General features: G+C 37.2%; 1 protein-coding gene and 2 pseudogenes across 12 annotated transcripts; 2 read left to right on the top strand and 1 right to left on the bottom strand.

Annotated features, from left to right (window-relative positions):
• Positions 1-8481: 8481 nt before the first annotated feature.
• Positions 8482-69343, top strand: LOC114465681 (tyrosine-protein phosphatase non-receptor type 12-like). Of its 12 annotated transcripts, none has more exons than XM_028450842.1 (19): positions 8482-9085; positions 32249-32357; positions 34817-34893; positions 35004-35099; positions 37830-37868; positions 38964-39035; positions 39129-39188; positions 40405-40547; positions 42175-42241; positions 42392-42469; positions 45058-45156; positions 49176-49261; positions 57768-57957; positions 58832-59774; positions 59974-60001; positions 64752-64876; positions 67173-67226; positions 67832-67898; positions 68841-69343. In XM_028450842.1, exons 1-19 carry the CDS (start codon positions 8984-8986, stop codon positions 68878-68880), a joined length of 2475 nt encoding a protein of 824 aa, XP_028306643.1. In that variant the 5' UTR covers positions 8482-8983; the 3' UTR covers positions 68881-69343. The 12 variants fall into 12 exon arrangements, 6 of the variants coding, with proteins under 6 accessions (XP_028306643.1, XP_028306644.1, XP_028306646.1 ...); XR_003674328.1 differs by having other exon boundaries at positions 8483-9085; positions 64752-64823; positions 68808-69343; XM_028450843.1 differs by having other exon boundaries at positions 8483-9085; positions 68808-69343.
• Positions 69344-69889: 546 nt separating this feature from the next.
• Positions 69890-76920, bottom strand: LOC114465684 (WD repeat-containing protein 92-like; annotated as a pseudogene).
• A 5748-nt stretch (positions 76921-82668) lies between these two features.
• Positions 82669-125433, top strand: LOC114464837 (round spermatid basic protein 1-like; annotated as a pseudogene).
• The last annotated feature ends 1865 nt before the right edge of the window (positions 125434-127298 follow it).

Raw genomic sequence — 127298 nt, 5'->3', positions numbered from 1 at the left:
AGAAAGATAGAAGAGGCTTAAGTGTGGGGGGTGTGGGGGGTGTGGGGGGGTTAGAAAATAAAGAGTAAAACATAACAAGGACGCGCGAAAATGCATTGGAGAGAAATGAAAGAGTCATATGTGTAATAGGAACGTTCTGTGAGGTTTCTGCTCCCAGCTTCTCCACATGGAGGCCAGAGGTCAGAGGTCAAGGTCGATACAGCACGTTGCAACCAGAGGAGAGACAGGGACAGGAAGTGGTTTGTCCTAAAATATGTCTCTGTGTACAGACAGATTTACCGACACGCACACGTTACACAGCGACGTACTGTAGGCTTTGCCATCGGTTGACTTTGTTAGGCTGCATTTAGCAGGAGAGAGGAACATAGAAACATAGTTTCTTATTTATTTTATTTGACTTTTTATTGATAATTGTTGTCCACACAAACAATAATATTAGTCCTTAGATTAGGCCTCTCAATAAAATATATATATGGTTGCAATAAAGGACAGGGAAAAAAGAACTGAAATACTTTAAGAACATTTTTTTTAAAAAGAGGCATACGTAGCCTATCCAACAAGTCCTAAAACTGGTCCCGATCTTCTTCCAAAGATGTGAGTCGTGAGCTGTAGTTGTGCTGTAAGGTGTTCCATTGAGTATCACTGTCTGATTTTTTTTTGTATCCATTGGTTTCAACCAGCATTTTTCTTGCAGTCATTAGAATGAGATGCAGGAAAACGTGTGATCGTGGGACAGAACATCTGGGAATATGTCCAGATGTCCAGTAAAAACCTTAAAGGGTCCTGGGAAAGGTTCACTTTAAGTAGCTTTTGTACTTGTCCTTTAAATGTTTGTTTTTTTCACTTCAAATCTTCATCATAGTTTTTGTTGACTACATTTTTTAAGTGTCAATAACTAGACCATTTTTGAAATTATTACATGAACAAAAACTATATAAAAAAATATACTGATATTTTCATTAAACTATAATTTCGTCAAATGGGACAAAATCCAATTAGAACTCATGTGATCACGTGGTGTTATACATTGATCACAACAAATCTGTCTGTATAATTACATTACATTACATGTATTTATTTATTCATTCATTTATAAGTGTGAACAATCAGCATGTACCACATTACAACATTTATAACCAAGGACAATTTGTAATGTTTGGCCCTAGAAGGGCTTTTCATTACATTACATTAATTACATTATTACATTACATTAATACTATCCAATATATGGTTGATAGATGGTACTTGATTCTTTAAAAAAAAAAAAATGAATATTTTGAAGTTGACTATATTTTTAACTGATATGTAAGGTTTCATTTATTCAGGCATTTTTTTCCCCCAGGAAATTAGATCTCCTGACATGTTTCGACTGCCTACTGTCTGTCTTCCTCAGAGGCATCTAGAATAGTATAATATAGTATAAACCGTACATATTATTTCAAAAATGAAGACTAAATGAACTTGCTAGAGTTATGTCCTTAACTTATTTAGTCGACTAAAATATCAGTGTAATGTATAACTGAAATAGACCTGATGACTAAATTCGGACTAAAACTAAGTTGCATTTTAGTCAAAAGACTATGACTAAAACTAAATCAAAATCTGCTGTCAGAATTAGCACTGATCCCTACCACAAACGTGCAGGTTCAAAATACAGAACAGGTGTGAAAACAACATTGGTTTAAATTTTTAGAACTCTTTCTGTCGTATGCATGAAGTTACAACAATGGGTTTGTTTAATTTGCTGCAGGTGAGCAAACATTCAGTCACCACTGTTAGCCCTTAAACAACGACACCTCAGCCCCAGAAAACTGCACAAAATATTTGAAACAAGGGGGAAGGGATTTCCAACTAAGACACCAGAGTTGATAGTGATAAATATTTAATAATTAGAAGGAGGAAAAAACAAGAAGTTATGTGTGAACTGATAATGTAATTTTTAAAAAAACTGAAATCCCTGCCAAAAAAAACTAAAGTTACTTAAGCCAAAGACAAAAAACGTGATGGAGAACGGAAAACGAAGAACCCTCTAGTTATGTTCATTTGTCAGGGACAGCAATAATGTCCCTGCGTCAATTCCAGCTGGTGCATGTTTACTTCTCCATAATCTCATAAAACATCCCAATAAGCTCAGTTAATCTTTATTTAATACATTCATTACTAACTATTCTATCACAGGTAATGGCTCAGTTAGGATAATTCACTCATTCTTCACGAAAGAAAATGCTCATACTTGGTAATGTTTCACCACTTTATTACTTGTGAGAGAACATCATAATAAAATAAAAAACTGTCTTAACTCATCAAAAAGTCAAATTGACCCTTTTTAAAGTCAAAAGATCTAGTTGTCAAACTCATGGCCTGGGGGCCAAATATGGCCCTTTGGAGCATCCAATCCAGCCTGCAGGAGACAGTAAAAATTACAAAGAAAACATGATTTATTGTGTAAATGAAACTAAACCCTCCCGGTGCTTATATCGCATTATTGCAGTCATTTTTAATGTTAAACTGTTGAAAAAACGTTTTAAAAAATCCCTACATTTTCCTCAAATTGTTACATAATATTTCCCTTAATTAAATAGAAATTGGTCACAAAATCAAGGAAATGTAAAGTGAAGATCCTGTTGGGACTGATTTTTATCACTTATTGCTTGGATATTGTTGGTTTCTTACATATGTGGAACTTTAAGTATAGCATACTTCATAAAAGTGCAAACTATGGCACAATAATGTAGAATTTACTTGTTTTCCTGCATAAAATCTGTGGCCCACTTGAGATCAAATTGCTCTGTATTTGGCCCTTGAACTAAAATAAGTTTGACATCCCTGATCTAGTTCAAATCAAATCAGATCAAATGATTTGATTTGAACTAGATCTTCCTTTTTTTTACCTGTAACATAACAAAAGGGTTAAACTGAAAACCACATAGAAGCAAATAATTTAATAATAAAAAATAGTAATGTTTCACCTTCAGAGACAATATTTAAAATCAAGTATTTAATTTAATATAAATATAAATATTTCAAATATAAGATACAAATACAAATTGAAATCTTACCTGAGCTCATTCAGAAATGTTATAATAGTTAATTTGACAGTTTGTGGGATTGAAACTAGATTCATGTTGGCTGGAAAATTGGACGTGGAATTACAAAGTGGTCATGACTCACAAATTGGAATCCAGTCCTCTTATTTCTTAATTTTTTCCTGTCATTTGATTTTTCTCAAAGCAATAAGATCATGCTGTTGTAATATTTGGTGAGTCGAAATGAGATTATTGAGATAATTAGTCATTTAAACTTCCTGAAAATGAATCAGTAACTCCTGCTGAAATCTTCTTTGGTCTGTGATACATTTCTTCCGATTTTTTTTGCTTTTGGGACTTTTGAATTGATTTAGCAAGAATTTAACATCATTCACCCACAGTCTTAAAGACACTTATCCACCCACAGAGAACAGAGCGCACAGCTCTAGGGCCGGTGATTAAAAACAAGAAGAAGAATCATCCAGTTAACTGTGAGATTGGGTTTGGGTTTGGAGAAGAAAGATGATACTCAGGGACTAAAGTGTGTGTTATCAGACTGCGATCACACACACACACACACACACACACACACTGAGGCTGAAAAACAGGGAGGGAAGACAAACAGAAGAAACGGTAACACTGAATTCACTTGTAAAGCACTTGACAAAGACGAGAGTAACAAGCAGCAGTAGTTTGTGTGAATAAAGAGCTTATATTGGCTCGCTGACAGCATCTCTCCTTCAGCCACTGAATAGATGGGTTTGTTTGTTGTCACTGGTAGAACTAAAGGAAAACAAAGAGACTCAATTTCCTGTCTGTGTATGATTATTGGAAGACGGTTCATTGTGCATGAGTGTTTATTGAGTACCTTTGCCCTCCTCTGTGTTTTATACTTGCTGCACTGGATTTTAAACTAGAATATTTGCATTTCCTGAAAAAATGCAAGTGAGGATGTAGGTGCTGGGGACCGAGTCATTGAACACTAGCGTGATGAAAATTATAAGCAGTGGCTATCCGTACGGTTGCTGTACCAATATCCGTACGCAGTGCCCCTATTTGGCCAGTTTAGGTCATGTGATAGGTCAGTCGTTGGACAGTTAAGGTCATGTGACTAAGACTAAACCTTACCCTAACCCTAAATCTAAACCTAATCCTAATCCTAGTCCTAGTCCTAATCCTAACCTTTAGACGCTATGTACGTGTACTTCGGTAACCGCACCAATATCACCGGGGGTTGTCCGTATGGCAACCGTACAAATAGACACTTTCAAAATTATAAGAATCAGCCTGACAAATCTCCAATGCAAAAGAGCCTGCAGATTTGTGGGATTAGGTCCACTTAAAGCTGCAGTTTGTACGTTTTTTTTGGCATCATTTGGTCAAAAATCCATAATCATCTTTGAGCATACTGTAATACAAAGTGTTCTGAGTGGACAATGAATCTCATCTCCTTCTTCTGGCTCTGTAAATGAAGTTCAGAAATCCAGGAGCGCTCCTGGAATCTGGATGTCAGTCAATCAGAGATCTTTCTACAAACACGTGTGCTCCATGAGCTGTTTTTGCTATTGGCTGCTCGACTGAAATCAGTTGCGTTCATGGACCATCGGTAGTAAAAGTGCATTTGCGGACGTTCCAGCAGAAGTTTCCATAACGGCAGCTTAAGGCACAACAGTTACACAGCAAATCAAGTGGAAAAAGGCAGACCGAGGTTGAGAAGCAACAGAATAAAGTCTCAAACACTGAGGAGGAAAGGACCACATTTGCTTTGCATCCTCGCGGATCTCCGTGACAGTGCAGGGTCCGCCCCCCACACACACACTGGCTTCAGAGGGAGAGCGAGAATAGATGGGATAAATTGTGTGTAAACCTAAGAGAAGCTTATTCTAATACTGTCTGAATGCTGAGCAGCTGGGATCACAGCCCCCTCTGTGTGTGCTTGTGGCGGGCGCGAGCCGACGGCAGCAGCCACTGCTCGGGACAGTAAATACAGTGATACGTGCATTCATGTTAGTGTCTCTAAAACACCAGAAAAATCTCCACTAACACAAGATAATATTCCTACATTTGCCACGAGTCTCAATTTAAAAAAAAGTTGCTAAGAGCGTTCACAAAAAATACCGGTACAGGAGCTTGAGCTTCTGTTTTGGTTTCAAAACGGAGCCCAGAGAGGATTCTACAAACTGCAGCTTTAAAGTTTGATATTTCAAAAACAAATTAACCAATCACAAAAATGTGATATTGTGAGCATCTAGACAGATATATCTACTACTTTCGAGAAAATTTGGACTCTGGGTTGAACATTTCGGAAGTTATGACAATTTGTTTGCAAAGACTATTGGATAAAAATGTAACCTGCTCCACTCTAAAAAAATGGGATCGGAGCTGAAAACTCACTGTGGTTAAAGGGCTGTAGGTCAAAAATAGTTGAAGTTAAAATGCTGAAATTCCTAATTAAAATGAATGGAGACATTTAAAAAAATAAAAAAAAATAAAAAAAGACATGTTGCAAATCACAAAAGTACAAGCACCTCTGTGCAGAATTTTTGACACATTTTGATTTGTTAATTGTCCAAATCGGTCAGACGCTGAAGGAGTTTTGTACAGGAAGAAAAAAACGGATAACAATAGGATGCCTCCTGCATCCTCACTAATAAAGGAAGTGCTGTGAAACTCAACAACTAACTGAACATGATTGTGTAACAGCAATGATTTCAGCCCTGGTATCAAACATTGGGTGATGGCATCATGTCCTCTGTTCATTTGTATCTATTTATGGCCATATCTTAATCCAGATTATGTATCTAACCCAGCAATCTGTTGTTGGTGCATACCTGCTGTTTCACTCTGAACATGTCTCCGTCCATCCATCTCTAATAATCCTCTTATTTACGTTAACTCCATCTTAGAAAGGAAGTTATCAAATAATACACACCACACGCTACAATGCCTCACGATGCATTTTGAGATCATGAAATTGTGTTTTTATTGTTTGATTATTTAAGGATGACTTTCTAGATCAGTGGTTCTCTCTGGGCCATAGTATATAGTCATTTTAAAAATGTAAATCCTTGTTTTAATCAGAAATTAAATGGGTTAAAAGTGACCAAAAATGGTGGAAAAGGTGATGAAATGGGATTTTAAAAACCCCAGAAAAAGTTTCAAAGTTGCAAATTAGAGTGGCCAAAAAATGGAAAAAAAAAATTGATAAAAAGAGTTCAAAGTGTCAATATTGGCTTAAAAGTTTAAACTGGCTTATAATGGGCACGACAAATCATGAATGTGCTTAACTTGGCAAAAAAAAAGCATGAAATATGGTAAAAAGGGGTTAAAAGTGACAATAATGGGTCAACATATGTGACATCAGGTGAAAAAGTGGTGGAAAGGATTATAAGTGCCAAAAATGTCTTTAAAGTGGAAATAATGTTCAAGGAAATTTGATGAAGTGGCAGAAATATGAGTAATGTAGCAAAAATGCATTAAAAGGAGCAAAAATATGGTAAGAAAAAGTGATGAAAATAGGTTAAAATATGGTAAGTTTGGTGTAATTGCAGAAAAATTGTAAAAAATAAGCAAAAACTGGCTCAAATTGTTAAAAAAATGTTCTTCGTTTTTCTTAAAGGCATCTGGCTTAGTGTCTCGATTGTGACCCCAAGGTTGAGATTAAGAACCCCTGTTCTAGATGCTTTTGTATCATTATCATACACATTTATTTTGCATCTTTCCATCCATTGTAAAACCACAGATGGTACAGTGGTGTTAATAATGACGGTAATTACTTTATGACTACTGATGGATAAAGTCAAATTATCTTTTCACCCAAAAACGTGTATGACTGTCACCCTTACCACAAAGTTTATTCTTGCTTTTATAGTTGTATAGTGGGAACTTTTTAAGGGCAAGTTGTGCAACCTAATGAGGAACTTTAATTGTCTCCAGAAGAGCAGTTACATAGTGACAGGGTGAGCAAATTCCACTAAAACAATTTGGAATTGATTTGACAGCAAAAGTAAATATTAACATCATCCGATGAATTATCATTATTAAAAAAAAATTTATTTTAATGATGATGTTCATTTGGTCACTGGAGTCACTTACAGATGTACAACTTCTATTTCATTTTTTTCTTTCATGTTTTTTTTTTATGTGCTTCCTTTATTAATCAATAATCATATAGTTATGTATGATAAAAACAGGAAAATATTACTTTGGGAAAAATAATTAATTGTGCTTTGTTTTACTGCAGATTCTCTGGTGCCAAAAGATATATTGGGTTAAAAAGAGTTGATAAATTGTCTGCATTGATTTAATAGAATAGAATAGAATGCTTTTATTGTCATCATCATACCACAACTCTCGTGGTGCGAGATACAAAGAAAAACAGATTGATAAGTGTTTTTACAAAGGGAGCCACTAAGACAATAAATAACCAAATAAACACTGAGAACAACAAGTAATGTGTGTGTGTTACTGTAATTCTCTGCTTCTGTGTGTATAAACTGTGGTGTTATTACGTCCTATAGGATATTACAGGTTTTAAAAATGACAAAAAGCGAGTTAATACAAGTGACAGCTCTCTAACAGCAATGTTTCTCTGGAAAAAACGTTTACCAAACCAAGTGACAACTGACAGATAAGAGATGTAAAATATAGGTAAAAAAAAAAAAAAAAAAACATCTATTGATTTATATATAACAACAAAAACAACAAAACAAATGAAAAAATAGATTTTCATATAGGATTTAGACAGTGGTTCTCAATCTTATTTGGATCGTGACCCCATTTTAATATCACACATTTCTGATGACCCCAAAGACTTATTTTCCTTGTAGAATTATTTTTGGATTATGTTTGTTATCCTGTGTTACAAATACAGAGCAGGCAGGATCAGTGACAGGTTGTGCAGTTCAGATTTTATTTTAACTTTAGATTTATATTTGGCAAAATGAAAGTATGGAACACAGTTGTTTGATATTGTGTGTTTTATTTTGAAAAATAATGATAATTTCCAGATTCAGTTAATAATTAAACAATGACTATTTCAGGTAACCCCATTTAAATTCCAAGCGACAACACTGGGGTAACGATCCCAAGGTTGAAAACCCCTGGTTTAGACTGATATAATCAGTTTTTGGAAACAATATATTTGTGCAATTATTTTAAGAATATTGTGACAAACAAAGTAGATAACTCAAGAGAAAAATAAACGTTCCCAAAATGAATTAATTTGATTTCTGAGAAATAAAAAACAACGCAAAACTTAATCTTATTCAGTAGGTGAAAAAAAAAGTGCTGCATCGTAATTATGACGTCATACCGACAGACACAAGTTTAAGCCAATCGGTTGAAGATTACATTGACAAACATCTGTATTAGCAAATCACAATTGACATTGTACATTCCATTGTCCTATCAGAGACTCCGCTGACCTGGAAGAGGCGGGTTCATTTTACCTTGGCTTTGCCCAGTCCGGATGTTCCCCAGTAGCGAATAACCAGCAGTGTGTGAATGTGGCAACCGAGGCAGACAGGGAGGGGAGAGTGACTGACCAGCCCCCTGTTTTTGTCTTTTTTCTTTATTTTTCTTTCCCCATTCAGGCCAGCGTTCACACTTCAATATCACGGCACAGTTGTGGACTTATTTCTACGAGGAGGAAACCGGGGGCTGCCTCTCCGTGTCTACGGGACTAACGGCTGTGTTTGTGCGAAGAGTCCAGAAGAAGAAAGAAGAAGAAGGCAGGAACAACATGGGGCGATGACTGAAAAGGTGTTGTGCTCTGAAGCTACGATGACTCTCTGGAAGGACCCGTGAAGACTATTTATTTTTTATTTATTCCCCCCTAGTTTCCCCTGTGTCCTATTTTTTTTTATATAATATATATATTCTTAAACATTCCCCTGCCAGTTTGGGAGAATTTTGTAAAGGAAAAAAAGGGACACGGTACAAGTGGACAGGACACGATGGACCAAGCCGGCATCCTGAGAAAGTTTATCCAGGGGGTGAAGGCCATGAGCGAGGGGGACGAAGAGAGGGGAGAGGACAACTTCGGCAGCGACTTCATGGTGGGTGTAAAATGATCTAAACAGTCTGGTGTTATCTTATCTCCATCTCGCCCTCTACCCTGATAATCCCCGTCCTTTTTCCTCCATGTATGTCCCAGCCCTCCCTGCTGGTTCCCAGTAAAGCCCCTAGAGGTGAGGCCAGGGCGGCCACACTGCCTTCTTCCTCTCGTCTCCAGGCTTTATATGGCGGCCTAGCATTGTCTCCCAAACCACACAAACATCAGTCCACTTTGTACATTATAAAAAGAAAACATGGAATACAAACCAACAAAAAAAAAGGACACGTTTATCCTAATTTAGCAGCTGCTTTTGAGCAGCTTTAGTTTCAAACCAAATTAAAGTGCTTTGTGTTTTAAAAGATACAGTACAGCTATGTATCATCATCGTCTTCATCAGTGTTTCCCAAACTTTATTGCTCCATGTACCCCTTAACCCAGACATAGGCAACTGGTGGCCCGGGGGCCAGATGTGGTCCTCTGTCTAATTTTATGTGGCCCCCAAAGTAAACTTACAAATTGACACAAAACATAATACATTGCAAGAAAACACTAAAAGACACGAAAAACTACTGCAAAAATGAATAAAAACGACAACAGTAATACACAAAATTATGCCAAATAAGCACGAAACAAAGATACACAAAATGACTCGTAAAAATTGACAGAAAATGAAAATGCATGTACACAACAAGACAAGAAAAACACAAAAAATGACTCCACAAACCCACAGTACTAACAAACAAGCCAAACAATGACATAAAGTACTCCAAAAAACACAAAATGGCAACACAAATACACAATATGACTCCAAAAGACATATATTTTACAGGAAAAATACACAAAAGCAGTAAAGGACAATAGAAATACACAAAAAGCACACAATATTACTATTAAAAACTCTTTGTTGTCTCTGTTAATTCTCAGATTATCATTATTTTAAGGAAGTGTCTCCTAGTACGCAATACGTATCTATATACCGGCAGTCTGTCTGTACGAAAGATGACGTTGCCGGATCTTTTCTACATAAGCATAAATGTGCCTGTATTTTCGCCATGTCAGGATGTGCAAGTGGTCTAAGGCGCCTGACTCAAGGATTTTTTTCATCCGCTGCCGTGGGTTCGAATCACACTTTTAACATATATATTTTTTCATTTTAACATTTTTAACACGGCAAATTCCACCTTTAACAATACATATTTGAAAAAACAAACATTTTAGGGTATTTTCTGGGTTACGGTTAGACTTAAAATAAAAGGGTTAGCAGGGTAGCTAAAAAAATAAGTCTTGTGGTGCGCCTATCATGTGACCTAAACTGGCCAATGAGGGGCACTGCGTACGGATAGACTTCCGGTCTAGTGACACCTATTACTTACTGATAGCCACTGCCTTATTTTAAATGCTGACATGAATGTTGATAATGTGGTCGTTCTTTCGATCAAACAAACACATTTTTGTGACCCCCGCTGTGTGGAAGCTGCCCACCTCTGCGTTAGCCTTTATTTCATGTTGCAAGTAACCCTCAGCTCATGTTATTACATTATTTGTTTGTGGCATTAACCTTGAATTTAGGCCTTATTTATTCATTATTTCTGATGTTTTGCACATTTTAGAATTTGAACATCACTTTTTGGTGTATTTTAAAGAGTTGTGCCACATATTTCTATTGATGGATGAGAAAAAAGTCTGTGTGCATGTAAAAAATAAAATAAAAAAACAATCTATAATGTTAAAAAATAAACTGACAAATGTTTCTGTGTACCTCCTGGGAGGTGTTCAAGTACCCCAGTTTGGGAATCACTGATCTAGATCTAGTAAAGGGTCTAAAACGGGTCACCCACCTTTCTGAAACTGTGAGCTACTTCATAGGTACTGTATAGGGCTACCAGTGAGAAAAGCACTTCTTCTTAAATACCAAAATGTTCACGGTTTCACACTTTAATTAGAGGGTAAGATAATAAGGAAGGCTAGTAGTTACTTTAAAAAGTTAGGAAATGTTTAAGTTTCAACACGCAACACTTTATTTCTCCTAATTTATGCAATTGTTTCATTTTAATAGAAAATCATCATCTTGCTATTTTACTAGCTACTAACAAGCAACTTTTAACTAATCGTAAAATGTGTAACATTTGAAAAAATTTAACAATTATGTCATATTTTACTAAAATCAAAATCAGATAAAAAATGAAATGAAAATGTTCTTTGCGGTTTAAAAAAAAGCGTTTATTATATCATATTTATTATATACAGTATAACATACCACTACACATTGTCACAATGTTTCTGTAAAAATAAACATTTAAAGATGGTTAATTTGATAATAAAACGTTATGACGTGCAGCAGTGTTTAACTTTACTAAGTACTAACTACATCTGTCATATGTATATTTATCTTTGTGAGTTTGAATTCTGTAAAATAAATCACGTTTTAGATGGAGCTTGTTTGGGACTAGAGCTCCTGAGGGCACCTCACATGGTCTATGAGGGCTACCTGGGGCCCGCGGGCTCCGTGTTGGTAACCCCTGGTCTAAAATAGGCTTCACACCGAGCTGATCGGCTATATCGGATTGGCCGATATTTTGCATTTTATGCAATTGATGTGATCCGCTGTAATGTCTTAATTCGCCGATTCGATCAATGACGTCATTGTCGTGATGAAACTTTCTGTAGATGCTCCCACTGCATTGTTTTATCATCTAATTTACACCGAATAGTTGTTTGCTTTATGTGACACTGGTTTCATTTTAGTTACATTTGTGCACAAAGGTGAAAACCTGTGAGTGAACGGCAAAAGTGTCAATCGGTTGGAGCAAAGCGGCTGAGCGCCGAACTTCTTCCGTAGTCTACTGGCTCTGTAACCGGAGGCAGCGTCGGCTGTTAGTGTCTGTGTGTGTGTGTGTGTGTGTGTTTGTTTGTATGTGTGCACGCTTGTTTCGTTTATTCAGCCGAGCTTAGTGCGGAGCGATGCGCTTCTGTTACTTCCGCGTTCATACCAGAGACTTCTGTCCGTTTCAGGGTGGTTGTGTGTGCGTGCGTGTGCACCCCACCTCGAATGTGTACCTGTGAATACGGACTATAAGCAACAGCGGGTTTCGCCATGTTACAGTCAGGAAATATGTCTTTGCTCCTAATGCTAATGCTGATGGAGGCTTCACGTTTTTCCAGTGTGTCCCATCTTCAGACTCCAGGAGAGTCTAACTTCGCTCTGGGGTTTGAAGCTATCCTCAGCTTCAGGGTTACCTTCCTTGCTTCACAGCAGTCATTGACTATGACATGGGACTACTCTGGTTTAATTCAACAACAGCTGCACATTTATTTTGCCAATCACTCATAAACGGCATATAGCTTATAATCGATCTGCCCCGGTCTTAAACGCTCCCTCACTCTGCACGCTGGTTGAGCGTCTAGGGCGTTCATTCGCTATTAAAGGTCCACTCGCACACATACACTCTGACAACAAATGTTATGTTCAGGTCCTGTATGGAAATTCTTCAACTCTTCCACTCCCTCACAGTCACAAGACTGTGTTTAGGTCCTGAAACATGGTACCGTTTGATTTTCCGTGAATCTGTATCAGGTAGTACTAGAGGTATTCGGTCGGTACCTAAAAAAAAAAAACACATTAATTCATATGATCGGTGATCGGCCCAAAAATCTTGATTGTTTTAAACCTAAAATAATCTCCAACACTTCTGGCTTTTCCCTCTAACCCTGTACATATGCTACTATTTTACCAGAAGTATTGGGACAGCCCTGTGCATGCACATGAACTTTTGATTCATAAGGTTTTGACCAGTTAAAAGTGATTCACCCTTTGTATAAATGACTGCAAGTATTCTGTATTTTTAACCAGTCTTCAGGAATTGCATCTGTTAGTTCACATACTGGTCACAGAGGAGAAGGACAGGCTTGCATTGGGTTCTAATTTATACTAAAATTGATAGATTCTTGAACAGGACTAGGGGTGTGCATTGCCACGAATCTGACAATACGATACGATTCATGATTTGCATGTCAGGATACAATATATACAGATAGTCCGATGCTAAACAATACAATATTATGTTAAAAAAGCACGATTAAATCGATACGATTATCGCACTTTGAAATATCGCAATATATCGCCGAATTAATGACGTCTTACAACCCTTCTTGCAATTGGTTCTAATTCATAATAAATGCACTAGTCTACACTGTTACAACCATGAGTGCGCTGTCATTAATAAACAGATAGAGGCCATAACAGAACAGATTTCACAAAAGCGGGGGCATGAAATAATCCAAAATGGATTGGCCTGCTGAAGCATTTATTGTAGGGGTTTCATAGCTGCTGAGGAGGCTCTGAGTTAGTGAAGCACTGACAAAGAAAGGCCTTATCCACCACACCTTACTGTATACTTGGCACTGCTGTTTAACCTGCCTCGTAGCAAGGTCCAAACACTGAGGTGTTCATTGAGAGCTGTTGCATTTAATGCTTCACAGTGCACTGAGTGATGTAAGGCTTGGTTTTAGCGGTTGGTCTTAGAAAAGCTGCGCCACAAGCCCGACAAGGTGTGGTAATTTGTACTTTTTGAATCTGTTGAAAAAAGGCAGTAATTTCTGTGCAATGTGCACCTCGGCATGCACCAACTCCACGGCTCTGTGATTTCTACATAGTTTAGTTTATCACTTTATTGGTAAATTCAATTTTTCTCCAATCAGAGAATCAGAATTCCTTCAATAATCAGAGAGGAAAATTACCGGTACTTCGTTACGGTGACTCCAAGTAACAAATTTTAGGAAATGTGAAAAGAAACACTAACAAAAAGATGGATATGTGATAAAAAAAAAAAAAAAAAAGTTTACCTAGAGACTAAAGACAATGATCATAATATCATAAGCAATTCTCTTTTGAAAGCTTTTGTGAGTCACGGTACAAGAAAATGTAATATATAAAAAAAATAAAAAGTCTTGCAGCACATCTTCAAACAATAAACCCCGCAGGGCAGCTTTATTTTGCTACTTTCCACAACCTGATGACATTGAGGAGTATTTATTAATTTTTCACATGTTAGTTTAAGGCTGTAATAATATTCTACAGGAAAACATAACACATCTTTAAACCAGCTGATATATAAAAAGCTTTACAAAGCACACCCAGTGTGCCATGGAGCCTCTGTTGAAATTCACTGCTTTATATTATAATTAATATAAAAATCTAGTTGAAAGCAATCGTCTTGCTAGGATCCACTAATGATACAAATGTCCCACCCTTTCCCAAGCTTGATTTTTTTGTGTCTTTCCTTTTTTTTGTCCAAAAAAAGTTCTCTATAGCACATTATGTTTACCTTCTGTTGACCGCTGCCTGCAGTCATATATTTCCCTCCACTACAGCTCCTAAAGTTATTGTGTGGCAACAGTGTGGTTGAAATAAGGCCTGTCCTTACTGTGTGAAATGAGGAATAGCACTGCTGTGATAACATTTGTTAATTGAGGAGGGGATTTCAGTTCTGGTATTAGTTCTGGACTACATTGCATTGATTTGGTAAAGTTGTATATGATTAAACTGCGCTGGAAGGGGAAGTATCTTGATTTGTTTCAGTTTTTTTAATATTTCCTTGTGTTTGTTTAGCAGCCACTCAGTCAGAAGTCACAATGCTTCACTTTTTCTCTTTTTGTCCGAAGTTGCAAACAAACGTGCACACTCGCACCTCACTTCCCTAGTCCTCACAAGCTGCTTGCTGGAGCTTGCAACATTCTTTCCAGGCACATTTCATAACGTTTTGTCCTGACTTAACAAGTGGAACTTAGCAAAGACTTTTAGTCACAGTTTTAGTCAATGCAACAACGTAAGATATGCTTGTGTTTTGTAACAAAATGCTGAAGCTTGTGTTTAAGTTTACTGTGTGTGTGTGTGTGTGTGTGTGTGTGTGTGTGTGTGTGTGTGTGTGTGTGTGTGTGTGTGTGTGTGTGTGTGTGTGTGTGTGTGTGTGTGTGTGTGTGTGTGTGTGTGTGTGTGTGTGTGTGTGTGTGTGTGTGTGTGTGTGTTTGTGTGTGTGTGTGTGGTGAGGAGGAGATGTTGCGCCAGGGGCATTGCACAGTGTAAATCAAGGAAGTGGTTTATAGACGGGAGGAGAGTAGCAGGAACTCTCCTGCTGTGGGCATATTTAGTTTATTTACTTGCTATTTATTTGCTCCATAGTACACATTGCAGTTAAAACTTGTCTGAAACTTTTTTTTAACATCCTTTTATCACAATAATGGATAATGTGTTTTTATAAGACTTGGTACATTCTTTCAGGCTGTTAAAAATAGTAGTTTTTATTGAGAACTGGTTACTAGGGGTGTGCATTGCCATGAATTCGACGATACGATTTGATTTACGATTTGCATGTCACGATATGATATATCCTGATGCTAAACAATTCGATAAACATCACGATATATTGTGGAGTACAAATTTCACCTTTACAAGTACAAAATGGTATGAAACACAATTTATTTCATTTTTTAAACTTGCGAGAACAAGTAAATGTAACTTTTCAAGTATCAATATCAAAAGCGAGTGGTATGTTTATCAACCTGTCAAATTATTATTATTTTTCAAAAAAAGTTTAACCTTTGCTTCTACAACCGATTCTGAGTCTGTTAGGTTCTTAAATACTTTTATAAGAGTAACCATACGATAAAAGTAACATGCATCTTTAAAAGTGCCAAGTATGTTTTATCAATTTCCGAGCTAAAATGCATTGAGGAGTGAGGTAGTTTAACAAGGTCTTATGTGGTTCGCTGGTACCTAGTGACTGAGTGTTTACGTGCTATGCACATTTTAACGCAATTAAATGGGTTTTTGTAAAAAAAAAAAAAAAAAAAAAAAACTATGATTAAAAAAATTATTTTGGACATTTTTTGTCACAATATATCGCCAAATAAAATAGATTTTTTTTTTTCGTCTTACACATACTGGTTACTGGTAACTGCATCTGCATTCAAATCTGGAACAATGACGGGTTTAGCTGATGGTGTATTTGTTGAATTGGTGATCATTTTACCTGGTAACATATCACCGCAGAAGCCTTTGCAATTGTTTGTGTGAGATGTGAGGTTTGGCAGTAATTAAAGATTTCACAAATAATGTTTTGGGACCATATCACTAATTTTTATGGTATTTTTCCTGTTAAATGGGTGGCTGAGGTTCTAGCATTGTGGCTAATGTTGCTCGTGTGACATAGCCATGTGTGATTTTATTGTAACCATCCTGATTCTGTAAATCATCTGAAGCATATAAGATGTAAAATTGTAGTAGTTGACGCTACATGTATGGTGCAATTTAGGAAGTTTAGTAGCCAGTAAAGTCATCTAAATAGGGAAAAATGATGAAACCGAAAACTTTAACGTGGTATGGAAACCGGTAAACCCTGAAACTAAATTTGGGAAATTTTGAAACAGAAAATCGAAAGTCCTGGCCCTGCTGGTTCCTTTTACGACGGTTTCCTCGACATTGCGCAACAAGTAATTTTCACACTCTTTGGGGCTCTGGTGCATTTCTTTAAACAGCAACTTCAATGGCAACCACCTTAAATTAACCTAATGTTCTGAACATTTTAGTGCCTGAAGCATTATTTTGTGCCAGTGCTAACCTTTGAGTTGTGTGAACAAGACTGTTTACAGATTAGAAAACTTATCCTGATTGAGTGCATGTGGGTGAAATTTAGCCACTATGATAGGAGGTGCTGTAAACGGCTGTATAATATCAGGCTTTATGCAAGATTTCTAGTTGGTGAACTGAAGTAGTCAACACCACCAGCACATGGGGTGTGCTCATCTACACAGTGAGTCACCACAGCTCCCTGACATGACACCCACTTTAATTGCCTATTGTTGCTTATATATAGAATGTGATTGCAGGCCATGCTGAGGGCAAAGAGTCCAATTATACTCTTTTCTTTACTGTTTTTCTAAGCAGGATGTGACATTATTAGAGGACAAATGCATAAAGATGCTAAAGCAAACTCAAGTAGCTGTTTTTCCATTACAGGTTATCACCAAATAAAAGCATATTTATATAATAAAAGTATATTTGCGCTTTGAATGTGTTTCTACTGACAGTTGTTTTGGGCAGGAGCCTCGTAACTCCTGTGAAATCTCATTCTGAGACAAAACCTCCCTATAATACTCAGAATATCTTTATCGTTTAATGTCTAATATAGTAATATGGCAGTAATAATTTTTAAGTGTAATGCTAAGAAATGTTTCGGTCTCTTCTGACTCCACGTACCGCAACATTTTTTTCATGAAAGAAGTGGTCATATGACCAGGTACGTGTAATTGCGGAAAAAAATGTTTCCATCGCGCTTCTGCGATACATTTCAATATCGAAACATCTGAAACACCTCCTCATGAAAGCGCAAAAACTTTAGTGATATTTGAGTGTTGTTTTTTTTAATTCGGGTGTTCCCATTACCAGTTTTTCCTGCGCTATTTAGATTTTGCACATTTCCAAGGGTAATGAAAATGTTGTTAGTGACTTTAATTCCTCTCTAAAGCAGAATAAAAGTTTATTAGGTGGCTGATTTATTCCGTTTTTAATTCCGAATTAGATAATTCCTTCTTGAAACACTTAACTTGATTAAAGCCGCTTTAAGTTAATTCGGATTGTTTTGTGCTTGCGCGACTTGCGGCGATGACGTGCTGGTGACAACATAATCCAAGATGGCGGTGGCCCGGACTCCAGCTTAGACTATTTATTAAGAGCCTTAAAAGACATGGATATAATGAAAAGAGTGGAAGGATGGAAATTAACACGGACTTATTAAACACACACGAACCTTGGTAAACACGGTAAATGGAACAGGCTTCACCAGACGGCTGACACTAGGACCCGGAGGCGGAGTAAATGCGTCCCCGTACTGCATTCACAGGCTGTAATATCATCAAGTTTATAATTTTACCAGTTGTTAGAGCTACTATCTTTACCAGGGAGCAACTATTTATTCCTGGTGACTGTTTTCCAGAGGTTTACTGGGCTTTTTACCGGTCATTAGTTCCTATCTCTCTGCCGCTCCGCGGTCCAAACTGAAACTGTATTCTTGTCCAGCTGCTGCTTCAAAACTACAAACAAAATAAAGGTGAAAACAGTTCTCATGTGTGGTGTTCTGTTACAGCCGACAATAAAAGGTTTGTTGTGTGTTTCCTGATAGACGTGATGTCATGTTCTCCCCCTGTTCAATCAGAGCCTTCCCAGACCTAAAGCAGAATTAACTAAAGCCGAATCAACCAGTTTTTCATGTAAACATCATTCGGGAATTACCATTTCCATGTAAACACGAAGCAGAACACTTTAATTCCGAATGATTTAATTTGGAATAAATAATTCAAAATTAAAAAACATGTAACCGTGGCCATTGTCAGTACTTCATCCACTACATTCTTTTCAATTGGTGTATGGCAGATGTTGTCTTAAACTTGTGATGGATGGCAACACATGATAGTCACTTCAGACAAAGTGTTTCAGTTTAGTTCTAGGCTTCAGCCGTCCTCATCATGTGGTCGCTAGATCCCAAAATACAAACTCAAAACGCAACTGTGAACGGCTGGAGCCTGAAGTTCCTCTTGTGACGCAGGTTCTGTAAAATGGGTCCATCTGTGCCGCTGTGAACGTCACATAACCAAACAATAGCCATCTATTTTGTTTTCAAGGGTAGTGATCAACTGGCCCCGTCAACCCACGGCTTTCCAAAGCAGCTGTTAGTGCTCTTACGTAATCAGGGTAGAAGTGTTTTTGATTACAAATGGCCACTTATAGAGACAACAATGCATGGAAGAGAAAAGACAAAAATCTTTGGTAAAATTAAAAGATAACTGATCTGATCGAATGCAACCTAACTGAGTATGTAGAGTAGATGCATGGAAAGAGAAAACCATGCTCAGGAAAATATAAACTATTTGGTTATTTTGGTTAAAAAAAAAAAAAAAAAAAGTCAAAATAAATGCTTGTTAAAGGTTTCCAGTGATATGTTTTTTTATTTTATTTCAGCAGTATACAAAACATGTTGATAGTGCTGCAACATCTGCTGTTCTGTCCACAGTGTGCCCCGCCCTGTGCTCAGTGTGAGTGGGTAGAGGCAACAGCACACACACACCACAATGTACAGGATCAAGTTGGTTCAGAAAACGAGTTAATGATCGTTTTTCTTAAGAATGAATCAGTGTGTTTCAATGATTAATTAATTAATTAATCTGAACTAAGGTTTTCCTCTCAAACTGCTCTAAATTAGGGGTACGATACAATACCAATATTGCACCCTTGATTGTTGACCGATATGTATTCAATGTGATATCAGCGCAGATCCTACTTATTTTTACTTATTCTGTTGAATGGATGGTCATAAAAGATTTGAACAAGTAATATTTAGTCAAGCACAGAACAATATTCAACAACAGCATGTATGAGGAAAACTGACCCGCCTTAAACCTTGAATATTAGAATATTCCACACTTAAATTAAAACAAATTAAAAGACCCAGTAAATTAAGATAAATAAGTCAAACTAAAAAAATGCATCGGAGTGCGTGTATCAATGATTTTAGATAAAAGGTGATATAATTTCATGCTTTTTTTTTTTTTTCAGTTTTTTTTTGCCGATATCGGATCAATATCAATATTGGATTGGGACACTCTTACTTTAAATCCATTTATCCAGTGTTATACAGAAACACAAAAGGGTTTGGGATGTTTCGCAAGCATAATTTGGACTGCTAGAATCAGCAATTGAACCTATACTTCTACTATTTTACCACTTTTGACCTTTTTTTTGCTTTTGAAATAAATAAGGATAACAAAAGGCTAGTTTTAGACGCTCATGAATATATTAATACTCAACTGTCTTACTTGAAGGAGCACTACTCAGTACTTTGTCAGCTTGGTGACTCAGGATGGATTCACCATGCTGCTGTTATCAAACCACAGCCTGGCCTTCTTAATTACATGGCCGATCTTAACACTACAATGTGATCAAATTCTGCAAAGCGTTCCTGGATTCCTGAACCAGCTTTGTTTTAGAGTCACTTCTCCAGTCTGTATGTGTCAAGCCCTGTGGACAGAAAAATGACCTTCATTTTTTAAATTCATTTTCTTTTTCTTGTTTGGAAAGTCATCAATGATGAGCTTTTACACACTTTGTCATCATGCTGGCAGTCATTACTCGGACATTGAGGACATGTACAAGAGCAGGGATTCTCAACTGGTGGGTTGGGACCCAAAAGTGGGTCGCGGACCTGTACTGCGTGGGTCGCAGACAGCTGGTCAAAAATAAATAAATACTTAATGTCTCTCATGTTGGGTTGGACTTGTCTTTTATTTTGAAAGAAACTTGTCTTTTGACAGGCCTGTTGTGAAATGCTTGTTGCACAGGCAAATATAAATATTTATGTTTTTTTAAAAAAAAGATTATATGGATTAATAAGATTAAATTTGGTAGGTTGAATTCTTAAAAAAGAAAAAAAAAGTGGGTCACGATTTAATGACCGTGGCAAAATTGGGTCGCAAGGTGAGACCAGTTGAGAACCACTGTACTAGAGTAAGGGAGGTTATCTGAGTATAGAGTTTGGCTGAAGGCCAACCTGACTTTGCACACGACTGTTAATAGACATAAAGGCTTCTGGGATGGAACTTGTGACTGCTCTGCTATGAGAAACATGTTTATTAAGCACAGGCGCAGCATATCTGGTGGCTGTAACATTCAAAAAGCTTCACACTGGACATCCAGATGACCTATTCTAATGTGGATAATAAATGCTTCTAATTGTTAAAGATAGTGACAATGCATTAAAATGCCAGGATGTCGACAGTAGTACAATTCTACTAATCTAAAACAGCTGTTTATTTATCAATAAATAAAAGGCTACAAAAAATAAAAGGAAACTCCGTGAAAGCCTTTTAGCACAATATCGGCATGGTAACAACTAGGGCTGGGCGGTACACCGGTTCATACCAAATACCGGTATATATTTTCGTAATGATAGGAATTTATTATATACCGCCGTGCCGGTGTATTTGATTACACAACAATCAGAACGCAATGCTGCGCCGCGTTTCAGTCAGGACCCTTTTCATGGTTGCACTTCTAAATAAGAATGTAAACAGTAGCGCTCTGATGTTAGTTACGGTGTAAATGGTTAAGAAATGCATGTGCCTGCATGCGCATGCCTCTGTTACAGGAATACAACACTCATGGACATAGATATTATATACGTATATAGTGTCTATGCTCACAGGCGCACGGTTAGCTTAGCATGTTGGCAGTAATACACAAAAAAGAGAGCAAAGGATTGCAATTTGCAATTCCTGTAATGCGGAAATAAGTCCTGGTGGAGCTGCAAACAAAACGCTACTTAATTTACCATAAGAAACCACCACACCACTGGGTATGCAGCATTTGAAGCTAGAAATCAAGCTAATGCTAAAGCTAAGCTAGCGGGGCAAAGAGCCAGTGGGTCTTACATGTGTGGATGTCTTAATAACAGACAGAGTCGGGCTGTGTCTTGTTGTAGCTTGTATTATTACTAGTGTGGAATTATTCTACAATATTCACTCATCATGACAGTAAAATAGACCATCCTAAGTCAATCTACAGCAGTAATTCCTCTCTCAACCAGTCGAAAATGCTGTGAACACCTTAATATGCATGAAAAAAATACAGTAATATACATTTTTGGTCATACCGCCCAGCCCTAGTAACAACTGTAGAAAAAATACACATATTGTTGAAGTGATGCAATCAACACACTAGCTGTAGATGTGCTGCTGTTTGAAGGCCACTGCCCCAAAGAAACACAAAGCACATTTTTTTGGGTCAGAATTGTTCTACTTTGTTTGAAACTTCACATAGGACTATTTGTTTCCTACCTTTATCTATTTGATAATCAGGTTGTAAAAGCTTACAGATGATGAACCCGATACATACAAAGTCACGACTTGGGTATTGTCTTCCTTGCCCACTTAACAACTAGTTACATAATAACTGAGCACGGTGCCGGCCTTACATTTAATGGAGCTGGTTATCTGGTGCCCCTTTTCTTTTAAAACATGTGTTCCTTGCTTTACATTATTACCAGCATACATAGAAGATCTAGAGCTTGTTTTAGTGTACAGTAGTTATACATAGGAAAAGAGTCACCCCTCTTGATGAAGAATATGTTGCAGATAAGAGCATAAGCATGTCATGAATACTATGACGTGTCCCTGCTGTGTTACCGATGCCGTTATGGTGCAGTGGCCAGGCCCAGGAAATTTGGATGGGACCTTAACCGGAGGTATAAGAAGCTGAAATTGGAATGATTTTGACCATGAGGATGTCTCGTTTCTGAAAAATTATGTTGTAGTACAACATGTCAAATTAACCCCTTGTTTGCCAAAAACCACAAAAAATGCAATTTCCAGTTTTTCTTCACTCTATCCACTCAGACGATACAAGTGACACCCATTAAGCCAAATTATACCATTGTTTGGCTCACTCATTGAGAAAATTATCCTAAATTCTGAAAACTTCTCTTAAATTTTCAATATTTTGGGTATATTCTGTCATAATTTCTTCCAAAGTACTTAGAATACCTTGATTTGTATCACGGAAGGTCTCTTACGTCAAATGAAATTTGGGGCGATACCGGGGTTTAAAAAAAAGGGCTTTTTACCCTTCTGCAAATAAAGAGTTAATTTGACAAGTTGTGCATATATGTGGCACCTACATCAGCACTTTTTAATCTATCCACTCAGACGATTAGAATGACACCTATTAAACCAAATTATGCCATTGTGTGGCTCACCAGATGAGAAACATATCTCATGTTTCTGTAAAATCTGCTAAAACTTTCCATTATTTTGGGTATTTTTTGGTCGGAAAGTGTGCCAAAGTTCTTCAAATACCTTGATTTTTATATCACTGAAGGTCTCATGTCAAATAATTCCATATTATGAAGTTTGGTTAGAATTTTGGGTTGCATATTTCAAGAAATGAAAGAAAAACTCGAAATTGCATTTTTTAAATGTATTTATTTTATTATTTTGCAGTTTTTGGCAAACAAGGGGTTAATGTGATATGTTGTACACAGAAGCTGCAACTCAAACACCATTTTTCAGAAACTAGACATCCTCACGATCAAAATGATACTAATTTCCACTTGTTATACCTCCATTTGGGGTGTCTTAGCCTCGTCCACTTCACTATTAGTTCTTATTGGTTGGAAGTCCAGTCTCTAGCCTGGCTTAAATAAAACACTTTACAAACCCTTTACAGGTTTTGCTCTGGATGAATAAAACATTTGGAGTTGAGGAAAAACAACCAAACTCGGTGACTACACAATACAGTTATTCTGAGTTAAAAAGAGTGAAACTTGTTTTTTAAGCCCTTTTGTGTGGATTTTACTATATTTAAACAGCTGCCCATAAGTAGCAGTGAGCACGTATCCCAGCTTTATTTTGATGATGACAAAACATTAGGCCTACATCAATGTTCACGAGCAGACTGAGATTTCTGTCTCAGACTCATCTGTTGGCAATACTGAGAAAGAGGTGCTCGAGGGACCAGAACCGTCAATTCTATAAATTTATGGATACAATAAGCTCACAATATGGGGTTGTGCAGCGTGTTTATAGCTTTGTTTCTATCCTTTTTTGTGGAGTGTGAATGTAGGAGAACGTTGTAATGGCTGATTGGTGATCCCACGAGTAGCTGGTAAAATCTACTTTGACGGTCATCTTTTCCTCCATTCCCTCCCACCAAATAAAAAATGTAGCAGCTTGTTAAGTGTTTCGGTGCTTTTATTAGCTTGTTGTTTGTGTGCATAAGCGCATGGGGGGTTCACTGCGGGGAATAGCTGCTGTTTATTTATGTTGTTTGGCAACCTCTGTTAGTTTGCCATGTTACTACAACATGACTTCCCAATTTCTGCTGGTGTCACATTAGTCCTCTGTTCTCGCCCACTCCTTCCTCCAGTTTAACTCACAACGCTGATACGTTCCTTCCCCTACCATGCAAGTTTCTCAGAAGAGACTATACAATATTTCCGCTCTCAGCGTGGTTTGTGAGTGTACAAAAAATAAACAAAAATGACTCTTAAAAACACAATATGATGGCAAAAATGTACAAAAATAACAGAATTTAATAGGCAATGTGAACAAAAATACACAAAACGACTGCAAAATGCAAAGCAAGCAAAATATAAACAATGATTCCAAAACTACACAAAATGATAAACTATGCAAAATGATAGAAAACTATGCAAAATGATAGAAAACTATACACAGTAATAGAAAACTATGCACACTTATAGAAAAGTATACAAACTAATAGAAAACTACACAAAATGATAGAAAACTATACACACTTATAGAAAAGTATACACACTAATAGAAAAGTATACACACTAATAGAAAAGTATACACACTAATAGAAAACTATACACACGAATAGAAAACTATACACACTAATAGAAAACTATACACACTAATAGAAAACTATACACACTAATAGAAAACTATACACACTAATAGAAAACTATACACACTAATAGAAAAGTATACAAACTAATAGAAAACTACACAAAATGATAGAAAACTATACACACTTATTGAAAAGTATACACACTAATAGAAAAGTATACACACTAATAGAAAAGTATACACACATAGAAAAGTATACACACTAATAGAAAAGTATACACACATAGAAAAGTATACACACTAATAGAAAAGTATACTCACTAATAGAAAACTACACAAAATGACAACAAAAAATATACAAAAATGACTAAAAACACAGCATGATGACAAAAATGACAGAATATTATAGGCAATGTTAACAAAAATACATAAAACGACTCCAAAGCAAACAAAATATAAACAGTAACTTCCAAAACTACACAAAATGATAGAAAACTATACAAAATGACAACAAAAAATACACCATGACTCTAAAAAATCAGTATGACAGGAAAAATGTTGAAAAATACTCACAAAACACAGAAGATGACTACAAAAATACATAAAGTGACAGAATAATATAGACGACGTCAACAAAAATACACAAAACGACAACAAAAACACACCAAATGTAAATGCTGACATGGATGTTGAGAATTTGGCCCTCAGTTTAGATACAATCACATTTTTGTGGCCCCAACAGTAATATAAATAGCCCATCACTGCTATAGATGATCTGCTAAACATAGATCAAATTAATCAGGATTAGGAGCTGACGCGGTTAAATCAAACGGTAATGCCCACTGTGTGCAATACATGATTTATCTGTAAAAAACATTACCACATGGTAGGCTTATAGAACATATCATCAACTTGCTTTCACTTGCAAACAAGCACAAGAAAATAGTAAGAATGAAATCTGAATCCATGTTGTCCTCACATTGACTGGCTGAACGAAGAAATTCAACATCTGAAGCTCAAAGTGATTATTGCATGCAGACAAACACTAAAGTGCACAATGAGCCCTTGTCCCAGATGATTGGGATTATGTGAGGTCTGTCCACATCTGCTTCCTGCTGTAGGCCCTTGTCCACAGCACATCTGGGCTTGTGTGCTTTAGTAGTAAATCATAACTTTCCAGCTGACAACATCCATGTATTTATGGAAACAGTTTAACAGCTTCCTCATCTTTCTGACCCAATAAAATCCAATAAATACGGCTGAAGGCAAGCTTGACATTTTGTTGATATTTTGCTCTTCCCAGGACAGATTGCATCCAATTAGCTGCAGAATAACTTCATTAATTATCCAGGATTGTTGTTTTATTTGTTTTGTTATTTATGGACCAATTTTTTTTTTGCAGATTTTGAGAGTTGTTGCCATCAAATCATTAATTTGCACAATTCTTTCTTTTCTTTTTTTCTTTTTTTTTAAAAAAGAAAGACCATTGTGATGAGTAATTTTCCACCTTTCCCAGTTTGAGTTTACCTTCCTCTACTTCTGTTTCTCACTCAGTCTTTCCTTTCTTGCTTCCTCTTTTCAGAATCAGAATCAACTTTATTGACCAAGAATGTATGTTATACACACAAGGAATTTGACTTGGTGAACTGTGCTCTCTTTAATAGTGTAAACATTAGATAATAACAATCAACTAGAAAAAATAATAATAAATATAAACAGTAGTTAGACTAGAATGTGCAAAACTAAATCAAATAACAAGATAATAATAATAATAAAAATAATAATAAAATATAATAATAAGATGATAGTGCAGTAGTGCATTGATGAGTAGTGCAGGAGAACATTTAAATTAAATAGTATGTACATGAACATTCTCAGTGACAGATTGATCCAGGGTTGTTATGTTTAGTTCCAGGGTTATTTCACAGAACCAGGTCTGACACTCTTTGACTGTTTAGTGTTGATCAGAGTGACAGCCTGGGGGAAGAAACTGTTTTTATGGCGGGTTGTTTTGGCGTACAGTGATCTGTAGTGTCTGCCGGAGGGGAGGAGTTTAAACAGATTGTGTGCAGAGTGTGAGGGGTCTGCAGTGATGCTACCTGCCCGTTTCCTGACCCTGGACAGGTATAAGTCTTGTCTTCTTGTTGTGGATTTACAAGCTGTATGATGTACTCCTGAAGAAAAAAAAAAAACATTACAAGTAGTGAATTTAGCCTTTATTGTGAGTGTGGGTGATCATCATGGATGTGTAGAATTTTTGGTTTCAAAGGAGGTTGGACTGATGGTGGTTCTCAGCAGTGAGAGTATTATCTGCTTTGAAGTTTGAAATGTGTTGTTTTATTTTTATTTTATTCATTTATTTTGTAATTTTGTGAATCTGGTGAACAATAAATGTCATGTACAAATATTATTCTTTCCACAATGTTGTCATATCCTGCCATATTAACAGTACATCCACAAATGTCATTCTTTTAACTACATATAATGCATTTACAGAGTAAAATATTACAATTACTAATGGTAAAATTCATATTGTGCTTGCGCCAGTGAATGGCAGACTCATTCATCCGGATGTGTTGCCCTGGTCATGCTTTAGGTGTTCCACTGACCCATATTAGCAAATAGCCATTAAAGACAAACGGCTATGCAATGCTGGTGTGTGCATGTTTGCATGAGTGTACACAGCTTGGTACCTGATGTTGGATATTAATGATCTTCGTCATCTCTGGCTAATGGGAAGGTTTAATGCTGATGAAACAGGCCATTTATGGGGGTTATTTAAGATCTCAATACTTGATCTGAACAGGTAAAGATGTTCTCTCTTCAAAGGCATCTTTTTGCAGCTAAACTTATGTGAGAGATGTTTAAAGATAATTGGCAAGTATGCAGTCCTTTGTCCCAGTCCCTTTTTAGTGTTGTAATTTATAAGCACATTATAGACAAACGAGAGCACTCGGAGAACACAAACCTCTGCCAAACTCCTCTTTGCCAGATATTGGCAATTATTTGGATCAGTGATCCTGATCATGGTACAATCATCATTCACACTTTAAACACTTGGAAAATGTTCTATCCCCATTAATATTGATACAGTAGGTACAGATATAAGGGAAGCTTCATTTTTTGGAAAGAACAAGAACGAAACATGCATAGTTTTTGGAAAAGATTGCACTTCTTATTGTGTTTGACGACATATGCAGACATGGAAAAAATAAATCACCATTATGTTAAATTGGTCCAATAAATATTTATAAAAAAATTAAATTGAAAATATATGAACTGTCCTGTTTTTTTGTTTTTTTTTTTTTTTTACCTTGTATCTCTACCATGTATTTTCTTGTTTACCTGACAAGGGACTGCAGATGTAAATTAGCTATTTGCTAACTCTGGTGCAGTTGACAATTGCACAATGTCCCTGTTAAAAAACAAATAAATGGAAATGAAATAAAGCATTTTGAATAAAGCAAAAATCTGCCCAGGTGTCTCAGCAAAAAAAATAAATACCAAATTTTTTTTCAAGAAATCGTATTTTATTTTTTCATTGTGAAGAGTTTGGTGAATGCACTGATGAAGCTTCAGTACCTCTAATAAGGTTAATAACCACTGTTTTAAAGATGAATTCAGAATCAGATGTTATTATAAAGTATATTTTAGAAAACCAACAAACACCCTCTGTGATCAAGAAAAAATAGAGCTAACTGGAACCAGATTAAAAAATTATCACCTTTTGAACAAATGGTATATGGTGTGGGTTCCTACAGTGAGTCTGTGTTGTTGGCATGTGGAGTATCTATGGAGAGGCTCCTGGTCAGCAGCTGGTCTGTCTGAGGTCATGTTGGGGAACCCAGAAGCTGCGACTCACTGAGCCTTTCTCTGTGGGAGTGCATCTGTATGCTTGCACTGCCATGGATGGATTTTTCTGAGAGCAGCAGAAGGGCTGACCTATTTAGCTTCTGTGTGCGTGCGTGCGTGTGTGTGTGTGTTTAGGCCTACATGGAAGGTGACCATCAGCTGGTGGTGAAACACTCCACATCCCCAGTTTGTGGCCACACACACACACTTAAAAACCTTTTTTCCTTCTGCCAAGAAAGAGAATGAGTGTGTTTGTGTGGATTGGTGCGTGCAGGCGTTTGTGTGCATTATTCATTGCGCCAAAGAAGTATAGGGATGTAGACCTATTCAGCCAGGAGACAAAAAGTAGGTTAGACTCCCAACAACTACTTCAGGCTCTTCTGTCTGTGTGTGAACCTTTTCTTCTTCACCATCGTCTTTTCTTCCTCTCTTACCAATCCCCCCTCCTCTCTTTGCCCAGTAACTGGCCTGGTATCCACCAGTCCTTTTAGGCCAAGTTAAGTCATTGTGAAGAAATGTCTGCCAGCGCACATGACTCAGTCGTGCCCTGAAGGGTGTCGACACTGGGCTTTTTGGGGGGACCGCCCTGTGTGTAATCTGAGCATTCACAGGAAGCTGGTGAGCTCAGTAATGCCTTCCTCCACTGATAGGAAGCAGGATGTAATACGGACGGGCGGAAAAGGAGCCGCGTAGCAGCAAACTGCTAAAGACAGTCGAGACACGCATGTATCATGAACTTATCAGACTGTCTGAGCAAAAGCAGTCCATCAAATCTTTACTTTAGTTCTATTTTATAGTTTATTTCTCACTGTGACATGTTTATGACCAACTTTATTTTTTTTAAAGTGTGAATTAATCACCACTGCCTTTTGTTATGTCTGTAATATTGTGTACTGTGTGTATTTAATGTACTTTATAGTAAAGGTTGCTCACAAATGGCTTGTTTCTTTGTTTTAAGCAAGTTCTGGATACTATTTATAATTGATAGTCACAAATAGGGGAGTGCATTGCCTCGTATTTAACGATTCACGATTTGCATGTCACGATACTATATATCTCGATACAAAACAGTCCGATATACATTGCGATATATTGCAAAATCAATGATTACAAATTTCACCTTTGCAAGTACAAAATGTACAATACAACATTTTTTTTTAACTTGCAAGAACAAGTAAATGGTAACTAACTGTAATTCAAGAACCAATATTAAAACAAGTGGTATGTTTATCAAACTGTCAAATTACATTTTTCAAAAAAATTTAGGTTTTGCTTCTACAACATATTCTGATTCTGTTAAGTTCTTAAATTCTTTTTTTTTTTTTTTTTTAAAAAGTACGTAACTACTAACTAGCTAAAATGCATTGAGGGTAATTTAACAAGTTCTGATGTGTTTCACTGACACTTAGTGACCGGGCATTTCTGTGCTATGCATATGTTAGCACAATTAAATGTTTTTTTTCGTTAACACGATTTAAAAAAAAAATGATTTTGACATTTTTTGGATCGATTTGATACCATAATTGCAATATCGGCGAAACAATTTTTTCTTACACCCTTAGTCACAATGCAAGTCATACAACAGAAAATAGGCATGTATTGACGACAAATCCAGACCTTTCTCTTCTTCTTTGTCTCTCTCTCCTCCTCTTATGTGATCATTTCGATGCTAGAGACTGATGCCGTCCTTGAATTTCAGCCTTATTGCAGAAACTAGCAGTGATCTGGTTTAAATTGTTAGCTGTGTATGGAAAAATAAACTAACCTAAATTCATCAGCCACTGCACTAAATTCTTTCTTAGTATTATGAAAAAAAATCACTTTATTATGGTTTTGCTACAGTGATAAACACTGAAGAAGTCCCAAAGCGCTTTACATATCATCTCATTCACCTATTCACACTCACATTCACACACCAATAGCACAGATCTGCCATGCAAGGCGCTAGTCAACCACTGGGAGCAACTTCGGGTTCAGTGTCTTGCCTAAGGACACTTTGACACTTGGAATGGTATAGACTGGGATTGAAACCCCAACCTCTCGATCAGAAGACGACCTCCTCTACCACCTGAGCCATATACATAAAGATACATACAATATAGATAATCCGAAGCACAGTGTGATTGCTCACAATCTGTTCCATTTTTAGTAGTAGTTGTCATAGACAGTTTTTAAAATGTTCCGTAAATAGTAGATGCAAGACTCGCGGTAACTGCATTGAATGTAACAGTTTCATGTCTTATCTGCGTGGCTTCCTCTCATTTTGTTGTTTTCTCTTTGAGAGACTGCTTCCTAACTCGGAGGCAACACTGTTGCAAATGTAATTCACATGAGACCAGAGAAGCTTTAATAGTATTAACCCCCACCACACACACACACACACACACACACACACACACACACACACACACACACACACACACACACACACACACACACACACACACACACACACACACACACACACACTTACCGTACATCTATGTTTCTCCTCCTGTCTCTGTCTCTGTCTTCTTTCACTCTCCCAGTGATTGTCATTTGTTAGTGATTTATGAGAGATGCAAATAAAAATAAGAGCGACTCATCTGGGTTTTTAGGTAGCATTGGTGAGCTGAAGAGTTTAGCTCTTATGGGAATAATTTTTATCTGAATTTAGACATTTTATTTGTAGATTTTGGTTGAATTTGTTACGTTTTTGTAAGTAGTTTGTAGTTTTTAGTTGTAAGGAAGTTATGTCACTGCCAAAGTCAAACAAGGACAGACGGGAGGTCTTAAGTTTGGGGGAACCAGGACATGCAGTTGACGTGTGTGTGTGTGTGTGTGTGTGTGTGTGTGTGTGTGTGTGTGTGTGTGTGTGTGTGTGTGTGTGTGTGTGTGTGTGTGTGTGTGTGTGTGTGTGTGTGTGTGTGTGTGTGTGTGTGTGTGTGTGTGTGTGTGTGTGTGTGTGTGTGTGTGTGTGTGTGTGTGTGTTAGAGAAACAGGAGGAAAAGCCTGTGGTCGGAGCCAGAGAGGTGGGACCGAGTATCACACGAGGCTCCAGAAGCCTAAACGCCCACGCTGACTTTCTCAGACTCGATGAGTTAGAGGGCAGGAAGGAGCGAGGCTGTAAAAAAAAAAAAAAAAAAGAATAAAGAAAGAAATGTCTAATTTCTTGACTGACTTGAAAAAGAAAAAAGTGATGGAACCAACAGAGAGACTGTTTAAAAAAAGAGCCTTTGATAGTGATACCATGAGGATGATATCAGAGCTCAGCAGCAGGGGTTTTTTTTATGCCAAAGAAGTTTTGAAGTTTCTTTAGTTTGACGCTTAGGGCCACATTGAAGCTGTGAATGGGAGAGTCATGTAGTTGGAGTCACTGGGAAGTGAATCATTACCAGAACGAGTTGGAAGTTGAGCTGCTGGTGGACAAAAAGCTTTTCTACGCAGGAGGTGTTAGTTGAGCTGCACATGAGCTTCAATTCATGTCTTAATTATTCAAGCACTGCAGTGAACTGGGGTCTGTTTAAATATGGCAGATTTAAACTAACAAAAACCTTATTCACTCGATATTATTAGATTTATACAACTTGTATGATTTAAACTCAACATTTGTTACTATAAACAATCTACTCTCTCAAACGCTGACTTCGGTTTCCAAATATCATGCATCAAACATTCCACTTCCCAAAATCTGTCAGATATGATCAGAGGGGAATGCATTTCCTGTAACACAAGGGGAGAGCAAGTTTGTGTGCACCACAGCTGAGTAATCTGTGTATTATCGGCACGTTTCTTAGTGAGAACATAATCACATAATTGTCACGAGTAAAGAACTTCATATTGCTGAGTAAGGAATTGTTTCAACATTTGTCATCCATTTTCTCATGTTTTTTTTTTTTTGTTTTCCTGTGTGTTTCAGAGATTACGGCGGTTGTCGACAAAGTACCGGACGGAGAAGATCTACCCGACCAACGTAGGAGAGAAAGAAGAGAACGTCAAGAGAAACAGATATAAAGATATCCTGCCCTGTAAGTCCTAAACACCAAGCCTTTATTGAAATAACCTTTACTTTGCTGTAGTGCTGCCACCCATGACTCATTTTCTGACGACTAATCTTTCGACTCATTTAGCTAGCACGGTTCCAATGCAGTTAGCTTTACCCTTTGTGTCTAATATAACTGTGTCCATTGTACGTGTGTTGATAATGCCACACACTGCACCACTGCAGAAAACCTGAAGCAAGCACCACAGCTTGACTGTAGACAGACATGCTTCTGATGTGTGAAGGCGATTAGCGTCACCGTTTACAGAGGGACTTTCAGCATATGTGAAATACCATGGAGCGTGTCTATTAGTGCACCAGGGAGGTGCACATGTGAATGTGTTTCCCTCCTGCTCTGTGTCACCACCTACCTGAACCTCTGCTACTTTAACGCGTATCAAACTAATCCCCCGGCAACAAGCAGATTTTACAGGTTTAAATTTATGCCAGATGTTATCGAGCAGCATTTTAGCTCCACTCTGTGCTCAGGGCCTGTTTCTGATTTACACTGTTCTCTCTTGTTCCCCTTTTGATAGATACATGTTTGAGTATGTATCAGCTAGCGTAGCTTGGAAATCTTTCTTACTTGCTATTGCTAATATTCAACAGTGTTCCGTTTACAGCTACAGTCTTTTATAAGTTTAAGCAGCTTGTTTCTTACAGGTGTCCCTTAAAAACTCTTCATAGAACAAACAATAGAGATGAAAAACAGAAAAGCTTTTGATGCAATGCAAAAACTAAAATATCTTATTTCTCGTACCTTTTCTATAAAGCAAAAACATACATTAGCTTAACCTAATTTATGATTATAAATGTTTACTAAAACAAGTAAAACTTTTACAAGTGACCCATTCTATATGATTTAAAAACTCTTGCTGTCAGCGATTGCATCATAGGGAGTAAACTTCTAATGTAGAGGGTTCATCAGCCAACCACATGGCAGCCTCTCACTATAGTGATGTGTTGTATGGACATGGTCATAATAATATGCATCAGATTAGGTAAAGAACAGCTGATGCCAGTGCCTTTGAGCTTGGTTTGGTTTATTTTAGCAGATAGGCTGGGTATAGTATTTGACACTTTATTGGAGGAGTATGACGATATCTCGATACGGCAATATATCACGATATTTTTCCGCACGATCGATTATCGATATGCTCCTGCAAAGTATTGATTTTTATTATTTATTTATTTTATTTTTTCCCAAAACTTTTTCTGCTTTTTCACTAAAATGTGCAGGTACGTCTTCACTGAAATGTTGTCACTGTTTATTGAAGGAACCAATATTTTGTTTACTAGAATATTGCACTATAATGGTGTCACTGTTAAGAAAGACCCTATTTTTTGTTTACAAAAAGCACTATTGGAGATAGTTATTTGTTTACATTGGTATGTTGACACTTATTTACAGACATGTTGCATTAAAATAGTGTCACTGTTCATAGGACACTTTTTCAATTTCTTGTCTTTTTTTCACTTAATCTTTTTTTTCTTGTTATGTCATAGATTATCGTAGATTGATTTCTGACCAATATATCGATAATCGCAGTATTGTCATATCGTGAGATAATCGGTATCGAGAGCTTTGTATCGCGTATGGCATCGTATCGTGAGGCACCCAGAGGTTCCCACCCTACTTTGTTGATCTAGTGGGATGAAAAAATAATTGCATTTAAAATTGCATTCTCAATATTGAGGAAAAAAATTGCAATAAAATGATTTTCCAATATTGTTCAGCCCTACTAAGTATAGCATTGGTTGGATTATGGTTACCAAATATCAAATCATCTTTTTTTTTAATCCAAGCCGTTCTAAACCTTTATTTTAGAACAAGAAATAGAAGTTGATTGTGTGTGCATCCAAACAAGAAACAAGAGCACAAAGTGTAGTAAAGTCTGCATTTTTGTATTTTTATTTCATGTATTCAGCCTGTTTATTACACAAAGTATAGCAACTGCATGAATAAGGTGCTTAAAATATATATAAAACTAACACGTTGTAATATGTTGCTTTAAAAAACAACCCAAAATGCTGGAAAATCTATGTTTTATTGTTTATTTACATGTATTCTCAGTGTCACAAAGCGAGGTTTGCTTCAATGTTTCTTAGTTAGTAGCGTCAGGTGTTGCTTATGTGACTAATCTGACTTATTTTTATTTTAAAACATGTATTATTATTATTCTCCTCTGTCTCTCCATTCATTGTTAAATCTTTTAGTGAATGATCCAGGTTTATCTGTGACAGATGTGTACACAGGAATGACAATATCATTCTATGTCCTTTAACCCATGTAAATGGTTTTAGTTTCACCCCTCTCCTTTGGTTGGTTTTCATCTCTAATAGTGGTTTAGTTTTGGTTTAGTGTGCTCTTTACTTTATTAAAATGTCTGCAGATTAGATATTTGATTAACGTTATTGTTTCTCCCTCTTTTTTTTCTCTTTCAGTTGATCACACTAGAGTAAAGCTGACATTAAAAACGACCAATCAGGACACAGATTACATCAATGCAAACTTTATTAAGGTACGAATCGAGCAGTCCTTTATTTTTAAAAAAAAAAATCTATTTTATGTCTATTTATTTAATTGGTTCATTCACATATTTTCTCTCTGCTTGCCCTCCTTTCTGTTCAGGGTATAGATGGCCCAGAGGCCTACATCGCCACTCAGGGCCCGCTGCCCAACACAGTGGTGGAGTTCTGGAGGATGAACTGGGAGTACAACGTAGCTGTGAGTATGGCTCATTAAACTGTGGAGAGTTCTTTATTTTTAATGCTTTTTGACCAATTACAATATCACTCAAATATTCATTACTAATATGACTTCAAGAAATGTTTCTCCATGTATTATTACAAACAAATAGACTCTAATCTACTGGTTCCCATCTTATATTGGGTCGTGACCCCATTTTGATCACAGATTTCTGGTGACCCCAGAGACTTAAAAAAAAAAAATTACTCTTTGATCACGTTTGTGATACAGCAGGGTTTTTCAACCTTGGGCTCGTGACCCCATATGGGGTCGCCCAGACTTCAAAATGGGTAGCCTGAAATGTCTAGTAAATTATAATTTTTTTAAATCCGATAAAAATAGTTTTTTGTAATTTTTTGGTTATTTTTCTTTTTCAAATGAAAACACCGCACACAATCTCAAACAACTATATTCTATACTTATATATATATACATATATAAAAATACTGTACGAAAATTAACCAAAAAAGTATTTTTTTTACTTGATTTATATTTCAGGAAGTGAAAGTATAATATACAGTTGCTTGCGATTGTGTTTGGAGTTTTTAATTTGAAAGAGAATAATAATTATTAAAAAAATTACTGAAATATTTTTTTTATTTTTACTATTTATTTATTTGATTTTTATACTGTATTTTCTTTAACTAGATTTATATTTGAGGAAGTGATAGTATAGAATACAATTGTTTGAGATTATGTGCTGTGTTTTAATTTGAAAAAGAATAATAATCTAAATTACAGAAATATGATTTTAATCAGAATTGTATTTTTAATTATTTACTAGACATTTCAGGCGACCCAATTTGAATTCACGACCCCAAGGTTGAAAAACACTGCTCTAATCTGTCAAATTTTTTGTTAACATTACGTCAATGATCTGTACTAAACGCAGCACTAAAAGAAGCTTGCAAAAGTTTTTTGTTTTTTTTTTATCAATTCTATAGATTTATTTAGGGTTTTTTTCTGCTGATTGATATTTTTCCCTATTATTACATCAATTACAATTTTACAAATGTAGTAGTTAAAAACTGCTTTCGTCTCCACGGTTACACTAAGGGAAGCGCAAACCCCACATGGACTTAAATCCAAAAACATGTCCTCAGGTTAAATAAAATATAAAGCAGGCGCTCAGTTGTGCGGTAGCTAGATAACTTTTTCTTAACAACTGTGCTAAATTGAGCCGCCTTAAAGGGGACATATCATGGTTTTAAATCCTTCCTTTTTACATATAAATCATACAGATGTGGTCTATATAAAGTGGAACTGCAATGCTTGGGTCTGAATTCCTCATTATTATAGCTCCACCCCTTTTCTTCCCCTTTTCTGATGTGCTTCTGAGAGCAACTCGTTTTGGTGCGGCCTCTTTTAATGCAAATGAGACACTCCATACCCCGCCCCCTCTCCAGGTTGCAGAGGTGACACTCGGTTCAACTCCACCCTGTTCGGCCATTTTTGTAGTTTGATAGCAGAGATATGGCTATGTAGCGGCGCAGAAAAAGTTTATTCACACGTTATTTACACAATGTCAACAACGGAAGACTTGTCCATTCAGCCTTACATGTTTGAGCCAGAGTCTGACCCGGCGGAGCGAGATGAAAATGAAGATGATGAACCTGCAGAACCCTAACAAGTGAGCTAACACAAGCACCGAGCTAACGCTAGCGCCAAGCTATCGTCACGAAATGCATTTTAATACAGTCTTTTCGGAGACAAAAACAGCAAAATGAAATGAATAATGAAAACTTAAGACTTAAATTAAATCACGTAGGCCATATCATCAAGGATCTAAAACGAGCACACAGCGCTAACATATGAAGTCTGAAGACGGTGCAACTGCTAATGCCAACAAAACAATGACAGGGACATCTTATCATCACACTTTTAGCGTTATTTACAGCTTACCGAAGTGCTCTGTTCATCGTCTCCAAAGATAGAAGTAATTGAACCCTCAATCAGACAAAGTCTTTTGGCAAATCCTTCTTTATACTGGTGGAGGTTGCTGAAGCAGTCATCCTTGAAGTGCTTCGCTCACACAAAAATGACCTTACTCACAGATGTGGGTACATTTCCATAAAAAATAAAGCTCAACCAGGCACTTTGAAAAGGTTCTGATGCTGGGAGACGGTGTAATGAAGCGTGTGGGTTACTACATCCAACAACCGAACATTTTGACTTATCCTCTCGTAACTTCGGCATCCTGCAGCTTGGACAAAATCGCAGCGAGAAATAAAAATGGCGGATTGCTCGAAGTGTTGGGCCTGGAGTCGATGTCCTTATTTGGCAGTTCCGCTGCAAATACTGTGACGTTATTGTTCAAAAAACGTAAAAGAGAATCGAAAAATCGAAACAGATTGAAAAATATGACCAAAACAGAATATAAAGATATCAACGGAGCACCTGAAGAGACTAATTTGAACTTTTCTGTACTTCTAAGCAATCTAAATATACAGTACATCAAAATGCATTTAAGGGCTAAAAAAGTGGATTTAGCATGATATGTCCCCTTTAATTAAGATGAATAATAATGTATATTTAACGTGGTGGTTAGGATACATTATCAGGCAGATGGAGCAGGGCTTGTGTATGAAACAGATGGTGGAGGACAGGGAAAGCGATCAGGATTACCTAGATTTAAGGTGCTGTTAATGGACGCCTCCACAGCAATGATGGAAACAAGTCAGAAACCGGATTGTCCTTGCGTCTCTGCAGGTTATTGTGATGGCCTGTCGAGAGTTCGAGATGGGAAGAGTAAGTTGTGTTTTTTTTGTTTTTGCATGCCATTATTTTTAGATGTGTAAAAGTGCATGTACATCTCTGTTTTATTAAGTCCACCGAAATGGCCGTTACTTTCTGTTTTATAGATCAAATATAGTCAAAGTGGTATAACAATGATTATTTAATGTTCTGTATTAGGAACGCAATGAAAAAACGCTCTAATCTTCAAGTAATTTTTAAGCCTCAGGGAGGACATTCTAGTGTAAGAAAGAGTCTCTGGCAAGTTAACAAAGTTTAGGTAACACTTTATAATAACTCTATAATCTGTTATAAGTAGTTAATAGACTATTAATAAACTGTTAGTTGATGAGTTGTAAATGGCTGTAGAGAACTTACAAGCTGTTAGTTCACAATTTATAAATTACATGTTAACTGTATGTTAATGATTTATAAATATACCTCATAAATTAGTAATAGATCATGAATAAGCTATCCGTAAACTATTTACTAATGACTTGTTAAGTGTCATTTAAAACTTTATATACATTATTCCTCATGTACTAATGTATATATAGTTATATAAGTTGGTCAAGAACTACAGGAAACTGTACTAAATATAATAAAATTTTTCTTTTGTATGTAATACGTATTTTATGCAATAAAATGAAAATGAATTATTTAGAAATGTGTTTTTGTGGAATTTTTTTAATATGTTTATATTCTGTCTTTCACAGTTGAAATAGACCTATGATAAAAATGACCAGTGATCCATGTGTCATGTTTACGTGCACAGGAAAGGCTTTATTGTATTTTTGTTTGAACAATCACACAAAGTGTACAAAGGGTGGCATACAACACAATTAGATAAACTAATATAGTAAATAGATGCCTCCTCTGGTATTTAAAAATCATCTTTCTTAAAACAAAACTCAGAGAAAATAAAAATAAACAACTAAATACATTTAAAAGAAAAACCTGGAAAAATAGAGAATAAATATATATATTTCTAATTTGAGGTTCAAATCACCCTCTTTTCCATGTAGGTTTCAAAAATATTGTAATCAAAGAAAAGAAAAGTGACATTAGCCTTCTATTCTCTACTCATCTAAACATCTCGTCTTTTCTCAGAAAAAGTGTGAGCGATATTTCCCTCTGCTGGGCGAGGAGCCTTTGACCTTTGGCCCCTTCAAAATCTCCTGTGTAAGAGAACAAATGTGTAGTTAACTTTGTGTTTGTACACATCTCACATTTAGCTCTAATCGTCTAATGTGGTGAGTTGTTTGTGCTTTGCAGGAATCAGAGCAGGCTCGAACAGACTACTTTATCAGGACTCTGATGGTGCAGTATGAAAATGTGAGTTCTCCTCAATTTTACATTTACACTTTCTTATTGCCTTTGTTCATGGGTAAAAGAACAGAAACCAATTGTGTGTGCTTTTTTAGTGGTGTTCATATTAGAGATTTGTATCAGTATTAGTATTGGTAAGGTTAAAAAAGTTGAAATGGGTTGAAAAAGTTGTTTTTTTTTTTTTTTTTAAAGTAGACATTGGTTGAAAAAGGTGAAATAGGTTGAAAAAGATGAAAAAAGTTGAAATGGGTTGAAAAATGTGAAAAAGGTGAAAACAGTTAAAATGGGTTTAGATCTCCACTGTAAACATTCTAATTTGCTGTGTTTGAAATCACACACTAACGTTCTAATCATGCTAAGTTTAACGTAAAAATGAGTATGTAGTGCGTTCACATTAGAATAGTATGAAAAGATTGAGTATGCGAGAAATACCCGGTTTTATTCTACTGTATGTCAGGATATTTTTTAATTATGCACAGTGGACACACTAGTCATATTTAACCACCCCATGATGCATTACAGGCAGAATTTAATATCGTCCTGGGACAGGCTTCAAGCTAAAAAATAAAAAAAATCCCTTTTCAAAACAAAAGCATCGCTTCTTGTCTTCCATTAGGTTTTTTTATGCTTTTGTAAATGGGGCTCTTGTTTTGAAGTTAAGCGGAAGTTTAGTGAGTAGCATAATGGCAGAAATGTTGGAATGAAATGTCTATACATGAGTTTTATGGATCAAATGACCACATGTTGATATTCTACTTTGTCACTTAAAATGTTTTCAGAACTTTCAAAGGTGGCGAATCAACTGAGATGTTTAGCCTCAGTGTTTTTGTCGCTGTATGTTCGAAATGCATCTTGGGAAACTTGGAAGTATACTTCAGTGGGAATGCTTTTAGTATATAGTAGACAGTATATACTCATTGAGTTTGTAGTGTATAGTACTGAGTATGCCAATTTGAACACAGCCATTTACATTGTTGGAAAGGTTTAGTCAGTGCATTGCATTGTGGGATGACGAGTCCAGTAAATGGATGCATAAGTGTTTTTACTTCATTCCTACGTGATTCCAGCTAATAATTATCAAACACATTTGCATACAAAGTACATACAATAGTATCTGTGGTGTTGAGCCCAAAATGTGTGATTTTATAATTCAGAAACTAGGACAGCAAACAGGTTTTCCTCTTTTTTTTATTCACTCCCATTTACATATGTTGTCTTTTAGGAGTCTCGGAGGATAACTCAGTTCCACTACATGAACTGGCCAGACCACGACGTCCCCTCATCATTCGACTCCATTCTGGATATGATTGGATTAATGAGAGAATACCAGGAAAACGACGACGTCCCTATATGTGTGCACTGCAGGTAGGCATACACACACTCAAAGGAATATGCACTTACTGACTCATGTTTTACCCAAGGCCACATTAGACAGGAGCAGATAATGAATATAATGGACTGAATGGATGCGGTAGATGAATATCATCCTTAACTGGTTTAAGTGGTTCATGGTGACGTTGATTAAACCGGAGACAGATGTTTGACCTTGCCTTGAGAATTCATCCTAAAACTCATGTCTTATATAGACATAAACAAGCGGTTCATTGAGTTTTTCTTTAAAGACGTTATTGTTTTGAAGCCAAATAAGCAAAAACAATGAAATGGATGATAAACTCCAGTGGAAAACATGAATTGGTTTTTTAAAGAGATTCGACCTTGGTTTGTATAACAACCGCATGTGGACACGATGTTCGGTTTGCCAAATGACACCTTAACATATTGTTCAACAAAGAAGACTAAAAGAATCTTGCTGGAATTATCACACGGAAGACAAAGAAACATCAAAGTGATCAGCAGACGCCTCTGACAAAGACTGGCAGTCGCAAAATGTCAGGGGATCAAATTGGATTTCCTGAGGAACAGTTGTCTGAATGAATGAAACCTTTACATATTATTCAGTGCAGACAGTTACTTAGAATTTACTATTCAGTTTAAAAGCCAGTGTCATGAGGAACAAAAATGCTGGGAAAAAACCTGCTTGAAATGAGAAAAATTCAAGTTTCGATTACATTTTTTTTTCTTTTTTCAATGCACTTAAAAATGACTGCAGACACAACTTTATTGCTGTGATTGTCCTCAAGAGTTAAAATACATAGAACAACCCCAAAATAAAAAGTAAGTAAATGAGGTTCTGTTATTCAACAATTTCAAGCTTTAACCAGGTTTAAGCAAAAGTGCAACAGCAACTTCACCGTAGCTTAAATTTTCTGATCAAGAAATCAGATAACTACATATTTTATAACATATAACATTACAATTAAAAAAATATTAAATTATTCCCTTAGCATCTCAGCATAGTGTGAATAAAAAATTAAACATACCTGTGGCACACATATAGCCTACTCAAAGGGTAAACACGGTAACACACAAGGACGGAATGCGAAAAAATCAGAAAAAACTGGTGGAAATAAAAAAAAATTTAAAAAAAAAACTGGAATTTGCAAAATAAAAATGGTTTTTATCTCCAAATTCGATGAATTGTTTAAATTAATTTTTTTGCCCAACCCTACATTGTGTTGTGTGCTTTGCACCCACAAACACACAGACTCTTGTCTCATGTGTGTGCAATGAGCACTAATGAGCAGCCCGAGGATATTTCCGGGTTCCTCTGTTACACAGCAGGACACAAAGCTGCGTCCCCACATCTGTAAAGATGCTTCGCGGTGGCCACTCGCTGATGGCGTGACTTTAGCTTTTATGATTTTGCACATATTACACAATAAGATTCTGCAGCTCCTGTCTACTTCCTGTCTGGATGAAGTATTACAAACACATTTGAATATACACAGAACGACTTCTGGAGGTCAGAGGTTTAGAAAAGTGCTTTCATTTTACTCTTGTCTATGTGATGTATGTTCTCTAAGTGATGTTGCCGAAGCTAACGTGTGTGTGGTTTTTTTGTCTTTGCATGTGTGTCCCTGTGCCTGTGCAGCGCTGGCTGCGGGAGGACAGGTGCTATCTGTGCTATTGACTACACGTGGAACCTCCTCAAAGCTGGGGTATATTCTCAATCAGTCACACTGCTGTATATGAAGTCAGAACAAACACATACTGTATATGTACTTAAACACAGTCACCAAGCATTTTTTTCAGCAATCAATGAGAGTTATGTTTTTTTTATCCCCACTTCTTTTTTTTCCATTTCAAAGAAAATTCCTGAAGATTTTAATGTTTTCCGGTTGATCCAAGAGATGAGAACGCAGAGGCACTCTGCTGTTCAAACAAAGGTTTGTAAACTTTTACCCCATATGCAGCATATAGCTAACAAACAGATGCTAATTATGATACTATAATGAAAAGAAAAAGGGTTGGTGATGTTATTATTAAGGATAAATAAAATGTGATTACAATAAGGAGTGACCTTACTCATGCATTGGTAGGTTAGCTGAATTCATTGGCTTTGATGAATAAGGTATTAAAAGGGCACATGATACCAGTTTTGCCATCTAATGTTTTTAATAACATCCTTTTCTATAATAAAAAATCATGCTGATATGCAGGATAATAAAAGTGCCAAACAATGCACAGTTTTGTTCATAATCTTTATTTTAACATTGTATTTTCCACTCCCACCAAGCGCAGCTGCTGAAATCCAGCAGTCTGACTGAAACGTCACCTTAGGAATCCTCAGCTCACAGCAATACGTCAGAAGCACACGAAAGTTTGATTGAAGTGGTTCACTTTGAAAATGCTTCCTCTACATGCTCAGATGAGCCTAAGCATGAGTTGCAGATTGATACTCAGCTTAAAGGATTATTTCAGTATGAACTAGAGCAGTGTTTCCCAATTTTTATTCGGGTCGTGACCCTGTTTTTTGGCGACACCAGAGACCTTTTTTTTCCTAGAATTAGCTTTTGATAATGTTTGTTTGTGCACAAAGTGACACGATGCACCAGCTCAGATATGTATTTTTTTGCTGCATTTAATTTAAACTAGATTCATATTTGAGAAAGTGAAAGTGTTACAGAATACAGTTGTTCAAGATTGTTTGCATGTGGTGTTATAATTTGCGAAGGATACATTAAAAGATATATTTTAATTCAGTATATTTTTTTTCCAATCAATTATTGAACATTTCAGGTGACCCCACATGGAGTCACGGCCCAAAGGTTGAAAAACACTGCTAGGTAATAAAGCATAGCCCTCTGTGGCAGCTTATTTCCATCCAACCTGGCAACACAAACACTCCACAACTGCCGCCCACATATTACAGCCTCGTGTGCCTGTACCCCGTGCACGCTGATGTGCTCAACTGAAAAGTTCCTTCAGTTTCTTACTAAACGCAGGCTTTCTACACAAACTTAGGTGTGTCATTAATATGATTTAAAATTTTTAATATTTTAACTTTTTGGGTTGGGGCTAGACCAGCAAATATCAGGCTTAGTGTAAATAAGGAAACTCACAGACATCTAGTTACATGAACTGCTCCACAGTATGGAGGCGTCATTGAGAGTAGTTATACTGATAGTAGGTATACTGATAGTGATCTTAACTCTGCAGTCAGGGTGAAGGGAGCCTCTCACAGTCCTCGCTGCTGCGTCACAACCCATATATGTTAATGATCCCAAAAGTTGACCAGAAATATACGAAAAGTAAAATGCAAAATTTAACATTAAGATGGACATACTGTATTATTGCAAAACCTAGGTTCCCAAAGTGTGGTATGGGTACCCCCGGGCGTATGCAAATTGTCATAGGGGGTACTATTACTAATGCTTGGCTAATGATAGCTAATGCTAATATTAGGTTAATGTTAATGCTAGGCTAATGCTATGTTGATGCTAATGCTATTTTGATGTTAATGCTAGGCTAATGGTAACTAATGTTAGTTAATGCTGATGCTAGGTCATGCTAACAGTAATGCTAGGTTAAATCTAACAGTAATGCTAGGCTAATGTTAACTAATGCTAGTTAATGCTAATGATAGGTTAATGCTAGGTCATGCTAACAGTAATGTTAGGCTAATGCTAACAGTAATGCTAGGTTAATGCTATTTTGATGTTAATGCTAGGCTAATGCTAATACAAGGCTATTGTTAATGCTAGCAAATGTTAATGCTAATGTTAACTAATGCTGGTTAATACTAATGATAGGTTAATGCTAGCTCATGCTAATGGTAATGCTAGGCTAATGCCAATGCAGTGTTCAATGACGCAGGCTAGCACCTGCATCCTCACTTGTATTTTCTTTAGGAAATGTAAATATTCTATTTATATGTGATTCCTCAACAGTAACATCCATAGACCATTTTCACTGTTGGGCTACATTGTGTATGACATTACATTATTATGTTTTTTAAGTGCGCAGGTAGGAATAGGGGGTACATGGCTTCAGGTTAAATGTCTGAAGGAGTACGGGACTGTGAAAAGTTTGGGAACAAAGTATTTCGCAGACGCATTATTTAGGATGTGTTTTTGGTTTTAGCAGCAACAGGGATTTTGGTGTCATGTTCCCTTTAAGGGTTCAATCATTTTTGCTGGAATGGAGCATTGTGTATGTCACTGTTACTGCAAAGTAGTGTCAGCATTTAAAAAAATATCAGTCTGTAAAGGACAAGGCCACAGAGAAGGATCTTTGATCAAATGTGGCCTTTAGATTTAATAAATAATATTGTGGTTTTGTGTTTGATTACAATGGAGAAAGCCTAACAGTTCTGCTTGATTGTTTATATTTCACTACAATGGATCAAGTACTCCTGTCAAAGTCTGTCAGCTCTGTAACCTTCTACTCATCTTTCTCACTTGGTGTCACACGTCTTCCTCTTCATCCTTTGTTCATTTCTACTTTGTTTGCTTTCTACTCCTCTTTTCTTTAGGAACAGTACGAGTTAGTTCACAAAGCAATCGCTCAACTCTTCGAGAAGCAACTGCAGTTATTGGAGAGTCCCACCAACACACAGATCCACGAGGGCATGGTATGATGCACGCAGACTTCACACACACGCACATTGTGAACACTGTTGGCTGTTGAAGAAAGACAGGATGTCGCCAAGTAACACGTTTGCAATGGGCGGGAAAAACACAAATAATTAACTCACTGGGGAAAAGAGGGTTGGAGGAGAAGGAGGTGCGGCTTTTAGAAAACTTAGCTTTTTACACACATTGAGACAAATAAAAGCTGTGAGTTTTTAAGAAGCACTTGGTAGCTGCTCTTTAGGATAATTCCCAGAGGGATGAACACTTAAAGCTTTTCAAAAGACGCAGAAAAAGCTGCTCTCCACTGTCAGTGCAAACTACAGCACATGGCCCTCAAACCTCCTTCTAACACTGTTAAGCAAGGCAAGAAGTTTGTTTATAAAAGTTAGAGAGCTGAAATACAGTCTCTTAAAGAAAATAGTCTGAAATAGTGCTATATAGTCTCTCTTCAATATAACAATCTTAGCATGCAATGACAAAGTCATGTCCTTAGGATGCTATGAGATGGACTCCAGCTAAATATAATGAAAACAGGAAGTCAAAAACCATCCGGCGTAGGACAGAGTTTAGTCTAGGATGGGGCGCAGCACAGACCACAGCTCAGGACTGGCTTCAGTGGTGAGAGTTTGAAAATACAAGTTTTTTATATATTTTCTTTTATTAATGAGAAAGTTTTGTATGTCTTTTCAAGTTTTGACAATAAATTAATTATTTAAAAAAAAAATGAATTAATTAGAGACTTTGTACTTCATTCATTTTGATTAATTTTAAATTAATCGCATAGCAGCATTTGACTCGAGAAGCTATATTTTTCAATTAAAATGGATTTTGGTATATGATTGAATAAATGAGCTTAAACGATAAAATTGTGTTTGTTATTTCCATCACTGACTACAGTCATTTATCTACTGACTTTGTTCATTTGTCAGTCATGGACTTGTGTATTTTGGCCCTGAGAAAGGTTCCACGTTGTTTGGAGTGCCCATGAAAAAGCAATTAACTGTGTTTTTTTTTTTTATTATTATTTATTTTTTTTTTTGTATGTTATTTTTCTAATTAATCGCAATTATTCCATTAAAGTCCCAGCCCAAAATAATATTTAAATAAATTAAAAAGCACTCGGAGGGTGCAGATCTCCGTCACGCCATAGCAATTCCCCTAAATGTTGTCATCTAAATGTTACAAAGATATTCAGGAAAATCTGTTTATCCATAATGGTTGTTTTCCACCAGCTCCAGAATAAACTCTACATGTCCGAGTCAAATTCTATGAAAATCGGTCAATTACGAACCAAGATATGATTTTTTTTAATTTCTCCAATGATGAGAGAGATGGATTTCTCCTATTTTAAAAAAACGATCCAGCTTTCAAGATTCTGATCTGGATCATCTCCAAAATCTAACTAGAATATTTGCATTTCCTGAATAAAATGCTAGTGAGGATGCAGGTGCGTGTCACACTGCATTAGCATTAGCATATGTTAGCATTAGCATTACCATCAACATTAGCTAGCATTAGCATTAACTGTGGGATGTTGAGCAAGTCCCTCAACCCCCAACTGCTCCCCGGGCACCACACTGAAGCTGCCCACTGCTCCTCAGGGATGCGTTAAATGCAGAGAACAAATTGTGTAAACATATACAACGATAAATGAAGACGAAGGCCCCTGATTTAATGGTTCATTTTTAATTTATTAATAACTAACATTAGCTAGAATTAGTCTAGCATTAGCACCAACATAGCATTCGCCTAGCAAATGCCTTAGCCGAGCATTAGCATTCACCTATCAATAGCATTAGCATTTGTCTAGGATTAGCATTAGTCTAGCAATAGCATTAACCTAGCAGTTGCTAAGCATTAACTTAGCAATAGCTGAATAATAGCAATAAGGTTGAAAAAGGATGAAATGGGTTGAAGGTCGTAGCTGAACATCAGTTAAAGAATGGCTGGGGATGAAGGGGTTAAAAGTAAAAAAAATTTAAAAAAAAAAAGCAATGAATGGAAAACAAACAAATGTAATAAGTCAAAAACTTTAAAAGTTACAAATGATAAAAGTACAAGCATAAATCTTGGGAACTTTCTGAATTTTATGATAGTTTATTTGTCAAAATTTGACAAACGGTGTAGGAGGAGTCAGCAATGACGGAAGAAAAAAAACGGATAACAATTGAGGATGCCTCCTGCTTCCTCACTAATTACTTGCTCCTTATTCCATTTTGGATATTTTCCAAAAATGTCATCAAAATCTGTCCCATAAGATTTGGAGTTTGACTGTTAACAGACAAATTAATAAACACCGGCAGAGTTAATTAAGCATTGTGGCAAAAGTGTGGTATAATAAAACCTGACCATTTTTAATCTTTGGGATAAACAAAAAAAACCTTTATAGTTATAGTTCATTCCAAAGGGTGGCCTAAGTCACAACACACAGAAAAGATGCGTGAGTGCACTGGCAAAAGGCCAGAAGTCGACTTCCTGCCTCGGAAACTGTGATGACATCAGCCCGCTCCCATAATGCACTTAAAGTCTGAGAATAGACTCACATCCGTTGGGAGAAGGGACCCATTGACGACGCTTACACAAACAACCCAATTTAATTTTAAAGACTCAGTGGGTAATGCTGTCTAATGTGGAACACACCTCAGCGCTCGCACTAACCGTCCTCCCGTAAAGTTTGTGCTATTAATCATTGAAAAAGAAGGCGTGGCTTCACCGACACCGGCAGGGCTTTGCTTAACAGTTTACAGCTGCTGATTGTAACCTTGTCCTTATCTTACAAAGAAAACTTCCACACAGTGAATTATTAGTGCTAGTGTACTACACTGACTCAGTCCACACACACACTACAAATCACCCACACAGGTGCTTCCAATGGTCATATTAGTAATGAATGTGCACATCCTACACGTTTCTGCAATGGCTTGTGTTGTGCTCTTTTGGATAAGCATTCATATAATGTGGAATTTTCCACAGAGGTTTACGCTTTTGTACATCATGTCATCTGTACTTGGCTTAGTTTTGTGTAATTACACAAATCTGCCTACACAAAGCTGAAGAAGCAGCTCGGTGCCCCCATCGTCATGAGTTCATGATGACAAACCATCCCGTTTTTGTCTCATTGTTATTGAAAAGTTGAGAAAAACAAAGCAAATGAAGAAGAGCAGTCGTAAGTTTAACTTCCTCTAAAGAAAATTTGACTTTTACTCAAATTTTAATGTTTAAAATGTCTTTATTCTTCATTTTAAAAAATAAAGAAAGAGAAGAGAAGGGCAACTGTTGTCACAACAGGGGGTCACAAAAATGTGATTGTGTGATCAAAGGGTCACATTATCAACATTAATGTCAGCCTTTACAATAAGGACCAATCTAATCATCAATACAGGAAAGATTAAAGGGTTTTGTTTTGGTGATTGTTTGTCGAGTTATTTTGTGTATTTTTTTCCATTATATTCTGTCATTCTGTGTATAATAATACGGGTTCTTTTTAGTGTATTTTTGTTGTCGTCTTAAAATATTTTCCATTTATTTATTTGTAGTCACATTGTGTGTTTTTGGAGTCAGGTGTACATTTAGTTGTCTTTTTTGTGATCAATTTTTTTTTTGTGTCAGTGATCAATTTAACTCCCTCGAAAGAAAGTTTCTTTAGAAGGAGAAAGTCATTCTGTGTATAATACTAAGGTTTTTTTTCTGTATTTTTTAGTTACAGTGTTTATTTGTAGTCGTCTTGTGTGTTTGTTCAGTTTTTTTGTCATTTTGTGTATTTTTGTGTCTTTTTATGTATTTTCCTGTAATTTTGAGTGTTTTTGGGATAATTTTGTACATATAACTAGGCAGCTGCAAAATTAGACTGAGGGCTGTCCGCTGTAGAAGGTTTGAGCTTTTTAAAGGTTACCTAGATAAAGGTTACCTTGATACAGCTTATGTATGGAACCTGTATTAAATATATTTGAACTGGCAAAATATGGCACAATTTAAATTGATTAAAGTATTAAATTGCACATCTTCACTTTGTATCCAGGAGGAAAGCATCCCTGACAAAACAAGCCATCATTCGGATGACGAGCGATGGGACACACCTCCACCTAAACCTCCACGCATACGCAGGTAGGACATGTTTTTTCCTTTTTTTTATTAGTTAAAGGGGAAGTATTATGAAAATTTCACTTTATAATCATTTTGCTACAGCGATATACATTCCTTAAGCCTCATTCATTTCCTCCGTCCCTTGTTATTCCACATTTTGTAAAAATTCAGCTCCAAACGGGCGAGTTGGATTTTTCTTGTGTTTTGATGTCACAATGGGGAAACTCCTCCTCCTGACAATCCTGGCTCCTCCTACTTTATAAGAATGTGAGCTCCTCCCTCTCAAACTACCTCACAAGTAAAACAAACACTGCGGTTTAAAGCTGCTATCCGGAGTTTCTGTGAGAACGTCTCGATGTCCCACCCTCAGTGGCTCTACTTCCTCCCTTGCCTCCTCCAATCTACCAGAAGCTACACCTCTACGTTTGTGCATACACATTGCAAAACTTAACTAAGTCACATAACTACAAAAACAACACATTTATTGTTAGTGTCATAACTTTTGATTAAAACATGTTTATTACCTGTCCATGAGAACTGTCACCAAATTGTAATCCTTTTAGAATCAGCGAGTCCCTCCACCTTTGAAAAGCAGCTCCGAGATAAATCCTGTTGCGGTCACGAAGACGTTTATCCATAAGCTTTGTACCCGGATTTTTCTTTTGTCTTTTAGTAAAAGCTTTATATGTTGGCAGTCGTGGAATGGGTAACTTTGGTATTTTGGAGCGCTCCTCCATGACGCTCTGCTGCTCAGAGTGATACTTGTTTGTCACTTTGATTGACAGTCCTCGCTACAGGAACTCAAAACCTATTGGCTGGGCACACTTGACAATCGTTTCCATTTGTATGGGGGTCAATAGGACGAAGGAGGGATTTGTATACATTAAGGTACATGAATGACCACCGACAGTATACCATAGTAAAAGACTAGTTAGGTATTTTTTTGCATTTCAAAACAATCTTACATAAACATAGATTTCTCAGAAACTCAGGATATCAGCTTTAGCATACTGTAGAATATACGTTATACTTTATTGTCATATGTGAAGCTACATACACAAAATGTGTTCTCTGCATTTAACCCCTCCCTGAGGAGCTGTGAGCAGCCACAGTGTAGCACCCAGGGAACAATTAGGGTTAATATAATGGACCAATCAACATCCCACAGTGAAGGACCAGGGAGACTAGAACCAGTGAGCCTAGGATTACAAGCCTGCTCCCTTAACCACTAGTCTCTTTATCCACAGATAATATATTTACATTCAATTTTGAGATTATCCAGTATATAGATAATCCGAAGCGCAGTGTGATTGCTCACAATCAGTTCCATTTTTAGTAGCCGTTATATCGCCTTTGACATGATCTGACATGATTGGACAAAACAGTGGACTATTGTCTTAAATGGACTAGTTCTGTGGTCAGAATATTTGCGGATGACAAGAAAGAAACGTAGCAGCTTTGGTGAGTGTTTGAAACATCTGAAACAGCTGATTAACTACGCTGCTGATCAGACTCACAGTCACATTAACCGCTTATATAGCCATGTGTTTTACTGTATTGTGCAATTTTTTGGCTTAAAACAATAACGAGTGTGTGAATAGCAAAAGAAAATTGCGATTTGATCACCCTCTCAGTGGGATGCATGAATTCAGCGTCTACAGACACGCCCACTCATGTATATGCACGAAGGCCCCAAAACAGCCTGTTTTTAGAAGCGTCATTAAAGTGACTTTTCAGAGGGCTAATACTCCAGAAAACAGGCGAGTTTGGGAGAATAAGCCTCAAACACTAGTAGGGTTGGGTACCGAAACGCAGTACCAATATGGCACCGGTTCTGACGTAAACGGTAGTAACCAGACCGAATAAGAACGGACATCACAGATGATGACAGCAGCCTTTCCTCTTTGGGTAAAGTTTAGCAATTTAATGCTAGCTAATGGCAAGCTAGCAAACACCGTTGCCATTAAACGTTTGACAACAACATATGAGCTATGTCTTATACTTCAACTCAGTGTCCACTGACTTTCTGCCTAATGTTCAGATCATAACAAGTCGTGTTTGTAGACAAAATGTTGAACTTAAGCTTTAACACCAAATTTAAAAGGCACAGTTTTGCATTTACTCAGGAATGCAACAGATTGGCTAGCTCAAGGGTTTACTGCAACCTGCGGCTCAGGAGCCACATGTGGCTCTTCGACTCTTTTGCAATGGCTCCCTATAGCTTTAAAAAAAATAATTATATTATATATGATTATTGACAAATAAAATCATAACAATATTCATCTCCAGTATTATATAGTTTAATACAATATTGTTTTATTTGATATTATTTTAAATGTTTTTGTTTATATTATTTCAATATGTTTCTTGTATATATATTATTTAAGGTAATATTATGTTCAATTTGGCCCTGAAATAAGTATATGCAGTTTCATTATTTTTATTTTTTTTAAAGTACCAGTTTAAGCACCGTTTAAGCACCAGAACCATTTAAAAAAATACTGAGTAGGCACCGGTATCGGATAAAACCCAACCAATACCCAACCCTAAATACTATGTTGTAGAACAAATGGAGATGGGTGAAGAATAGCTGGACCTTTAAACGGATGAGCTGTGGTCAGTTTGTTTCACATGCCGCACACAGCCTCACACACACAGGGTTAAACAGAAACAGTAGGTGTGCTGCTGTTTGTGGGAGGCTATATTCACAGCGTGCGTGCGTGCGTGCGTGCGTGCGTGCGTGCGTGCGTGCGTGCGTGCGTGTGTGCGTGTGTGTGTGTGTGTGTGTGTGTGTGTGTGTGTGTGTGTGTGTGTGTGTGTGTGTGAAAGCATATTAAAAGCAGCAGGCGTGGATTTCCAGAGTTTTCCAACACCTTTAGATCTTTGTCATCCCACGACTGCCGCCAGGCCTCCACTTTACTAAAGTTAAGTTTGCGCTGACTGTTACCAACCGCCTGCAGAGGAGCTGTATTTATAGATCATTCTGCAACACTGTGCAACGCTGCCATGTTAAAGGCAACGCAACCCGAGGCTAGTCAAAGTAGAACTGTTGAAAGAAAACGCTGGCTTACTTTTCAAAAACATGTACACCCTTAAACCACTAGTTAAACACACAGAAGACACCCCCAACTCCCGCCCCCTCCTCTCTCCATAACTCATTCTTCGACGCTTTTCCTTTTCATGCCGTCTTCAAGCTTCTCTGCTTCCGTTGCTCTCTTGACACGTTTGGAATTTTGCTGTAAAGTATGTGCACAGCAGGAGTTGTACTCCACTTTTTTTCTTTACTAGTTAATTCGAGGTCCCTCTTTCCCTATTCTTATGATTTATCCACTAACAGGGAGACCCCCTCCTCGTCAGAGATGCAACTCGTACACTTGGCAACTTTTTAACGAGGGCGATAGATGCTGCCTGACTGCTGCCTTTATATAACATAGAATATCTCGCTGCCTAGAGACATTGTTTCACTTCATTATCTGTTTTTAGCAGCTTTGTATTGCAATGTCCACTTTAAAAGAATCTTTTACTTTTTTTTGCACATATTACTTTCCAAACTCATGACAGATTAAATGTTTATTTTCACTGAAACATTTTTGACAAATTGTTCAAGTAGCACACATAAGATGTTGTTCAAGATGCTGCAGATTTGGTGATAATATATGTTTTACAAATGAACAGAAGAAACACTAAACAAAGAAAAAAAAAAAGGAAACAGGAAATGTACATAATTAAGTAAAATACTGTTGATTAAATAAGGAATAAATACAAGTGCACACATTACAGTAGAGAAAAATAAAATAATAATAATACAAATGTACAAATGTAATACAGATCTATACATGAATCAAGAAGCTGGATTCTTTTAAAATATTACACTATTGTGCAAATATTTTTCTGACTAGTTAAAAGTGTTTGTTGTTAGTAAACTAGGAATGTGATGATTTTCTTTAAAAATGTGTCAAAGGTTTTTGTTTGAAAATGAGAGAATTGCATATGTTAAGAGAAATATATTTGATAATTTTGTACAATTTAAATAATTAATATATGATATCACAGAAATGGATAGATATTAGGGGTGTGCTTTGCCATGAATCTGACGATACGATTCACAATTTGCATTTCGCAATACAATATATCCCGATACTAAATATGATATACATTGCAATAAATATCAATAATTACAAATTTCACCTTTACAAGTACAAAATTGTATGAAATACAATTTATTTCATTTGTTTTCAACTTGCGAGAACAATAAATGGTAACTGACGGTAATTCAAGAACCATTATCAAAAACAAGTGTCAAATAACATTTAAAATAAATAAATATAATTCCACAACAAATTCTATGAATTTTTTTAATTCTTCAAAAAAAACAAAGGTATGTTTTATGAAAATAAAGTGCAATCAACTTCTAAGCTAAAATGCAGTGAGGAGTGACGTAGTTTAACAAGGTCTGATGTGGTTCCCTGACACCTAGTGACTGGGGGTTTACATGCTATGCATATGTTGGCGCGATTAAAAGTTTTTTTCGTTAAAAAACGTGATTTTAAAAAATCGATTTAGAATTTTTTTTGTGATCGATAATATAATCGTAATGTGAAATTTTTTCTCATACCCTTAATAGATATACAGACAGGAACAAGGGTTTTTTAAGTTACTGCTAGACTTCCTTCATTGTCTTACCTTCTAATTAAAGTGAAACTGTGAAATATTAGTGTTTCAGTGTATATCACACTGGTAGCCCTTTAAATTATCCAGTTGCTTTAAAGTACAGTAGCTCGCAGTTTAAGAAAGACTTCCTGTTGTAGATTATCGTACATTGAATTTGTATTAATTGTTAATTCAAATATCTTCATTTCCTAGTACCAGGTTGCAGCTGAGTAGATGTCTTGTGCTGTGGGAATATTTGAGTGGTTGATTCTTATATAGACCCCCCCCTTATTATTTTTGATGTTTAATGAATTATACCACTGAGCCAAAAGAACATGTTTCTGTCAGTCTTTTTCTCCCTCACTGCCTTAATGTTAATTTTAGGAAGGGATTTTCTTTCTTCTGCCACACAAACAATATCATGCTTTTGTTTTGCTATTGTTCCAGCTGGTTTTTGATGGAAAGCCAAGCATTTGGCCTAATTTAAGAATGTAGCAGCAACTGAGCTGCCTATTTGAGAGAAAACATACACATTTGAACTGTGATGCTGCCAAAACAGGATTCTTTCCTGGCAGTGGGACAGAGCTACACATGCTTCCTCCTGCCTCTCGGCTCAGCTTAGCTTAGCTTAGCTTAGCCTAAACTCTTGCTGTACACAACTGATAGTAGAAGCTCATTCTACCAACTCCCTCTGGGGTTTCTATCTCATTCCTCATTCCAATTAGTGCTGGAGATATAAGAACGCAAACACATTCCAGTATGCAGCATTGCCACATATAGTGAACAAATTCCTGCCTAAGTCTTTAAAAATGTTAAAAGACTTTACATTTGTTTGTTATAGGTGTATCAACTCAGCTTACCTCAATAAATAATGAATTTCAACCCTATATTTATCACAACACGTATCGATCCATCTGTGATTATTATTTCCGTGGGAAGTAAAAGTGTGATTTTAGCTCATTTGTATGTGTGTGCATCTTTTTACCTCCACGCTGACCATATAGATGAGTATGGTGTGACCATACTTTTAGAAAGATGGAAAATAAGTGACATGTGGAGGTTTTTTAGTAAAGCACAAAGGTAATTTTATAGATATTTGATGGTTGATGACGTATAAGGATTTCACCGCATGATATTTCATTAAAAAAGGCATCATTGGGCAAGGTTTCCCTGAATATTATGATGGAAATAAAAAGAGAAATACTTTAAACTCTTATACAGGATTATAATATAACTAAAATAAGGCAGAAAATACAATTGAATAGATTTAGAGTAATTTTAAAGATTTTTGCAAAACAGTGGCAAGACAGTTATGATATTTTAACACTTTGAATAACAAAAAAAATTACAGAAGTAATTTAGTAAGTAACATTTAAAAAAAAATTATCTCAGTAAATGCATATATACTGCAGGATTCCCGCATATCCTTAAAGTCTTAAAAGGCTTTAAATTCATGAATCGAAAAATAAAGCCTTAATTGTCAATAAAAAGTCTTAAATCAAGGTTTAAAAAGTCTTAAATTTTAAGACATAGTAGCTATGATTGTAAGTAGTCTCACATTTTAAAATAAATGGTAACATTAGTTTTTTTTTTTTTTTTAAATGTATAAACAACATGGGAGAATGTAAATTTAACAAAAATTGCCCGTTTTTATTTTTGTTGTTTGTTTTGTTTTATAGATTTCTGACTATTTTTGTAGTAATCTTGTGTTTTTGGAGTGATTTTGATTATTTTGGTCTTTTTCGTGTATTTTACTGTCATTTTGTGTATTTTTTTTTTTACTTTGGGGGGGCCGCCAGTTGCACGTCTGCACTAGACAATAGGAAAGAAAATACCCGAATTGTTATTGATGTGGCGGTTTTTTCTCCAATTATGTTTACTGTGAAGTTGGTCTTAAATTTAATTTCAGATGGGAATAAAAAGTCTGAAAATTTGACAAAAGCTGTAGGAACCCTGTAACACTAAGTTACTACATATCAGGTATCTTTTTATGCCTTTAAACCTTTTTTTAACTAAAAAAAATGCAGTTGCACAGAATTTTTAGATGTCACGTCATTGACCCATGAACTGCAATGTTGTTCTATCTGAAAGTTATTGATGTATGTCTTTCTGCTGAAAGAAATTAAAGTTTATTTCTTTTAGAAGCTGCACATTTGCTCAAGGAAATGCTCCTATCGAGCTCTGTCAGTCTGTGTTTGACACACCCACATCCACTCCTACGTTAACTTCTTCCTGTGACTTGTATATTGTCTCATCACCACATCCTTTCTCTGGTTTTATGTTTCTACAATGCAGCAACGGAGGTAGAGAAATATCCTCAGCATTATAACACATCACATGTAACTGTCCTATACGATGTGCACCTATAGATGTATTTACGTACACACAAACCACAAGCATACAGGGCTGCACAGGAAGCACTTCTGATCTGGAAGCAGGATTTAAACTTGTGATTATAGCACAAGGTGATTATGGTGAAGGAAGGTGTCTAATGTCTCATCAGTACCATTAGCATGACTGGGCTTTAAAAGCCTGCCATCTAGTGGTGAAATGGAATAAGAGGAGCAGCTGTGCTTCAGTGCTACTGTGATTGCATGTTGAGTTGAAATAGTTTAGTTTGACTAATTAAATTATTTAATTGTTATTATAATGTTTAAATATTATTTAATCATTGTTAATTAAACAAATAAGATTAAATGATTTAAAAGTTAACTTTAGGGGAGTGGTGGCCTAGTGGTTAAGGACACTGGGCTTGTAATCGGAGGGTTGCCGGTTCAAGCCTCACCTGGGCCGTCACTGTGGGATGCTGAGCAAGTCCCTCAACCCCGAACTGCTCCCCAGGCGCCGCAAAAATGGCTGCCCACTGCTCCTCAGGGATGGGTTAAATGCAGAGGAGGAATTCCATTAATGTACTAACATTACATGGCCAATTAAAGGCGAAAGCCCCGATTTAATCTTTAATCTTTAATCTTAATTCAATTTATTATTTATAAGGTTTAGATATTATTAAGCATTATTCATTTATCAAATTAGATGAAATGATTTAACAGTTAGATTATTAAATTATTTACCAGTTAAGTTATAAATTATTTAATTATGTTTAGATATTATTAATTATTGTTAATTTATCAAATAAGATGAAACGGTTTATCAGTTAACAAAATTCAGTAAATCAAGCAGTTAAACTGAGTTATAAATTAAAAAAACATTAAACTAAAATCAATTTGGTAAAGCTAAAATTAAATTATATTGGACAAGTTGAGTTTGGAGAAACATTTTTATGTATTAAAGTTTATTAAAAATTAGAATAAAATTGTTGATTGTAACTGAATGTTAGGACGATATTTAATTTAATGTTTAATGAATGTCAATTAAGTGAAGATAGTTAATTTGCTTATCCTTCTATTTCAATTTTGATTAGTCCTGAAGCTTAAATTAAAGTAACTATAAAGTTTTGATAAGGCTAATACATATGCAAGAAAAGAATGTTTAACTCAAATGTTTAAGTTCTTCTGACATTTCCTTGTTTTTTAGTTACAATGTAGAGTTTTTCACTGGAGAACTTTCACCTGTTCAATGTTAAAATCAACAAATTAATTAACTCCGAAGTAAAACACCTTTATTGGAAATCAACTGCTTAATTTCTCGAGTGGAATCCAGTTTTGAAAACTCCGGTAGACGCCAAAAATCCCTTCATTTATATAAAAAAACCTTGACAGATAGAGAACATAGTCATTTTTGATCACAGCAGCTGTTCAAATCCTCTGGACAGAGAGAGGAATTTAAAACAACAAAGCATCAGCCTCACTTTTTAAATCCTTAAATGAAAGGTGAAATATCACTTCAATGGTGTTTCTCTCTCTTTGGTTGTCTTTAGTTCGCAGGTAGAAGGCGACGTGAAAGAAGAGATCCTTCAGCCTCCTGAGCCTCATCCTGTTCCCCCCATCCTGACCCCCTCCCCCCCCTCCGCCTTCCCCACCGTCACCAACGTACGACAGGACAACGACCGCTACCATCCCAAACCTGTCTTACATGTCCTGGCTACTGCACAGCACAATGTGGCACAGGTCAGACTTAAATGCATACAAACCAGGGTTGGGGTCATTGGATTTGGCAATTGAAAATTTCCAAATACACTGTAATCATAGGAGTTGTTAATCTTATTAATATTTTTCTCCTGGGCTATTAATGCAGCACTAATGACACGTATGTCATCTAATTTTTTGGAGCCAAAAGTCAAGGTCAAGTGTCAAAAACCAAAATGTTCCATATCTCTACCAATATTTATTGTACAATATGATCTTTGCTCAAATGCATATTTAAGGTCACGGTCAGTCTTCTGTTTTTATGCTGGAGGCATCCACACTATTGTTATCAGTTTTTCTTCTGTCTGCACTAACTCCTCCTACACAGTTTGTTTGATTTTGACTATCAAAATATTCAGAAAGTTCCCAAGATTTATGCTTGTACTTTTATCATTTGTAACCTTTAAACTTTTTGACTTATTACATTTTTTCTTTCCCATTCGTTTCTATTAAAATGTTTTTCAAGCTTTAACCCCTTTATCCCATCCCATTTTAACTTTTTAAAAACTTTTTCAGCCCATTCCAACTTTTTTTTAAATTTTTAAACCCATTTCAATCTTCTTTTCAACCTTTTTCAACCTTATTGCTAATGTTCAGCTATTGCTAATAAAGATGTAATTGAAAAGTGTACGGTAATTGACCCCCACCCTGACACACACACAGCTACACAGCTCAATTTTCATTACAATAGGTTGTCCAAATGTAGGAATAGTTTGTTGTGGCTAAACTTGCATTACATTATGTGATTTTTAGTGTTTTTTGACTGATTTTTTAAAATCCAGCTGTGTCTGAAATCTCTAACCAGTTTCACAACAGCAGAATTGTCTAAACGTGTGTCCAATTTTGTGAATTTCAGAGCAAAGATGTGGACCAGCAGCGGAACCAGTCAGAACCCAATCCAAACAAACAGTCCAGTCCATCAGAACAAAAGGATCAGGACCAAAAACAGCCGACTCAAGTCTCAAATCTGGATCTTAACGATAATTACAACAAGTTGTCCTCAACGCAAACATCAAAGGCAGAAACGGGCCAGAGTCCCTCGTCCCCTTTATCCCCTGTAGTAGAATGTTCTGGCGCTCCTCGCATTGAGAGGAAGCTCAGCATCGAGATCAAGAAGGTGCCTCTGCAGGAAGGACCTCGTAGCTTTGACACGTCCTCCTCTCTGGGAGCAGCAGCAGGAAGCAGCAGCAGCAGCTCCAGCACTAACAGCTCTGGCCTCCAGAGAGGCCATGCCTTCAAGGCTCGCTGTGGACAATCCCTGCTCACGTCCAGCTCCTCCCTATCAGAAGACTCTGGCACTGAGGGCGGGGCTGGTGGTTGTGGTGCGAGACCCGAAAGCGGTGGTCTCACCAGACCGAACCACCTCCCTGTGAAGAGCGTGGAGAAGCTGGACTCAGGGGACGGAGACAAAGAGGACATGAAAGCTAAACACACCACATGGACACAGTCATGCAGCAGTCCAGAGAAACTCCCAAAGACCTCCTCTTCATCATCCTCCTCTGACCGCATCGCTCCATCCTCATCCTCCTCCTCCCACCTATCTTCGTCCTCCTCCTCCTCCTCTTCCTCCTCCACTCCTGTCAGGACTGCCCTGAGCTTCACAAACCCGCTGCACTCAGACAACTCGGATGAGGAAGGGAACGCAGAGTCGCCCGGAGGGAAGGATAGCTACCAAACCAACGTATCCACGGTGACGGCCATGGTGACCACATCCCATCACTACGGAGACCAGCCGCCCGTCAGGAAGGTGCTGCCCATGTCGATCGCGGGGCAGAAGGCGCCGTCGGAAATCACAGCCAGTACGTAAATCAGAGCTTTCACTGCTTCCACTCTCTCATTGTCACTGAGGCTCAAGTTATAGAAACATATAATCACTAAAATAAACCTCACTTTTACATAACTCACTTTAGTTTAGCTACATTTTTCTATAACTTCTCCCTTTAACTATAGAGTTGGAACTAATTCTGACAAACTGTTTTTACATCCTCATCCACACAGTGAGGAGCTGTTTAATGGTCAGTAGTAGGTAAGGATAACAGAGGCTCACACACGCCACATGCTAATCATCTGTTAATGACCAGGGTTGAGGTCAATTACATTTTACAATTACAATTATGGTGAGCAAAATGTTTTTCCACTTACAATTAAAATTACAATTATTATTTATCCTCTGTAAGCCAATTATAATTATGTTCTCAATTACTCGAGTTCAATTACAATTAATCGGCAATTACTGAGCCTTTAATAAATAAGCCCATAAAATGTGTTAGCTTTCTGTTAGCATCTCTTATCAGTTAAATCAGCTGTAAAATACAATAAATATATGACCTATCATCTAATTTGTTTCTCATTTTTTCTGTAACCTTCTTATGGTTTCCTTATCCATGAATTATTGTATTTAATGTTTTTGTTTTGGGTGTATGAGCCTTTTTTCTGTTAGTATACCCCATCAATTTAAGTGGTTTTAAAATGCTGAATCTTAAGAGAACTCACATTTAAACTTGATATTAAACATTTTAATAATTATTAATTACATATGTGTAAGCCATAAAAAAAACTATAAAGTGGTCCCTCAGTTTTGCATTTATTATAAATTACAGTTTTTATATGATTTCCATGCCAATTACAGTCAATTATCTGAGCTCAATTACAATTTAGTTATGATTACAACAGCAACAAATTATTTCAATTACAATTATGTCATAATTCTAATTCATTATCAACTAGAATATTTGCATTTGCAGGTGCTGGCCTGTGTCCTATTGCATTAACTTAGCATTAGTATTAGTTAGCATTAACATTAGCAAGCATTAGCACAAATTTGCATTAGCATTGATATTAACCAGCATTAGTATTAACTAACATTAGCATTGCTTGCATTAGCATTAGAATTAACTTTAGCATTAATTTTAGCATTGGCTAGCATTAACATTAGCTAGCATTAGCATTAAAATTAGTATAACATATACATAGCATTAACATTAACTAGCTTAGCATAGCATTAACATTAACTAGCATTAGCCTGGCAGTGGCATTAGCCTAGCATTAACGCTAATCTAGCAGTAACTTAGCATTAGCCTAGCATTTGCATTAACCTAGCATTAGCTTAGCACTAACCTAAAAGGTAAAAAAAAAAAAAAATTGAAGAATGGCTGGAGATGAAGGGGTTAAAAGTTGAAAAGCTGAATTTTCCAATAGAAATAAAAAAAAATGTATCAAGTCAAAAATTTTAAAAGTAACAGGAAAATTCGGAATTTTTTGATAGCTTGCTTGTCAAAATCTGACAAACGGTGTAGGAGGAGTCGGCACAGACGGAAGAAAAAACGGATGACATCCTCACTAACTACGCAATTACAATTGCAATTGACCCCAACCCTGATTAACACAGATATCTGTTAAAAAAAAAGGCGAGAGTATCAGTTCTGAGAGGAAACGGTGAAGAACAAACTTTTGCTGTTGATGTTAAATGCTGGTGTGAGTTTGGAGCGGTGTGTGCATGTTGGATGGCGGTGAAGGATTCACTTTGCATGGTACTGATCATCACACTCCTGCACGTTGGGTTGAACAGCATTTCCTGTGTGTGGCGGCGTGTGCGCTTCATGGCGGCCTTTTCTGTCACGTCTACAGCAGCCAGCAGTGAATTTAACCCTTCAGTGTGAGGAACCAGATCGCCTCTGCTCGCCGGATGATTTCTAAATTGCTTGGTTGTGAAATCTGATTTTTGTTTTTATTTTTTTATTTGTCTAAAGCAGTTTTTAGATGAAGTGATGTAAACTGGACTCAGGCTTTGCCGGATTTTTCAACTGGATGAGTTTGGTGCTTGTTGACATAAAAAATGGCATCTTTGAGTATTGGATTGAGCTGTTGGAGAGCATGAAAAGTTGGGTCAGGTCAATTTACCGGTAGGTTGTCCAGTTAACCTAACACACATTATCAACATCCACGCCAGCATTAGGAATAATGACTGATCTGAGCATTAATACAAGAAAGAAAAAAAGGGTTTTGAATCTTGTGTAAACTTCGTTCTTTGGTTATTTCATTTTAAAACCAAATCAAAATAAATAAACAGTGTGGTTATTTTGTTTTACTGATTTAAAACCAAAACAGAAAAACCAAAAACCAGATAAACTGTTTTTTAAAAACTTGTTCTGTTTGTGTGATGGGGAAATTAGAGTGAGAACTAAAGTCCGCTGCACCTGGTTTCCCTCCCCAGGTCCTGGACCAGGTCTCCTCACACGATAGGACTGTTTAGGATTTATTTCAGCAGTTTTCTGGTCCTGCTCATGTTTTCCTTTAGTGTGTGGATGTTTTAGCTCATAAAAAGCTGCTCACGTTTATGTTTTGTTTCACGGTGTTGCAGTCCAAATAGTATCCAGATAAACTGGTGACTGGGTGGACTTTTGCTCCCAGACAAAAAAGAAGCGACACATACTGGTGAATTGAAATGTTATTAATACATAAATAAATCAAAACCAAAAAATGGATGCACATGACATGTGGAACCACAGGTGGTGTAATGAATCTATTGGTGCGCCTCGTTTCTTGTGATCAACTTCTGTGTGTGTTGACGGCTGCTGTTAACGGTATTTATTACGTGCAAATTAAACATTTTACTGCCCTTAAAAAAAGCTGTAATTGTTTTTGCAAAAGTATCAAATCGTAGAAGTTCTAACATCTATTGTTCCTCACACCAGCTTCAGTTTGTTACAGTTGTAACACAACATTAGCTCTCCTGTTAAAACTCCCCTCCAGAAATATTGCAGGACTGTAGGAGTTTTTACCAATATTTTCCATTTTATTTTGAGTTCAAGCACTTTCAGGAAACTCACAACGATCGGTTGTTGTAAACGTTGCATTAAAGCCTCTGCTGACCTCATGCTCTCCCTCAGCATTTCCAATATTGAAACACAGATGCAGACTAAAAGTCCTCCTCTGCAGTCCCGTGTCGACTCGAGCTGTTTCACATTGACCTGCTTGGCTTTCTGGCACTTGTGTGTGTGTGTGTGTGTTTGGGCTCTAGCAGCGCTTCAGTTTGGGGAAAACGGTGGCAGTAAACTAATGAACGCTTGTTCAAGGACAGAAAATCTTCTTCTCACCAGAAACCCGTTGATTGCTTCTTGTTTTTCTTTCTTTTCTCACTCAAAATGTTCATAGCACTGAAATAAAAACACCCTGACTCACTAATATTAGAAATGTCTTTTTTAGTGCAAAGAAAAATTCATTTTAGCACCGTCAGTGAACATGATCCTTAAGTTAATAACAAAGAACAACTCAAAAGCTTTAGAGTAGTGAAGACCTTTAATGTAACGACTATTTTTAATGCCATAAGGTCAGACAACACACCTTGTTACAACCAAGGTGACATTTTACACTCCAAGTAGAAAGTCTCTGTGCTTAAGTTTCTGAGTTCTCACCAGTTTAGATGAATAGAAGAGTATATAATTAAGTGTTCAGGCACAAACTCTGTCATTAACGTACAGTAACTTCTCTCCTGGGAGTATTGCCCTTTAAAAGGAGATCACAGCAGGTTAAATGGAACTTTGTACAGTGATAGTCACTTCCAATTTATTATCACTCAATTCTATCATAATGAATACAGAGCAATGATACTTTAGGATCATTAAGGACGTATTTACTTCATCCATTCCAATGAGGCTGCATTAAATCCACTAGAAGCTAAAGGTCATTGTTTTCATTCATTAGTGCAGTGGTTCTCAACCTTTTCAGACCGTGACCCCGGGGACCCCCACTGTACCTTAAGGTGGTTGAACACAGACATGAACATTGAAGAAAAGTCATGTGGAGACAGGGCCATCTATAAGGTGGAATTAAAGGGGAGATTTTTGGGGTCCATCCATAAAGTCCGAAAAATAATAGTCCATTGTTCTATAAATCTGTGATAACCAATTTATTTATTCATCTGAATAATATCATCTGTTATCCAGGAAGTTTATTATTTGCGCCGTAGTATATAGTCATGATAAAGATGTAAATCCTTGTCAGAAATAAAATGGGTTAAAAGTGACCAAAAATGGTGGAAAAGGTGGTGAAATGGAATTTTAAAAACCACAGAAATTGGTTAAAACTTGCAAATTAGTGTGTCCAAAAACGCACCAAAAAGGTAGTAAAGAGCGTTCAAAGTGTCAGTATCGGAACAATTAGTTCAATAATGGCCATGATAAATCGTGAATGGGATTAAATTGGCAAAAATAAGCATGAAATATGGTAAAAAGAGGCTAAAAGTGACAATAATGGGTCAACATACAGTATATGACATTATGTGGGAAAAGTGGTGGAAAGGATTTATAAGTGCGGGAAATGAAATTGAAAGTGGGAAAAAAAAAATGTGCAGAAAAGGAATTAAAATTTGATGGAGAAGTGGCAGAAATGGGAGTAATTTGGCAAAAACGCATTAAAGGGAGCAAAAATATGACAAGAAAACGTGATAAAAATAATTCAAAATATGGCAAGTTTAGTATAGTTGCAGAAATGGGTAAAAATAAGCAAAAATTGGCTCAAATTTTTTCAGAGAATATTGTGTTTCTTGAAGGCATCTGGATCCCCTCCCAGTGTCTCGCGACCTCAAATGGGGGTCCTGACAGCATGGTTGAGAACCCCTGCATTAGTGTAACAGGATCTAATCCCACTGGCAGCGTCTCAATGAATGAACCACTCCAACATCTTTGAGTCTCTTTTTTCACTGTCCATCTTTTTGTCTTTCCTCTCGGCCAATAGTTGACCTTACTTCTCATTTGACCTCTGACCTTTTAACCCAGACTGCTGGGACAGCGACGACTCCCCTCCCCCTCTCCCCGAGAGAACCCCCGAGTCCTTCATACTGGCAACAGGTGCGTTTGGAGCCCCCCTGGGGGTCCTGCAGGGTCTGGATGGATTATGGGGGGTGAGCTTGAAGGGATTCTTTGAGGAGATTAAGTGTTTTTCTAAAGACACACACGTTGGTGTTTGTGGCTTCGTTCACGTTGAGGCCTAGTTCTGCTAGTTCTGCTCTGAGAGCCACATTAGCATGTTGTTGTGTGGGAGTAAGAGCAGTCAGATGTAAAGCAGATGGTAGAGTCTGACAGGAGCTGGAACAGGAGGAACACAGATTTCTATTTTTAGGCTCTCGGTCTCTCCTGCCTTGTAACACTGTGTGTGTCTGTGTGTGTGTGTGTGTGTGTCAGTCATCCTACAGCAAAGACAGGATTTCTATTGTGCAGGGCAACCTCTGTCTTAGGCTGTTTTAGCTAACATTTGGAGACGTGGTCCTGTGTTGTTCTACCACATCAAAGCCATTAAAAGCTTTGATTATTGCCTTTGGAAAGGCTTAACTAAAACAAAACACTTTGTTTTTCCAACACTAGATGTCAGCATTGTCTCTATAAGCTAAACAGAATGTGCACAATATTGGCAAAAACACTGGGACAGCGGTCAAATGTCCTCAGGTATGGTATATACAATCAGTGCCTTGGCAGTAAGAATGTTTCTACACACACACAAAACCTTTGTGACTTTAGATCAGCTTTAGATGAGAGATGGGAACTTCTATCACAGAGGGGGGCCACAACAGTGTGATTATATGATCAGACGGTCACATTATCAACATTTATGTCAGCATTAGGAATAATGACCATTCTGAGCATTAATTCAGGAAAGAAAAAAATTGTTTTTGGAGTCATTTTGTGGCTTTTGAAAGTCCTTTTGTGGGGTTTTGCTGTCGATTTGTGCATTTCTGGAGTCATTCTTGGTATTTCTGTTGTTTTGTGTATTCAATCATCGTGTGAATTTTTGTTGTTAATTTGTGTAGTTTTTCAGTCAATATTTGGGTTTTTGTTGTGCGCTTGTGTTGTCATTTGTGCATTTGCAGCAATTTTTGTCTTTTTTATTTTGTTGGCATTTTGATTGTTTTTAGAGGCATTTTGTAAATGTGCTGTTGCTTTGTGTGCTTTTGTAGTATGTGTATTTTTTTTAAATATTTTTGTCATATTTTGTGCACTTTTATTGGGTTTCATATATCTTCCAACTTCTTGAAACATCTGCTTTAGTGCATAACGTATTGATTTGTTGATGTCTGAGCAGAACAGAACTTGCCCAAGAGATAACGCTGTAATAAATGCAATGAGCTTACAACCTATGAATATTCAATAATTAGTGTTACTATTGTGTAAAGGGCGGCAGTCCCAAAACTTTTGGCCATGTAGTTTATTTGCACCGTTGTTGCCTGAAGTGTAAATATGATACATTAAAAATATCATTTGATGAGTGGATTTTTTGTTGCCTTTGTTTGATCATGGATGCATTTTATTTACATTGTGTCAGATTATTAGAGGTTTGGAGATTTACGAATCAGCATTGAGTGGACAGCATTGAAGCACTGAGAATATATATATTTTTTTTTTACTTTGGTTGGTTGGAAAGTTGAAATGTAAAGGTTTGATGAATGTATGATTACAGTGTGTACATGTGTTAAAGCTGCTACCCACAGTAATTTTTTTACAATATAAAATCAAATCATAGATCAATGAATCAGACATGATTTACTCCAAAAAGAAAACATTTGTTTTGATCTCCAACCCAAACACTCCATTTGACAATATTTTGTGCATTGCATTGTGGGATGTGGAGTTCCAGAAATGTGTTTTTTTAAAGTTATTTTAATTCTTAGTGTCTTTTTTGTGTGTGTGTTCCTTGGCTAGACAAGGACAGTGATTCGCTTGACACCATTTTTGTTGTTGTTTGTTTCTGGTATTCCCAGGTAGAACAAGTCTACTGATCGCTTTGATTATCAAAGCGATCAGTAGACTTGTTCTACACCTCTAGATGCCTCTGACGAAGACTGGCAGTTGACAGTCAAAGCATTCCCGGAGATAAAAGTGGGTTTCCTGAGTAACAGTTAGTAAAGTAAAAACACTTCTATGCAGGTGTTTCCATGACTCCACATCCCACGATGCAATATGCAAACATTTCAACAAACGGAGATTTCACGGTGGAGATGAAACAAAACCATGGCGCATTAATTTAAACCTTTTTCCTTTCTTTTGGGAGTAGATGATGTTCGATTCATTGATCTATGAGGCTTACGCTATGATTTTATCTAATTAAAAATTATCAGGCGTAGCAGCTTTTTAAATGTGTCTATTCTTTTGACGTTTTTCACTGTTTCTGTATTAAATTCCCTCTTCATCTCTGCTCTTTGTTAGACCCTTTGGAGGTGAAAACATCAGCCTCAGTCGAATGGACCAGCTCACATAAAGGTATAAACCAGCATTGGAGACATTTCGTTTCTGTGTTTCAGCCCCATGTGTCAGTGTTTACACACACTCGCCTTCTGTTTGCAGATGAGCTTCCTTTTGACACGATAAGGCAGGTTGCCGTCTTTTCTGAGCTGTTGGTGCTACTGCTACAAGAGAAAAATTAGCGTTTTTGCGTGTCAGTGTTTTGACAATTGTGAAATGAATGGTGCTAATTTCTTGCCTCAGTAGTTCTGCTGTGACTCATCTGAAGGTTTAACTCTCAGGGAGCCTTTGGAGTAAATAAAGCAAGACTGTGGCTTTATTGAAATTCCAGCTTAATGTCAGGCTTTAAAATGTCTGTGTAAGTGTGAGGGTTAAGATTCAATACAAGTCTTCCTGAACTGTTTGCACACAGGGTTTTTGACTATGTAAAAACGGTCCGCTGTCAAAATAGTGAGAGAAGTAGTGAGAGGAAGCCAGGCTGCTATAAATGACTAGTATATTCTGAAGACTTGGTTAATTTGTGCAGATTTGTAGCAGTCAGCACCTCATATAGGTCTCACACCCACATTCATTCTTCATGCTGAACTTCCATGTCATCAATCTTCCCGCTTCCTTGTGTGCAGACGTGTCGGAGTGCGTTAAGACTTCTCCTGGCTCGGCAGCAGCAGACAGCAAAGCAGAGCTGAGTGGGTAAGTCGGCTCTTTATCACCGAATGTTTTCCCCTCACATCAGTGGTGTCTGATTAAAATACATAAAGTGCACAAATTAAGTTGTTTTTTGGGAAATGTGCTTGTGTTGATATGTTCCGGTGTCATTTATTCAGTCAACTTTTTTCAGGAAATTTACTTTGATCTCCTGACATGTATCGACTGCCATCTGTCAGTCTTCCTCAGAGGCATCTACCGATCGCTTTCATGTGTCCTTATGACCATCGGGCGACAGATAGAACTCATTAAGACACATTAAAGTGATCAGTAGATGCCTCTAAGGAAGACTGGCAGTTGACATTCCTGAAAAAAGTTTTTACAGGAAATTTACTTTGATTTCCTGACATGTTTCTATTGCCAAATGTCAGTCTTCCTCAGAGGATCTACTGATTGCTTTCATATGTCCTTTTGAGTTATTTTTTGGCATGGGCAACTTGAAAGTTCTCTCAGGCTGGCCGCGCCCCGTCTCCCAATGGACGCATGAAATCGATCAGTAGATGCCTCTGAGGAAGACTGACAGTGAAGGCTTAAGTGTTGTTCACTATATTATGACATCTTTCGCTAAATTATGACACCTTTGGAGCTATGTTGGCATTTTTTGGGTTAGGTGGAGGGATCTGGTGGGGTTAGGGTAATGAACAACACTTAATGACTGACACCTTATTTATGCTAATGGCCGTGTAATGTCAGCCTTTATGTATAGAACTTCAAGTGAAGTGTTACCAAAGTTTGAACAAATGAAACATATTTAAGAAAAAATTAACTTGCTGAAATTAGTGTGCTTGTGGTTTTTTGCGGAGGTGCTTTGATGGGCTTACCGAGGATCTGAAAAGTATGTTGCACTTGCATTGTTGTGACTTGGAGTCCAGCTGAGAGCTCTTGTCCTTACAGGGTTCGGTAACCACTGCATTCCTTCGCCCAAAGGCCCTCGAGAACCTCCGCTGGAATGGACATGACGGACTGATCTGTGTGATGGTCCACAAACAACTCTGTCCCGTCAGGACTCAAGGACGACTCCCAGCTGATCCAACAATACCAAAAACACCCCCGACTGACTGACTAACTGCTGAACGGCCCCTCCTCAGTGCTCTGAGTGGAGCGGAAGAACAGTAATCGTCTATTTTAGCTGACTGGTTTACCTTCTCCACATGCTGGATTAGTCTGCCTATATTCCAGTTCTCATTCAAAGATATTTCCCGTTTAATTAAACTAAGAGCGAGAATTTTTTTTTTTGGCAAGAGACTATCAAATAATTCCTGACAGGCTGAATAAAAACTGTCCGGGAGGCTTTTATTCAGACCAAATGGGAAGACGATGACATGTGTTAGAAATAAGGAAATCTCTTTCATCAGAAAAGCTCCCGTGGGACTCCTAAGGTCCAACTGTCTGCTGCCATCGACTGAATAAATAACAATCTTCAAAGTGAACTTGGATAATCTGTTACCCATGATGCAACATTTTTTTGGGGGGGGGCGTGTGTTCAGGTTGCTAGGGTGATCTTTCTCTCTCTCCCTCTATCCACTATTTTCTCTGAGCTGGTGCTAAATTACAGAGTCCTGCTTAGACCCAAAGAGCTAGATCTTAAGATTAAGATCAGATTAAGATGTTAAGATTTTTCATTTCTCACCCCCCAATCATGATTTCCTCTTGTATTTATGGAGGTAGATTTGTGTCTTAATTAATCAATCCAAAAAATAAAAAATCTACAACAAAAAAATACTTGAATTAAAAAAATATAATCATGTCAAAAAAATATTTTCAAAGAAAGAAGTGTCCAAATGCAAAAAAAACAAAAAATTGAGACCCAAAAAATTGCATTTGAACACATTTTTTCTTTTACTAAAGAAAACTTTAGGAATTAAAAGCTTTGTTTATTTTTAATTGCATTTAATTGTATTTGGACCATATTATGGGTAGTATATTTGTCTTTATTTCAATCCAAAAAAAAAATTCTACCAAAGAAAAAAGTGTCAACGAAAAAAATTGTGAACATGATGAAATAATGAAACCTTAAATGGAAAAAGTCTGCAGAGGAACAAAGTAGACGAGCAGAATAATTAGCGTTCCACACGTGAGAGGAATGGAACACCCAAAGAAACGGAGAAGGAATGGATCGGTTACAGCGCTCCAAGTTTGGGGACGATTGGTCTAAGCTGGAGCAAATGCACAGGCCCCGCTTGTCGGGGCTCCAGTCCAGGCTCGTGATTGGACAGAGCGAGGTTCTGCAGGAGGTTAACGGTGCCGGCCTCGCCCGTTTCTACATTGTCGGAGTCCTTCTTGCTCCTGTGAGCTGGATACTCGTATTTCCACATGCGCAGGTTTCCGTCGCCCGCTGTTGTCATGAAGACGTCTCTGTTCTGTGGCAAATGTTTCACCTGCCAAATGGTCGACTTGTTAATCGTCTCCGAGACGGAGGCGAAGCCTTTGGTTGGATGTTGGGTTCTCAAATCGAAGATGTGGAATTTGCCCTCCAGCGTCATTGCGACCAGCTTGTTCATGTCGATGTCTTTTCTGTCAAACTCCACACAGCAAACCCCGTTTCTGATGTTGGTCTCCCATCGTAGCAACATGTTCCGTAGGTCGAAGAGTTTGACGTCCCCATTGTCAAAGCCTGCGCACACGCAGCGATCCTGATCATTAAAGGCATGCCCAAAATCGACGGTCCAGCAGTCCGTCCTGCTCTCCCCCGGCGTTGGCTCCATATTGGCCACGGGCGAGTCCTTCTGCCGAGGATCCCACACCTTCACCGTTCCGTCTCAGCTTCCAGTGACCATCTCCCGAGCACCGTCTCCAATTCCCAGTCCGCCCACACCATCGATAGCGTTAACGATCTCAGTGTGAGCCTTTGCTGTGTAAACCGGAACGCCTGGCATCTCCAAGTTCCAAATATGGAGATTTCCATCAAAGTCGCCGGTGGCTAAATGTATGTTTTGGAGAGAAGTAGCTCCAAATGTCCCACATTTTAAAGGTTTTAGTTTTATTATCTCTTTGACGAGCTTAGCTTCTCTGTGATGAACTTCTTAAATCTGGATCACTCTGGTTCCTCTGGGCGTGTCCCCCAAATACACAAGTGTGAGCTGTAAACCAAACAACAAGATATAAAGTCACAGAGGTAATGGCAGTAGAACTACTGTTAGAAGAAGAATGGCAATTATTGAAGGTATGGATCACATTAATTGAACAATGGTCCTGCAGGTGAGAGACAGATTCCACATTCAGAAATATTGGTAAACCAGTTATGTGGGATTAACCAGTAGTTGAGCCTTGAACATTGACCATCATTAGAAGTGTTAAAAAATGTGAACTGTCTGACATTGGTATTCCTTAACCTTCAGCAGTCACCTACATTGGTACTAGATACCAGGGGCCTCATTTATAACCATCTCGTACGCCCTAAAATGTTCATATTAGTGCTCTTAGTTAAAATGAATGCATGACATGAACCGTGAATACAATCCAGGCGCATGGTGGCATCAACAGTGTCAAATGCTGCAAATAATTTTGTTTTCATTTATTTATTGTCATATGTACTGCTACATTGACAAAATCTGTTCTCTGCATGTTCGGATCTTTGATTTCAGCCCTTTGAAAAGGCATGCCAAGCAGCACAATGTCATAACTCATGTTTGTCTTTGTTAGTCTTTATGCAAACTTCATTGACCACAGGTCATAAACCTGAAACAGAATGCATCATCACACTCATCAAACCCCTATTACCAGTGCTATTAGGCTGCTTTCACATACCAACAGTGTGTGCTTCTGACGACGTTCTGGTTCTGACCGTCTGAATTCAGTCGCCTTCATCAGTGCCTAATTATACAGTGCTTTCTTAGAACACGTTAACAGAGCTGTTCTAACTTATCCTCAGTCGCCATGACTACTGGGCAACATCAGTTGTTTGCATTTTAACTCAGATTAATAATAACACTAATTATTATTAATTGTCTAGACCTGTTAATTTTATCAAGCAGCCTCAGACCGAACACTGCATTTAACCCATTCCCGAGGATGATACAGTAACACTGTTAGAGTTAAGCAGCAGTCTTCACAGTGATGGCCCAGGTGAGATTCAAACTGGTGACCCTCCGATTACAAGCCCACTTCCCTAACCACTAGACCAACCACTAAACTCACATGCAGCTTGTTTAGACGCAAAAAAAACATTCACGAGCTCCTTTACGTTGATCATTTATGAATGTGGGCGTGTTAAGGGCGGCATATGAAGGGAATTCTCCTGCGCCAAATTCTAGCTGGACTGGAAATTATAAACAAAAAAGTGTGTGCAGGTAAGCTCTGCACGGTTTCATAAATCCAAATTTTTGTAGGTTTTTGACGTACCCTCACTTTTAATGTAGGTTCTACTCAATGTTTTATAAATGAGGCCCCTAATCAGTAAAAAATACCATCAAGAGTGAAGGTGAATTTGAGCATATATGCTCTGTGAGGTGGGTGAGGAGAGCAAAGAGAACTGTAACGAGACGTATATCGCTGCTATGATAGACAGAAGTCGACATCTGACCTATCAGAGAAGAGCTCTCGCAGAGCTGCAGAACGTGAAGTTGTCCACATCCTGAGTCAACTAGTGTTTACAGTTGTATGATTAGTTAGTGAAGGCTGAAATGATAGTGGACGAGTAAACCTATTTACAGCAGCAGTAGTGAACTAGTCATGGTTAACGTGTACAATAACTTACTAGTGTAGGGAAAAATAAAAATTACAGGTGGAAGGAGCATGCACCAAGGCTTCCTATTGGCTACCCAGTCCAAAATGAAACATGACCTAGTGAACATGTTGGCTCAGGAAATACAGCATATTAACTTAAACATTTAAATAGTGCTTTTATGACCGAGTAGTTCCAAAGCACTTTACAATATCAGCAGTATGTACTAACTTGATTCAGGATTATCACTGAGTTAGTCATTAAAGTTTCCAATATTAGAAAAAAAACTCACTTTGTTCATAAATATTGTTTACTGAGGACATCTGATGGTGGATCTTTAGGGGCTGTTTTAAGGTTTTTAGACCTACTTTAGTCCTTTCCAACACTCCTTCATGCAGTCACTTCTGTAGAATCTTTGATCTTAGTCTTGAGTTATCATGACTATCTGTCAACATTGAGCTGTTCTGCAAAGCTCCATTTAATGACTAAACGTGTATCATAAGCACACTTAAGCACATTGTTAGTCATAAAGGTCTAAAAAAACATTTTTTCTGTGGAAGTCATTGAACAGTGTTGCTAAAGATGAATAGCAGTGTTTGATACATTTATGGCTTCAAGAATATGAAAAAAGATGTTTTACATGGTAAACACTGCTTTCAGTTCACTAAAGATAAGAGCAATGGGTTTTGAGTGTTATAAGACGAATTAACATCAACTACTGCACAACACACTTAAAATTATGCTACACAACTCTTTCAAAATAATTCAATCAAAAAAGAGCTTCAACACTTTTTTCACTTAAATCAAAGAAAAAAGTGTTCAAATGCAATTTTGGGGTCTCTTTTTGCATTCAAACACTTTTTTCTTTGATAGAAATTTTATTTTTTTGTTTTTTGTTTTTTTTATGAAAAAAAAACTGTTGAATAATAAAGGCACAAATGTACTACCCATAATGGCCCAAATACAAAAATAGACTTAAATTAAAAAAAAAAAAAACCTTTCAATCAAATAAATAATAAATTTTAAGTGTTCAAATGCAATTTTTTGGGTTTCAAATATTTTTTTGCATTCTGACACTTTTTTCTTCGAATGAAAATATATAATTTGATTGAAGTAAATAAAAAAAGATAGAATTTTTTTTTTGGTTTTTTATATTGAATAATAAAGACGCTAATCTATCCCTACCTGTAGTATTTTATTCTGTTAGTTGAAGTGACGCAGACACTTTCAATGTATAATTTCATGCAGCACAGTTTGGTCACTGCAGTGCTCAGCAACACATATTAAAAAAAAACAGTGTTTGTTGTGGAATAGCTCTTGTGTTTACAATGGAAACGATAAAAGGCAACAAAATATCATGTATTTCTGCTTTAATAACTTCCTTTTATTCGCTGACAGGAAAAGATGGCCTCGCGTTTTAAGGAAGCGGCCATTTTTAAGTGAAATTCTACATGATGTAATGACCAAATGTGTCTGCTCAGAAAGTTCCTTCTTTTATGTTTCTCACTTCATCCGCTCATGTTTTAATTCCTATCAATATTGCCGACTCAGACCTTTTTGCAGACGGTTAACTCACAGAAAGCCTTGGTGTTTCGGAGTATGAATGTTACACCTCACCTGAAACGCTTGAAACTCTTTGCCTAATAGCGACACAGAATACAGCCATTGTTTCATAAAGAGGCAGAAGAAGGTGAATCACCTTTCTTTTTCTTCTCCCCTCATCTCTGAAATGTTCCTGTTAACAAAAGATGTAAAAAAGTCAATGCATGATGATAATTCCTCCTTTGTGTTTTTTTTTTTTCAAACTGTAAATTATTCCACTGCCCTTTTTTTTTCGCTCCTGGCTAATATTTCAGGGTTGTCTTATTTTGAAGCTTGGCATTATTTACTTGTCAGATGGATTTTTTTTTTTTAAATGGTTGTTTTATTGTGTTGGCTGAGGAAAAGCGTCGACTGCCAGCCAACCCCTGTTTCAGATTTCAGATTGTAAGAGTATTATTGATTATAATAATAGCTGTTTTTGTTGTTGTTTTTGTAAATGGTATTTTTAAAATTATTTTTGTATATGCGGTTGTCTATTGTGTCCCCAACCCATCATAACTTTGACATCATTATAATGATGGCAGTCTTTAATTTCACTTCACTTCCATCATCTTTTCTGCCTTTTTATTATTTAAAAAGTAAAAAAAAAAAAATAATCTCTATACCAACAGTTTGCGCCACTTTCTATTTATTTGTTTGTCATTCACTCACTTCCTGTCATCACTCATGTGATAGGATCTCAGAAAAGAGCCCACCTGTGCCTTTGAGCAAGACCCCGCCTCCCTCCTCCGATACTTTTTACTCCAATCATCATCACTGGCATTACCGTAAGTGGAGTGATTCGCTGCTGCTCAACACCAGTGGGACCTTTACCCTGCCATGCCCCCCCCTGCATAAAATGTTTGTATGTTGCAGAAATCAATCAGTAAAAATGAACATTAAGCAAAGATGCATCTTTTGTCTTGTTGTGATTGCAGAGATTACATGTTTACATGCATGTTTTAGTTCATCTTTGATTGATCTTCTTGCAGCCAATTTTTTGAGGTCAGGCACTGAAGATGGAGAAGAAGAACAACTGACTCAGTCTCCTCTCTGAATTATCTCACATGTGTTCTATTTGGTTGAGTTTAAGTTCCTGCACAAAGAAATCTGTTTCTCCCAATTTATATGTTAAGGTTTCATTTATTCAGACAAACTTTTACAGGAAATTCATTTTAATCTCCTAACATGTTTGGACCGCCAACTGTCAGTCTTCCCCAGTTTAAAGTTTAAAATTGCAGCTCGAAAGTTTGTTTTCATCCCCACCATAAACACTAGGTTTATTGACAATATTTAAAAAGTTTCACGGATTGCATTGTGGGATGTGGAGTCCTGTAGACGGATGCATAGATGTGCCTTTATTTAACTCTTTATGTGATTTCTTATGTTACTTCACTATGTAGCCCTTTTTTGCTCAATGTAATTTAAATGAGTGGTTTCTGGGTTCTTTTTAAAGCGTACACACGTACTAATCAAATTTAACCTAATTTTATCTAATAATTTGGATTATGGGAACACCTCCACACGCACTAAAACTAACTGACTTTGACACAGATTAACACCAGACACGAGGTAAAATAGGAAAAAAAACAGCACTGTCGCTTTAATAAGTAAAATAAATTAAGAAATAAAATAAAATCTGACTTCAGCTTTATTAATAAACACAGCAATATAAACTGTAAAATGAACCCTTGCTCACACACAAGGCAAACAAACAAAAAAGTAACACGCTTCGTGCACCACAAACGGCACAATACCCCCTACGTTGTGGGCCTGTATCAATGCTTGTGCACGTGGAGGCCTAAAACGCCACACAGAGCATGAATAAAATAAAATAAAATAAAATAAAATAAAATAAAACTCCATACCTGGTGCAAACGTGTCTTCTCCTACCAGATTAGTTCAGGCAACGAGTTAAAGCCCAGCTCAGAAAACAGCAGCTTGGCGTTCCAGGCACAGCAGGGCAAACACGATGACGTCAGGTCGTTGACGACTGGCCACAGCAGTACTATGGCAAGCCCTTTTAACATTTAATAAGATATCTGAAATTCAATTGTTACATGTAAAAATGTAATTGCAGATATCTGCAATTCAATTTTGACATGTGGCAATTCTAATTCATGATATCTACAACTCAATTGTTACATGTAACAATTGAATTGCAGATATCTGCAATTCAATTACATGTCGAAATTGAATTCTTGATATCTGCAATTACATTTTTACATGTAACAATTGAATTGCCGATATCTGCAATTCAATTTGAATGGAAGCCAATGGCACATTTTTACATGTAACAATTGAATTGCAGATATCTGCAATTCAGTTTCTACATGTCGAAATGACATTTTGACATGTTGAAATATATTTGTTACGTGTGAAAATGGCTTTACAGACATCTTGAATTAACATTTCAACATGTCAAAATTACATTTGAACATGTTCAAATGTAATTTCCACTAGTGAAAACTAAATTGCTACATGTCCGCCAGACTTATTAAATGTTAAAAGGACTGGCCACAGCAGTACTAGCAGCTCGCGGGCTGATTAAGCCACGCACAGTTTCCCAAGACTCCGTGTTATAACACACTTCACAAGCCTCGTGTTGAACCTTTACTGTGTCCTCACTCACTTCAGTCTTCGCAAAACACCAGCAGCCTCTTCTTTCCGATAAAACCACCGTATATATCATTTAAAAGTCACTGAAAACAAGGTACCTCCATCGCTGCTGCAGCAGCACGCCTCCTCTCACCAGAACAAAACTGCATCTCAACCACACCTGTGTTTCCTTCACGGACCTCCACACCGTAGGACAATACACCTTCCACAGATAAAACACAGTAATTACACTTAACATATTATAACATACTGTTCTTTTCACAATGAACATGTTTTAGACAATTTTATCATGAACCTGTAGGGAATTTAATCAAATTAAACAATACAACTCGTAAATAATCTCTTTGATATTTATAATGTTTTATGCTTCACTTGTTTTTCTTTTAATATATATACATCTTTTATCCGAGTTACAACTATTTAAGGACAATGATTCACTTAATACTGGTTTTGTTTTCCAACCTTTTACATGCTTTTTTGTTTTTGGAGTAAATTATCTTTGATATTTAAAAATGAAAATAGTATCTTTATCTAATAATAATAATAATGATAATAATAATAGGGGAGACACACCTAAATGGATCCCACAAGGTTGGGAATACTATATTGTTCAAAATGTCTTACTTTCACAATAGTAAATATATTTCCACAGATACTAAAAACCAGTGTTTTTACACTTAACGTAACATTTCAAAAGCTTTTACACAATAAAACAAGCTGGACTTTAAACTAGGGGCTGCATTCTTAATGCACTTGTGGCCAAAGAAGTGATAAAAAACCCTGTAATCTATTTGTGAGTATATGGAGAGGTTGTTGTCTCAGCAGCAGGTGGTTTCGTCTCTCTCACCTTTTAGATCCACTCTACGCACCAGCGTGTGCTAAAGTTACAATTAATCCCAGTGGGTGTCATAAACACACTCGTGCTCTCAGAAACCTGCAGGGCTTTACATCCGTATACACACAATCTACACATAAGGAGGCTCAGCAGGAGGAGGCCCGCCCTGCACTCTACTTATTTACTAGATACAGGTAGCTATGGCCACTTTTTTGCTAGGTTAATGTTAATGCTAGATTAATGCTAATGCTAGCAAATGCTAATGATAATGCTAGTTAATGCTATGCTATACTAATGTTAATGCTAATGCTAGCTAATGCACGCTAATGTTAATGTTAGCTGATGTTAATGTTAGCTAATGCTAATGTTAGCTAATGCAAGTTAATGCTAATGCTATGCTAATGCAGTGCAACACAGACCAGCACCTGAATCCTCACTTGCATTATCTTCAGGAAATGCAAATATTCTAGTTGAATTTTATATCATTCAGAAAATGGTAGTTAAGTTTTTGGCCCAAAGATGAAAATTACAGAGTGAAAGCTTTTCATTTGTACAGATTCTTACTGAAATGAAACTATTTAGTCATTTAAAAAGAATGTGTGAAACAAAAGCTATGCAAAAAAACAAATCTGTTCTCCTCAAAAGCATAACGCAAAACACTTAATAATAATAATAATAATAATAATAGTAATATATTTTATTTTAAAGTGATTTTCAGGCCACCAAAGGACACTTTACAATAAAAAAAGAATTTAAAAAAAAACAGTGCAATACAATATAAAACAGAATAATACAAAAAGAAAAATATATATAAAATAATAATTGTAAAATTTGCACGACTTCATTATATCACCTTGGCAACATTTGCCCATTTGACTTTTATCTTCAGATGCAAAAAGGTTAAAGGAAATTATTAAATAATGTAATTTTACTGAAACTGAGCGCTACATGTACCTCTTTGAATTTTCACTCAAGAAAAACTCAGACATGCTCATAAATGAAGATCCCTTAGCACTTCCTGACATGAATTAGAACTGCAGGCAACAGTTATTTGTTTTAAAGACGGCTGGTAAAGTGCCCTCTCTCCACTACTGAGTGCTTGTGAAGTCGGAGAGGTCACTTGAGAGCTAAAAGCCGAGCCTTTAAGATGGGCGAGTGCTCATTTTATGAATAATATAATCACATAATAGAGGAAAGCCTGGTGAATGAAGAAGTCAAGCCTCTTGTTACTCCAGTGTGTGTTTAATACCTCGCGTCATTATGCATATTTACTAGCTCGCTTAGTTGCTCTAAAATACAGGTATAAACAGGGTCATTCCATGTTATTTCACAAATGGCCCACACACTTTGGACAAAACAAGTTTGGATGAACAACGACTGGGTAGGTCTACGAGAGGCTCTTGACATCCGCCCATAGCATATTCATGTCAAATTACAGCCCGATTCAACAAGCATTAACGGAGGAGTCGTCATTGGAAAAATGGGCCCCCCAGGGGTCCCCTGGCCCCCCTGGCACATTTAAAGTAATAGGTCCCATTCATATGTTGGTATGTGTCAATGATTCGGTACCACCAACTGTCACAATATTTGACTCGCAAATCAATGAGAAAAAAACTTTAATGGAAATTACCAAAAAAAGGGGGGCCAAATTGTGAGAGGCATAATCGTAATCTATGTTGAATTACCTTTGAAATCATATATCACACAACTATGATCTCATAAATTTGGAAATTACCGGAAATGGGGGGTGGGCCGCCCTGGCCCCATTTCAAAAAAAGGGTTCTGAGCATCTCATCGTATACATTCATAGAATATTCATACCAAACTGCATTCCGATCTAACGAGAACTAACGAAGGAGTAGTCATTTGAGAAATGGGGCCCTCGGGGTCCCCCCTGGCACCCCTTGACACGTACGGGGTCATGGGCCCCATTTATATATTGGTATGTGCCAATGATTTGGTACCACCAACTGTTGTAATATTTGACTCGCAAATAAATGAGAATTCGACTTTCTTTTCTTTCTTTTTTTTCTTTTGGTGCCCCAAATCGGAAATTGGGGTCCAGGCGTCGATGCCTACATATCCATAAATTATAGCTACCAAATTTCAGCCCGATCCGTTCACGAATAACACAATAACAATTTAGTGAGGGCGTATGTGTTGATTTTCGTTCGTCCTTATTTTTCTTCCATTTTCACCTTCCAATATCTCAGGAACTACACCACATAGGAAACTGAAATTTGGTGTAGTATTACAGCTCCACCTACTCTCTTAGGATATACAAAAACATCTGCTATACATGCTATCTGCTGGAAATGCTAGCCCCTCAACAATTGGAAAAAGATTTGTCAGGGTTTGGGGCTGGAACATGTTTGGGCCTTCAGTAAACAACTTTTCATATGTCTCAGCTGTCTGTAATTTGATCAGCATTGCGCTATGTACACAGACTGTTCACATCACTAATGATTAGTCACATTTTTTGCATTGGTTCTTGGGTGACAGTCTTTTGAAATTTTGAAATCTGAATTTTTTTTACTATTTTCATTGGCCCATAATAACTGCAAGTGGTAATGTGAGAAAAAAAAAATCTAATATCTGTTTTAATTTATAGTATAAAAGTTACTCTTTCTTGGGATGTAAAACATTTTTTCTTTATGCGACTTCTTCATTTTTATTTTGGAGCTTGACTTTGGATTATTTCACCACTTGTCGATATTGAAAATGTCTTATATGAGGCCATTGTACCGATAGCCTCTGTGTTTTATAATCATTAATTGTTTATTAGTTTTTCACTAGTAGCATAAAAAATGTGGAATGTCCTGAAAATGTGTTGAAATGACCCAACCATTAATGAAACATCCCTATGCTTTTACTTTCTTTATTTCCACAAATGACTTCATCTCAGGCCAGGTTGCTATTATAATTAGGTCACCATCCCAAAGTGGAGTCTAACACATGATGTAATGTGTTATAAATATAGCTGGACACTGTTGGGTGTAGAGAGCAGCAGGAGGCAAAGCCATCTGATAAAAAGTGTGTTGGCATGTCATCTCATGTATAGTTTTGTCACATACAGACGAGCCAGGACATCAGACCCCCACTTCATTCAGGTTTAAATTATGAAGTAATCTCACTATGTTTGCAGACAGTTGTAACGTTAGCAGCTGCTGGAGTCGTCACCCTCTGAAAAGGCCTTATAAATGAGAAGCCTGCCAGTCTGATTGAAGGAAGTGTTTCTCATCTGGGAAAATCTAAATATAAACGGTGCAGAAGGATCCACAGCTTGGTATAATGATGTGTGCGTACGGAGGAGGGAGGGTGAAGAAAGATGGTGCATTTATGCCTTTAATGGGAATCCTGCCACCATGTGCCCTCTACATGTTCTTCAGTGTGGTGATGGAAAGAACAACTACTGTTGGGAAATGATGACCCTGAAGGATGCAAACAGCAAGGAACAAAGCTTTTTCTAGATTTGATATGTTGTTTGGGCCCCCCAGTTTGTGTAACTAGAGATTCCTAATAGAGAGTTTTCACCTTTGTCACGTTCTGGGCAGTAAACTGGATGGGCAGCCATATTGGAGGCACTCGGAGGTAAACACTGCAATGGATAAATGTCTGAAACCACAGAAAAGCTTCGCAAAATGTGTTATAGATACGGATATGGTCCACAGGAAAGGGCACAATATTCGGAAATGTTAGGGTTTATTGGTGGTGCAGATCCATACGAGTCGGCTCCCTCGTCTTGACGACTCGGAGAGTCTTCCGTCTATTGCGTATCCTGATATCGTCAACTCCCTGGTTTAAACCCTAACCCAATCTGGGTCATCCTTTTGATAAAGGTCAGACCTTTTACCTGGAATGCAATGAGAGATACAGCACATTTTAGCTCTACATTTTTAACAACTGTGTTCTTTATTTCTGTTTGATTTTAAAAAAATAAATAAATTATTTGATTGAATAATAAAAACACAAATGTATTGAGGTAGATTTGTGTCTTTATTATTCAATCAAAAAAATACAGAAAATAATTAGACTTTTTAATCCAAAAAAGTTTACTTCAATCAAAAATAATTAAAAATTGTTCAAATCCAAAAAAATAAATTTGAAACCCAAATAACTGAGCACTTTTTTTTGATTAAAAATATTTATTTTTGATTGAAGTAAACTTTTTTCAATTGAAAAAGTTTTTATTGATTGAATAATAAAGACACAAATCGACCTCCAAACGGATGTACTACCCATAATATGGCCCAAATACAAACAAGATGACTTCAATAAAAATAAAATAAAACCTTTTCAATCAAAACAAAAGTTTACTTCAATCAAAAAAACAAAACAAAAAAAAAACCGTTTCAATCAAAACATTTTTTTTTAAATCAAATTAAAAAGTGTTCAAAAGCAATTATTTGGGTGTCAAATATTTATTTTGCATTTGAACACTTTTTCTTTGATTGAAAATATTTATTTTTGATTGATGTAAAAAATTTTATTGAAAAGGTTTTTACTGATTGAAGTGATTTTTTTTATATATATATATATATATTTTTTTTTTTTGAAAAGTTTTTTTTTCTTGAGTGAATAATAACGACACAAATCCACCTCCACACTAATGTATTACCCATAATATAGTCCAAATACATTTTTTTTTAAAAAAGTTTTTTTTTAATTTTTTTTTAAATCAATAGAAAAAAAAGTGTTCAGATGCAATTATTTGAGTCTCAAATATTTTTTTTTTTTTGCATTTGAACACTTTTTCTTAAAAAATTTAATTTTGATCTTCTTTTTGATTGATTTTTTTATTGCAATGATTTTTCTTTTGATTGAATTTTTTTTTCTTCTTTTGATTGAGCATTTTTTGTTTAAAATGTAATAATAAAGACATAAATCTTCCTCCATATGAAGACAGCTGACCCAACATTTATGGCGATATTATTTGCAGTTTCCCGGTTAAATTAGCCCCGCCTCTACATGATTTTCCCTGTCAATCAAATCAAGCTCCTCCCCCTGTGCACTCGTGTCACTCATGTCGTGGCTCCACCCCCTCCTGCACAGAGCAGAAAAAACAGCAGTGGCAGCGGTGGCCGTTATAGAGAGTAAACACAGAGGAGCCTCAAGATGGCTGACACGCAGGGCTCTGTTCAGCCCGGAGCTACTGCCGCCGCTGCTGCCTTTACCTCCAGCAAACCGTCGCTTTCTAAACCGGCCGAGGCAAAGACAGCTCCGGATAACCGCTCCCAGTCTTCCCAGGATTTAACTCCACCACCGCCGCCCAAGAAGGTCCGAGCGGAGGATAGGAGCGTCAAACCCAGGAAAGACAAACTCCAGCCGCCGCAGAGTTACGGCAGTGGCGAGGCTGTGTGGAGCTTCAGCCCGGGAAAGACGAACAGCGGCGGAAATAATACCTCCACCGCGGCTTCTTCCTGCTCCTCCGGAGGGTCCCAGACCCCGAGCGGCTTCCACAAAGTCCTGAAGCAGAGCGACTTCTTCCTCCACAGAGCTCCTAAACTCAAAGCCCTGGGTTCCCCTTCCAAAGCCCGGAATCCGGAGAAAAAGAAACACAAAGTGCTGCTCAGCAACAACGACACCCGGAGGTTTAGCAGCACTTCTACGGTGAAGGGGCACAACGGGCAGGTCGTTTTACCAACACAAGGTAGGCCTTTATTACAATGTTTACCCTCTTTATTTACAAGTTTATCTATAACCAAGATGAAGTTGTACACTCAGTCAAACATGTGGCCCTGGGTCTGCGGTCCAGACCTGATCATGTTCAGTAAATACGCTCCTCAGCCTGGTACGATGTGTTCAAACTGGGTTAAATCCAGTTCAGCGGTTGTAAATCCTCGTGTGATCGGTGTTACTTATGTTGCGCACTTTCGTGGCTTTTTATGCCCACATGTAAACCATGTTTTAATATATTTATATATGCTGCACAGCGATGCTAAAATAACTCCAGCTTATTGTGACACAGAGCAGGATTGTCTACACGGAATCATTAACATCGTCACATACAAGTCATGTAAATACATCGTTTTAATCGTAAGTATTTCTACCTCCGAGGCTTCGCTTTCGCTGTCATAAAAACATGACAGCCGCCCGCCATTATAGGCTAAGTGTTGTTTTGGTAGAGCACCACGCCCCCCTCACTAACCCCAGGCTGATGTATGGGAAACACACGCATTCACATCATCATACCAGTCCTTTTTCAGTCGATCCACCTGTCTCAAGGTGCCACTGGTAAAGTCATTGAACAAAACATTTATAAAATATGTAATGCTACTTTTATTAATCAGACTAATCCCAAATCATTAGATTTCCTTACATATATGCAATAATCATTGGTGTAAAGAAGCACTGCTACTTGATTGAAATTGTACTCGAGTATAAGTAGGTCATACATAAAATACTCAAGTACAAGTAAAAAGTAGCTCAATTAACTAGTACTTAAAGTAAAAAGTTTCTAGTTACTTTCTTCCCCCCTCCCCCATGTTTATTTTTCGTAATACATCTTGGCACACGGTAAACATCTCATGTATGAAGATAAAAAGGAAGAGACCAGATCTACTGATCTAATGTATCTGTATAAAATAAAAGTGTGCAATTATTTTTTTAAATAGAATAACACCAATGAATTCAAAACAGTCCAAAACAGAAACTGCATTTTCATTTAAAAAGTGTTTTTTAGCCCCTTCGCACAAGTGAAAGACTCTCTCAAAGCTTAAAAAATTGATTTTTAAAATAATTTAAATTAATTTTTAATTAAAAAAAATAATAATAATAATAATTATGAGATTCTATTGGCCTGCATCTAAAATCTTTGACATTGTTTTTATTGAGGTTATTTATCAGAATATTCTTATTTTTAAGGTTCACCCATCGGTTATTAATAAATGGGTCAGTTTTTCTCATACTTACTAATTCTTCAAAATAAGTAATACAATTATGTATGATGAGAATATTTTAAATGTCTATGTATTCACAAGAGAAGTTAGGTTAGAGTTAGTAGCTTCACAGCTTGATTGGAATAATGTGTTTAATGGTTTATCAAGCTTTTCTTTTGTACATGCTTCTTGTCTATCATCGTTTTTTACACTTTTAAAGCTACCCGTTATGTTTAATAATATATTTGTATGACTCAGGCTCTTTTCAAGGACATGTTCTAATGTAAAAACCTGGAACTGGTCTCCACTCTGACTACCAATGAAGCCAAAATCGAAAAGGCATGTGTATTTTTTAAACGACTCTGATTTTTATGACATCAAACATGTGTATATTAAAAATTTAATTGCATTGGTTTATGAATTGGTGGGTTTCAGTTTCATCACAACTACCAACGCGAGTTACAACTGTACAGACTTTGAACCGATAATATAATACATCTCCTTTTAGCTAGCAATTAAAGTGGCTCACACAAGTACAGAGAATGATCTGATGGATAAACTAGAGTCCATGACCTGCTGGTTCCCAGTTTAGCAGAAAAAGATAACAAAACAGATGATTATATGCCAATGTGTTGCACATCTGAGAGCAGGGTTATTTCATTTGGCTTTAGATGTCTAAGGTAACCGTAGAAACCACTTATTTGGCCACAGGGCGTATGCACGGGTATGAATATGTGGCTTTGTACGGGGATGTAGCTGCCAAAGCCGTTAGGACACAAATTCTGCCTGATAGCAAGATGTACAACAAATTAGAGCACAGGTGGAGGAGTTTGAAGATTTGATGAGATTGTAAAGACTTTCTGTGGTGTCGTAGAACGAGTCCTAATAAACTGCAGCAAGCTAGGAGGTTTTTGTATTTTATCACAGTTACTATGGTTGCAAAGGGGTGGAACATTTCCACCTAACTTAAGCTTGGGAATTTTAGAAATATTAAAAAAATAATTCCAATAGATCATTCCCATGAGAAGTTTATATTTTTAATATTCCCAAAATTACCTGAGCTTTTTGCAAATTCTTTGAGTTCACATCACTTGTCCATCAATTTATAGTGTAAACATCTAAATGTGAGAATAAGGCCAGATTTCAAAAAGTCTTTGCTCCAAATACTTAATTATAAATTATTTTTGGTTATTCATTCATGATATTTGATTAACGTGAAGAAAGCCAGTAAAAAGCACATTTACCAAAAAGTTGCGTCAACCTCTTGAATTTGCTAAATTCTCAGTTTTGACACAAACCAGTGATGAAGTTGCTTCTAATGTTAGAATGAGTAACTGTCACTTTGGAGCACAGAACGTATCAAGGACCCTGAATGGACATGTTGACACCCAATGCTGTAGCTTGTTGTCTGTGAACATGGTCCTGGTTCCCTGCTGGCCTCACAGAGCTCATCCAAGACTGATTTGTGTGCATGACCTTCCTCTTGGGAAATAATTTTCCTACAGGGATCCAAAGAGTATCACATCATCACTGTAATATTATTAGTAGTGAGTTAGTTTACTGTTGGACTGAGGCCGAAGAGTCATTAGGAACAGGCAGTGAAAAAAATGGATTTCACGATATATCATCATTTTTTTGGGTGCCGATTTTAAATCGATTATTTTATTTAAATTTATTTTTTTTAGTTATTTTTTAATGCAATATTTCAGTGGTTACAATGCTTTAAATGTGTTGTAATAGTTATTTGATGCACTTTATGTTATGATGTGCATTTTCTTTTCTTCAGTGAAAATGTACAAAAACACTAATAATAAATAATAAATAGGATATTTTGACTCAATTTGTCCTCTGAATGATCAATATCTTCTGATGAACATGTACAACAACTTGATTTTTGATCTCTACATTTAATTTTGATATTATTGCGATAATATCGTATCGTGATACATATTGTATTGCAACATCCTTGCCAATACTTACCCCTACAAATCAACATTAAGCCATGTAGTTATTCAACAGCGTGGACACTCCAATGGGCTGTTGTCTTAATCACACAGGGTGTCCAAATAAATCCAGCTGTGCACATAAACAATTGATTAGGCTTTTCAGTGGCGATCAGGCTAATCTAGGAATCACTGAGACTGCTCTCTCAGGATGTTTCCCTGCTGCACATGTGGCTCATCAACACAAGATTAAAGCTATTAACAGTTTTTCTATTTGAACACAAAGAATACGTCACATTTTGGTTTATTTTTTTGCTTTTTATGAGCTGTTTGTCATTTATTTTGGATATTATCGGAAGTTTAACTGCAATCAGAGCTAATCAACATTACTTCTATTACTCCTCGTTCTTCTTTCAGTAATCACAAGATGATTGATTCTGGTGTTTGCCGTTAGTAGATGAAACGATAAAGACTCTTTTCCATTCCAAATGAGTCTGCTGTGCCCAGTGAAGCACAGATGCAGCTCAGCAGCTGAGCGTGACGGAGCATGATGTGGAGTAGCAGCACGTTTCTAAACATCTGTATGTTTCACTCAATGATTCTACGTTACAGGAGTTTGATGTTTTCACTTTATTTACACTTTTAAAGACACAGGATGGTTTTTATTGACTGATGTGGGTCACGGTACATCTCAGCATGTGGTTTGGGAGCAGCTTGTACAGAGCGCTGCTATCGTATTACAAACACATGCAAACACGTTCCACTGCACTGGATCCAGTTTCACATGTCTGCTGTGAAGAAGTATTAGTGCCACACAAAAAAATTACATTCAGCAAATACAATATTTACAAAATGTTTTACCTTTGATTTAAACTTTTAATGTTGGTAAAAAAAAAAACATTGTTTTTAATGTAATGTTGTTATTCACAAAAAACATTTTGTACTTTGTCACAGTTACTAGCATTGCAATGGGTGTAAAATTTATAATAACTTAAGCTTGTGAATTTTCAAAAAATTAAAAAAGACCATAGTTTTAATGGATATTATTTATTAGAATTAATCAGAAATTGGGTGTTATTTTCCCAACTATATTTACCATCCCTGTTAAGGATGAATTTAATTTTTTTTTAAATTACCTGTTAATTCCCAAAGTTTGTAATTTAAATATTCTCAAAATATATATATATAGGTTTCCTACTACATAACCGTTTTTTAATTTGCAAACTGCAAGAGAGAAAAACCCCAAAACAGACAAAAACAATGAAGCAACATAGTGGAGGAAAAAGTAAAACAAAACCAAGCGACAACAGCCAGGCAGACACCCAAGAGTGTAAACCAGAAAATATAATGAAATGTTACAATAAAATGGACAATATTGTAGTTTGTCTTTAAGACACATCCAATTAATTGTATACTTATCTACCATATATCAATAACATACTGTATATAATTCCCCTATAGAATCATGTATACAGATACAAGGGTAAACAAAAATCCTGAATACCAATGACAAATAATAAAAACAGTCTAAACAAAAGGAAGTACATTATACATTTTCTCTACAAAATGAAACATTGTTTTTTAATTGTAGTAATTTCAAACACATACTAAGATTTATATTTGGATATGAGTAATTCAATTATTCCCAATTTTTTTGTTAATTGCAATTAATAATTCCCATAAGAAGTATATATTTTTGAATATTCCCTGAGTTTAAGTTCCTGTTGAAATTTTGCGCCCTTTGCAGCCTTAATTACTACTCACGGCAAATTTTACGGTTGTCCTCGTTTGGAAACATGATTTGTGCTCTGGTTGATGATGATGAAGTCCACTCAAAGCATGATGATTTTATAAAAAAGGATTTATTATAAACTAAACGAAAAGGAGTACAAAAAAAGGTTGTTCCATCCTGCAGGAGGGCAAGGCAGCCAGCAACTAACGGAAAGTTTTCTGAGCACCATCGTTTAGGAAGGAGTGGAAAATCACTGTTACAGAGCTCTCCTTATCAGAGTTTTGGTATGAGACCTTGAGCAGAGAGTGTTTGTTGCTGGCACTGTGAATACAGCACAATCTGTCTGTACTGCGGATAATCTAATCAAACATGACTCAGCAAAGGAGCAATGTCTCTATTCGAAAGTACGATATAATGCAGTCATCGTGTATAAACACATGACAAATTGTACACATGAACACACATTTGATGATATGATGATTAATATAATAATTGCCATAACACTTCTATGTGAATAACTATGTTTAAAAGAGTTATTTTTAATTCACATATACATATAAAGGGCAGATTTCAGTAAGTATTTGCTCCAAATACCTAATCATAAAATATTGTTGGTTATTTATTCATAATATTTGATTAATAAAACCAAACATCTGCTGCAGTCCACATTAAAACCACACACACCAAGTCTGGATTGATTTAAACCTCTATGGCACTTTGTGTTTTGCCAAGATCAGCTTGGTTCTCCATCGTGAAACTTAAAGCAGCCAGACTGCAAAAGCATTACACACCCCAGTTAGAAAGGCAGGCGAGGCTGAAGACCCTTATACTATTGTGATAAATCAGCTCCTGTGTGTTTAGAACTAGGGAATCATTGTGTAATTTATGACTCCTAATGTTAAGATTTGTGAATGATCCTGCTTTGACAGGCTTTTTATAAACGTGGCAGCGGATCAGGCTGAGCCTCAGTGACGGCTGCTTCCTGTGGTGCTTAAATTGATGTGTTAGAAGAAAAAAAAAATAATTCTACCCATGCCTGCCTGGTAATTTAATAACATTATGACACAACACATTTTAAGAAGCAAAGAAAAATGCTGATGTGATCATTTAATCGTGATCAGAAAAAAAAAGAATTGTTTCACTACACCTCAAAATCTTCTTTTGATCCCACATTCAGCCGTGCTGTGCTCACACACTCACTCCCTCTTCCACAGCAGAGCGAACATCCTGAAAACATGGCTTCATTTGGCAAAAAAAGATCTGACCGAGTTCAAGAGGATGAGGAGAATAAATCAAGAATAAACGCACAATTCAACATTCTTTCCCTACTTTTTTTTAAAGCAACTGTGCAATAACTTACTCTCTATTTTTGTAATCATGTTTTTTAACCAAAAGAAACCCCACTTAATTGTGCTAACATATACCTCACCCCTCCGTGCATTCGAGCTTGGAAGTTGATTGCATTTATTTTTATAAAACATACTGGATACTGAGTAAATTTATTTTATTTTTTTTTATGATCAATGGACATTGTGAAAACCAAAAAAAACTGACACAAACTGTCTTAGAGTTAATACATTTCTGAGATTTTTTTTTTTAATATGAAATTGAATTTATTGGTGTTATTTTGTTTTAAAAGAATTGTACAATTGCCAGATCTCGTCTCTTCTTTTTTTAAGTTTATACATGGCATGTTTACTGTGTGCAAGGGAACCGTGGCAAGATTTATTACCAAAAATAAACGTGTGGCTGAAAGTAACTTGTAACTTTTACTTTAAGTACTATTTAATTGAGTTACTTTTTACTTGTACTTGAGTATTTTATGTATGACTTACTTGTACTTGTGTGCAATTTCAATCAAGTAGCAGTACTTCTACTTGAGTAAGGTATATCAGTACTCTTTACACCTGTGATACTTGTTTTTGCAAGTTAAAAAAAAATAAAAATAAATTGTCGTTCATCCCATTTTCTGCTCGTAAAGGTGACATTTGTAATTACTGACATTGACATATCACAATGTATATATTGTATTGTTTAGTATGTTTTGTATCGTGCATTGTAGTGTAGTGCACACACCCCTATATTAATGCAGGATATGAATTTACAAGTCATTGGCAAAGGATAAGACATGTTTCTCTTTTGAATAAGTGGGCATAATCACACACACTCAGTGTTTTTAGCACTGAGTGCAGCTTTAAAGTGCACCTCAGCTCCTCAGCCTGTGCTTCTCAAGTGATTCTGTCAGACAGAAAGGTGATGGAAGTGGAAATAAAATGAGTCGTGAAGCAAATGGTGGCTATGATGCATTTTTATAAACTGGAGCACATGAAAGCTACAGGAGGATTTTTAGTCGTGGCTTTGTAGCGATGGATGCTAATGCAAGGTGTTAAAGGCTACAGGAGAGTCAGTCCAGCACTGAATAGGGATGTTGAAAACCTCGCTTTATTCTTAGGGTCGATGCAAAGGGGATGTACAGGTAAAGAGCAGAGCAAGCAAACTGAAATGAACAAAGTGTACTCGAGTAAATCTGAGCATCTGTGTGCGTTGGAGAACTGAAACCTCCCCGTCTGTGTCCACAGAGCAGCTCAGCAAGGACGAGGCGAAGGAGAAGGAGCACGAGGAGCCACAGAAGAAGAAGGTCAAAGACCGAGAGAAGGAAAAGGAGAAGAAGAAGAAGTACAAAGTGATAAATGAGATGGAGAGAGAGAACGGTGAAGTCAAGCAGCCCATTAAAGGTTGGTGGAAACACATCACTTATTATTTCCTTTTGCACAATTTCAGAAAGTTACTGTAAAACACATGTTGGCTATTCTCCATATTATTGATTGGTGGATATTTAGAAGCTATGAAAATAATGTTGGAATACTGAAGGTGTTGTTGTATATTTCTTCAATTTGATATGGGAGGTAATTATAAAATGGCAGATATTGTATAACTCTCCTTATATATAATATAATAGAAAAATATAATATTGGTTGTTGTTTAGTGCAAAAAATTCTAACACTACCATTATTTATACTAGCAGTGGTTTTCAACCATTTCATGTATTTCATATATTTAATGAATAAGTTATATTTTGCATAACGATTATTTATTGACATTTTCCTTGATTTAAGCTTGGTCTAAAACAGAAATGAGCCGACACCCAAAGTAAAAAGTGTAAATCTAACTGCAGAGCTCTTGCATTTACGGCTCCACTTCTTGCTGAACGGCGTTGCATAGTTTGGACACACAAGTTCACGCAGTCGGACCCCCAGCGTGTGGTTTAGTTGTGCCAACACAAACATGACCCACTTCACTGCGAGCTGTGCAGTACATCTTCATAATTGGTATTTTTTGCAGCTAACACTTACTGTAGCTTCTCAGTGGATGTTCTCTGAAGCCTGCATATAAAAACAGCTTAAAGTACTGTAGTGTGCACCATGTGTTTTTGTTTTTTGAATTATTTTTTATCAAGTTGTAATATTTGAGAACTCAGATTCCCCCTGACTTGTTCTCCGTGGTGCTTCCAGTTGTTTTATTGTCTTGTTTAGAAATCTGTACAACGGCTAGTTGCTGTTTTTCAATGTGAGTAATATGTTTGACTGCATTAAGTAAAAATAATTTAACTTTTGCATCCTTTGTGCTACTTATTAGGAAACTACTGGTACTTATCTGCTGCTTCTAGTGTTCTTTGTGTTAAAATGCATCCATTTGAACTGAGACCAACCCTCTGTCTGAGGCTAAGAGGAGAGCATTGGTTACTTTTACTAAGACAATCTCTGCACTGTGATAGGTTCTATAGCCAGACTGAAAGCTCTCATATGAATTGTTCATATGTAGATGATCACATAGTGATTCTTTTCAAGAATTTTGGAAACAAAAGGGAGATTGGATATTGGCCTACAGTTGGACAAGTCACTTGGATCAAGGGTAGGTTTTTTAAGGAGAAGTTTGATTACAGCAGTTTTAAATCCTGTGGAACATAACCTGTTACGAGAGATGTATTAATCCAGTTCATCATATTAGTGCTAATTAGTTGTAGAACATCTTTAAATAGTGGAGTTGGGATTGGATCCAAAAGACAGGTTGTTGGTAGAGCTGGGCAAAAAATCGCTTTAATCAATTAATCAAATTTGTAGACAAAAATGATTTTTATTTTAAAAATTCGAGTTTTTGATTTTTATTTTTTTTCCCACCACAGTTTTTTCTGACTTTTTCGCGGTCCAATGTGAGCCCGCCCCCTCTTTGTTTACATATGTTTACCCTTTGAGTAGGCTATATGTGTGCCACAGGCATGTTTAATTTTTTATTCACACTATGCTGAGATGCTTAGGGAAGAGTTTATTTTTTTATTTGTAATGTTATACGTTATAAAATATATAGTTATCTGATTTCTTAATCAGAAATTTTAAGCTACTGTGAAGTTGCTGTTGCAGTTTTGCTTCAACCTGGTTAAAGCTTGAAATACCATTTGCTTTTTATTTTGGGATTGTTCTATGCATTTTAATGCTTGAGGACAATATATCTGATGTCTGCAGTCATTTTAAGTGCATTGAAAAAAAATTTGAAAATCGAATCGCAAACTCGAATTTTTCTTTACAAAAAGATTTTTTTTAGGCAAAATCACCCAGCCAGAGTTGTTGGTTTTAGAAAATAATCTTTATTAATTATTCTGCCGAAACATGCTTAATTTTTTGGAATAACATTAACAACTGTAATGTTTTGTTTGTTAATCTAATTGAAGGTAAATTAAGGCAAATTGTTGTTAAAAAATATGAAGGTGCTGTTCACGTAATAATAGCATCCTTCTGTACAACGCTGTGCAATCAGAGGAACTATATGCGCACAGTAGCTTTATTTTTGCTAGTGTGATTTGTTTTAATGCTTCTGTTCCACCCCCCCCACCATTGGGTCCATATTTATGGTTTCACCAGTGGGACATTTGAAGGTCTTAGCTGTGATTTAGCCACACACTGATGGAGAATCACTGAGAGATCATTGAGAGAATCTCTCACTTTCTAGAAACGGACCACCCGCCTTGTAATGTTGATTTATATCCTTGGTGGAGGCTGGGTGTGATGGAGTCGCTGTGTGTAAAGCCAGGGTATGTGTGCTGTTTGATCATGTCGGTTTACAGTAATAGACACACACACACACACACACACACACACACACACACACACACACACACACACACACACACACTGAAATGAAATCCATGCGAACACTTTGAGCAGAGCGAGTGAGGAAGAAGACCCTTCGACCACAGAAGGTAGTTGGTAACGTAGTGCTGCTTTTAATCAGTGTTTGCTGAGGTCAGACTGACACAGCTGGAGGTAAAGCTAGAAATTAAATCAGCGATGGAGAGATAAGTTTACAATTAAAGAGGATGACAGAGCGAGGGGCAGCCGCTGGAAACACGCAGAGGAAATCTATAAAGCAGCAAACGGTGGTTCTGACTCTGAGGCTGTTTTCTGCCCCTTACAGCAGTGGTTCTCAAAGTACACCGTTCTCTTATTTCTGAATCCAAGTACCCCTTATGTCCGACTACAACAATTTGCTTAGAATTCTGTGAAAAAACAATTATAGAGCATAATGATGAAATGAATGAGCGTTAACACACATTTTAAATTATCTCATTTTGTAAATAAGTGTAATGAAACAGTATTTAGTGCCTCCTGAATAGATTTATTTCTATAATATTTATCATTTACTGTCATCTCCCTTGTATTTTCAGTTCATGTTTTATGTTCATTTTTCAGTTCATTTTTTGTGGGGTTTTCTTGTATTTTGTTGTTGTTTGTTCTTTTTCAGTATATTTTTCTCTTATTTTGTTGTATTTTGTTCTTTTTATTATTCAGTATATTTTTCTCTTATTTTGTGTGTTTTTGCTGTCCTGTGTGTATTGGTATTTTTTAAATTATTCTCTGTATGTTTTTGGTGTCGCTTGGTTGTTTGTCTTTTTATGCTTCGCTGTTATTTTTGTGTATTTTGTAGTGATCTTGTGTATTTTCAGTGTCTCTTTGTTGTTGTTTTGTGTGTTGGAAGTATTTTTCTCACTTAGTGTGTGTGTTTTTAGTTTAATTTAGTGTATTTTGTCTGTTCTTTTTATTATTCAGTATATTTTCTCCTTCTTTTGTGTGTTTTTCGTTGACATTTTGTGAGTTGCTGGTAATATTATTATAATTTTTAACTAAAAATAAACATTATAAAACCCCATATTTGTAATGCTTTCATTCTCAAATACCCCCTGTAGTGCCATTGCATACCCCGAAGGGTACACGTACCCCCATTTGAGAAACACTGACTTACAGGATGTTAATGACTGTGTGGTCGTCTAGCCCAGTGGGCCCCTCGGCTTCAGCCATGTTTGTGTGACTGCAACACACACATTGCAGTCTCTACACATTGGAGACATGTGACCAAAACCATCAACTGTACGAGGAATGTTCTCTGTTTGAGACTCACTGGCTGGGAGTTCAAACAATAGTGCATCAGTCCTTTAAGTAGAACAAGCTGGGAATGAATGAAATGTAGTCAGGCATGGAAGAAAAACCATTAATCGAATTAAACCTATTAGAAAAATGTCCTGAATGTAATAATTGTTTCAATGATTTCTTTATTGTAATTAGTTTTTATTTAGGGCCGTCAAGAGATTAAAAAAAGGGGTGATTAATTAATTATGCTCTGTAATTGATCAATCTAATTAATCTATTTTTTGAATCGCACTTAAAATTGCTGAGAAACACACTCAACTTGAGGTATTTTGATTTAAGTCACGTTATTGTGACGGATCAAAAGATTGGTATAGCGTAGCATTTACATTCCGCTGTATTTGAGACTAGTCCTGTCATAAACTGTCATATTGATTTCTACCTTAGTCAATCTCCAAATAATAGAAAATACAAATTAAATAAAACATCAGGGCTTAATCATTTTAGCTCTGAACCCTGTCATCTTGTCCAGTTTTGGTAACACGCCCTGCTCGGAGCATGGAGCAGTTAGCACTGTCTGAGTGTTCGCGCGAGCTGCTACATGTTTAGCATTGAGGTGCGAGCTGAGGTTGCAAAGCTCCGGTGTTCGCAAACTCTTTCTTGCTCGATTTGCACACAACTGGACTTGTGCTTTCCATCCAGTGTTTTTATTATATTAAATATAATAAGTTGAGAAGCTCGGTAGTCTCCCGTCTTTTGTTGTAGCCTCTGCATCAGTGTTATGGGTATACCGAGAACTCTTGAAATGAGAACGGTTACGCACTGTTCCTGAAAAAAGCGATTCACTGCGTTGTTGTTTTTGCGCGTTTTTTATTCCTGTAATTAATCGCAAATAACGTGTTAAAGTGACAGCCTTATTGTTATTACATAAAGATGGACGAACAGCAACAATGACAGCAATAATATCAATGATATTCAAAAGATGGTAAAAAGGGGAGGGGGTATATTATCGTCACAAAGGCCATGACCAAAACAACAGTAACAGCAGAAATAAATAACCGCCTTTGTAACAACGATAATAAAACAACTGCAGCATTGATCACAGTAATGGCAAAGGTAAGGAAACACAAAACAAAAGATTACAAAATACCTCAGGTAAATGCATAATTAATGGGAATGATTGATTTGAAACAAAAGTGTTTTGAATCTAATCATTGTTTGAAACTACAGGACTCAATTTTTTATTTTTTATTTTTATCAGACCTCATTGATCAATAAATTAATGATCGTTTGCTTGGGAAAAAAAGATATAAAATGTTAAAATTGCCGCCTGAAGGTTGGTTTTCCTCTCCACTGTAAAGACAGGTTTAAGTGTTTTTATTTTCCATATTATATTCTGATATCACTGGGAATCCCAGAAACAAACTGGAATAAAAATGGTGTCAAGCCAAACACAGTACCCCTTGTCTGGCGAAAAACACAAGAAATCATAGTAAGAATAAAGTAAAAACACTTCTTGCATCCGTCTACAGGACTTCACATCCCACAATGCAATGCACAAAACTTTTCTAAAGATTGCCAATACGTCTGTTTATGTTGGAGACCAAAAAAAACACACAATGCTGTGTTTGAAGCATGTTAACTTACTACCTCAGAGTGTCGCATTGTACCATACATTTAGACTGGGTGATAGACTGTGTAAGTAATGGCATGAGGTGTTCAATTACATGCTGGCAACCAGTTAATTGCACCGATATCGCGACATTGCAAAGACTGGATGTAGTGCTGGATGTGTTGGATACTGTGTTGTGATTGATAAAGCCCGTGTGTGTGTGAATTGGGGGAGGGGTGGTTTGTGGGTTAAAGAGCTTTTGGATTAGTAGCAGTTGCATTGTGCAGTCAATCTTTCTCCCTTCTGTCTGTCACTCCATAAGCTGGACAGTCACTGTTTATTGTGTGTGTGGAGCAGCGCAAACACAGTAATAAATAGCATTCATGTGCACTTTTGAATGTAGCAGGAACTGAGCTAGAATGATGCGCTCAGTAGTTACATGTTTGTCGTACTTTTCCATCTCCCTCACACTAAATGCATAAATTAGCACGGAGCAGTTTGTTTGGCCTCAGGCGTTTGAAATATGGACGCTCATGTGCGATGTTATCTCTCCTTCTCCGTCATTCCATTGGAAAGTGTTTCTGAGCTTCATCATATCTGTTATTTTCCTTGTTAAAATAGTTTAAGGCAATGGTGTCAAACACATATTAGTTCAAGGGCCAGATACGTACCACTTTGATCTCAAGTGGGCTGCACATTTTAGGCGGGAAAATGAGCAATTTCAACATTATTCTGCACTATAAAATATTTAAAACAGAACTGGGCTAAATACTGTGATTCAAGATATATCGAGTTTGATATTTTGGCGATATAGAAAATGACAATTTTTCGCCAATATTGAGATAAATCTATATTTTTTTAGCTTGTTTTTATTTGTACAATTACACAGTACAAATCACATCATACAAGTATTTAATGTTATATATTATTCATATTCCATATTTCTGAGATATATATTTTGTAGCTTATTTTCTAATAAAATACTTCATAAAATTAATATTTTTTTTTTTACAATTAGATCTTTGCATATTTTTACCATTTTTCTGTAACTACACCAAACTTGCCATATTATAACCATTTTCATCACTTTTTCTTGCCATATTCTTGCTCCTTTTGATGGATTTTTGCTACATTACTCCCATTTCTGCCACTTTTAAAACATTTTGGGCACTTTTAAATTGTTTCCACCACTTTTCCCACCCAATGTCGCCCGTTTTAAGAGTCGCTGTTTTTGTTACTTCTCAGAACAGCCTGAACCAGTTTCAATGAACAACATTCTAGCAAGAGATTTAGCATTGTCCAAATGTTGGTATACAGAGTTCAAAGCAAAGGAGATTGCATCCCCCTGTTTTCTTTGTACGCAAACTGGAGCGGATCGACACACACAGGGATCTGGCTCTTAATGAAGTCCAGTACAAGCCGCTCAAAAGTCTTCATCAGAACAGACGTGAGGGCCACAGGACCGTAGTCATTTTGACACGTCACTGGAGATTTCCTAGGAACCGGAATAATGGTGGACTTTTTAAAGCTGTCTGGTACAATATAGTTCATCAGTGACAATTTGTAGATATCCGTTAAAACAGGGGCAAGTTGCTTGGAGCACAGTTTCAGTACACGAGGAGGAATGCCGTCCGGACCAAGGTACTGGACAAGACATGCTGATTCATGTTTTCTGTCATTTCAACTTTATGCTGCGGGCTAAATTTGATGCTCTAAAGAGCCAGATTTGGCCCCAGGCCTTGAGTTTGACACATGTGGTTTAAGGTGTATATTATCTCATTAAACTTAGTATAGATACTGGGTTTCACTTAAATGCCATTATAACACACCAAGCAGGAAGTTTAAAGAATGCACATTTGATCTCCTTGTTTCCCTCCTTGTGTGCACTAATTACTGTTCATTTGTTTTATCACCTAAACCTCTGAAAAAGCACTGTATTTGATATGATTCAGTAAAAGAATAATTTCCTGCCACTCAGGGGTTTAGAGGAAACATTCTGCTTTTGACTTTTTATCACAATTTGTGAAAATGGGGACAGTTCTTTTGAAAAGGGACCCAATAGCCTATAAAATTATGTTTGTTTTTCCTGTGGTTTGTGTTGATGTTTCAAAGGATTCCGGCGCTGGTAATGATCTCCTCACTCCCTTTGTTCCTGTCATTTTGTGCAGATGAAAAAGGAAAGACGCAAATCAACCCAGAGGAGCTTCAGATCAAAAAAGTGAAGAAGAAAAAGAAGAAGAAACACAAAGAAGGGGAGAAGCACAGGCATGTGAAGATGTATCATCGCTCCTGTCAAACCGTTTGTGCCGGTTTGCACCGCCTCCAGGCTCCTGCTTCATCTCCCACCTCATCTACACCCAGCTCCCAGCTCGCACTCAACTCCTCTCCGTTCAAGTCTCCTCTACCTGTTTACTCTCCGTCCAACAAAAGCCCCCACCACGCACTGCCCACGTCGCCTCCTCTCACTTCCCAGAATAAACTCGGGGTCTTTTCCTTGACTAAACCCCGACCGCAGTGTGCCTACCCTGGCATGGCGAGGCTGGAATTCGCCCCTTACATTCACATTGAGAACCAGCCTAACGGAGGCGCCTTAGTGGCTCACGCGTACACGTCCCAGCTGGCCGCTCTGTCAGCTGACCAGAAGCAGAGGTTCGCTCAGGAGTTTGTCACCCTGTCATTCAGCGAGGACTCATCTCAGGTGCTGCACACGCATTCCTTACATCTTTTGGTTTTTAGCAGGATTGGGATCAATTATAATTGTAATCGCGTAATATATAATTAATTACAAATATGACATAATTGAGTTGAATCAGTTTGAAAAAAGATGTTGTATTCATAATTGAATTGTAATTGAGTTCAGATAATTGTCTTTGAATTTGTAATTGCTGTAACAGGGTTCCCACGGATCCTTAAAAATAAGGCCTTAACTGTCATTTAAATGTCTTAAAGCAATGTTTCAAGTCTTACATTTAAACACATAATAAGTATGATTTTATGATTGTAATTAGTCTCACATTTCAAAATAAATGGTTATGTAGTTTTGTTTTTTTTTAAATGTACAAACATCATGGGAAAATGTTAATTGAACTAAAATAGCCTGTCCAACAAAGATTTATATGAATGGTTTTTTTTTAATATTTTCTGGCTATTTTTGTAGTCGTCTAATTGTTTGGGAGTGATTTTGAATATTTTAATCTGTTTTTTGTGTGTATTTATTGTCATTTTTTGTATTTTTGTGCGGTTTTTTTTAGGGGCCGCCAGTTGCATGTCTGCACTAGACACTAGAAAAAAAAATTACCCTAGCCCTATGTTATTGATTATATACCCCCCCAAATTATGTTTACTGTGAAGTTGCTCTTAAATTTAATTTCAAATGGCAATAAAAAGTCTTGAATGTAATTTGACTAATGCTGTAGGAACCCTGTGTGAAAATTCTATAGAATTTGATTAAACGGAAAACTGTGGAACCATGTTAGAGTTCTTAGCATTACATTAATATATATTTTATAACAGAAAGCTAACACAAGAGAGGAATTTAGATTTTATGGGCTTATTTATTTCAGACTCAGTAAATGTGATTAATTGTAATTGTAACTGACTTTTAGGGGAAAAATGAATAATAATTGAAATTTTAGTTGAAAATTAAAAAAAATAATGGTTTAAATAATCATAATTGAGTTATAACTGAACATAGATAATTGATGACGTAATTGTAATTAAAAATGTAATTGACCCTAACCCTGGTTGTTTAGACAGAAACAGCAAATATTGCACCAAATTCACTTACCTCTATTCTTCCAATGCTGTTCATGATAGTGAGTTTCAAAGAAAGGAAAGCTGTAATCCAGCACTTTAAACGATTGACTTTGTTATCTTTTGAGCTTGTCGTGTTTGGAATCATTCATGCACTACTGGTTAAAGCCTGACTTGTCTTTGAACGTGTCACTGGCTGTGTTCTGCAGGCAGCTCATTACGTCATGGGGATTATCCATGGAGAAGCCTGCTATCTACCTGACTTTTTGGACTACTTCTCAACTAAGTTTTCATCGGCTCCAGTCAAAATGGAAATACTTGGGAAGAAGGACATCGAAACGACCACGATGGCTAATTTCTACTCTCAGGTTAGTCAGGGAGACACAAAAGAGAGGGATGGGTTTCCAGAAATGAAGAATGAGTGGTCTGCTGCTGTTTGTGGGTGGAAAAAGAAGTATTTGTGTCCAATCAGATCTTTAGTCCTGGGAATGTTGACTATTGGAAATAATGTTTCCAAGCTACACTCTACTTGTTCCGTTTTCCAAGACAATTAAAGAAAACTAAAGCGAGATTTTGTCTCAGTAATGTCCAGAAGCAAAGCTTTGGATTCTGTGGTGAGAAGATACTACTATCATACTTAAAGTCACACATACAGACCCTTTCCAAAAAATTAGAATATCATGGAAAAGTTGTTTAATTTCATTCAAATTCCATTCAAAAAGTTTAACTTTCATAGATTATAGATTCAGGGCCCACACTTTAAATGATTTCAAGCATTTATTTGTTTATTTTTACATGATTTGGGCTTCCAGCTCATAAAACCCACAAAAACAGGATTTCAAAAAATTAGAATACTGTGAAGAAATCACCATTTACTTTTCAGTTTTTGCAGAAAAAAAAGAGTAGAAGGAGGACTGGACTATTGGCCAGTGGTCCAAGGTCCTCTTTTCTGATGAAAGTAAAGTGTGCCTTTCATTCGGGAATCAAGGTCCAAGGGTTTGGAGGAAAACTGGTGAGATTGGTAATCTCATGTAAATTCAGTGTAAAAATCCAGATTTTTGTAATTTCTCTGAAACATATAAAATTAAACATTTCAACAACAGTAGTTGACCCTAATTAACATGTTTGATAGAATTTCTAGAAGTTTTATAGCCAGTAACATCATATCAATAGGGAAATGTGATGAAACAGAATAGTTAAAAACTTTTAAATTTTGAAACGTAAAATCGAAGGCCCTTACATTTTCACAAAAAATTACAATATTTGTAGTCACCCCCTGGGATACATTGGGGGCTGGCTTGTTGAGAGTGAGGAAGTAAGTAATGAAATAAAACATGTACATTAGGTGGCGATATGCACCTATTTAAATTGGTTGCAACCATAGACTGTTAAAAGAATGGACAGGACGAACTGGTCAGTGATGCTATTATTTTTAGAGCTCTCCCTGCTGACTGGCTGCAGTATAGGTCATAAACCCCGCCTCCTCTATGATAACAGATGAGATGTGGGTCAAACTGTAAAGTTAAAATACTCGTCACATAATTTTTTTTCCAAATCTAAACTCTGCTGTGATCATTAGTTATTATCACCCTACATTGTGTTCAAGTGCTCATTTTTCTGTGAAATTTGTTTTGAATAATTTATTTGAGGTTGAAAAAAGGGATTTTACATCATACGACAATGATTGACAATCGCGGATCTTTGTGAATAGCAGTTACGTCGTGAAGGAAAGCCGACACGCCATTTAACTAGATATTTGAGTTGAAATATACTGTGGTTTTGTACTAACCTCGATGATCTGAACAAGCCGTTGGTATAATTTCCAGTGGGAAAGATACGTAAGTTTGTGGCGTAGCTGGGCTGCAAAATGGAAGCGCCCCTAAGCGCTGTATTTTGGCTTCAAGAACGTTGAGTGGGAACAGCTACAGTGCACGCCCACTGGTTGCAACACACCAATAACCAAGAAAGAAGAGGAAGTCTCCCCCTGTCAAGCAAAACATCTATAATTCATCAGCAGTGTGTTTGAGTGTCAATTTGCAATTGTTAACTTTAGCAAATGTTTATTTTTTTCAAAATAAAAGTAGTTGCAGAAAAACCAGGTATCATCTACATTAAGACAGTGGGTTGGCTGGAGGTCAAGCACACCTGTCGTGGAGTGTTTGTTCATCAGCCTGATTTCAGAAGTGTCCCTGAGTTTAAACACACACGACTGCACTGAGATTAGATTGACCTCAGCAAACCTCTGCAGACAGATCTAGACAGCACCATGGAAGAGAAACAGTCAACGTGTGGCCCTGTGAGGAATGGAACCAGGGATCATTTTGCTGTGAGATAGCAATGCTAACCCACTGTTCCCCATGCAGCCACTTACAGTAGTTAACACACACAGCTCTGTAATCCAGAATGGTTTGTATTGACAGAATGAACGGCTCATCTGCTGCAGCGTGTCATAACATGGTTGAACAGATGAGTAATAGTTAATGTTGGCACAGCAGGTTGTTATTGTTATTAGTGAACTGACAGATGAAACACTTAAGTCCCCTGCTTTGTACATTTTTCTTTTTTACTTCTTTCACCGTAATTATTTTTTTATTTGTTTAGAGCAGGGGTTCTCAACCTTGGGGTCACCAAAAAATCCCATTTCACCACCTTTTCCACCATTTTTAGTCACTTTTAACCCATTTTATTTCTGATTAAAACAAGGATTTACATCTTTAAGATGACTTTATACTATGGCACAAATAATAGTAAATGTCCTAGATAACAGTGGATATTATTAAGATAAATAAATAAATGTGATGATCACAGAGGTCGCGAGCTGAAAAGATTGAGAACCAAAGAGGGAAAAATCTTTACACAATAGTGTTTTTTAATAGATAGATTTCCCCCTCCTCCATAAAGTAGCAGCCGCTGCTGAAGCCTGAAACCTCTCACTCCTTAATCCAACTGGAAAAACAAGAAATGTGTGTGCTTGTGTCTGTGTTTGTGTGTAGTTTTCTGGTCTGTAGTGAGCACAGACACAGCTAGACCTCATTATCTGGAGCTGTCCCATGTCTGTGATTCACCAATAATAAAAATCCTTTGGTGGCCTAAACCCTTCAGAGTGGCTCTGCTTTTATTTAACGCAGCCAGCAGCAGCAGCAGCCTGACTGTGATTATAAATGTGCACTGTGCAGGAGTCGATGTTTGCTCTCTATTCTTTTCTCCGTGACTTTTTTCATGAATCATTCATAGCGTTGCTTTGTACACGTCTTCCTGCTGTGATCACTTTTGCCTTGACTTACAAGCCCTGAAATAGCTTTTATTAAAATGTCCTTTAACTCTAGGCTAAGCAACATGCATCTAAAGCGCCAGCGTCTGTTTACATATTTGTCTTTACTTGTCTCACTAATCCTGGTGCTGGGCTGGCCCTTTAAGGCTAATGTTCCTTGCAGGGCTAACGTCATTGTCCATCGGTCTTGTTAATTTTTTTCCCTACCTCCCGGCTCTCAGCAGTGACCTTGGGAAGTACACACACACACACACAGAGAGAGAGATGTTGACGCGCCTACTACCCTTTGTGTACACACAGGTTTCGGTAATACAATACTGGTTATCTTTCACAGGCCTTTGTGCCATCCTGTTTTCTTGTGCGGTGACTGGAGTGCTGATTGTTGATAGCTTACAGTAATATCAAACACAGAGACTGGATACACATCCAAGCCCACGCTTCTCCTCATTGGTCACACAGTGCACAAGCCTCTGTGGCTATTTGCTCTATTCACTGCTTGTTTGAAGTCTTTTTCACTGCTGATGAGAACTAGTTAATGCTCTTTGTTCTCTGTGCTTGGATAGTTAGGTCAGTCGCCTCAAAATGTTTGGTTGTGGGACTCACCATCACCGCTTAGAAACAAGCTGTGAGCCTAATCGAGGAAAGTTTTCATCGTCAGCAGTTACTCGAAAATATGGTTACACGATATCATAGGCACAAGGAATTATTACTGTTGTTGCATCATTTTCAACTCTTGTGTCTGGTTTACTACCAGGCCAACATGAGTCTGCAGAATAACCTATCACTATTGTTATCCGTTTTTTCTTCCGTCTGCGTTAACTCCTCCTACACCTTTTGTCCGATTTTGACAAATAAGCTATCAAAAAATTGAGGAAGTTCCTAAGATTTATGCTTGTACTTTTATAATTTGTAACTTTAAACTTTTTTTTTTGGGGGGGGGGGGACGGTACTCTCTGTATCGGTTATTGGCCAAATAAGTTGTAAGATTGCAGAATTGGCCAACAATTAAATATTGTGGTATGTATTAGGATGTATCTATTAGGATAGATTTGTCCATAACTAAATACTTAAACTCTGAAAAAAAGCATCTGGTACTAATGCTGCCTCCTAGTGTTAGAACTAAGAATAGTTTCAACTAAAAAAACAAATCTCCTTCAAAAGCACAGGATCTTTTGAAAAGAAACGGTCCACAAACCACTTTTGGGTTATGACCCACCTGTTGAAAACTTTTACATTCAAAATGTTTTCATAGAAGATGCAACATCTCATTTTCAAGGGGGACCAAAAAACCTCATGTTTCTAGAGACAAATCAGTCAAACATGACAAATATATATACAGTGTACCTACCAAGAAAGAAGGCTTAAGTCATTCGATGAACAAATTAATGGAAGAACATGAGGTCTTCTGTGTATCAGAGCTGGGGATCAATGAGGTGATCTGTGTCCAGTCATCAGCTCAATCCTTGTTGTGACACAGGCTCTAACAGAAGCATTAATTGACTTGGCACTTCCCATGTCTGACCAATTGTGACGATTCAGTGACTCGGCACTGGGTATAAGAGGAAGACTCAGGGGTCAGAGAATGGCCAAATAGAACAGCAGCAAGACGCCACCACGCTGTGATGGAGTTCCAGGGCTGAGTTGATGAAGGAGTAGAAACTTGTTAGAGAATGTACAAGTGGAGCAGGCCACAGATGGAGAGAAAAAGAGAGGGGGTTTATTTGATGGACTTCTCCATAGGGGAGCAGTAATATGATGGAAAAAGGCCGAGGGAAAGATGAAAACGCCGATGTGGGCTTGAGGATTGGATGATGATAAATATTTTTGGCAAAGCGACAACTGAAGAATGTCAGGGTTTGGAGTCAATTACATTTTTCAATTACGTCTTTAATTATCTATATTCAATTACGATTACCTGCATTTTTTCCTATTACAACGATTATTTTTCCCCCTGAAGTCAATTAGAATTACGAAAGTTCAATTTATCACAATTACCGAATCTGAAATAAATAACGCCATAAAATGTAACGATCCTCTTGTGTTAGCTTTCTTATGGTTTGACCCATGCCTGAAATCAGCTGTAAAATACACACAGAAAAATATTATCTATCATCTAATTTGTTTTTTATCACTTGGTTACCTTGTTAGGTAATATTTGGTATTAATATTTTTGATGTAGGTGTCTGAGCCTTTTTTTTGTCAGTATACCCATAGATTTATTCATGTTTTAAATATTAAAATAATCCTCAAGAGAATTAACAGGTAGTGGAACATTCTATATGACACATACTTTATTTTAATAACTGTACATGGATATGTACTGTATGTGTAAGCCATAGGACTGTAACATGGTTCCACGGGTTTGCCTTTAATTCAATTGTAATTGACAGTTTTTATAGAATTTCCATGCCAATTACAATTACAAAGTAAATGATCTCTTATCAAAGAAATTTAAATTCCGATTACAACGGCAACATTTTTTTATTCAATTATAATTATGACATATTTTTAATTAATTATCAATTAAGCAATTACAATAATAATTGACCCCAACCCTGTTTCCATAGATTGAAGTTACATGGGGGACATTGACTTGCGCAGTGTGGTTTAGGACTAACAGGTAATCAATAGGAGTATTTTTCTCTACTGGAAGAGCAAGGGTTACTCAACAGTTCAATGATCCTCATTCAAACACACTGGTAACTGCTATAATAAAGCAGTGGAATGAATACACACACACACACACACACACACACACACACACACACACACTGTGGCTAAGAAGGTAACACTTACTTGTAATCTCGCTGGCATTTCAGTCCTTTTTCCATCTTAGTATCTAGGTCATTGATTCAGTGAGACTATATAAAGGAGTGTTGAAGCATTTGTCAGGCGAGAATTCTCAGCTTTTTAGTCATCATCATTGCCATCATATCAAGAGTCTATTAAACAGTGTCCGGGTGCAGATGCAGTGAAATGAAGTGAGTAAAATGAATGAGAGGACACGTGGCTCAGGCTTTCCCATGCATTGCTAAACTGATTTATGAGGTTAATTTAGCAGCTGTTTGAGTGAATATGTAAAGGGTTTGTTTTTGTTTTTATTGGACACCTGCAAAGTGGATGATGTGCAGAATTTACAAATACAGACATTATTTTGAAGACTTTAAGAGCCCTTCTTGAAGTTTCAAAATTAGATTTTTAACTCTAATTTAGGGAAACTGTGATTAGGACGATAATATTAATAATACATTTTATTTATAATGCACTTTTCATTTAAAACAAATCTTATGATATATTTGTATGTGCGCGCACCATGGGTTATTGTGTGTGCGTCCACGAGTGTTTGTGTGCGTGTGCGCCCCTACGAGTGTTCGTGTGCACAGAGTATGTGTGTGTGTGTGTGTGTGTGTGTGTGTGTGTGTGTGTGTGTGTGTGTGTGTGTGTGTGTGTGTGTGTGTGTGTGTGTGTGTGTGTGTGTGTGTGTGTGTGTGTGTGTGTGTGTGTGTGTGTGTGTGTGTGTGTGTGTGTGTGTGTGTGTGTGTGTGTGTGTGTGCGCGTGTGCGCGCGTGTGTGTGTGCACCATGTGTTATTGTGTGAATGCGCACAGTTTGTGTGTGCGCCCCTACGAGTGTTCGTGTGCACGCGCCATTGTTTGTGTGTGCGCCAACGAGTGTTTGAGTGTGTGCGCGCCTACGAGTATTTGTATGTGTGCGCCCACAAGTGTTTGTGCGTGCGCGCCATTGTTTGTGTATGACTTGCGTGCGCAAGTGTTTGCTTGTGCGTAAGAGACACTTTAATTTCAGATTAAACAGCTTAGGTAGGGTATAAATGTGCTTTATAGGTGAACTGTGTTTTAAAAAAAATCTGATTCATCGACTAATCTTTTGACAGATTAATCGGTTACGAAAATAATTGTTAGTTGCAGCTCTAAGTCCAATAAAAACTATATATGAATCAAAGTGCTTATATCAGAGTTTTTAGATGCAGGCCGATATAATCCGATACCCATACTCGAGTCAGTTAAATATGGGATCAGGAGGGCCTAAGTCACTGCTGTGGATAAACACACTCTCTCCTATCATGGCACTGGTATCCTGCTGATTATTGAAGGGAGTCGGAGCATCACTGAGACAGGGATCCACTGCAGATTGGAGCAGAACAGGAGATATACTGGCACATGGCCGTCAATATGGTGTTTTCTAGAATATGTACACAGGATCTGTTTTAAATGTGGGAATATAGGAGTGCATTTATGTTAATGTGATCTATTTGACAGTTCTGAGCCATCCTTCTCATCAGCAGCTCTAACTGGTCTTTTTTTTTTTTTTTTCCATCCACTGAGCCAGTCGACATTCCATCCTCGGATAAACGCTCCCTCATCTCGATTGATCATGTCTGAGAGTCTTTTTGCGGTTTCTTGTTGGCAAACAATTCTTCAACTTCATACTGGCTAACTATAGACCAATCAGCAACCTTCCATTCATACCCAAGATCATTGAGAACATGGTCTTCAACCAACTGAGTCAGTTCTTAACATTCAACAAAATATTTGATAAATTTCAGTCAGGTTTTCGTTCTCATCACAGCACTGAAACTGCTCTTATCAAAGTGATCAATGACATAAGGTTAAACACTGATTCAGGAAAAGTGTCTGTTCTCATTCTATTGGATCTAAGTGCTGCATTTGACACTGTAGATCATACAATTTTGTTGCACAGATTGCAAACATGGGTTGGACTAAATAGAAAAGTAATGCAATGGTTTAAGTCCTACTTGGAGGAGCAAAGTTATCTTGTAATCATTGGAAACTGATGGATTACCAATGTCCTGTGGGGTTCCTCAGGGCTCTGTTCTTGGACCCCTTCTGTTTAGCCTTTATATGCTTCCTTTAGGACAAATTTTACAGAACTGTAAAGTTGATTATCAGAGCTATGCAGATGACACAACTATATCTATCACTGAACCCAGATGACTATGGTCCGATTGAGGTGTTGTGTGACTGCTTAGAAAAAGTAAACTGCTGGATGAGTGAAAACTTCCTTCAACTAAACTATGACAAGATGGAGGTGATTGTCTTTGGTAACAAGGAAAAGAGGACTGCTATCAGCAATTATCTTGAGTCTCAATCTTTAAAAGCTAAAGACCAAGTCAAAAACCTTGGTGTTCTGATTGACTCAGATCTGACATTCATCAGCCAGATCAAATCTATCACAAAAACAGAATTCTACTACCTAAAGAACATCTCCAGAGTGAAAGGTTTAATGACTCAGAAAGATCAGGAGAAACTGGTCCATGCTTTTATCTTCAGCAGACTGGACTATTGTAATGGTCTTCTGACAGGAATCCCCCAAAAGAGCATCAAACAGCTACAGCTGGTTCAGAACGCTGCAGCTCGGGTCTTAACCAGAACAAAGAGGTCAGAACACATTACTCCAATTTTAAAGTATTTACACTGGCTCCCAGTCAGCCTCAGAATAGACTTTAAAGTTCTGCTGCTGGTGTATAAATCTGTGAATGGGTTTGGTCCAGAATACATCAGTGAGATGTTAGTCAGGTATGAACCCAGCAGGTCTCTCAGATCTATGGACACAGGTCAGATAGTGGAGCCCAGAGCTCACAGTAAACATGGTGATGCTGCGTTTAGTTGTTATGCTGCAAAGAAGTGGAACAAACTGCAACAGAGCTGAAGTCAGCATCTAATGTGAACATTTTTAAATAAAAGTTAAAGGTACTTTTTTCTCTACTGCATATGATTGAGAGGGAGATTTTGGTCATTTTGTTGATGTAATGTGTTTGTAAAATCAATTAAAATCATCAACAGATGATTTTAAATGTTTTTATTGATTTTAAGCTGTTGAACGTTTTATCATGTAAAGCACATTGAGTTGCCTTGTGTATGAAATGCGCTATACAAATAAATTTGCCTTGAATTGCCTTCATTGTGTTCCTGGTTATAGAAGAAGTTGAATTTCTCAGTTCACAGACACAAGGCTATAACTGTAGCCTTCATTAAACTCACCCACCATTTCCTCCTTTATTAGTGTGGATGCAGGAGGCATCCTCACTGTTATTATCCATTTTTTCTTCCGTCTGTGTTAACTCCTCCTTTACCATTTGTCCAGTTTAACAATTAAGCTATCAAAAAATTCTGAATGTTCTCCAGATTTATGCTATCGCCTTTATAATTGTAATTTTTAAAGTTTTTGACTTGTTTTTTTTCCCCCCATTCATTTCAGCTTTTTCAACTTTTAACCCCTTCATCTCCAACTGATTTTGACTATTTAACCTTTTACATGTTCAGCTACTACCTTCAACTTTTTTCAACCATTTCAAACTTTTCCGCTTTTCTGAACCCATTTGAACTTCAACGTTTTTCAACCTTATTGCTAATAATAAGCTATTGCTAGGTTAATGCCTAGCTAATGCTATGTTGATGCTATTGTTAGACTAATGCTAATGCTAGGCTAATGCTATTGATAGGTGAATGCTAGGGCTAGGTTAATACTAATTTTTGGCTATTGCTAGGATTATGCTATACAGTAGTTAAGATAATGCTAGACAATACTAATGCTAAGCTAATACAGTGTGACGCAGGCCAGCACCTGCATCTTCACTAGCATTTTTTTCAGAAAATGCAAATATTGTAGTTTACTTTAGTTTTTGCCTGGAGGTAAACACTTTAACCTTACCTTAGGTTGAGTAATTTTTCTGTAGTTATTTCTGTCCTATTTTTCCTCTTTTCCCTTGTTTTGTGTCCTGAAGTTATTGTGCTTCTTGACATTCTCTGGTTTCCAACTTTCTCTCCTACTCATTTCTCTCCATCTGTCGCTCTCATCTTTTCTCTCCCATGTATCCTCCTCGCTCCTCTTTCTCTCTCTGCCTTTATTTCTGCCTCCATGTCAAGTGGTGACTCATTGCAGGCACACAGCCAACTATTGAACCAACACACACACACACACACACACACACACACACACACACATTAACTAGCCAAGACTACAACATGGAAGCCACATGCTACACACACACACGCACGCACGCATGCACGCGTGCGCACACATACTGTTGCCAGCCAAGCAAACGGTTTGTTGAGTCACACCAATAGAGCTGAAACATCAAGTGACGCCACCAACACATTCACACAGTCTTTTTTACACTGATTTACAGCCTCTGTGTGTTGTTTATGAATGTGTTTACATTTCTCCTTCATTTTATGGTTGAAGCATCTAATTCTACTTTAAAGCCTACCCGTCTCAAGGGGAAGAAAACAATAAAAACATATTTTATCTATGCTGTCTTCCTTTATGTTTTCATGTTTTTTCATCATGATTTAAAATGTGATGTTTGCTATGTGAAGGCAGTTTGCAATATAAAATGCTAGTGTTAAATAAATAATTTTTGGCTTGCGTATTTATGCTTGAAAAATGACAAAATGAAGGTTTGATGTGATTCTATGTCGGTGTTAGTGTTTTTTTATTTTTAACTTTTGAAGTTTAAACATTTTTAGAGTTCAAAAATCAATCCACGTAAATAGATAAATAAATAATACCCTTTCATAATTTTTTTAATAAGATTTTTTTTGAAAAATGACCTTTAAATAGCATAAATATATGCATAAATAATGTGGTAAATTTCTGTATGGACAAATAATTGTTAATTTTGATAATCTAACTTCAGGTTGCATGCCGGTAAGAGGAATAATAATGTATGCCTATAACACAGTGAGAAGCTTTGAAATGTACTTGTACATTTATTTGGGAGACCAGCACAATAACTTTCATAACATGTAGAATTCTAATAAAGAGGCTAGATTTGTCTAATCAGCATTCATCCTGAATAATAATGTAATAATGATTTTTATTTGCTCTATTCTTTTATCGGGTTAATACTTGTGCTTTAAATGCCTGTTAATCATGATTGATGTTTAGTTCACGGAACAACACGGTGGCCGTTTGTGAGATGTGCGTTTGATTGTTTTTCACTGCAGGTGAAGAGAACGTACAGTCACGGTACTTACAGAGCCGGGGCCATGAGGCAGATTAGCCTGGTTGGTGCCGTGGATGAAGAGGTCGGAGATTATTTCCCAGAATTCCTCAGCCTGCTGGAGGAGTCGCCTTTCCTAGAGGTGAGTAGGAAGAGAGGGGGTGGAAGCAACAGATGAAGAAGTGTCAAAGAAGATGACACAGGGATTACTCACCTCTAGCTTTGGGTCACGAACAAAAGATCATGATCTCAGGTTACAAGAAGGCAAAATGAGTTTTCTCCGCACGAGTACTCAGAGAGCGCAAACTCCGCCAATAATGATACAGTAGTTCCAAATGTATGGGCATTGGGCACCCCCATTTTTTTCAAAAAATTGCAAAGAAATGCGCAATCCAGATCTGATAAGGATGAAACTTAATTATGTTGGGTTGGTTTCTCAATTATCCCACTAAGTAAAATTTCATAAAGATTGATGAATTAATAACAGAGATATGAATTTTAAACTTTCACCAATGACTAGAGGAATTTTTCTTAAACTGATCCAGAGTCTGTATATTGATCCGGATCCCTTCCAAAATGTAATGGAAACTTCCATGGCCTCAGGCAGATATAAGCAAATGGCGACCCGGGAGCCCCATGCGGCCCGCTTCTAATTTTGTGCGGCCCCTAAAGCAACTGCATGAAGTGACTCCAATAACACAAGATGACAGAAGACAAAATGTGCACAGAATCACTAGCACATCAAAAAAAACACACAAAACTCTAACAAAAACAAACTGCAAATATAGTCCACAAAATGACTCCAAAAACACACCCAAATAATGAATGCATAGAACAACAAATATTACCTGAAGAATAAAACAAAACAAAAACTACTCTTTCCTGTATTTTTGCTCAGATTGGTCATTTTTCCAAATGCTGTCATGAATTTATAAAAGTTGTCATAAAAGTTGCCCATCCCTGGCCTAAGGTCTATCTTTGGTTAAAAGTCTTGTCAAAATTTGTGAAGTACTTTTGATATCATCCTGCTAACAGACAAACCAAACATACCTTAACACTGGTGAAAATATTACCACCTTGGCAGAGGTGACAATTATTTTTTTTCACATTCAAAAACTAAAGGTTGAATACTTAAAATCATTAACAAAGCATTAGGTGCTGTACTGAAGCCTAATGTAGAATCTGCCTTCCTCCAATGATCTGCATTCACGTTGCAGAGGTGATGGGCTAATGCAAGGTTTGCGTTTTGTGCTAAATGGACTTGATTTATATAGCGCTTTATCACCACACTTAAGCAGTCTCAAAGCGCTTTACATATCATTCACCCAATCACTCTCACATTCACACACCAGTGGGACATGACTGCCATGCAAGGCGCTAGTCGACCACTGGCAGCAACTTAGGGTTCAGTGTCTTGCCCAAGGACACTTCGACACATAGTCAGGTACTGGGATCAAACCCTCAACGTCTCGATCAGAAGACGACCCACTACCACCTGAACCACGGTCGCCGATAATGTGATGCTGACACATCACATTATCGGCCTCAAACGCTGAACATAAGATGCGCGTCTTCTGGAGCTCGCTCAACTTTGTCTCTCACTCAACACCCTCCCAGGCAATTTTTTTTTGTTGGAAGTGATGGATTTTGTGCCAGGAGAGCAGTTTGTGCTCATCAAACTTCTTTCTGGGATTAATCCTTGATGAATTGGTTAAAATGAAAAGCGAGGGGATTTACCAGCAACACATGCCCTGATTCTGTTCCTTCTCCTCTCTCTGACTGCAGCGGACTCTTCCCTGGGGAACGTTTTCCAGTCTGAAGCACATAAGTCCCACGGAAAGTGACGACGGTCCCATAATGTGGGTCAGACCGGGCGAGCAGATGATACCTGTAGCTGATATACCAAAGTCTCCTTTCAAAAGAAAACGGTGAGTGCTGCGTTTCACACTGAAAATAGCAGCGTGTGTGTGTGAGAGAGAGAGAGAATGAATCATTAATAACAGCAACGAAATACATCTGAAACAGCTGTGAGTGTACATGTATGTGTGTGCGTGTGCGTGTGTGTGTGTGATTGTCGCTCATACAGCATCTGTGTCTGTGAATGCACCAACACGTGGTTTGTGTGTCTCTTTGAGGTCATAGAGTGAAAAAAGAGGGCTGTGCCCCACTAAGTCATTACATCAGATGGCAATGAGCCAAACAGTTGAAAATACATCTCTCATGCACACACACGCACACACGCACACACACACACACACACACACACACACACACACACACACACACACACACACACACACACTATTAGCTAAGGGCAAATAAAGCCTTTGCACTGAGTCTTTTTTTTTTTTTTACTGTTTTAAATAGGAGTTTGTGTATGACCAAACACTCCCAATAGTGCTGCATCTCAGCTCCGTCTAAGCTCCGAAAGGTCCGGAGACCTGAGCAGATGCCGAAGCCGGCCGCGTCAATTCAGCACAGAAAAAACAAGCGCAACCACAAGTCATACACTGATACAGCATTAAAAAACCTGGAACATTTTCAGACAAATGACAGTTTGTGTTTGTTTACGTGTTCATATGGTTACAGTTTTATAACACATATCTTATTATTTCGCACATTCACCGTTTACTTTGCTTAAGTGCCGCAGGAATTCTTTTGTCTAGGCACCCTAGCTGACGGCTATGTCCTCCGTGCTGCAAACAGAGCCGGATGCACACAGCTGAAGGACACACACACACACACACACAGTCTGTTTTTTTTTACTTTTATTTCTTTGTCGAGTAGAGCTGGGCAGTATGGACCAAATTTCTCAATATTTTATCTGAAAATGGCGATATACAATATAAATCAAAATGTTTTTACTTAAAACATTAAAGTCTTACCAGAAAGAAAATTCTGGGTTAAATTTGCTTATGCAAAATGCCACACAGGCATTTAAAAGAGCTATTGATGTTTAATTTTGGTCTATTTTGTAACACAGTTGAAAAATGCAAATGAGATCTTATTAAATGTGAGGATTTCTGTCTATTTTGTTTCATGTTATTATATTATTTTATTATTGATTAATTCATTTTCCTGGTTGTTGCTGTTTTTTTAAGCTCTTGTTAAATTTATCAACACAACTTTCAATAGAGCAGTTAATTTGGTTCATGTAAACAAAAAAACCTAAGGTCTCATTAATGAGGAAAGGCTCCTATTTTTCTGCTTCTTGCTCATGTGCTTAATCTGGACGTTGAGACTTCACAAACTGTGTGTGTTTGTCTGACTGTCAGAAAAACTTGTGACAGCTGGGATGGAAAGTATTTTGCTTTTATAGGGATGCAAACGAGCATGATGGCCTTCTGTTAGGGCCTATGCTAGGAATGTAGATAATTATATCCTGGATTAATCTCCGTTAGCAGCCTTCACCTAACCAAACATTCCCTGTCAGAGAGAAGCTGTCTTACGACGATGGATCACAACACGCTAATTTAAAGTGTTTTCAGCCTCGGTACGTGCACGATCACATAAAATGGGTGGAGATTGCAGCCTCTGACCAATCAATAGAGAAAACTGGTACAGTGACCTTTTTTTTTTTTTTTTTTTAATGGAGGAGCAGCTTATGATGTGACACAAATATAATGAATTTAAATCCATGATGACAGCGAAGAGCAACAGTGTTAGTGCAGCGTGCATCAGGAAGGAATGCTGGCAGTGAATGATCCTTTTAGTCTCACTGCTTATCCAACTGTTTTTCTTGTGGCAAAAATGCAACGTAATCTCGTTCTGCAGTGCATCTCTGATGTTATGTTCAATTACAATAAAGGAATATATGTATCTAAATCTTTACAGAACACACGTTTTTCTATTCAAGTAGACCTATTTATCACACACACGTGCACACACACACACACACACTGGGATGAGAGCACATTGTTTTCATTGCAGTCAGCCTCAGGATATGAATGAATTAATATGACGGAGAATCCGGAAATTTGAATCCGATATCCGATATTTGTTTTCAGGCTAATATCGGACCGATATCCACTATCGGATCTGGACACCCCTAATTGCATTTATCATTATTAATCTTCTTTCCTTTACGCAGCTGTCAGATGTGCACCAACCTGGCTCTCCTAACGATGGACAGATAATTTACTAAGATACAGTATCTGATTGGTCAGGAGGTGGGGCTTAAGTACTCACTAAGATTCTAGCCATGATAAAACCTGCTCCCGACCAGTAACCATAGAAATTTAGCTCCATAACACGTTAACAAGCTTTGTAGTTCAGCACACACTGATTAAATCCTGGAAGTTGGCACAATAAGAGGTAATCTAGCTTTGTAGTATAGGGCTCTATTCTCTCATCTGAACAAGCGCTTTTTTGCGCGCCTGCAGTTACGCCCTTCTCTCCTACGCGTATTCTCCGGGCCAGGCTGCTGACACGCCCACCATGCATAAGTAGAGCAAAAGCGCATAGTCTGTGAATGAAGGCGGGTTGAAGGAAAGGAAGCAGTGATGTCATTTTTTTAGGCTGTATAGAACTGGAGTTTTCCCAACGCTTGTAAATGTCACTGAAATCCATGAAAATGATAAAGTTAACTTTTAATTGGAAACGCCTTCATTGATAAACAATGTAACATGTTGATTTGATCAGATCATTGATCAGATATTAGCACTGTGAGGATCGGCCACATTCTTCTGTCCGAGTCACAGTTAAAATCTCTCTCCTTGATCAACAACATCACCATCATCATCATTATCATCATCATCGTCGCTGTAAAGCGTGACTGAGTTAGATGCTGGAGATATGAGGAAATAACGTGGCCGCAGAGCATCCTGCTTTAATACAGAGGGATGTTTGCAGTGAAACAGAACTATTGGCTTCCATAATACACAGTTTTAAATATAAATAGTTTAAAGCGATCTGAGCTGAGCCTCATTGAAATATGTGTGGGAACAGTTTGTGGTCCATCCTCATCCACATGACAGCTTGTTTCACTCTGTGGTGGATCAAACTGTGACTTTACGTTGGACATAGTATGAAAATAGGTGATTCACCGTGACCAATGAGCAACAAGAAGAGAATAGATATGTTAGTGTTTAATATAAAGTGTCTTTTAAAACTAAAATCAGCTTTCTAAAATAATCCACTTCTCTCTGTCCTTGCCTCTGAGGCAACTCAACTTATTTTGCTCTATTTTCCCTTTTTGTGATTTATCCACTTGACCGCTGTTTCCTGCTTTATTATAGTTATTTATTATCTGCTTGGCAGACTTCTGTTTGGGGGAGCTTTAAATATATGCAGAAGTTAATTTCATTGCAATGATGTGCATGTGTTGCTTTTGTCTGTAAAGTAGTTTGTTGGACAGAATTGGGAGTCTGTGGCTGTGCATGATGGTTGATGAGTCAGTGAAAGTGTTCCCTGCTATCCAAAGAGTAATTAGATCATTTCTAATTAGAGGATGTTAGGCATAAGAATAGCAGGTTATTAATGCACTTTATGGTAATCAAATATGAAGCTCATCACTTCATTATAAAATCATGTTACGTTGATTAAAGTCCTGACGTTGATTGTAAGGCTGACACTGGTCAGTTTCTGTGCTGGTCTTCTCTTATAAAGAATACATGTAAAGCACATTGAGTTGCCTTGTGTATGAAATACTCTATACAAAAACATTTGCCTTACCTTGCCTTATATGTCTACATGTGTAGAATCACACAGGTAACAGCTTAAAAAAATAAATGTAATCACAATTACTGAGCCTGAAATAAATAACCTAATAAAATTTTACCTTCCTTTTGTGTTAGCTTTTTTTTTTTTTTTTTTTTTTTTTTTTTAGAACTTTATTTTTCTCTTTTTAATAGTAAACATAAGAAATAACGTTACAGAACATTCCTCGACAGCAAGACAGAGTATGTGTGTTAGCTTTTTGTTAGCATCTCTTATGATAACTGGTCCTAAATCAGCTGTAAAATACACTAAAAACGAATATATACAACTCATTTATTTCCTATCTATCGGTTACTTTGCTAGGCTTCTTAATCAATGACAATATAGGTTTTAATGTTTTTTGTGTGGGCATTTGAGCATTGTTTCTGTCAGTATACCCCTCATTTTACATTGATTTAAAAAAAAAAAGTTAAAATGTAAGACAGCTTAATATGGAACTAATTTTAAACCAAATAAGCAGTGTATTTTTTTTTCTTTTTAAATAAACTTGTTCTGTTTGTGTGATATTTACGTGGACATTAGAGTGAGAACTGTAGTCCGCTGCACCTGGTTTCCCTCCCCAGATCCTGGACCAGGTCTCCTCACACAATAGGACTGTGTTGGATTTATTTCTGCTCATGTTTTCATGCAGTTTATGGATGTTTTAGCTTGTAAAAAGCTGCTCACATTTATGTTTTGTTTCGCGGTGTTACGATCGAAATAGTATCCCAATAAACTGGTGACTGACTATTGACTGTGAGGCTGGTGTGAGGAACAATATATGTTAGAACTTCTACCATTTGACACTTTTGCCAAAAAAAAAATGACAGCTTTTTTGAGGGCAATAAAACTGTTTATTTTGCACGCTATAAATACCGCTAACAGCAGCCGTCAACACACACGGAAGTTAATCACAAGAAACGAGGAGCACCAGTTGATTCATTACACCACCTCTGGTTCCACATGTCATGTGCTTGTTTTACATAACATCCATTTTTCACAACATTTCTATTCACCAGTAATGTGACTTATGCGTTGCTTCTTTTTATGTTTGGACTGGGAGCAAACGTCTGCCCAGTAACCAGTTTATCTAGATACTATTTGGACCGTAACACTGATTGGTAAAGTTGGCAGATATTCACAGATTCGGACTTCCAGCATCAATAACTCTTTAACGAAATGTCATCGACACACAAATTACGCCTCTGCCATCAGTGTGAAGTGGACAACATGATACAAGATCATTTTTTATCAAACTCAGCAGAATGAATGTCTGTCTGTCGGTCGGTCTATGTGGTGAGATTAAAACATGAAGCAATATCCAAATATCACAGAAACTGAACCACATTTAATTTTAAAACTAAAAAACTGTTTTTTGGTTTTTCCGTTTTTCTGTTTCTGGTTTAATAAAGCCAAAAAACCAACCCGTTTTTTCAATTTTTCAATTTGGTTTTGAAACAAAAAATAACCAAAGAACGAAAGGGATTTTTAATAATTGTTTACTACATATGTGTAGAACTGTACATAGAACTGTAACATGGTTCTTCAGGTTTTATAGAATTTTCATGGCAACTACAAAGTCAGTTATTTAAACTCAATTACATCTTAATTATGATTACAACAGCAACAGATTTTTGAAATTACAATTAAAAGGATAATTACATTATAATTGTAATTAATAATGGATTACGCAATTACAATTATAATTGACCCCAACCCTGGCCAAGAATGCTTAAAAAGCTGTCGGAGATTTTGACAAAAAGAATCTTGCTGGAATTCTGTGTTTTTCTCATATGGATGTTTGACTTATCTGCCACTCACACACACACACACACCCTCTTTTACTGTTTCCCTCCCCAGCTTCCCTGGTTTTACATTTAACAGGACCAGTCTGCAGTCGACTCACACACTGTGTGCGTGGGTGTGTTTTCATCTCTCCACTCTCGTCGTGTTCCATTTCTCAGCTTTTTTTTTTTTTCTCCTTCACCAGCTCATGTCTCTGGCCTCTTATCTCTGTATGAATGAACGCACGATTCTATATCGAGCTCAGGGTTGTGCGTGCGTGTGTGCGCGTGTGTGTAAATGTGACTGCAGCTCCTGTGAGTCACTGATCCAATGGTGAGCTGACTGCAGTGCTTCTATTGTTCAGCGGCGTGGCTCAATTTTTTTTTTTTTTAAATGCTTTTGCTCCTCAGCCTTAGTCTCTTGCTGTGGTACTGTAATGCTGCTTGAGTATTTCATTTGGATAGTATATGTAATGGATTTAAAAATGTGGAATCCATACATGTTTGCTAATTAATTACTAATTATTTTAGATTATGGCAATGGTCTTTTAAAAAAACATGTACTTCAAGTAGGAAAAAAAGCTTTAAAAATCTCCATTATGACAAATATAATTTAACAGGAAGCTATAAATCAACATATTAGAACCTAATGTTTACACGCATCAAGTATAGAAAGTTTCCCAATCCTGCATTAAACCAATGAAATCTGCAATAAATGTAACATATAGATTGATTGATTAACACATCCATGATTTTGATATGATGTTTTTTTTCACACAAGAAAAAAACAAACAAAAAACTAGGAAAAGTAAAATAATATTGCATGGTATATCACAGTAATATCAATGATACCGTGACTTTTTATTATTATTATCATTATTATTTAACTTTTCCTAGATTTTTTTTCTTCTTCTGTCCAGAATGGGTTTTACATTTTATAATGAATAAATGTCTAATGTCTAAATGTTATTTTATATTATATTGGTGTAATTGAGTGACTGCTCGTGTATGCGTGTGAATTTTTTTTTTAAAGTAAATTGTAAGTCATTTCTTATCATTACAGGGTTCTCGCGGATCCTTAAAAGGCATTAAATTATTGAATCGGAAAATAAGGCCTTAATTGTCATGAACTTGTCTTAAATCAATGTTTCAAAAGTCTTAAGTTTTAACACATGATGAGTATAATTTTTTGATTGTAATTAGGGGTGTCCCGAGCCGATATCGGTCCGATATCAACCTGAAAATGAATAATTTTACAATTAATTTTATTCAGTTGTAGAATACTGTAGTTGTTATGTTGAAGGTTAAATGTATGTAACTAATTGGTTAATAATAAATGGTCAGTTTTTCTCATACCTACTGTTGCTGACTATTGTTCTCTGTTTGAGTAACATCACTTGATCAAGTGATCTTTTTGAACATTCCACACTACAAAATAAGTCTTTTTTTTTTTTTTATTAAAGAAAAAAATAAAAAAGTATGTATGATTCATGCTGATATCGGTTCAATATCGTTAACTGTGAAGTTGGTTTTAAATTACATTTCATGTGGCAATAAAAGTCTTAAAAAGATTTTTATGTGATTTGACTAAAGCCATAGAAACACTGCATTGACTTAATATTTCCTTTCACTTTACTTGCTGTAGCTCCACCAACGAGGTGAAGAACCTGCTGCAGTCTCTGCCCAGGACCAGTGAGCCCAGAGAGCTGTTGTTTGAAGACCGAACGCGGGCGCACGCCGACCACATCGGCCAGGGGTTTGAACGTCAGACCACGGCGGCCGTGGGCGTGCTGAAGGCCGTGTGTGCTGTGAAGAGGTAGGAGGCAGCAGATCAACACGACGTAAAAGCTCTGATAGCTGTCGCCTCATTGGTTTTCATTCTTTTTTTTTTTCTTATTCTTCTTCTCTCCTCTTCAGCTCACAGCCTCCACGCGTTACCAAAGATGTAGTTTGTTTCCATGCTGGAGATTTCCCCTATGTTGTTCAGAGGCTGCAATTGGACCTTTATGAACCTCCGCTGTCACAGGTGTAACATCTCACACACGCACACAAAATTAATTACAGAATTGACGGATTCTTCCCACAACTGATGTAATCTGCCGCCCTCTGGTGGAATTTATGCAACATTATCAGAAGCAAGTGAAGACTGTTTTTTTCTCCTACTACATATATAAATTACACTCCATATCACTGCTGGTTGTACAGAATAATAGCTGACAATGTCTGTCTACTTTTTAGTTCTTAAAGCTGCTGGAGACAATAATGTTTTGTCAGTTAAAGACATAGTGTAGGCCTCAGAGATGAAAAAATCAAAGATGAACGAAAGTGAAATTTGTGACTCAGTTTCGTGCATTGCTTGTAGACGGATGCATAGAAGTGTTTTTACTTCATTCCGACTGTGATTTTTTTTTGTGTGTTTGCCCCCCAAAAAACACTGTAGAAGTGACATTTCTGGTGTTTTCATAGACTAATCATGATACAGTTCCAGCTTTAATTATACAGAGCTGTTACACTACATGACCTTTTTTTTTTTTAGCAGCAGCACTTAATTTGGTAGGTACTCCATTGTGTCATATGACGTCGTATTAGGGCCACATTAAAGTAAAAAGAAATATGAGCACTACAAGATTAAAGTTGTAATATTTGGAGAATAAATTTGTAATTTTATGACAATAAAATTGTAACTTTATTAAAGTCGTAATTTTTCGAGATTAAAGTCCTAATGTTTTGAGAAAGAGTCATAATTTTATGAGAATTTAGCCGTATCTTTAACTCGTAATTCGGGTTGGGCATCGTTTGGATTTTAACGATTCTGATTCTGATTCTGATTTTGATTCTCAATTTCGATTCCTGTTTTGAACGATTTTCGATTCCGATTCTTTGAGTTGTGCAGGTCAACAGGTCACAGATTTCACAGGAGAATGTTTTCATTTGAAAAAGCCTTTACACAGGCCATTTTTGTTAATTCACTTAGTTGATACAGTTTTATTTGGTTGCTGTACTGTAACTAGGGTGTTCAATTACAAAGGTCCCCAACTGCAACTGTAAATCTGAAACTTGCTGAAATAACACTACAAACAAGTTGGCAGCAGTCTAAAAAACAAAGAGCTGCATTCCAGGTAGATGTGAAACAAAATCAAAACAAATCAAACCATGGAGCAGTCATGTGACAAATCAATCAACAGTTCTTGTTGTTGAAAAATTTGAACTTTTTAAAGCGACTGCAAGCAACAACTCCCCTGACCGTCACTGTCTGTATAGCCGAGGCAGCAGCCCCTCCCTCTGGCTACAGTGAGATGACTGCAGCAGAGGACTGTACTACACTTCCTCAATTTACCAGGGCAAAATTAAAGCTGTTCACTTTTTGAATAATCCTACATTCTAGGTAAACTCATCCTTTAGTAACCCCGTAAGTTGATCATTTAAACCGTAAAAGCGGCGCCGTCCATGATACGGCGGGTGAAGAAATGATCAGTCCTCTCTCTCCCCTGTCAGGAGCTCCGCAGACACATACACACACACACTGAGTCTGTTCCCTGGTCGTCACGCCACTGAAGTGATGGAGTGACCAAAAAGTGCCACCATATTGAAGTGATTGCAGTCGCTACAGTTGTGTTCGGTTTGAACGCACCTTTATACATACCCCGCATAAATAAACCGAGCAAGCAGGGCGGGGTAATAGAAATCCCGGAAACAAACGGTGTAAGCTGGGCGGAGTAATACAAACCGCAGAAACAAACTGGTGCGGGCATTTAGGAACGGAAAAAAATTATCGAAATTCAAACATCTTTGTAACGGTTCCGGAAGCAAACGTTAGGAACTGGTTCCTATTTGGAACCAGATCTCGGTGCCCAACATTACTCGTAATGGTACAGCACTTTGAATTCTCTGTGTGTCGAACACCGATAGCCCTGAAGTCGACCACTTCAGGGCTACAGCCAGTTCCTCCTCCATTAAAGAGGCTATTTGCTCTTTATCAGTCTGGTTCTTTAGTCCGAACAAACGCAAACATCTACAAAGTGGCTTTAAAGTCCTTAAACTGATAACAGTGTGAAGATGATGTTATGTGTGAAACCTAAAGACAAGTATAATCTCATTAAATGCAGACAAGATCCTTTATTCTTGAATTATTACGATTTTAATCTTGAACTATTATGACTTAAATCTTGTAAAATTACAATGTTATTAAGATAGGACATTATCCTCATAAAATTAAAACTTTATTCTCAAATTATTACGACTTTAATCTCGTAGTGCCGAGATTTTTATTTTTTATTTTGATGTGGCCCTAATATGCCATCATTGTGTTACAAGGTGGCAGTAGGCAGCTCATATTGTTTTGTGTGCTGTTGTTAAACTAAACTTTGTTTCTAACCCCTCAGTGCGTGCAGTGGGTGGACGACGCCAAACTAAACCAGCTGAGGCGAGAAGGCATCCGTTACGCTCGCATCCGCCTTTGTCACGACGACATCTACTTCATCCCTCGCAACGTGGTCCACCAGTTCAAGACGGTGTCGGCCGTGTGCAGCCTGGCCTGGCATGTCCGCCTGCAGCAGTATCACCAAGCTGAGCCACAGGAGGAAGAGGAGGAGGAAGAGGAAGAGGAAGAAGAGGAGGAGGAGGAGGAGGAGCTTGTGCTGAAGAACAAAAAGATGGAACCTGTTGTCTTGGAGGAGGATAGTGAGACATTTAAAAAAGAGATGAAGAAGGAAGAGGTGGAGCTTGACCAAATTAGGATATTGACTTTGTCTGTAAAAGAGGAAGAGGATGAAAAGCCTCCACCTTCGTCCTCTCCACCTTCTTCTTCTTCCTCTCTACCTTCTTTCTCCATTGACTCGAGCAGAGTGAAGGAAGAGGTGAAGGAGACAAGAGAAACTTCACCTCCCGCTCAGGTGAAGGTAGAGACTCCGCCTCTCACTCTGGCCACGCCCACTTCTCTCCCTCTTCATCATCCGAACGGCAAACCTAAAGCATCGTCAAAACATCATCATCACCAACATCATCACTCGTCTTCCAGTTTGTTGTCCTCTTTGCCTCCCAAGTCGTCTTTTTCTTCCTGTTTTTCCAAAGCTTCCTCCTCCTCCTCATCATCATCATCAGGCTCTGCCCTGACACTCCTAAACTCTTCCTCTGCAGCGTCTAATCCGTCCTCTTCCTCCCGTGCTGCTACTGTTGTGTCTTCCACCTCGTGTTTAAATAGTTCTCACACTTCAAAGATACGTCCTTCATCATCATCATCATCATCATCCTCACTGCTATCCTTCAGTCAGTCGGACAAAGACTACCTAAAGCGCCTAAAGACGGACGTTCTCTCAGACACACGGACATGGCCGCCATTGGAGGTCCGACCATCGCAGCGCCCGCCCCCTGTGGACATACACCAACGCACACACGCCTCCCCGACACACACACGCGCACACACGGCCGTGGACTCACGTGCGCGGACTCAAACGCACCCTGAATCATGGACTCACACCCCAGACTTTCACATCCACCCACAGGACATCCCGAGGCAGGGAATGTACCTCCAGCAATACGCCCCACCCCCTCCTCGCCTCCCCCATATGCTGCCCCCCCTCCTTCCCCCCTCTCCTGCCCCCTCCCTCCCACCTCCCCCACAGCCAGTCCACAAACTCTCCCCTCAACTCTTTCCTCAGTCAGACTCCGCCCCCTCCTCCGCCGATTCACCTGAGCCCGCTTCACCTGCCCCCCCCACCCCAGCTTAACATCACCAGCCAATCACAGCCCTATTTCCAGCCCAACCCAACTCTCAGCAGCGCCCCGCCCCTCCCACCGCACCACCACTCCCACCCGCACCAGTTCAGTAAACCCTTCTACCCTCCACAGCACGCCACCTTCACCCCTCACCCCTTCCTGCCCCCTCAGCCTTACCTCCCTCCCCCCTCCCCCTTCCTACCCTCCACCTCAGCAGTACCAACCCTCAGCCCTCCCCTACCCCCACCACCATCCCCCTCCACCTCCAACCTCCTCACCACCTCCCCCTCCTCCTCCTCTTCCACCTCTGCCTCCCCCCCAACCTATTTATGCCCCTCCCCCAGTGCATGATGAGGAGCAGAGGCCATTTTTATAGTAGTTTTTAGTACATAGCGATGCTGTTTTTAAAACCACTGGACAACAACAACAACAACAAGGTTGTCTGTTGTTGGTTGTGTTTTCACACCGTGTAAAAAGGACAGGTCACTCACTTTGGACACGTGGCAGACGTGTTGCTTCACATTCATATTTACTGAGTCTGTTTTTTAAATTGTTCAGAGCTTCCTATTGTGGCCCATTCCTGCCTGGTTTCGTTTGTGGATGCGAACGTCAGCCATCGAAGCATCTTTAAGCGTCAGGTCTGGAGAGGAAACGGGAAAACTTTGCCAGGATGACCTTTGCGTTCTGTTTGCAGCTAACGATTCCCTTGTCTGTTTTATTTATTTATTTCTTTTTTTTTTTGTGGACAAAAGGGTTTCTGGAATAATTATGATGACTCTTACAGAGGTAGTATACCACACAGTGCAGTATTGGTGGAATATTAGTACTTTTTCTTCTTCTCTATCGATTCATTTCAACTCATAATTTATACAGTTGAAATCAGTCACTTCCTTATTATTGTGTTTTGAGCAATAAGATTCTGTAATACTAATAATAACCTGCTGAATCAGTGGATACAAAACTGTAAAGAGGAATATATTTAAGTCCAATTAATTAATGATAAATGAAAGCTATAATGTAAACCCATTGACATGAACTGGTGTAGAAAACCATTAGACTAGGCAGGATTTAATGCACTAAGGTTATTTTTTTTTCTTTTACATGTTTATCTGCTTGTGTCAAAGCTTTTTAACAGTAACTAAACCACAAAACTACTTTTTTTTCTGCTGAAAACAAATGTTTTTACTATTTGATATCAAATAGTGTTATTGCAAGATTCTGGTCCAACTTTTGACATTTTTGTCAAAGTATTTGAATTTGGCATATTTTGTTGTAAAAATGTAAGAGTAACTGCCCTCTTTAGGTTGAAACCCACTATTAGAATTCAATTTTGCTATTGGCTGAAAATGGTGGCTTCTTACATCACCCCCCACCACTGCTGGCCCCGCCCCTCCTATGAAAACTAGTACCTGTGTGGTTATTTTGTTTTACTGACTCAAAACCAAAACAGAAATACCGAAAAATAAAAAACCAGACAAGCAGCGTTTTTCTGTTTTAAAATCAAATCTTATGTTTGTGTGATATTTGGATATTTACGGGAAACTATGGACGAAAGCTTCATGTTTTAAGATTACCACACAGAGGGGACTCAAAGACGGGGGCAAACTTTTACTCCTGGAAAAAAATGTCACATTTTGAATGAATTGAAACATTATTAATAGATAAATAAATCAATCAAAAAATTGATGTTACGTAAAACATGCGCATATGTGAGGAACCAGAGATAGTGTAATGAGTCTACTGGTGCTCAATTTCCGTCTGTGTTGACGACTGCTGTTAGTGGTATTATAAAGTGCAAAAGAAATTTTTTTTTACTGCCCTCAAAAAAGCTTTGTTTTTGCAAAAGTGTCAAATTGTAGAAGAGTCAATAGTCAGTTACCAGTTCATTTTGATACTATTTGGACCGTAACACTATTCGGTAAAGTTGGCACAATATTCACAGATTTGGATTTCCAGCATCAATAACTCCTTAACGAAATGTCATCGACACAGATATTACGCCTCATTGATAACATGATACAAGATCATTTTATCAAATGCAGCAGAGTAATAGTCTGTCTGCGGGTCCCCTTTGTGTGGTGAGATTAAAACATGAAGCTTTTGTCCATAGTTTCCCGGCATAAACATCTATATTTTTATGGCGTAAATATCTAAATATCACACAAACAGAAGATTTAACTTTAAAACAGAAAAACGTTGCTTGTCTGGTTTTTGATTTTTCTGTTTTTGGTTTTAAGTTAGTAAAACAAAATAACCACACTGTTTATTTGTTATTTTGATTCGGTTTCAAAACGGAATAACCAAAGAACAAAGGGTACACAGATTATGACTAAAACTATGTTGCATTTTAGTCAACAGACTATGACTAAAACTAAACCAAAGTTACTACTGGTTCGGACAGAAGATTGATGAAAGAGTAAAGACGGTTTATTTCTCACGTCAGCACATTAGCATGCTAGCTCTGCTAATAGCTAGTTAGTTTTCCTGTTTCCACAGTGAGATCAGATCCTGATTACATTATTTCAGTTATTGAGAAAAGCTCTTTGTTTCCTCTTTCCCTGTGAGAATGTATCCACCATTATTCTGAACAGGAATAACCTTAACATAGACACTGATGGTCAATACTTCCTGTATGAGACTCTAGATGGCACTTTTTTGGATAAATCTGTAAATGCAGGAGTTGAAAGTATTCCAGGTTTCTTTACGTCGGGCCTTTTTTAAAACACTTTGATTAAAGGAAGTGTTTGTGAACAGATGGTACAATAGAACTTATTCTTCTTGCCTTTTCCTAGCAGAGCGTGTTGTCGCTGAAACGTTTTATTTAGTTGGGACTGAAGTGACCTGTTGTAGAAAGTCCAGTAAATCACTGAGACTCTGTTTTTTAACAGCTGATTAAAAACATG

This window comes from Gouania willdenowi, chromosome 6 (genome assembly GCF_900634775.1).
Source record: "Gouania willdenowi chromosome 6, fGouWil2.1, whole genome shotgun sequence".
Lineage (NCBI taxonomy): Eukaryota > Metazoa > Chordata > Actinopteri > Blenniiformes > Gobiesocidae > Gouania > Gouania willdenowi.
This window is presented reverse-complemented; position numbering and strand designations above follow the sequence as displayed.

Excerpts from the sequence above, each read along its gene's own strand:
- LOC114465681 (XM_028450842.1), top strand. The coding sequence starts at position 8,984 with ATGGACCAAGCCGGCATCCTGAGAAAGTTTATCCAGGGGGTGAAGGCC. Across the intron at positions 60,002-64,751 it reads TGTTTAATGGTCAGTAGTAG|ACTGCTGGGACAGCGACGAC; the intron begins GTAAGGATAACA and ends CTTTTAACCCAG. Across the intron at positions 67,899-68,840 it reads AGCAAAGCAGAGCTGAGTGG|GCCCTCGAGAACCTCCGCTG; the intron begins GTAAGTCGGCTC and ends CTTCGCCCAAAG.